This window comes from Myotis myotis, unplaced genomic scaffold (assembly GCF_014108235.1).
Source record: "Myotis myotis isolate mMyoMyo1 unplaced genomic scaffold, mMyoMyo1.p scaffold_m19_p_3, whole genome shotgun sequence".
NCBI lineage: Eukaryota > Metazoa > Chordata > Mammalia > Chiroptera > Vespertilionidae > Myotis > Myotis myotis.
In genome coordinates, this window is record NW_023416335.1 from 115,551,033 (window position 1) to 115,695,211 (window position 144,179).

Below are 144,179 nucleotides of genomic sequence, written 5' to 3' on the forward strand. Positions count from 1 at the left end.
GACCTCTAGAAAAAAATTTTGTATTGTCTTAAACCACTCTGTGTTAATTTGCTAGAGCATCCACAGGCCATGAATCACTGGGTCTCCCTCCACGAGTGGACAGTGACAGAGCCATGCGTGGCCCATCAGCATGCATGGAAGACACTCTCAGAGCTTGGCTTCCTTGCCTCTTACAGGCTGTGGGGTGGGATTTTTTGGCCTCCACAGCTGCAGTGTAGCAGTAACTGAGCTTGGGCACAGGAGGGACTCTGTTCTCTCAGTAGCAGTGAGGATTTGGACCCTGAGTCACTGGGTATTAGGGGTCATAAGTGAGTTAGTGCACTTTATTATCTCCAAGCAGAACCATACAGGGAAGAATCATACTGCAAACCACTGCTTCCCCTCTGTAAAAGGCAATATTTATGTCATTCTCACAAAATTTGTGAGAGTAAAATGAAATAACGTATATCAAATCCTTAGCACATAGCAAGCACATGTGAACATTCAGTAGGCAATAAGTCCTACCTCCATCTGTTGGAGAGCTTTCCTTGACTACCCTTGGGACAAGCCTCCATTGCTCCTGCCTGAGGCCCAGCCCAATGGCAATGGCCAGGGTTGTCTGTTGGATCTAGAATCACCTGCAGACCCCGCATGCAAACCACACCCGGCTGCCTTACTGCAAACATCAGTGTGTTCATTCAACATTCAACATGAGCCACTGAGATTGCAACCTAAGTAAAAACAAATGCTACTTCTAGACAAGGCCTTCAAGCCCTTTTCTGGATAGAAATTCTGCAACCACCCTTAGTGATGAGAAGTATAGGGCACCAAAGAAGCATTTTTCATGGTGACAATGTTATGTGTTATAATTAGGAGTAGGCCACCATCTTTGTAGCTGATCTGGAAACTTTACCACTCAGGAGAAATTCATCAAGAAATCCAAAAAAATTTTGTAATTTTGTATGGTGATGGATGGTAACTATACTTACTGTGATGATCATTTAGCAGTGTATATAAATATTGAATCATTGTTTTGTTTTTTATTTCTTTAATAAAGTTTTATTTTTCAAAATGTTCAGCTGGTAAGACCTGTTGTTCATGCATCTTCTCCAACAGCTGGGTCATCTCCACCTTTGGTGTTTTTGGTTAAATTACTTGAGCTCTGTGCTTTGAAACTGGTTTAGTAAGTCCTTTACTGAGGAGCTCCTGAAGGGATGCCCTGGCCAGGGAGCTGTGAATCTTCTGTCTCTCCGAGAGCACAGCTGGGGCTATAAGCTTGTAGCTGGGAACTTTCTTACAGAGCCTGTCATATGTTGCTTCGTCAAACAAGACCAGGTTATTGAGCTTGTCCTGAACGTTGCCTTTGGACCACTTCTTTTTGGCCATGACCCCTGACTTATTCACAGGGTCTTGCCTTTGTTGGCCAACTTTCCAGCATCTTTCTTCTTCTTGTCATCCTCAGAGGCACAGGGAAACTCGGAGAGCAGGGCTCCGCTGCTGCCTCACCAAGATGTCAGACTGAGAGGACTCGAGTCATTATTTTGTAAACCTGAATATAATGTTACATGTCGATTATATCCCAATAAGAAAAAAGAATTCCAGTTAATAACTAAATATCTGGAGTAGAATTCATTTATAAATTGGGGTCTGTCTATAATAGACTTATTTTTTGAAAAGTTTACAGCCTATTATGACAATTTGAAGAGTCAATTCTTCCGTTAATTTATTCATTCACAAACATTGGGTGAGCACCCACTCTCAACAGGGCTTTCTGTACTAGAGGCTACTAGGCACACAGGGAAGTGGCCATCTCTATTTCAAGGAGCTCAAAGATTACAAATTGCAAAGACAGGGTCCATGGTGTGATGGAGGCAGAGCCTGCACCTGGGCCTTAGCCCAACCGCCCTGACACTCACAGGGGCAGCAAAGGGAGCTGACCAGGCCCCTTTCTGGAGAAAAGTTTCCTAAAGAGGAGATACACACTAAAGATCAAGTTGGAATGAAGGAGATAGATGAAAATACTTATTTTATTTTATTTTATTTTAAAAACTCAGTGTGTAAAAGAAACAGAATAAAGATAATGAACCTCATAGTCCTGTCAACCAGCTCCAATAATTAGCAACATTCTGCCATTCTTGTGTCATCTCTCTCCCAACTCAGTTACTGAGGTCAAATGTACTGGAATGAATGCAGCTTCTAGGACACTTTTGACAAATGATTTGCTCTTCTAATCCATACTTTATCACAAAATAGGACGTTTCCCTTCTCCCAGAAAGCTTCTTTGTGTCCCCTCTCAGGTAATCCCCACACTCGTAGTGGTAACCACTGTTCTGACCTTTTCATCTTAAAATATCTTTATTTGCTCTGGATATTCCTATAAGTGGGATCACGCAAGATGTACTCAACGTAACATTATCGGTGGCATTCATTCATGTTGTTTGGTATATCTGTACTTTGTCTTTTTTATTTCTGAATAGTATTCCAAAAGAAACACATATTTTTTAAAACTTCTATTTAGCCTCCCTTGGGACAGGACTCCAAGAGGGGACAATAAGGACAGAGACAGCAGGACCTCTACTGACCTCAGGAAGCTCGGTCCACCTGTAAGGAAAAGGCATTAAGGAAGGTGACTCATAGCTCTGAAGGTGAGGTGATGGGACTGTTGGTTACCTAACCAGTAACCATCCCTCCTTTTCTTGCTCATGGAATCCCACTGTCTAGTCAATGGCGTGCTCAGTCATGGGGGTCGAATCATGATTGGTCTAAGAGCCATTTTTGCCAGTCTCTCTCCTTGCCATTGTTTAATCCAGTGGTTCTCAACCTGTGGGTCGCGACCCCTTTGGGGGCTGAACGACCCTTTCACAGGCGTCGCCTAAGACCATCGGAAAACACATATATAATTACATATTGTTTTTGTGATTGATCACTATGCTTTAATTATGTTCAATTTGTAACAATGAAAATACATCCTGCATATCAGATATTTACATTACCATTCATAACAATAGCAAAATTACAGTTATGAAGTAGCAACAAAAATAATTTTATGGTTGGGGGTCACCACAACATGAGGAACTGTACTAAAGGGTCGTGGCATTGGGAAAGTTGAGAACCACTGGTTTAATCCAAGGTTGTGCAAGTGTCCCATGCTGCCTGAGATGTATGGGCAAACACGGTGGGAGTTTCTCCTCTTATATTAAAGCGGTGGAGGAAGAGAAACCATTTAGCAAATAGCCCATCATCTGCAGCCACCGGCAAATTCCAGGCAGGCACACAGAAAAGTTCAAAGGCGTGTCAGGAAACATCTCTCTAGTTATGCCCAAGGCAGCTCTGGACACACCTTGTGTCTCAGTAACAGGGAGGAAACCCAAAGGACAAACAGAGCCAGGGATTGAGTACAAAAGGGAGGACAGGACCTAGAGGGATCAGAGAAAACAGGAGCTGTGCCTGGGCAGAGGGAAGGCTTTAGGGTTTGGAGTTATTTTTAAATATCCACACTGGTCCAAAAATATGGAGCTTTGTGGTTTTGGCCAGTGCTGGGGTGTCTTGTCACAGCCACTCCTGGATACAAAAAGAAAGTCTTATTTCTGATGAATAAACTACCATTTGAAGAGTCAACTCTACTTACCGGTAAGCACCAGAATAAGCATCACACCATGTTATGAAAACATTTTAAGATTGTCCTATTTGTGGAGATATTTGCAATCAAAATTTAGAATAGATATTTGATTAAAATCAGGTTTCCTATTCTGTCTGGGAGTTTGCATTTTGTAAATTATTGTAGATACAGCCCCCGAGGCTGTGCACACATTGGGGCATCTGCGGGGCCCTGCAGCCTTCCTTCTTGCACATGTTTCTCCAGAGCGGAGTGTATGGCCACAGAATACAAATGGGCTACAGGTGTGCCGGAGAGGTTGCTCCCGCCAGCCCTGCGGCAGCAGGTGGGTCTTGGGGTAGCCACTGCCCCTGGGCACATTGTTCTGCAGTAAGTAACATCAACCACTCACCCCTACATGCTGCACAATGTCATCTTCTCTGTGTGACAAGGCATGAAAACGTTTGGGAAGCGCTGCTCTGAAGGCCGTACATACTAAAAATGCTCCATCATCCACCTGCCTTTGCATGAGGGGCAGTCCATGACAGCTCTGGCCGATAAGCCATAAGCCCTCCTCCTTCCTGAAGTGTGGATGTAGAACAGGAGATAAGCAAACTTTGGCCCGAGGGCCGAATTCCAACTGCTGCCTGTTTTTGTGAATCACCTCTTATTGGAACACAGCTATGCCCATTTTACATAGTCTGTGTCTGCTTTTGTGCAAAGATGGCAGGGTGGAGTAACTATGACAAAGACCTTCGGGCTGCAGCCACTCTCTGCCTCCCCCCACCCCCTTTTTTAAAATATATTTTATTGATTTTTCACAGAGAGGAAGGGAGAGGGATAGAGAGTTAGAAACATCGATGAGAGAGAAGCATCGATTAGCCGCCTCCTGCACACCCCCTACTGGGGATGTGCCTGCAACCAAGGTTCATGCCCTTGACCGGAACCGAACCCGGGACCCTTGAGTCCGCAGGCCGATGCTCTATCCACTGAGCCAAACCAGTCAGGGCTCTCTGGCCCCTTTAGAAAGAGTTTTCTGACCCTGATGTAGAAGACATTGAGGACAAAGCCACATAGTAAGGACAACAGATCAGGGTGAATCATCCACCCTGGAATGCCCACCTCAAGACTACCTGGTACATGACAAGCATTGCTCATGCTTAAGTCACTATAATCAGGTTTCCTCCAACACTATCTTCTCCAGAAAAATCTCTTTATTGATTAGGGTTACTAGTTGCAAATGACATCTTTAAACAGAAAAATATATTTATTAAAAGACTAGAGACCCGGTGCATGAATTCATGCACTGGTAGGGTCCCTCAGCTTAAACTGCAGGGATCAGGCGGAAACTGGCTGTCCAATGCTGCCTACTGCTCCTGCCTGCCGCTCCGGCTCATCCCAGCTGGGCTGTGCCTGCTGCCATTGCTGCCTCTCCATAGGCTCGCTGCTGCTCCAGTGCGGTCTCTGGGCTGCAGTGGCCAGCTATGAGCCCTGCATCTGGCGCCTGTCATTCAGCTGAGTGACGTTCCTGCTGTGGGAGCACACTGACCACCAGGGGGCAGTTCCTCCTTTGAGTGTCTGCCCCTTGGTGGTCAGTGCGCATCATAGTGACCAGTAGACTGGTTGTTTGGTGGTTCGGTCACCTAGGCTTTTATATATATAGATGTGAGGTAACTAGAGGGTTTGGGCAGGGCTAGAACACTAAGCTCTGGCACTACACAACTAAGAGCAATGCCTGACGACATCGCAGGTGCTATGCTAACAGCAGTACCACCTTCACTTCTTCCTGATGGCCTTCAGAACTGGTACCAGCACCTCCCCTACTGCCAGCTCCTGAAGGGAGAGATGCCTCTGGCACACGTGGGATGCTGCGTCACCTTGGCTGCTAGTCAGCTCCACTGACATAGGACACAGACTGGGGCCTCAATCAACAGAAATGTATTTCTCACAGTTCGGGCCACCTAAGATCAAGGGGTCAGCGGGGCTAGTTTCCCCTAAGGCCTCTCCCCTTGGCTCGAGGATGGCCTCCTTCTCCCTGTGTCCTCACAGGCCTTTTCTCTGCTCAGACATCCCTGGTGTCTCTTCCTTTTCTTATAAGGACACCCGTCCAATTGGATTAAGATCCCACCTTATGACCTCCTTAATTGCCTCCTTTAAGCCCCTATTTCCAAACAAGTCACTGTGATGGTTAGGGTTTCAACCTATGAATTTTGTGGGACATGACACATTGCTCACTATCAAGTCCACACCCTCATGGAGACTCATCTGATTGGCATGGAAGAGGAGTGTGCCTGCAGCCTAGCTCCAGGGAATTCCAGGAATGCAGATTTTCTGACTTCCACTTTGGGAAAGTAAGATAATATAGAGAATTGTCACCATGTGAAGAAGGCGGTCAAAATATTAAGCAGCCACAAATGACAAATGTTTACTCTGGCAGACATGCCACTCAATGCCAAGCACAGTTCTGAGCAGTGTTCTAAATCTTTTCACAGCTCCTATTGGCTGTTTTATTAACAACCTGGTCCAGCTGCTGCCCTCTCTGGAGCACTTTTGGCCTCCTGGTCCCATGGGAGCTCTACCCCAGGGGAAGCCATTTACACAGACAACAATATGACTGCCCAGTACACCTGTGGCTTTATATGATAATATCTTTATGTTTGTATCTAGTTCTGGTTTGAAGACATGCTGATCTTGATGTTGAGATGGTTATGCATTTCAACTGTGTTTAAAAGATGTTTTGCCTATCATTGGTATGTGTTTGGAGAACAAAGGAAGTGGGGGGTGGCTTCCATGTGAAGCAGTTTTTTTACCTTGACAAATACTAAGACAACCATGCTATATACAACTTTATTCAAATTAGTCACTGTTCAGCATTTGTAACAAAGTCATAAAAATTGGCACTGCCCTAGCTGGTTTGGCTCAATGGATAGAGCACCGGCCTGTGGACTGAAGGGTCCCAGGTTCAATTCCGGCCAAGGACACATGCCTGGGTTGCAGGCTTGATCCCCAGTAGGGGATGTGCAGGAGGCAGCCAATCAATGATTCTCTCTCATCATTGATGTTTCTATCTCTCTCTCTTCCTTTCCCTTCCTCTCTAAAATCAATAAAATATATATATTTTTTTAAATTGACACTGAATTTTCTCATCTACATATAAAAAAATATATATATATAATATAAGATTCACTACATCAAAGTAGTATGATAAAAGAATAAAAGAGACCCGAGTACATAAATTAATTTAATAGATAATAACAACATGATTCTGATAACAACATGATTCTGTTTATTGAACACTTTCTATGTGCAGGGGTTCAAAGATAGGAGAGGCACTAACTGTTCTTTGTGCCAAACCATTCTAGGTGGAGGCAGGCATCTATTTTGATTGCTTAGGATGCTTTCCTTCCTTCAAGGTGCTAATTAATCCTCCACAAATATTCAGTAATTGTTTTTGTGAGTATGTCACACACAATGGACGCTCTCCCTCAACAACTGACATCCTGTATAGCTGCAGGCAGCAGAGGCCGTTCTTGCCCCAGGCTGCGTTGTTAATGTGCTTGAACAGTTCCTGTTTGTTAGCCTGAAATCCCTCCTCCCATCCTATCTAATAAAAGAGAAACATGGTAATTAGCATACGACCGCTACCCTTCCCATTGGCTAATCAGGGTGATATGCAAATTAACTGCCAGCCAAGATGGCGGCCGGCAGCCAGGCAGCTGGAAGTGAACATGAAGCTTGCTTGCTTCAGTGACGGAGGACTCCAATGTTCCCCGCCTGCTGCTACTGGCCTCTGAGCTGCAACTCTAAGCAACTATGTTACAAATACAGAAGCTAAACAAAACCCCAGACCTGCTTTAGTTGCCGGGCTTCAACCAGCAGGATCGCAACATTGTTTCAAATACAGAAGGTAAACAAAGGCCAGAAACCTGCTTTCAGCAGTGGAGGCCTAAGAGCTGGAGCCTCAGAGCTAAAGCTGGCCCAGAATAAAAAAGAAAAAAAAAGAAAAAAAGGAGTGGTTGGGAGCTTCCATCACCCGCCAGCCTGGAAACAGCCCTCAGCCCCTCACCCAGACTGGCCAGGCACCCCAGTGGGGACCCCCACCCTGAATGGTGTGTGACCAGCTGCAAACAGCCATCATCCCCTCAACCAGGCTGGTCAGGCACCCCAGTGGGGATCCTCACCCTGATCCAGGACACCCTTTAGGGCAAACCAGCCGGCCCCCACCCATGCACCAGGCCTCTATATAGTAAAAGGGTAATATGCCTCCCAGCACCGGGATCAGTGGAGCCGCGAGGCCTCCTGGCACCGGGATCAGCGTGACAGGGGGCAGCGACCAAACCCCCTGATCGCCCGGCGGCTCTGTGTGTGACAGGGGGTGGGGCCACAACCTCCCTACCGCCCTGCTCTGTTCGTGACAGGGGAAGGCGCCCCAACCCCCTGATCAGCCCTGCTCTGTGCCTGATAGGGGGGAGCTCCCCAACCCCCTGATTGCCCTGTGGCTCTGTGTGTGACAGGCTGCGGTGCCCCAACCCCCTGATCCACCCTGCTCTGTGTGTGACAGGGGGTGGTGCCCCAACTCCCCTATCGGCCCTACTCTGTGAGTGACAGGGGGGAGCTCCCCAATCCCCTGATGGGCCCTGCTCTGCGCATGACAGGGGGGAGCTCCCCAACCCCCTGATCGACCCTGCTCTGTGCGTGACAGGGGGTGGCGCCGCAACCTCCCCATCGACCCTGCCTTGAGTGTGACAGGGGGCGGTGCCCCAACCCCCCAATCAGCCCTACCCTGAGCGTGACTAAGGGTGGCATTGCAACCTCCTGATCCGCCCTGCTCTGTGCATGACAGGGGGCTGCGCCCCAACTCCCCAATCGGCCCTGCTCTGAGCCTGACGAGGGGCTGCACCTAGGGATTAGGCCTGCCCTCTGCCACCCAGGAGCAGGCCTAAGCCAGCAGGTCGTTATCTCCTGAGGGGTCCCAGACTGCGAGAGGGCACAGGCCGGGCTGAGGGACCCCTTCCTTCCCCACGAGTGCACAAATTTTTGTGCACCGGGCCTCTAGTCAACAAAATAAGAATTTTCCCTCAGTTTTGCAGTGGAGATAAGGCTAAGAAACAATAGCTAACAAATATATTAGGTCAAGGTTTATGTATGCCTTTTTCAAGCAGATAAATTGCACACGTGATGATTACAAAATTCTTGTTTGAAAGTGTCCCCAGCCAGCTGCATAATGTCTCTTCTAAACAGCAGGAAGGGATTTGTCCACCAGAGCTGCCCCAACTGGGCACTGGAGGAATGACCTGATCTCACCACTGCCAATCATTTGTGCCCTGGGATAGGTTATAAAAGGGGTAAAAACATCTCCCCACTTTGAGGCAATCATTTAGTTGCCAGCAACTCTTTTTATACAGCCCTATAGGCGGGCAAACAGGACCTTTGGGGTGAGGAAGCTCTCCCTCCAGCAGGTGGCTGAGCCAGTGTGGGGACAGCCAACTGTTGTTTAATATTGCTTTGGACTGAAAATAAGGAAGCAGTAAAAACAAACTCCTGAAAAGCTTGGACTGGTCTATGGAGTCCTGAGATTTTCATCCCATGGCTCATTGGGAGAAAAGAAAAGCCTAGTCCAAGAGGAGTTCTCCTGGTTTGGGCAAGGGAAACAGTGTGGCAGTAGGTCCCGGTGCCGCTGGCGGGTAGAGTGGGCTCTGGAAGTAACTCCAAGTGAGAACAGACAACACAGCAATGCTCTTCCCCACCAGCTCCCTTGTCCAGCCCCTGCCCTGCTGGAGTCTGGACTGGATGGGGCAGGGTCTGCATCCCCTTCTCCCCTCAGCCCCCCCAAAGGAGCTCAGGGGAGGCTGAAACCTTGGAGGTTTTAGGAGCTAAAGTCTGTTTTTGTGGGAGCATCCACAGCTCCCTGATATATTTGCCCTTCAATTCCTTATCTCCCCCTTACCACTGTCCCACGACCAGCTGAAGCTTGGGCTTGGTTGGGTAAATGCATCCAGTGATTTCTTAGCAGAGCCTCCTCTTCTTTCCCTGTGTGAAACAGAAGGCTGAGTAGGGCTGGCTTCTCATCGTCCGGTTCCCTCTACTCTATAGCTTCCACCTGTCCACCTCACAGGGTCGCTGTGCACATTAAATGACATGACACATGTAAAAGCATCGCACTGCACTGGGAACACAGTAAAGCCGCATAGCTATTGTTATCATCACATCAGAATGTCTCAACATTTCCTTTCTATCCATGGTATGTTTCCCCAGTATGTAGCTCTGCGATACATTTTCTTCTATTGTTTCCTCCCCGCCACCCCCCCCCCCCGCCCCAATAGCATATCTGGAGGGAGTGGGAATAAACACATGACAATTTGCCATGTTTTAACTCAAAGTTAACATTATTTATTATAATTTTTAAAATATGTCAACAACCTAAAGATTAGTAAAAGGGCAGCAATTAGGTCACAGGGCTGCTTGGAGGTGAGACTTTAGCTTATTAAGACACTAGAGGCCCAGTGCACAAAATTTGTGCACTGAGGAGGGTTCCCTTAGCCTGGCCTGCACCCTCTCGCAGTCTGGGACCCCTCACTCCTTACCGCCTGCTGACTTGTTGCTCCTTACTGCTCAGCTCGCTGCTCCTTAGCGCTGCAGCAGAGGCGGGAGAGGCTCCCACCACCACCACTGCACTCGCCATCCGTGAACCCAGCTTCTGGCTGAGCGGTGCTCCCCCTGTAAGAGAGCACTGACGACCAGGGGGCAGCTCCTGCATTGAGCATCTGGCCCCTGGTGGTCAGTACACATCATAGCGACTGGTCGTTCTTGGGTTTGGTCAATTTGCATATTAGGGTTTCAGGACAAGATAGGTATAGAAAATCACAGTGAAGCAGATCTTCAATCTGAAAAAAAAAAAGGTGTTATTAGTCTCCTATAAACATAGGGCAGGGAGGCATCCACTTTCAAAAAAAAGAACAAAGAAGACGACAACATGAAACATGTTGTTTTCCTGAATGGTCCTGCAAAAGCTAACATACCTCTTGGTTTGCAGGGCTGTCAACTGGGGAGGAAGTAGATTGGTTTGCCTAAGAAGCCCAGAGTCAACAGTCCAATGCTGCTTCCCAGATCTGAATTTAGAAAGATCTATCAGGTACAAAAGGGGAGCTAAAATCTAGTGGCAGGGAAATGAACAAGACCCTGAAATAAAGTTATTCTGGAGGAAGAGAGTCAAGGCTCATGTTGCAAGTTCATAGCAAAAGCCTAAGAACTGGTAGTGGAATTGACTTCAGAACAATATATGACTGATTTTGGAAGTGCCTCAAAACCCCACAAGTCTTTGCCAGTGGCTGTGTCTTAGAGAACAATGACTGGGGGAGAAAATGTAAACCACAAAGGGGCTGGACCAGCAAGGACCTCCTAGGATGGATGGCGGGTTACTGCCCAGCAGAGTGCACAGGACTACTCTTCAACTCTGTCACCCTTTGGCAGGCAGAGGAAACTGCATAGCTGGACAGCTGGGTCTCCAGTTTTGCTAGCTTGGTATCTGGAGTCCTCTTGGGAGAAGCAAGGTTCAAGTGTTCTTGGAGAACTTGGGTGAGGCTTGGGCAGGCAGGGGAATCTTGAGGGGATGAAATGGACTTTCTGCTCAAAGGGCCTATGGTGCTTCAGCAATTAATTTAACTTAAAAAGACAATAGAAGAGGTGCGACCATATTTATACAATGTAGAGAAAGCCTTACAATTACATCTACATTTTTTAACAATCATTAGATGGACTGCTATAAACCTACAATGTAGGATTTTAAAGGAGTACTTGAAGATTAAAATATATATGATATAGTGTTAATTTTAAAAAAGCATAATATAAAACTATACATATGCATGATCATTTTTATTATATTTATCAAAAATAGGATCATATAAGGAACTGGAAATAAATATAAACAAAAGATTAATTAGAGATTATATCTCATTGCAGAGGTCTGAGTGGTTTTATGTTCTCTCATTCAATATAGTCCAGTAGATACCTTGACTTTCCTTTCACACGTGACTTCACCTTCAATGCTGAGGCTGCATAGTTTGGAGTGAAGGGGGAGGAAGCATACCTCCTCTTTCTTTTCTTTAATTCCTGCCTTGGCTCATAAGATAAGCTCTTCTATGCATTACTCTTTTTTTCTCTCCATAAGGGAGAAGTAGTAATCTGATGGATGAGACCCTTTATCAACAGTAGGGGTAAGGCCCTGTGCCTCTGAATAAAACCAGGCTCCAGACTTCCTCTCTTGGACCTGCTTGCCTGGGGGGGGGGGGGGGTGTCCTTTCTGTCTTGGTTTCCTGTTCCCCCGCACCCCTTCCTGAGTTGGAGGTCTGGTCTGCCATTCCCCTGGTCCTCCATCTGCTGCTAAGTGGGGATGTTAGGTTTGGGATTTGGGGAAAGAGAGGAGAAAGCCCCCATTTTGTCCAGGCAAGGACCAATTTTCAAGTCAGCTCATGCCATAAAGCTCATCCTCTTATCCTTGGCTCCATGGCCATTCTCCATGGGGTGAACTTGGAAGCCAGGGCCATGAGTAACTAGTATCCTGAAACCACGGTGCCCTTCTGTGTAAACACATCAGGAGTTCCAATTAAGCTAAACGTTTCCATCTTTGCAATTTTGCAGGTTATGTAGACTAGAAAAAATATTACCTAGATGATTCAAATATGTCCTGCTAGCAGATGGTGAACTGGAAGGTATTGCGGTGGGTGGGCTGGCAACACATTTCCTTTGGCCCAAGGGTGGATAGTGTGCCAGCCTGTAGCCTGTGTGCCCTCATATAACCAGGGCACCTGGCTCGGCTGCTTCCAGCAAGGTTTAGCACAGGAGGTGCTGGTGGAAGACTAAAGGGGGGAAGGGAGAAGCCAGGGCTTCCCTCCCCTGTCCTCCAGGGTCCTCCATGGCTCTGGATCTACCAGGAAGGCCCAGCTCCCTCAGGGTCACCCTACGCCCACTCCTTTTTCCCCCCGTGCCTACAGGTGCCGGTGGCTTCCGGCTAGTGCTAATCTCTCTGTGGCTTCACAATCCCCTATTGGCCTCACACCAGGAAAATAGTTTCCTTTGTTTGTTTCTCTCAATAGTTGGAGATATTTCCATTTTCCTGGTTGAATCATTGACTGATAATACAGGCTTGAGTGTCACCTTAAAGCTTAGGAATGGAGGTTTTCCAGCTGCTGGGCTGCCCAGAGCTCTCAGTGTCAGACTGTGGAGGTGGCAGAAGGCTGTGCACGAGAGGCTCAGAAAACCATCAGTCAGAGAGCTATGGTGTTGGTGATACTGTCCTGAGGAACAGGCCCTTTCTTCTTCTCTGTCCCCATTGGGTCTCTCCCCCAGACTCAGATATTGATGCCATGTTCATTTCTTCAAGGCCTTGCTCTGAGCTGTCTGTTCATTAGTTCCTCTGAAAATATTGCCTGATGAATACTTATGAATTAACCAATTTCAAGGATACTTTTATAGAGGAAATACAAAGGGTTTTTTTTATTACTAAAGTAATATAGGCTCCTATAGACATTTTTGGAAAAAAACAGAAAAAACTAAAAACCAATTATAATTCCAACCACCCAGAGATAACCTTTTTACACTATGGTGATAGTGTGCAATCTTTTTATTTTTTTTCTTGCATGTGTGCACCAGTGTGTGTGTGTGTGTGTATGTGTGTGTGTGTGTGTGTGTGTCTGTGTGTGTGTATTCATAGCTGAGATTATATTTTACTAGAGGCCCAGTGCACTAAAATTCATGCACTGGGGGAGGGAGGGCTACCTCAGCCTGGGCTGCTCCCTCTCACAGTCTGGGAGCCCTTAGAGCAGTGGTTCTCAACCTTCCTAATGCCTCGACCCTTTAATACGGTTCTTCATGTTGTGGTGACCCCCAACCATAAAATTATTTTCGTTGCTACTTCATAACTGTAATTTTGCTACTGTTATGAATCATAATGTAAATATCTGATATGCAGGATGTATTTTCATAGTTATAAATTGAACATAAAGCATAGTGATTAATCACAAAAGCAATATGTAATTATATATGTGTTTTCCGATGGTCTTAGGCGACGCCTGTGAAAGGGTCATTTGACCCCCAAAGGGGTCGAGACCCACAGGTTGAGAACTGCCGCCTTAGGGATGTCCTACTGATGCTTTAGGACCTAAGCCACAGTCTGGCCTCCCTCTGCAGGAGGCGACTGGCTGATCAGAGGAAGGCACCACCTCCATCACCCCCTCGCTGCTGCTGCCTCGGCCTCCCTCTGTGGGAGGCGACCCAGTGATCAGGGGGAGGCGACACCCCACCATGCCTCTGCTGCTGCCACTGCCGGCTGCGAGACTGCCTGAACCTCAGCCCTTGCAGCCACTGAAGCTTGCCTCGGGCCGGCCCTGGGCAGCAGCAGCTGCCATCGGTGGCTTGCCTGAGCCTTGGGCTGGACCTGGGTAGCGGCAGCCACCATCTGCTCCCCCATGCACCTCCTGGTCAAGTCCCTGCCCACCAGTGTGTGCCAGCTGTGCACACAGCCTCCTGGTGATCGCCCATTGTGGCATGAGGGCATGACAACCACATAGGCTTTTATTAGTATAGATATGTGGTTCTATACCCTTGCTTTTACCACTTCAGAAACAGAGGTTCCTCAAAGTCAGAATTCCACAATATGACATAAATTCAACTCCCCAAGTGTGGGTTGAGTGCTCTCCTATGTCTCCCTACTGTCCACCAATGGTCTTTAGCACCAATTCAATGCCAACAGGAATTCCCAATTTTGGGTGCTATGGCTAAGGAAACTTTCTTCAGTGCAAAACAATTCAATTGTGATCCAGCACAGCTGTGAAAATAGCATGGCTGTGAGGCAGCCCTAGGGCCAGGCCCCTCTCTGCCTAGACCAGCTCTGCTCTATGCTGGTCTGCTTTACTACACTCTCCTCCGGCAAGGCATCTTCAGTATTTCAGTGTTTCAACTCAGCCAGGGAGACAGTCTTCAGTCTTCAATGGAAAGGGAAACTGTGGCTCCTGGAGCCAGAGAGGGGAGCTGGCGTATATGAACAAGAGTTCCCACTCCTAGCCACTGATTGGTTAGTCCCTCATGCAAATGAGAACTCCAAATCTTCACAGTTTGATTAGTCTCAAAGGCACTGTCTTGATTGGTCAGAATAGAGCCACTTTGATTGGTTGGATCTGCACACCTCTGATTGGATGGGGAAAGCCTCAGTTCTATTGGTTGAAGTAGGATTCCAGGACCTCCTTTCTAAGGGCTGGCTCGGCTGGCAGAAACACAGTGTAGGTAGGCAGTTCAGCACTGGCTTCTCTATGAAGTGCAGTTTGAGTGAGAAGGCCTGTGCATAAATGGCTGCTAGGTTCTGTGGTTTTGTTTTTTAATTTGAGCCCAGTCAGCCACCAGGGGCCATTCTTAGTAGGTGTCTTTTTTTTTCCTCCCTCAGGGTTCACACTACTAAGCGCTGGGATAGTGTTGGTATAAAGAAAGAGTGGATTTGGAGACAGGCTGATAGCACCCCACACAGAATTAAAGAGCCATCCATGTGTGTATGCAAATCAAGTGACAACCTAAAATGGTGACCTTTAGGGGCAATGGGCCATTTCCTAGATAATGAGCATAGTATTGTGAACAGGGTGCTAAAGGGGGAATTTAGATCTTTTTTTGAGATTCTGGGGCTTCTTAATCCAGGAGTAGTTAATCTTAACTTTAATTTTTTCTTAATTGAAAAAAAATAAACCTTCTGGAATGTGGATATTGCATACAATAATACAGCAGCCAGAGGAGATGAGAATAAAATTCTACCTCCTTCACCAAGAGGCAGGTATTTCCTCTCCCCGTTGAGCTTCTATCTCTTGCCTGTGAAATGTTTCAGAGGAGAGAGGCTAGGGTGAAGGCCCGGGAGATACTATGCTAATGAGAAGCAGAACAAATGCTGAAAATGATTTGCATAGACAGAACCTGACCCAGCAGATATTTGAAGAGGAAGTCCCTGTGGAGGTGTCCCACATAATGGAAGGGCCATTCTCAGCCCTGAATCTGAAAAGAAATGCCTGAATCTAAAAAAACAAGTTCATAGTTTCTCTCTCACCCAGTCAATGCTTGCAAGGCTCGGTCCCAGCATTTCAAATTGGGACAATCACTCTGCCAACAGCTGTGTGCCTGCACTGCTGTTTGCTCTAGCGATGCCCAGGAGCACCCAGGGGCCGGCTCTCCCTGAGCCCAGTGACCCTCGAAGAAGGAGTGTGCTGATGCAGTGGGCCCTCACTCACTCCCGAGAACAGTGCAGGGGACAAAAGAATAGAACATCCCAACCACTGGTTATTTTACACAGTCATGTTGAGCCGTCCTGTTGGCAGGAGAGTTCAGTGGAAGTTACTGAATTCTAGGAAGGATTTCCAGCTTCTCCCCCATCTCTTCACCTCCACCCCCACTGACATTAGTGTCTATGATTCAGAATAAGGTCAAGCAATGGAATTGCTGATGGAGACAAGGTAAGAGGTTCAGGACTTGAAAAGAGAGACTCTGGACCTCCTGAGGTGCCCAGAGCCTCAGAACCTTCCCATCATCCTTCTCTCCAATGGACATGCCACCTCATATGTGAGTGGTACAATTTGGGGCGCTTATGGGAGCAAACGCATTCTGACCCTTACCCCCGTCAGACTGGATTTGTGCTAAGAGAAAAGATCAGTGACATTGCTGAGCACCTACTGGTGTGCGGCACTGTGCTGGTGCTCTCGTCCCTTCCTTCTCCCAACAAACCTGCAAGATGGATACAATTGGCCCCGAAGCAGTGAGGAAACTAAAACCCAGAAAAACTAGGGGTCTCACTCAAGGTCATCAGAGCTAAGGTTCAAATCTGAGTCAGCTGCTTCTATCCCTGTGCTTCTTCTAGCACTCATTTTTTCATTACATGAATATTTGTTGAACATGCAATGTCTGCCCAGACACTTTGTTAAGTGCTAGAAATACAGAGTGAACAAAACCTTAGGCTTGAGTTCAGTGGCGGAAGCAGGTCTCACACACAGAACCAGATTTATAGTGACAGGTGTGAGTGTGCTAGGAGGAAACACGAGGGAGCCCAGAGAGAGGCCGACCTGCCCTCTTCATTCATTCGGATGGGACTCTGGAGGCAGTGACAAGGAGGAAGCAGAGACCTGCACAGTGAGTTGCCCAGCTAACGAGGTGGGAACAGCTTCCCAGGCCAACACCCAGTCGGCACCTGGAGGAATGAGGGTGAGGCCCCAGGATGGAGAGAGGTGAGAAAGCCTGGAAGAGTTGCACAACCTCACCAGCTTGTTAAAGATGTGGGGTGTATCTCACTGCAGGGATATAAGGGGATTAGTATTTTTAAAGAGAAGATTCCAAAACAACCTAAATGTGCACTGATGCATGAACAGGTAAATAAAATGTGGTCCATCCACACAATGGAGTGACATTCAGCCTTAAAAAGGAAGGAAATTCTGACACATGCTGCCCCATGGGTGAACTTTAAAGACATTATGTTACATGCAGTAAGCCATACACACACACAAAAGAAATAATTTAAGCGGGGCTATTTCCATCAAGGGGGATTAGTGAAGTAGCATCCTTCCACTTACATGAGGTACTCAGAACAGTACACCACGGAGACAGGAATTAGAATGGTGCATGCCAGGGGCAGGGTTGGGAGGGAATGGGAAGCTGTTGTTTAATGGAGACAGTTTTAGTTTGAGAAGATGAACAAGTTCTGGAGATGGATTGTGGTGATGGTTGCACAGCTGTGTGAATGTACTTAATGCCACTGGACTGTACACTTAAAGCGGTTAAATAATAAATTGCAGGTTATGCATATGTTACACACACACACACACACACACACACATACATTTCTTGATAACAGATGGAAAACAGATTAGAAGGATGGTAGACAGGGAGCAGTAGAACCAGGTAGGATGCTTTGCAGTAGTCCAGGTGAGAGATGCTACTTCATTAATCCCCCTTGATGGAAATAGCCCCACTTAAAATTGACCAAGGGAACATCCTTTGTTTTCCAGGCTGTCCAATTGGTGTTGGTCCCCTGAAGGCTGTGATGAGCTTCTGTGCAAATCCACCACAGGGCTGCCCAAGGTGTGAAGCCCCAGAGACAAATGGGACTTGAGCCTTCAGTCACTCAGCAGCTGCCTACTTGTCAGGTAGGCTAGGTCCGGGTCTGCCTGTGTCCATCACCGCAGACCCTTGAGGACAAACACTAATGTGGTGGCCACCATCCCCAGTGCATCACCTGAGGCAAGTCCCTTCTACAGTGTAAAGGCTTTGGTTGTTTAAATATAAAAGTGACTAGATCAGTGGTTCCCAATGTGGGCACATGCCCCACAGGAGGGCAATTTGATTTTTAAGAGGGCTATTCAAGAATGAGTTATTAACAATGAATTTTTTGCATTTCTTATGGTTCTAGTGGCCTCATATACAGTATATAAATATATATTGTGACATATTTATGCATTTCAGTTCTCTATTATATGTTTTGAAACTTCATTTGCTATTTTTTCATATCACTTCATATTATTATTATACTAGAGGCCTTGTGCATGAAATTCGTGCGCTGGAGGGGGGGCGTCCCTCAGCCTGACCTGTGCCCTCTCGCAGTCTGGGACCCCTTGCTCCTTACCGCACAGCTCGCTGTTCCTTAGCACTGCCGCAGAGTCAGAAGAGGCTCCCGACACACCGACACCACCACTGTGCTTGCCAGCCATGAGCCATGAGCCTGGCTTCTGGCTGAGCAGTGTTCCCCCTGTGGTGGTCAGTGCATGTCATAGCAACCAGTCGACCGGTTGTTAAGTTGCTTAGGCTTTTATATATATAGATTTTTAAACAATTTCTTAGTGATTTCTTCCTCAGTACTTCAAATATCCTTTTGTTCTTTTATTTTTATTTTTCATGGATGCCATGTTCTTTGGAAGCTTGTTTAGACCAAGTTAATGGCCTTTTAGGGTTCTTCCACATGAATAGGAGTTCACTCTTTGAATAATAAGAATGATATGTCACAGGGGAGGCATCAAGATTTAGAGATGCTTAGGTGGGGCATGGCCAAAAAAAGGTTGGGAACCACTGGAATAAATGATACTAGTTGTGGTCTGGTCCCCACACATGGTGGGTAGGTGGTAGACTTGGCTCCCCACGGGTCACCAGGCCTTCTCAGGTCTAATTCCAGGAGGAAGACACCTCCCCCCCCCCCCCCCCCCCCCCGCCCCTCGCCCCCGGAAACCTGACTTTTCCCTCCTCTGTGCTCTTTACCTCACCAGATCAGGTGTGGGGGCCCTGGCAGCTGTACTCTCCTTAGATGTCTTCCCTGGGGATCATCCCAGGGGCCTCCTGGCAGTGAGGCGTTACAGAATTAGGAGTAAATACATCCATTAGGCTTGTTTTCATAGAAGGAGAATGTTCTGACTCATGAACAGGCATTAGATCTTGGTCCCTTTTAGCCCTGCACCCCTCCTCATTCACACAAAACCATTCAGCTCTCTGTTTCCAGGATGGATGAACCAGAAGAAAAGCACAGACGTCAGGAGCCTGTACCTGCCTTTCCGTTCCCGAAGCCAGAGCATATGTATCAGACACCAAGGTTGTGAAGAGCGAAGGGCTTGGCACCAGGTTTGGAAGAAAAGTAAGCAGTCAGAGTTTCCAGGCTCTGAGGACAGAACAAATTATTGTGCTGAGAAGAGAGGAGTGTCTGAGGGCTTGAGTCCTTCACCACCTGGTTCTGTGACAATGGGCAGGTCAAGTCACCATCTTGGCCTCAGTTTCTTCATTTGTATACAAATCTACGGGGTCACACAGCACCCCCAAATCCACCCCAAGCCTCCTGGTTGTCTGTGGCCCCTGGCATTGGAAACCTGTGGTTGAATCATTTCACCCAGTTGTGACATCCTGAGTTTGTCTCCAAAATGACTTCACTTCTGACTCCTGTGGGGCGGGTGCCTGCCTCCACCTAGATGCTGACTTTGCCAGAAGGGCCACACCAGCGCAGTGGGAAAGAGCTGGCGTGGGAACCAGCGAATTCCGAGTCCATCGCTTTTAGCTTTGTGACATCAGGCTCTCTGAGCCCCAATTTCTCATCTGGAAAATGGGGACACGGAATATCTTTTCAGGCCATGGTAAGAATGAGAAATAGTATGGCAGGTGCTAACACAGTGCCAGGTACACATACCCAGTAGCATTGCAGGGTGATGGTTAAAAGCTCAGACAGACTTGGATTTCAATCTACTTCCATCACCTCCAGCTGCCCGCTCACTGGCAAGCATTACATAAGTTATTACAGTGGGGCCTTGACTTACCAGTTTAATTCCTAACGACCGAGTTTGTTAAGGAGCTCGTTAAGGAGCTCGTTAACTCAAATTACTCTGTCAACTCAATGCAAAAAATCAGCCGAGAGACAGCTGGTATCTCAAGAAACTCGTTAGTCGGGACACTCGTAAGTCAAGGCCCACTGTATTATTAGTAGTTATTGGAGGAAGGATTATAGCTGTGTACAGACTAAAAGGGGCTTCTTGTTTTTAAGTGGGTTTTGAGGACAATAGTCATAAACCACAATGCACAACAGAGCTCTGAGTGGCAAAAACAGGGCACAGGAACCTTAATCTGCAGGAGCAGCTACCTCTACTGGTGTCAGTTTTACACAGACAAGCCTCCCTCAGGTACGATCAGAAACTCCCTTCACCGATAACCTCCTGTCTTCTTTAGTGACAAGATTATTTCCCACGCCCCAAAGCCAGGCTCCAGGCTAAGCCTCACAGCGGCTCCTTCAGGAGTATATTGTTTCTAGTAAACAAGGTGCTGTTAAAATCTGGGGCCACAGGGGTGGGGCTGCTCCAGAGACGCCTGATGCCATCTGGGCATCGGCCCTACAGAGACAGGTGCCCAGGAAGGTGAGGTGAACACCGTGGAGCACGCTGTGCGGCCCGCTCCTGAGGTTGAGCGGTTGAGTTGCATGAGAGGAACTCAACTGTGTCATTTCAAAGAGCAGATTAATAGTCCCAAACGGGTGTATCATAATTTCATAAACCTGTCATGAATTTTTGCCACATTATATTATTTATAAGGTTTTTTAAAAAATAATGTTACAATTAACACTTTTCAGGCATACATACAGTTTTTTGCTTGTTGAATTTTTTTTATATAATATTAAAGGGGTAGGATTTCTGCTTCAAAGAATATGAATACCTTTCTAGATTTTGGTGTTACCTTTATAGTTTCCAAAAGAGTAATGTTTCCACTTCCTTCTTATTAATCTAATGGATTATGTTTTGGTTATCTATTACTACATAGCACACCATTCCATAACTTAGTGGCTTAAAATGCCCAGCATTTCATTCTTTTTCGTGGTTTTGAGGGTTGAGCAGGGCTCAGCTGGACAGTTCGTATGCTGGTCTCACTTTGGGGTTTCTCATTCAGCTACAGTTAGAGAGCAACTGGACATGACCTCAGAACTTAGTATTAAATCGCCAGGCTTCGGGCAAATTAACTGCTGAGCTAGACATGAGGAGGAAGGCAAAGAATTCAGAAGTGCTTATAAGATCCAATATTTCAGTTTACAACTTCTCCCTCACCTTCCCCACCCCAGTTACACATGAAGTTACATATGAGGGATAACAGAAGCATCGCAGGGCAAAGTCAGAATAGGAATCCAAATCCCAAGATATGGGTGGGCTTCAAGAGCATAAAAGTCTTTAATTTATTCCAAGAACCTTGCTTTAGCTAGAAATAAAGAGGGTCCCAGCCTACCCCTGGAGCAGCAGGAATAGAATGCTTATGTGAACTTTTGTTCTGCATTCTTTCTGCTCCCCACATCTGGGTGTACAGACAATAATTACTACTTTCTTTTTTAAACACTTCTGCAAAGCTGGAGTGTCACCAGCATAGGAGGCAACTCTTAAACGGAGACCAAAGTGTATAAATAGCCCCTCTGAAAGCACAACAGAGGGTGGCTGTGACCTCCATGGAGGAATCAGTATTTCAAACAGGCCTCAGTGCTTCGGAAAACATAGTCTATCTTATCACACTCACCCCCCCAGCCCTGTCTCCTCCACATTCCACGCCTTCTCTTCACCAGCTTTCTCCCACTTCCCACCTCCAAACAAAGGAGCAGTAGGAAAAGCTCAAATATAATTGCATACAGTCTCCAGCAGCAGCTGGGCTCTCCGCTGAGAACTTCTGGAATGAATGTGGGACTTAGCAGAGGGCTGTGGCATCAGCCCTATGTTTAGGAAGTTGACAATGGCTGAAGAATTAAATTGGAAGAGTTCCAAATGATCTGCCAATCAAAAACCATCTCCTCCCTGCAGACCGGAAATTCTCCAGGGGAGTTGACGGAGGAGAAGAAGGTGGAGACAAGTCACAGGTGAGAAGACCACACTAAGACAGGGAGAGGACTGATAGCCCTTGTGGTGAGGTGAGATCAGGGAGTGATGAGGTGACGCTGATGTCAGGGGGCATCCCTGCCTGGCCAGCTGAAGGCTTTCTTGTTGGGCAGACCCAATATTATTTGTTCTTTTGTAGTGGTTCCCACATCACCAGTTTATGGAAACCCGAACCTGCCAATCCTATAGCACTTCATGTAATATTTTATCCTAAAACAATAATGGCAAAAATATCGTCTTATCTAATTATTTTAACTTAACCACCTCAACAGCATGTGTTCTGATACCTTTGCTAAAGCTCTGCCACCAGCGGTTAAAGGTGCCCAGGCTGCCAGTTTCCATCCCTGGCTCTGCACTGGGCAAGGGAGCAACCTCTTTGCTATCCACGTGTGTGCTCAGGACCTCGTGCTTTGTAGTGGCACCCGTCCATCAACCCAGGCTGGCAGTGCCTCATCGCCAGGGTTGTCCTGAGGACCAAGTCCAGCCTCTAAGTGAAGAATGCGGAGCTGGGCTTTCCTCCCTGGAGCAGGGAACTCCACCCCCTCAGCCACAGCTCCTTAACCTGGATATAGGTCACAATCAACTTGGGTATCCTTTCTAAACCCTCACTTGAAATAGGACTTCTGGACCAAGGCCATTCAAATGATTAAGACGTAATAACAGAGGTCTCAGAAAATGGATATGCCCATTTGCACCAAAAGTATGTGTGAGTGTTCCCGCAAACACCCCTTCATTCCACCAACACCAGGCATTATCCGCTTATGTCTGTTTCCCCCTAGTGTGCCCAGAAGTCCAGAACCCCAGAGTGAAAGTAGAGGGGAAAGCCTGGGGGCATTACAGACTGATAGACACATGGCTCCTGCCAACCACCTTCCCCACAGGCCCCTCCTGTTCTGGGGAAGGTGCAGGTTGACTAAATGATGGACAATCTTTTAAAAAATATATTTATTGTTGAAAGTACTACATTTGTCCCTCTTCCCTCCCCCCCCCCCCATTGAGTCCTTCTGGCCCACCCCCACATGACTGGCAATCTTGAGTTTCTAGACCAGGGGTGGGCAAACTTTTTGACTCGAGGGCCACAATGGGTTCTTAAACTGGACCGGAGGGCCGGAACAAAAGCATGGATGGAGTGTTTGTGTGAACTAATATAAATTCAAAGTAAACATCATTACATAAAAGGGTACGGTCTTTTTTTTTTTTTTTTTTAGTTTTATCCATTTCAAACGGGCCGGATCCAGCCCGCGGGCCATAGTTTGCCCATGGCTGTTCTAGACTATTGCCAGAAAGGCTGCTTTGTTCTTCAGGCAGAGCCCCACCCCTATAACCCTGTCTTCCTCTGCACCTCCCTCCTACAAACTCAAATCCCAACGATTTGTGGGGTCTCAAGAACTGGGATTTTGTCAACATGGATAAACAGTGTTTATGTTGAGACTGCAAACCTGTGTTATCATGCTTTTCCCAAGCGTGGCTATTCTAGGGCCAGGTTTGCTTTCTATCCACGGTCCTTTTCCAAATGACCTTCTTCTGTACCAGCTTAGGTCTAACCCAGGTCATTCTGGGCCTTCCTGCACACAGACGAGGTCTCACCAGGAGCACAGTGTCGAGGACTGAACTTGTCTCAGACCTAGTCTTGGAAAGAAATATTTTATTCCCAGGTGCAAATGCAGAAAACAGGTAAATATAAGTTTCTGACTAAAGTAAAAAAGGTGTGCATGAACATCTCTTAATTATGGTATATTTTTCAATGTAAGCTTTCTTGTAAGGGTTTGGTTAAAGGAGAAAATAACTTGAACTGAAATTGATAATTTGGTAACTTCCATCCCACTTTTAGGTTTGTGCATAAAAAAATGTTTCTTTGTTGTTGTTCAGTACAATTCATTATTTATTTTTTCTTTTTACCTTTGACCCCCATCACCCATTTCTCGCACTCCCCACCTCTGGCAACCACAAATTTGTTCTCTGTATTTATGAGCTTGCTTTTGTTTTAAGTTTCCACATATCTAAAAAAAGGTCATATGGTATGTGTCTTTCTCTGACTTATTTTACTTAGCATGATGCCCTCAAGGTCCATCCATGTCACAAATGGCAGGATTTCATTTTTCAATTGTGGTATACATGTAAAAAGGAATATTATTCAGAATATTCCTTTTTACATGTATACCACAATTTCTTCATCCATCCATCCGTGGATGGACACTTCAGTTGTTCTCACACCTTGGCTATTGTAAATAATGCTGCAATGAACATGGGGATACATATGTCTTTGGAGTTAGTATTTTTGTTTTCTTCAGATAAATACCTAGAAGTGGAATTGACAGATCATATAATAGTTCTATTTTTAATTTTTTGAGGAACCTCTGTGGGGAAGCACAGGACTTGGTTGGAAAGTTTGTAAGGAGGAAACTCTGAAAGGACGGAACCTCCAGGGGGAGTTGGCCAAAAGTGACCACCCCTGCCTTGACTTTTCCAAATAAGTCTGAACCCCCAGGTGTTTACTGAAAGCTTTATGCTTAGTCTTTAGGTGTCTTTGCTTAAAGGACACTGCAGACGCATGTGTCTTCTCAAGGATGCTTACCTTACTGATAGTACCTAGTAGTTAATTTTAGTTCAAGCTATTGTTACAATAAAAGCCTGAGGAGGAAGGCAAGAGGGGCTCTTTGTTTCCTATAACCAAGCAGTCCCTTAGCCCTCTCTTTCACAGCAAGCGTGTGTCAGAGTAAGCATTCATCTGTCACTCATGGTCTGCTGGTCAGCCCTGGAAAACCTCTATCCTTTTTTTAATAGCAGGTACACCAATTTACACTCCCACCATCAGTGCACCAAGGGTTCCCTTTCTTCCACATCTTCTCCAATTTCTTGTTTTTTTTGTTTTTTTTTATAATAGTCATTCTAACAGGTGTGAGGTGGTATCTCATGGTGTTGATTTGCATTTACCTGATAATTAGTGATGTTGAGCATCTTTTCATGTACCTGTTGGTCATCTGTATGTATTTTTGGGAAAATGTTTATTCAGATCTTCTGCCCATTTTAAGTATTTTTTTTGTTTTTGCTATTGAATTGTATGAGTTTCTTATATATTTTGGATACTAGTTCCTTATCAGGTATATGATTTGTAAATATTTCTTCCATTTAGTAGGCTGTCTTTTCATTTTGGTGGTGGCTTCCTTTCCTATGAAGAGCTTTTTAATTTGATGTAGTCCCAACTACTTGTTTTTGTTTTTGTTGCTTTTGCTTTTGGTGTCAGATTAAAAAAATAATTGCCAAGACCTATGTCAAGGAGGTCATTGCCTGCATTTTCTTCTAGAATTTTATGATTTCAGGTCTTATGTTCAAGTCTTTAACCCACTTTGAGTTGATTTTTGTGTATGGTATAAGATAGTGGTCCAGTTGCATTCTTTTGCATGTGGCTGTGCAGTTTTCAAAAAACCATTTATTGAAGAGACTGTCCTTTCCCCACTGTATAGTCTTGGCTCCTTTACCATAAGTTAATTAACCATATATGTGTGGGTTTATTTCTGCACTCTCTATTCTATTCCATTGATCTGTTCATTCTTATGCCAACACCATACGATTTTTAATTACTATGGCTTTGTAATATAATTTGAAATCAGGGAACATGATGCCTCCAGTTTTGTTGTCCTGCCTTCTCAGGATTGCTTTTGCTATTGTGTGTGTGTGTGTGTGTGTGTGTGTGTGTGTGTGTGTGTGTGTATTACTTTGTTTTACTATTATTTTTAAATGCCACTGCAATTTTAATAGGGACTACATTGGATCTGTATAATCTTGTTGTCTAATATTTATGAGATATTCCAGCCACATATTAAAATCATTATCCTCATTTTTTAGAGGAGTAAGCAAAAACAGAGAAGTTTAAGTCTGTCACAGCTAACAAATGGCAAGGTCAGGGTTTAAGCCCATTTTCATTACCTAGCAAGACCTTTTTCACTTTGCCAGTGGCCTCTGTGTGGGAAACTTGCCAACGGAAAGCCAATCAAGGAGAACTTCTCAGTGCCCCCCTTCTAAGAATGCCATGACTGTTCCCTATCCATGTCCCCAGGGAACAGTAGCAGACAAGTTAGTAGACAGTGCAAGTAGGTGTCACACGGAGCCCATTGTCGAAGCTTAGCTCTCTTGAATATAATATTCCAAAAGGAGTGTTGCTTACCTTATTTTCCTGACGCTGTGCCCCAGATTCTGGACAGCCATCACCAGGGTCAGGACATCAATTTCAATTATCAACCATTACTGATACTCTCTCTGCAGAGGCCTTGGCCCTCACAGTTACTAGGTTAACAAAAGGACTGGTTGAGCATGACTGAATCTACACTATGGATGAGAAGTTTATACTCTTTATTGTACTGTCTGCTCCAATATAACTATACACAACAAACCACAGGGGAAGGAGCTTTGCTTTCCCTTTTATTCCTCTTCTCAGAAGAGCTGGGTGGAAATCCTTTGTGACGAGGAATAAAGAGGAACTGCCCTTCTCTGGGCCCTTTCCTTCACCACCAAGCTCTGCTACCCTATTCTGGGCCACTGCTCTCCCTGCCCTCACCCCTCTATTGCACAGTGTCTCCTGGAGTCTTGCCACTCTGGTAAAGCAGAGGTCACCATCACTTAGAGTAGCGAAGGGTTGGTGTCTTTCTCTCTGCTAGATTGGGAGTTGCCTGATGGTGGGGCAGTTTACTGCCTCTAACACATGTAGGAAGGTACAAACTAAATAGTTACTACAGATGATTTCAACAGTCATGCTTTGAAAAGTCCCTTCCACCCCAAAGACAAAATCATCCTGTTTGCACAACAGACGACTAGAGCTGATACCTTGCAAAGAAAAAAATGTCAAATGTTAGACCACTGCGACATTTTATGAGAATTTATTTACCTGCCCTCCTTCCCTCTCTTCCTCACTTTGTTCCTGTCTTCCATCAATGAATGTTCAGGAGCCCCTGCTGAATAGCAAGTGCTAAAGATATAGAAATAAAAAAATATATAGGCTTCTAGTTTAAGGGGGAAACCAGACATAAAACATTTTACCTCACAACCTGACAGGTGCATGGTAGATGTATGCAAGATGCCGAGGAAATCGATAAGTGACTTACCCTGGGGAGGGGGTGGGCAAAGGTGTCATCTGAGCGCTCTTGGAGGATGAATGGAAAAGGAGAAGAAAGACTCACAGGCAGAGAGCCCAGTGGATACAAAGGCATGAAGGCCAGAGAAAGCAGTTCAGGGGAATGGCCTATAGGTGGGAGGAAAGATTGGGAATGTAGCTGAAAATGTAAGTGGGCACCTGTGTGTCATAGGAGTTAGACTACATTCCATAGGCAGTGGGCTCCTCCAGGAAGCATTTCAACAGAATCTTGAAGAATGAAAAGGAGTTCATTAAGAAAGATATATTTTCAGAAGAACAAAGTTAAAGGGATCACAATACCAGAAATCAAGCTATACTACAAAGCCACTGTTCTCAAAGCTTCCTGGTACTGACACAAGAACAGACATGCAGACCAATGGAACAGATTAGAGAACCCAGAAATCAACCCAAGCCATTATACTCGATATTTGACATAGGAGGCAAAAGCATACAATGGAGTCAAGATAGTCTCTTCAATAAATGGTGTTGGGAAAATTGGACAGAAAAAAAAATGAAACTAGACCACCAACTTACACCATACACAAAAATAAACTTAAAATGGATAAAGGATTTAAACGTAAGATGGGAAAAATCTTAGAAGAATCCATAGGCAGCAAAATATCAGACATGTTGCAGCAATATCTTTACCGATATAGCTCCTAGGACAAGGAGAAAATGAACAAATGGGAGTACATAAAAAAAAAAAAAAGCTCTGCACAGCAAAAGAAACCATCAAAAAAACAACAAGAGAGCCCACTGCATGGGAGAACATATTTGCCAATGTTATATCCGATAAGAGTTTAACCTTCAAAATTTATAGGGAACTCATACAACTTAAGAAAAGGAAGATAAAGAATCCAATCAAAAAATGGGCAAAGGACCTACATAGACACTTTTCAAAAGAGGACAAACAGAAGGCCAAGAGACATATGAAAACATGCTCAAAGTCACTAATCATCCAAGAGATGCAAATCAAAAGGACAATGATTTTACACCTATCAGAATGGCTATCTTCAACAAATCAACAAATAACAAGTGCTGGCAAGGATGCGGAGAAAAAGGAACCCTCGTGCACTGCTGGTGGGAATGTAGACTGGTGCAGCCACTGTGGAAAATAGTATGGAGTTTCCTCAAAAAATTAAAAACGGATCTCCCGTTTGACCCAGTAACCTTACTTCTAGGAATATATCCCAAGATATCAGAAACACCAATCAAAAAGGGTGTTTATATGCACCCCTATGTTCATAGCAGCACAATTTACAATAGCTAAGATTTGGAAACAGCCTACATGCCCATCAGCAGATGAGTGGTCAGTGTGCATCATAGTGACCTGTCATTCTGCCGTTCAGTTGATTTGCATATTAGGCTTTTATTATATAGGACTAGAGGCCCGGTGCACAAAAATTTGTGCACTCGGGGGGGAGGGGGGTCCCTCAGCCCGGCCTGTGCCCTCTCGCAGTCTGGGACCCCTCAGGATATAACGACCTGCTGGCTTAGGCCTGCTCCCGGGTGGCAGAGGGCAGGCCCAATCCCTAGGTGCAGCCCCTGGTCGGGCTCAGAGCAGGGCCGATTGGGGAGTTGGGGCGCAGCCCCCTGTCATGCACAGAGCAGGGCGATCAGGAGGTTGCAATGCCACCCTCAGTCACTCTCAGGGTAGGGCCCATTGGGGGGTTGGGGCACCGCCCCCGACACACTAAAGGCAGGGTCGATGGGGAGGTTGCAGCGCCACCCCCTGTCATGCACAGAGCAGGGCCAATCAGGGGGTTGGGGCACTTCCCCCTGTCACTCAAAGAGCAGGGCCCATCAGGGGGATTGGGGCACTGCCCTCTATCACCCACAGAGCAGGGCTGATCAGGGGGTTGGGGCACCGCCCTCTATCACCCACAGAGCAGGGCTGATCAGGGGGTTGGGGTGCCGCCACTCTCACACTCAGGGCAGGGCCGATGGGGAGGTTATGGCTCTACCCCGTCACACACAGAGCAGGGTCCGTGGGCGGGGGGGGGGGGGGGGCGGTTTGGGGCGCCACACCCTGTCACACACAGAGCCGCAGGGCGATCAGGGGGTTGGGGAGCTCCCCCCATCAGGCACAGAGCAGGGCTGATCAGGGGGTTGGGGCGCCGCACCCTGTCACACACAGAGCCGCAGGGCGATCAGGGGGTTGGGGAGCTCCCCCCATCAGGCACAGAGCAGGGCTGATCAGGGGGGTGGGGCGCCTTCCCCTGTCACGAACAGAGCAGGGAAGATAGGGAGGTTGTGGCCCCGCCCCCGTCACACACAGAGCCACAGGGCGATTAGGGGGTTTGGGCGCTGCCCCCTGTCATGCTGATCCTGGTGCTGGGAGGCATATTACCCTTTTACTCTATAGGGTAGAGGCCTGGTGCATGGGTGGGTGCCGGCTGGTTTGCCCTGAAGGGTGTCCAGGATCAGGGTGGGGGTCCCCACTGGGGTGCCTGGCCAGCCTGGGTGAGGGGCTGAGGCTGTTTTCAGGCTGGGGGTGACTGAAGCTCCCAACCGCTCCTTTTTTTCTTTTTTTTTTTTCTTTTTTATTCTGGGCCAGCTTTAGCTTTGAGGCTTGGCTCCAGCTCTTAGGCCTCCACTGCTGAAAGTAGGTTTCTGGCCTTTGCTTACAATGTTGCGATCCTGCTGACTGAAGCCCGGCGGACTAAAGCAGGTTTCTGGGGTTTTGTTTAGCTTCTATATTTGTTACATAGTTGCTTAGAGTTGCAGCTCAGAGGCCTGCAGCGGCAGGCGGGGAACGTTGGGGTCCTCCGTCACTGAAGCAAGCAAGCCTCATGTTAGTTTCAAGCTGCCTGGCTGCCGGCCGCCATCTTGGCTGGCAGTTAATTTGCATATTGCCCTGATTAGCCAATGGGAAGGGTAGCGGTCGTACGCTAATTACCATGTTTCTGTTTTATTAGATAGGATGTGTGCCCTGGAGCCATGCTGCTGTCAGTGGGACCTGTAGGAGGTCTGAATTCAGACCAGGATTCCTGAGTGTAGAGACTCAGTTTTCTGACCCAGAATTCTCTTTCTCAAACACAAGATAAAATCCCTCCCTCAGCCCTAGCCAGTTTGGCTCAGTGGGCAGAGCATGGACTGAAGGGTCCCGGGTTCGATTCCAGTCAACGGCACATGTCCGGGTTGCAGACTTGATCCCCAGTAGGAGGTGTGCAGGAGGCAGCCAACCAGTAATTCTCACTCATCATTTATGTTTCTCTCCCTCTCCCTTCCTCTTTGAAATCAATAAAAAAATATATATTTTTAAATATCCCTCTATCAGAGAGACCAGAGCATAGGTATCCTTGAAAAGGAAGGTCAGGGTTGAATTCACAGAGCAACTTGGACACAGCACTTGTCTTGAGGGCAGACAAAACCTAAAGGCTGGTGAGGGGAGCAGCTCTGTGACAGCCAGAAAGAAGGAACAGCCAGGCTGTTCAGGCTGAACAGCAAGCAGTTCTTGCTGGCAGAGCATGATTTGCTGCCATTCATGCCCTTCCCTGATATGTACACATGGCTGGATCATTCAGGTTTGTGGCTAAAGAAAAGTATCATTTCCAAAAAGGTACTAAAGCTAAAAATTAGACAGCAGGTAAATGCAGCACAGTGCCCAACGCTGCCACCCAGGGCATCCCAGGTCTGAGTCAGGCTTGCAGCAACTCCAGGAGGCTGGGCTTTGGGAAGTTCCTTCCCAGGGTTGTGTGACTCCTGTGTGTCACTTGGTCCTGGGGTTGTTGTTGTTGTTGTTGTTGTTTTCTACCTGCTGGTGCTTGGCTCATAAATCCCTTCTATTGTCAATGCGTCTCCTGCACAGGGCTGTAGCTTTCCTAACGGCTGTGTGTGCTGCCCCCCTCAGGAAACTCGTGGGTCCTTTGTCATGGAATTAGGGACAAAAGTCATCAAACCACTGAGTTCCTTTCCTCCGAAGCCTGACTCCTGTTCAGTAAAGTATTTCCAGGGCATGTAAGAATGATTCAGTGGTAACATTGTCATGGCAGCCCTTAAACCGGGAGACAAGACTTTCTTCACTAAAGAGTCTAATGACAGAATCAATGTTCTCATGGAATCTGTAGGAATAATTTCTTGATCCAGCACAAGACACACAAACACTTTGAATATGAAGGGTCAGCTCTAATCCAGCCTCCTCTCGTGAAAATATTTTAGACAATTATTGAACAAAAGAAGAAATATGTACTCTTGTGGAATAATAAACTACTTTGTTTATCCTATCTAAAATAGACTTAGATTGAAATTGACCATACCTTCGCTACGCCTCCCATTGGCTAATCAGCAAGATATGCAAATTAGCCGCCAAGAAAGATGGCGGTTAATTTGCATACCTAGGCGCAAAGCAGCGGAGCAAAGACTGAAGGCTTGAAGGTGCCCCTGGCCACCAGAGCCGGGAGAGGCTTGGAGGCGCCTTCGGCCAGAGCAAAAGCCTGGGTCCCTGGTGCCGGGGGGAAAAACGGTGCCGGCAGCCAGGGGAAGGGAAGGCCTATTGCACGAATCTTTTTGTGCAACAGGCCTCTAGTTATTCCATACAACCTAATGCAAAATTTAGCTGTGTTTTAATTTTATATAATATCCTAACAATAGCAACCAAGTGATACTTTAAAATTATGACAATTTTCGCCCAGCTGGTGTGGCTCGGTGGTTGAGCATCAACCCATGAACCAGGAGGTCACAGTTTCATTCCTGGTCAGGGCACATGCCAGGGCAAGTGGTCAATGATTCTCTCTCAAGATGGAAGTTTCTATCTCTCTCTCCCTCTCCCTTCCTCTCTCTGATGTCAATAAAAACATATTTTAAAAATTATGAAAAGTTTCAAGCATAAACTCCATGAAAATTTTGCTATAGCTATATTTTTAAATTTCTAAGGCAAACATATAAGATCTAGGCACCTTCAATTCCACAAGATACTGACTCTCTGAGGAAATAAATATATTCTAATCTAATAGCTCACAAATTGAAATAAATACCAATTGCTTTTATGCATAATAATAATTTTAGGAAAATAAAAATGCTATTTATATTTAACATCCCAATGACCATTTTACAGGTCATTAAAATAAAAAAACAGACACAATGCTAAAAATAGAAATTTGGTAAAATGACGATCTTATTATACAATAAGATTTTCCCAGAAATGTTTTGCTTTCTTTTTAAAAAATATATTTTATTGATTTTTTACAGAAAGGAAGGGAGAGGGATAGAGAGTTAGAAACATCGATGAGCGAGAAACATCAATCAGCTGCCTCCTGCACGCCTCCCACTAGGGATGTGCCCGCAACCAAGGTACATGCCCTTGACCGGAATCGAACCTGGGACCCTTCAGTCCCTAGGCTGATGCTCTATCCACTGAGCCAAACTGGTTAGGTCAATGTTTTGCTTTCTTATTAAAATCATGTTTCCTTTGTTTTGTTTTTTAAAAGCCTATTGATATGTAATATCAATACATACTTTCAAAATTATATGCCATGAAATCAACTTATTTTAAGTGTACAATTTGATGCTTTTGTAAATTTATAGAGCTGTGCAGTCATCACTACAATCTAATTTTAGAACACTTGCATTACCCTGAAAAAAACTCTGCAATTTATAATCATTCCCCATTCCCACTCTCTGTTCTAGGCAAACATGAATCCACAGTTTTTCTCTATATATTTGCCACTTTTGAGTATTTCATATATAAATGGAAAAACAATAAATGTTCTTTTGTGACTGACTTCTTTCACGACCATGTTTCTGAGGTACATGTATATCAGTGCTTCATTCCTTTGAATGGCCCAACAGTGTTCCATTGTAGGGATAGGCCACATTATGTTTATCTGTTCATCAGTTCATGGATGTTTGGTTACTTGAATTTTTGGGCTATTACAAATTAAGCTACTATGAGTATCCATGTACAAGTTTTGTGTATATATGTGTTTTCATTTCTTTTGCTTAGATAGCTGAGAATGAAATTTCTGGGTCATATGGTAAGTGTATGTTTAATTCTAAAGAAACTGCCAAAGTGTTTTCCAAAATAATTGAGCCATTTTATATCCCATCAGCAATTTAGTTGGGAACCAATTTCTAAAAATCCTTGCTAACACTTGTTGTTTGTTGACTTATTGAGGATAGTCATTCTGACAGGTGTGCAGTGATATCTCATTGTGGGTTTAATTTGCATTTCTCTGATTAGTGACATTGAGCACCTTTTCTTATGTCTGTTGGCCATCTGTATGCCCTCTTTAGAGAAGTGTCTATTCAGGTCCTTTGCCTCTTTTTCAATTGGATTGTTTGGGGGTTTTGGTATTGACTTTCATAAGTTCTTTATAAATTTTGAACATTAACCCTTATCAGATGTATTATGGATGAACTAGAGGCCCGGTGCACGAATTCGTGCAGGGGTTGGGAGGGGCTGTGGGCAGTTGGCTGGCTGGTCCCGCCCCTGATTGGGGTGGGGGGGTCGATCATGGGTGGGACCAGCAGGGGGAAGGGGTTGCAGATGGTTGGCAGGCTGGCCCTGCCCCCAGTTGGGGTGGGAGGGGCTGATTGGGGGCATGGCCAGCCAGGGGGAAGGGCTGCAGGTGGTTGGCCGGCCAGCCCCACCCCCTGGTCAAACTGCCCGTTGAACTTCTGGTTGAGGGGACAATTTGCATATTAGGCTTTTATTATATAGGATATGTTCTCCCATTCAGTAGGCTGTCTTTTCATTTTGTTGATTCTTTCCTTTGCTGTGCAAAAACTTTTTTGTTTGATGTAGTTCCATGTGTTTATTTTTCTTTTGTTTCCCTTGCCTGAGGCGACATATATGAAAAATATTGCTGCAAGAATGACAGTGATTTTACTGCCTATGTTTTCTACTAGGAGTTTTATGGTCTCAAGTCTAATATTTAAGTCTTTAATCTATTTTGAGTTTATTCTTGTGTATGGTGTAAGAAGGTGATCTAGTTTCACTTTTTTGCAACTATCTATCCAATTTTCCCAGTACCATCTATTGAATAGATTATATATACCCAATTGTTTGTTTTTGCCTCCTTTGTCAAATATTAATTGATCATAATGGTGTAGGTTTATATCTGAACTCTCTTTTCTGTTCCATTGATCTATATGTCTGGCTTTATGCCAGTACCATGTTGTTTTGAATACTATTGCCTTGTAGTATTGTTTGATGTCAGGTAGCATGATATCAACTTTGTTCATCTTTCTCAAGATTGCTGTGGCTATTTGGGTCTATTGTGGTTCCATACACATTTTTGGAATATTTGTTCTAGTTCTGTGAAATACACCATTGGTATCTTGACAGGAATTGTTTTGAATTTATAGATTTTTTTTGGTAGTGTAGATATTTTAATTTTGTTAATTCCTCTATCTATGAACATGGTATATGCTTCCACTTATTTGTATTTTTTTCAATTTCTTTCTTCAGCGTCTTAGAATTTCCTAAGTACAAGTATTTTACATACTTGGTTAAATTTATTCCTAGGTATTTTATGGAATTATTTTCTTACTTTCCCTTTCTGATAGTTCATTATCTATATATATAAAGAGGTAATATTCTAGTTGGTCCTAACAGTGTCACAACCATTCAACAGGCTGTGCACACACAGGAGCTAGTGGGCGGGGGCAGGGACTTGTGCCACCAGGACATGAGGTTGCCGCCCGGGGCAGCACTCCCAGCAGAGGTGCATTGCAGGCCCACTGTGCTGCCTGGCCCAGAGGGAGGCATCAGAACATGAGCGGGTCCTCAACGGAGAGATCTCAGCACTCCTACACTGGGGTCTGAAGTCGCGGAGAGGAAGGGAGAGCAGATGGGAAGTTAGGGAGTTTAGGCCAGGAGGGGAGAGCAGATAGGCAGTTAGGGGGATCAGGCCAGGAGGGGAGAGCAGATAGGTGGTTAGGGGAGTCAGGCCAGAAGGGGAGTGTAGATAGGCAGTTAGGGGGATCAGGCCAGGAGAGGAGCAGTTAGGGGCATCAGGCAGGCAGGCAGGTGAGCGCTTAGGAGCCAGTGGTTCTGGATTGCGAGAGGGATCCCAGATTGAAGAGGGTACAGGCCAGGCTGAGGGACCCCCTTCCCCCCATCCCCCGTGCACGAATTTCATGCACCGGGCCTCTAGTTGATATATAAAAATGCAACTGATTTCTAGATATTTATTTTGTATTTTGCTACTTTACTGAATTCATTTATCAATTCTAGTAGATTTTTGGTGGAATCTTTAGGGTTCTCTATATACAGTATCATGTCATATGCAAATAATTATAGTATTACTCTTCCTTTCCAATTTGGATGCTTTTTATTTCTTCTTTTTGTCTGATTGCTATGGCTAGGACTTTCAGTACTATATTGACTAAGAGTGGTGAAAGCAGATATCCCTGTCCTGTTTCTTATCTTAAGGGAAATGCTTGTAGTTTTTGCTCATTGAGTATAATTTTGGTTATGGGTTTGTCATATATGACCTTTATTATGTTGAGATATGTTCCCTTTAGTCCCACTTTGCTGAGGGTTTTATCAAAAATGGATGCTGGATTTTAGAAAAAAAATTTTTTTTTGTATCTATTGATATGATCATGTGATTTTTATTCTTCATTTTGTTTATGTGGTGTATCATGTTCATGGATTTGCAGATATTGTACTAACTTTGCATTCCCGGAATAAATACCACTTGATCCTGGTGTATGATTTTTTAATGTATTATTTGGTTCAGTTTGCTAATGTTGGGGGGGGGGGGCGTTGAGGATTTTAGCATCTATGATCATCCAATTATATTGGCCTATAATTTTTATTCTTTGTACTGTCTTTATCTGGTTTTGGAATTAGGATAATGCTGGCCTCCTAAAATGAGCTTGGGAGTCTTTCCTCCTCTTGAATTTTTTGGAATAGTTTGAGAAGTATGGGTGTTTGTTCTCTTTGAATGTTTGGTAAAATTCATCTGTTTAGCCATCCAGTCCAGAGCTTTTGTTTGTTCAAAGTTTTTCTATTAATGCTTCATTTTTACTAGTTATAATCTCTCTATTCAGATTCTGTGATTCTTCCTGATTCAGCTTTGGATGACTGTATATTTCTAGGAATTTATCCATTTCGTCCAGATTGTTCAATTTTTTGGCATATAATTGTATGTAATATTTTCTTACAATCATTTGTATTTCTTTGGTGCTAGTTGTTACTTCACCTTTTTCATTTCTGATTTTATTTATTATGGTTCTCTCTTTTTTTCTTGATGAGACTGATTAAAGGCTTGTCAATCTTGTTTATCTTTTCAAGGAACCAGCTCTTGGCTTCATTGATCTTTTGTATTTTTTTTAGATTTTATTTCATTTATTTCTGCTCTGATCTTTATTATTTTCTTTCTTCTACTTCAGTGGTTCTCAACCTTCCTAATGCCGCAACCCTTTAATACAGTTCCTCATGTTGTGGTGACCCCCAACCATAAAATTATTTTCATTGCTACTTCATAACTGTAATTTTGCTACTGTTATGAATCGTAATGTAAATATCTGATATGCAGGATGTATTTTCATTGTTACAAATTGAATGTAATTAAAGCATAGTGATGAATCACAAAAACAATATGTAATTATATATGTGTTTTCTGATGGTCTTAGGCGACCCCTGTGAAAGGGTCGTTTGACCCCCAAAGGGGTCGCGACCCACAGGTTGAGAACCGCTGTTCTATTTGCTTTGGGCTTTGTTTGTTGTTCCTTTTCTAGTTCCTTTAAGTATAAAGTTAGATTGTTTATTCAAGACTTTTCTTGTTTCTTGAGGTAGGTGGGTAGTGCCATGAATTTCCCTCTTAGGACTGCTGCTGCTGTCTGCCATAGATTTTGGGTTGTTATGTTCTCGTTTTCATTTGTTTCAGTGTATTTTTTATTTCTTTCTTGATCTCATTGTTAACTGATTCATTGTTTTGTAACATGTTATTCAGCCTCCATGCTTTTGTGTATTTTTCAGTGATTTTTTTTTCTTGTGATTTATTTCCAGTTTCATACCATATGGTCAGAAAAGATGCTTGATATGATTTCATTCTTCTCAAATTTATTGGGACTTGTTTTGGGTCCTAACATGTGGTCTACCCTAGAAAATATTTCATGTGCACTTGAAAAGAATGTATATTCTGCTGCTTTGGGGTGAAATGCTCAGATGATATCAATTAAATCTATCTGTGTGTCTTTTAAAGCTGCTGATTTCTTATTGATTTTCTGTATGGAAGATCTAGCCATTGATGTCAGTGGGGTGTTAAAATCTCCTTTTATGGCTATATGACTGTTAATCTCTCCCTATATGTCCATCAAGACTTGCTTTACATATTTAGGTGCCCCTATATTGGTTGCATAAATGTTTACAAGGGTTATATCCTCTTGTTGGATTTGTTCCTTTATCATTATGTAGTATCATTCTTTATCTCTTACTATAGCCTTTGTTTTAAAGTTTATGTTGTCAGATATAAGTATTGCTACTCCAGCCTTTTTTCCTTTCTATTTGCATGGAATATCTTTTTCTATCCTTTCACTTTTACTTATAGTTTGTGTGTAACTTTCATTACAAGGTGGATCTCTTGTAGACAGCATAAATATGAGCCTTGTTTTCTGATCTATTCAGCTAGTCTATGCCTTTTGATTCCATTTAAAGTGATTTTTGATAGATATGTATTGATTGCCATTTTATTATTTTAACTGTGTTCCTCCTTCTCCTCCTCCTCCTCCTCCTCCTCCTCCTCCTCCTCCTCTTCCTCCTCCTCCTTCTTCTTCTTCCTTCTTGTGGTAGGCCCTTTAACATTTCTTTAGTCTTATTTGGTGGCAACAAACTCCTTTAGCTGCTTCTTGTCTTGAAAGCTCTTTATTTCTCCTTCAATTTTTGAATGATAGCATTGCTGGGTAAACTAGTCTTGGTTGTAGGCCCTTGCTTTTCATCACTTTGAATATTTCATGCCAATCCTTTCTGGCCTGAAATGCTTCTATTGAGAAATCAGCTAAAAGTTTTATGGGAGATTCCCTTATAGGTAACTAACCGTTTTTCTATTGAAGCTTTTATGATTTTTCTCTTTGTCTTTAGCCTTTGTCATTTTAATTATGATGTGTGTTGGTGTGGGCCTCTTTGGGTTCATCTTGTTTGGGACTCTCTGCACTTCCTGGACTTGTGTGCCTTTTTTCTTCTTCAACAGGTTAGGGGAGTTTTTGGTCATTCTTTCTTCAAATAAGTTCTCATTCCCTTGCTCTCTCTCTTCTTCTTCTGGTAACTCTCTGATGTAGATGTTTTACTTTCTATTGTCTCAAAGGTTTCTTAAACTATCCTCATTTTTTAAAAATTCTGTTTTTGTTGTTGTTTTGCTGCTCTGATTTGGTGTTATTTTCTACCTTGTCTTCCAAATCGCTGATTCCATTCTCTGTTTCATCCAGTCTATTGTGTATTTATTCCAGTGTATTCTTCATTTCAGATACTGTATTCATTTTTTATGGTTTTACGGTTTATGTTTTATGGTTTCTATGTTCTTTTTCATGCTGTTAAGCATCCTTATAACCATTACTTTGAACTCTATATCTGATAAATTGCTTGCCTCCATTTCACTTAGCTCTTTTCTGGAGATTTCTCCTATTCTTTCATTTGGGGTAGGTTGGTTTTTTTTGTCTTCTCATTTGGCTGCCTCTGTGTGTGTGTGTGTGTGTGTGTGTGTGTGTGTGTGTGTGTGTGTGTTTCTGTGTATTGGATATATTTGCTATGACTCCCAGTCCTTTTGGAGTGGTCTTATTACTAAGTATCCTGTGGGGTCCAGTGGTACAGTTTCCTTAATCACCTGAGCTAGGTGTTCTACGATTGTCCCTTGTATGAGTTATGTGGGCCTTCCTGTTGTAATGGAATCTTGATTTCTATTGGCCTATTCATGCATGAGATTGACTCTCAAGCTGGCTGACTGTGAGTCTCAACCCCGACAATGGACTGTGAGCTGTTGTACAAGTGTTGACCACATGAAGCAGAATTTGCCCCACAGGTTCTGGTGCCTGCTGAAATCTCCCTTTGGATATGACACTTTTGAAGCTTATTGGATCTTGCTCTGATGTCTGCAGCTGGTCACTGGGTGTGTTGGTTCTGGGCCTCTTGCAAGGGAATCTGGTTCTGGCCAATGTCTGATGATGCCTATGACTGGCCCTGGCCAACCTGTTTACAGCTATAAGTGATCCATAGTTTGTGGCTTCTGCTGGTTCTGGTGCACACAGTGAGGACCAAGTTGTGCACCAAGGCTGATTTTTATCAGCACTGGGCCTGCGGACAGGTTAGTTAAAGTCCCAATGCACCCTAAGATCTGCCTCTGCCTGCCAGCTACCTATAGCTCAGTTACTGAAAGAGCCTCTGACATTACTGGAGTTGCACAAGATAAGTTCTCATTGAGTCACCAAGTAGAATGTTGTTCACCAGATTGGTACAAATTCCAACTCAGGGCCAGTGCTTGGTCTGAAGCCACTCAGCAAAAGTCCCAGGGAATACCAAGTCCTCTGCCACCTGATGGGAGCTTACACAATTTTGTGTGGGATGGGATATCAGGGAGTTGTCAGGGTGAGACAGGTAGTGTTTATCAGGCCCAAACAGACCAAGGTTTGGCCATGTGAAGGAAGGACTCTGCTAGTTGGGTGTGGAAGGGAAAAATGGTCCCTTTCATAGAGGCACACAATTCAATCTGTTCCAGCTTCTGCTGCCCAGCAGCATGAATCCCCCAGGAGTTAGGAGGATGGGGCTATTGATTTCCTGTGAGAGGGAGGTGCTGGTCAGGCTTCAGGGAAGGTGAGGGGGGGAATGGCCCCTACCTCAAAGACACACAACTTAGTCACGGACAACCCCTGAGTCTTTCCAGACCTCTACACACTGTCCAAGCCAGCTGACTCCTCAGCAGGGCCTAAGCTCTGCAGGGTGGGGTGAGAAGGAATCCATAGGGTGGGACTATTGCTTTCCCCCAGGCTCATGCAACTTGGAGGGGATTGCCCCACCCAAGAAAGATGGCATCTGCAGTATGGCATGTACAGAGTGACTCAGTACAGGGATCTGGTGGCTGTCCTCTCCTCTCTCTCCCCAGAGCCACAATCCCCAGACTCTCCTCATGTGTCTCTAGTCTGCTCCGCTCTACCTATGCTGGAGCCCACATTGAGTGGCTGCAAACGACATTTTTTTTCCTTTTTTAAAAAAAATCTTTATTGTTGAGAGTATTACAGATGTCTCCCTATTGCCTCCCTTCACTGGTTCCTGCCCTGCCCAGACCTTTACCACCCTATTGTCTGTGTGCCTAGAAAATGCATATATACATATAAGATCTTTGATAAATCTCTCCCTGCCCCTTCCTCTCTCTCTTCCCTTTGAGATTCATCATTCTGTCCCATGTTTCCATGTCTCTGGTTCTATTTTATTCATCAGTTTATCTTGTTCATTAGATTCCTTGTTTGTTTATTTTGATTTTTAGATTCAATTGTTCCCTTGTAGGGGCTCCTTTGTAGGTAACTAACTACTTTCCTCTTGCTTAAGATTCTCTCTTTGTCTTTAATCAATGTCATTTTAATTATGATATGTTTTGGTGTGGGCCTCTTTGGGTTCCTCTTGCCTGGGACTCTCTGTGCTTTCTGGACCTGTAAGTCTATTTCTTTCACCAGGTAGGGAAAGTTTTTTGTTATTATTTCTTCAAATAGGTTTTTAATATCTTGCTCTCTCTCTCTTCTCCTCTGGCACCTCCATAATGGGAATGTTGGTATGCTTGAAGTTGTCCCAGACACTTCTTACACTATCTTCACATTTTTTATTCTTTTTTCTTTTTGCTCTTCTGGTTGGGTGTTTTTTGCTTCAACATATTTCAAATCATTGATTTGATTCTCAGAATCCTCTACTCTACTGCTGAACCCCTGTAAATTATTCTTTATTTCATTAGTGCATGCTTAATTTCTTTTTTTTTTTCTTTTCTTTTTTTTTTTTATTGCTTAAAGTATTACAAAGGGTATTACATATGTGTCCATTTTATCCCCCCGCCCCAGACAGTCCCCTAGCCTCCCCCACCCATGCTTAATTTCTAATTGGTCTTTTTCCATGTCTTTGAAATTCTCACTCAGATTCTTGAAAGTCTCACTAAGTCCCTTGAAGCTCTCATTAAGATCTTTGAGCAACCTTATAACCAGTGTTTTGAACTTTGTATTTAATAGTTTACTGGCTTCCATTTCTTTCATTTTTGACATGTTTCTTTGTCTGCACATTTTTGCTGTTTCTCCATGATTGTTTCTATGTATTAGGTAGAGATACTATGTCTCCTGGAATTGGTAGAGTAGCCTTGTGTAGTAGGTGTCATGGAGGGCCCTGTGGCTCAGCCTCCCCAGCCACCTAAGCTGGGCACTCTAGATGCACCCCTCTGTAGGCTGTGTGCATTGTTTTGTTGTAGTTGAGCCTTGATTGCTGTTGGCATCACTGGGAGGAACTGACCTGCAGGCCAATTGACTGTGAGGACCAGCTGTAACTGCAGTAGAAGAACTGCTATGCAGGGGACACCCCTATGAAGCAGGACTTGCTTCAGTGGAGCTTTGGTGCTCACTAAGTTTGCCCCTTGAGTGTGTTGCTTGTGGATGCGTAGAGTTGTAATCTGGTATAGTCTGAAGCTGTCCACTGGGTGCACTGACTCTAGGGCCTCTTGGGAGAAACAAAGTCAGCCACTTCCTGGGGCTACCCAGCAGTAGTTACAGAGAGATCTGCAGGTGGCTGCTACTTGTATTGGGCTTGGAAATGCCCAGGCAAGGCCCAACTGTGAAGCAAAGTAGGCTGGTGCTAGTGCCAGTTTGTGGGCCTTTTATTGATAGGTTTGGGGCACACTGACACCAGCTGCTGCTTGTTTGAGAGGGTTTATCTAAGTCTGAAGCCTGTGACAGGACAGGCCATTCATGTGGAAAAGCTGCTGCAAATGGCTTGGTTGGGCTGCAAATTGGATGAGACGGGTCTCAGGGAATCATCAGGGCGTCGTCAACAGTGTGGGCCATGCTAATGGAAACTCAGATATGGCTGCCAATCAGTTCTGTGATGAGGGAGGTTCCAGCACAGGAACAATGATCCCTGTGAGGACCCCTATCTTGCAGAAAGTAGCCCCTGAGTCTTGCCCTCATGCCAGACAATCCAGTTCCTCACTCAAAGCCACAGCCCAGTGCTGGAGCTTAGAGGAATGGAACTGTGTAAGTTCATGCTCAGGCCCTTTAAGAGGAGTTGCATGGGACTCCAACAGCCTCCGGTCACACTTGTGGTATCCAGGAAGCAGGCAATGGCCTGGCCTAACCAGATTTGGGGTAAAATGCAGCTCCTGTTATACTAGTTATAACTCAGCAGCTTGCCCCCCATTCAAGAAAGCCAGTGAGGTAGAGGCCAATTATATAAAAAATAATAATAATAACTTCAAATCCATTCTAATTTGTAACAAAAAAATTAAATAAGTAAAATCAGTGGCAACTTTTATGACTTAAACTATTAATATAAAAACTTATCCATATTAATGTATCATATGATGACTGAGTATGAAAGAGGGCACTATAAATTTCCAAAGACTACCAATTGTTGTCTATAAGTAATGCATCATAGCATAAGGCACACATACTTTTCCACCATTAGCCCACATTATTCTGTTACATGCTCTCATAGTAATAATTTAAAGTTGCAGTTATAATTGCAGATATAACTTCAACTATATGCAGATATCCAGTTTACATTTTATGATGACTGTTTTTTACAGTATTATTAGCAAAATAGTTGATCAGATCAGTAATAAAAACCCATCAATTATGTACAGAAAATGAAAGAAGTGGTTAGACTGGGCTTCTATTGTGTTGTGTGAGAGTTTTCTGTCTTAGAGGCAGGAAGGTCAACCCAATGTTACACATGTGCTCACTTACTAATCCTTTTGACAATGATGATGATTGCAGGGAATGCAGTTTGCAATTAGAGATTCCATATGTAGTAATTAATACAAGGAAATTCAAGACTTCATCATTACTCCTTTATGAAACACAGACCTTCCCTGTGATTTTTTTCATAAATCATTTAGACTTTCTGTGCTTCTAATTCAGTAATTATAAATTACTATAGTAGTAAACATGCTTCTTAGCATAAAAGTTTGTTTCAACAAAGGACGCCAATGTCAGCAGTGCTTCCCAGTGACTTGGAAAGGTTTCTCCCAAAACTGTAACAAAATACCTAGTGGTCTCTCAGCTCAAAGCTAGGAAAGGAAAGCCTCTAAAAGACATGAAGTCCTACACCAAAGCTCATACACTTTATTCAAAGAAAGGCTGCCTTCCCTTATTTCACTGACCATTTTTCAAAGGATTAGTTGTGCATTTTACAGCCCACAACTGTTCCAACAAATACTTAAAGCACACTAGAAATGCCGCTTTAGGTTGGCTGCTATAGCCAATGACACAGACACAAAAACAGCAAAGGTGCAGTCCTGCCTTTAAGGAGCTGACGGTGGAGACGGCAGGGTATGCCAAATATTTAAGTAACTTTATATTAGGAGACAGAGAAAAAGAAATGCCACAGAATAAGCATATGTAAGACGACAGGGGTCCAAAGAAGAGAAAAATTCATCCAGTTAGACCAGCGGTTCTCAACCTGTGGGTCGCGACCCCTTTGGGGATCGAATGACCCTTTCACAGGTGTCGCCTAAGACCATTGGAAAACACATATATAATTACATATTGTTTTTGTGATTAATCACTATGCTTTAATTATGTTCAATTTGTAACAGTGAAATTGGGGGTCACCACAACATGAGGAACTGTATTAAAGGGTCGTGGCATTAGGAAGGTTGAGAACCACTGAGTTAGACAAAGGGAAGGCTTCATGATAGAGGTGGTACTTGAGGTTGGGCTTGAAAGATGGGTCTGGATTCCAGGAAGAACTTAGGCACAAATAGGCAGAAAGGCAGAGAAGCACAAAATATGGTTAGGGATCAGCACGTAGTCATTTGTCTGCTTAGCAGTGGTGGGTGGAAAGAGGGTTGAAGCTGTAAAAATTGGTGGTTGCAATGACAGAAAGTAACCATAAGAAAAACTGCCCAAGAGTGATCTGAAGACAGGAAATGAAGACCAGTGGACCCCTGGGGACTAGAACAGAAAATCAGAAATGAAGGCTCCTATGCCATTTCTCACAGGGCCCCGCAGTCTCTTATCTTTCTGCATGGTTCTTTCTGCATATCCATTTCATTTTCCTCTCTGCAGACCAATTCACCTGCGTGAAGTAAACTCCAGCGTGCACATAGCATTGGTTTACATAGTAAAATAAACAACTTTATAAGGCTTTTTACTGTGTTGGTTAGGAGTAGGTTCAGCTGCAAAATAAAAACTTTTTTCTCTCACAGTCAAGAAATCCAGGCATGCTGGGCCATGGTGCCAGGCAGGACCCAGGCTCCTTCTATCTCATTGCTCTACATGCATGGTTTCCATTCCATGATCTCCTCATGCTCCAGGTCGCCACCCCAGCTCCAGCTATCATGTCTACCTTTTAGCCAGATGAGTAGAGGAAGGGGAGAAGAGCACACTCTCCTTCTAAGAGAACTGTTTGCAAGTTGCATATATCTGCTTATTTAGGGTGATTGTAATATGCCACCTAAACTGTAACCCCTGTGAAAGTGAAAGAGGATGCTATTGATAATTATACCAGAATAATAGGTATGAACTAGGATTTTCCCAGACTTACCTGGAATAAGTTATATATGTCTATAGAGTATAGACATATATTCCATTGGCCAGAACTTGGTCATATGGCCACACTTATCTGTAAGGGAGGCTGCACATACTATCTGTATTCTGGGCAGCTATGTGCCCAGCTAAAACTTGGCAAAGAGAAGAATGGATAGCCAATTAGTATCTCTGCCACAGTATCCTTTGACACCCAGCCAATCTCCTAGTTTGAATTTGCAACTTGTTACAGCCTGTGGACTGGTTTCCTGTGGTTCAGGCTTCTACCCCGTTCCAATCAGCTGTGAACAGGAGGAGTGTATGGGGGCAGGACTTTGGGATTGTAGAGCTCCCCTTTCAGGACCCACGGACAGGAGCAGAGACTGAGAAAGGGGCCTGGGTAGAGCAGGCAAATGGACTGACTTGTCAAATACAATATGCTATAGACAGCTACAGAGGGCGATAATCACTAGAGTGGAAAATTACAACCAATGCAGCGGGCAGGCCATGGAAGTCACCATAAGTTTTTTAGCAAGGAAATGGTGTGAATGGACATCCAGTTAAACAAGGTTATCTTGCCTGTGCATGTAGGCTGATTTGGAATAAGGTGAGATGAAAAGCTAAAAGTCCCCTTCAAGGCCTGTATTAGGCCAGGTGAGATCGAACTAGATGTTGAGCAGAACTTTCGAAGTGGGAAAATTTCTTAAGCTAGGTAGGCATTTATAGCAGCAAGAAGAGGTAGCTGATAGTATAATAGCAAGAGAAGAGTAAGAAAACCTGTAAATAATAGAATTACAAATACAAAAACCACAGCAGTTTGGACCACGCAGTATAGTGGCAGTTATTACAGATACAACTGTACTATATACCACTATATTATAATGTGTACTCATAATGATACTCCCTTCCTTTTAAAAAATATTCATTATACTATATTTCAGAAAGCAATAAAGTTTTTCACACACTATAAAAATGCTTTTATTAAAAATGATAAGACATTTTGTGTTCATTTGAAAGATAAGCTTAGGTATCTGGAAGAGTCTCTTATACAAAAAACATCTTGTTTTCTAAATAATGATGAGTCCTCACTGCCCCTGAAGCAAACCTGTTGTTAAAGGCACATTATAGTACAGCACTGAAATGTATAGATTACATTCATCTCGCTGACCATCAGATAAAAACACAGCTCTGGAAACCCAAGTTCAGCATCCTAATACCTCAGCTAAAAGAATGTATAAAACTCATTCACAAAAAAAAAGTCAAGCCTCTTATTTATCATAGATGCAACTAAATAATACTGAGGCCTTCATATGATGCACAACACTTGACATCAGTCCCAGGTAATCATACCTAATGAAAGGTGTGTGTTTCCAACTGAAAGGCTAGAGTTTACATGATTCTTGAAAGAACAAATTCTGTAGTAGGTTAGTCCTTGAACACCATGATAAGAGCATGAAAGACATATAGAAACCGGTGGCCATTTCTTTTGCTTATATAGAAATGTAATAAACAACTGGTTCTGACCAGTATTATACTCTAAATGTAAAGAAATGCATGCAGGGAAACTAAGAGGCCTCTTTCGTAATTTTGAATAATGAATGAGAAAACTTTGCTAGAATGGTTGAAAGTGAACTACACAAAGAAGCTTCTAGAAATTTGAGCCTCAGCATGGGGATTTTTTTTCGACATCCCTCACAGATTATTTTTGACTTAGCCAAGCATGGAGTCTCTTTTAAAGCTCCCAATTTAAAAATCTTGGAAGCTTTATAAAGTCCTCCACCTGCACGTCTTTTTAGGAGCACGATCTTTTATTCTCTAAAGGATGAAAACCGCTAGCATATAAAAACTTTGTTAAGCTGTCACTATCAATAGGGTAAAAAAATAATAATGGCTGACAAAGAAGAAACAAATTGAAGTTTTCGTGAAGCTCTTGTTAAAAGCTATAACCTCTGATGTTAACTAAATTTAACCCATTCTGACCCTCATCGTGGCCCTTAACCTTTTCTTTCTTCTGTTTCCTGTGGCTGCTGGAGACAACCCGCCCCGTCCTTGGAAAAGCCTTCTCTGTGGCACACAAAGGCCCAGCCTTCCTTCTACCCCGTCAGGAGGCCCGGAATCGACCGGGGGTCAGCACCTGTGCAGAGGAGCAGGTGACAGTGCGCTGCCGGCCTCCTTCCAGAGCAACTTGTAAGTGTCTACCCTTCAGCCATCACACTGCCGGTCAGGCATTCAAGCCACTGAAGTTCAGGTTTTCTTTGTGAATGCAGACTTTAAACAAATTGATCCATTGCTGTTCAACTGACTGTAAAATTAGTAGGTTTACTGTTGCAAAAAAAAAGAAAGAAGGAAAACTGAGAGCTTTCACTTCCACTTTGGTAAGGTCACGGATGCATCCTAGGCTGCCAACAAAACAGCCTTTAAAATCTTTGCAGCAACTTTGGCAGTGGGGGTGGGGGAGAAGCAGTCAAACAATGACTGAAACGTACAGTGGAAAGTCTTCCCTATACAGTAAGCATGTAACACTCCACATTTGATGAACTTTTCAAATTGGAATAATTTGCCTTTAATTCCATTTCCCTCCCTCAAAGGTGAAAAACAGTGAAAGCACAAATTTGCTTTACCACTAACATTAAATTTGCTGTCCGTCTGCCTTCCTTAAATATCCTTGTGACTAAAATATCTCATATGGGTGTTTAAAACTCTCTAGTTATATTTTAAATGTAAAATGCTGACTAGTAACTTGGTTTTGCTTTGATTTATACAGTAGTAAACCTTGTACATTTTGTAAGGTTTCCTATAGTAGCTCTTTGTTTCTGCATGAGATCCTATGATGGTAAAGGAAATTATTTGCATTAAGAGTTTAAAAATGACCAAAGTTACCTGAATCCCCCCAAAACTCAAAAAAGTATGTCATTCATTTTGGACAAATTTATTTTGCTCATTCACAGCCAGCATCATGCTTTATTTATTTTTTATCTATTTATTTATCTATCTATTTATTTATTTATCTATTGTTTTTCCAAAGGAGACTTTTGAACCTATTTTTTTCTTCATTCAGTTGCACAAAATACTCTTCACATAAGATAAATGGGTCTTCCATATATAAATATTCTTTTATTCAGCAGACATGAAAGCTTTTTTAAAAAGTCCTGGCTGGTGCAGCTCAGTTGGTTGGGTGTTGTCCCGTGTGTGCACCAGAGGGTCACTGGTTCGATTCCCGGCCAGGGCACATGCTTGAAGTTTGGGCTCTATCCCCAGTAATGGGCATGCGGGAGGTAGCATATCAAGGTCTTTCTCGCTCTCTCTCTCTCTCTCTCTCTCTCTCTCCTCTCCCCACCCCTCCCTTCCTTCCTCTCTCTAAAAAAAAAAAAGAACAAAAAAAAAAAGTATGTCATTCATTTTGGACAAATTTATTTTGCTCATTCACAGCCAGCATCATGCTTTATTTATCTATTTATTTTTTTTATTAATCCTCACCCGAGGATATTTTTTTTTCCTATTGAATTTTAGAGAGAGTAGAAGGTTGGGGCGGGGAGGAGACACACAGAGAGAAACATTGACAGGAGAGAGGCACACTGATTGGTTTCCTCAAGCATGTGTCCTGACCAGGGCCGGGGATGAAGCCTGCAACCAAGGTATATGCCCTTGATCAGAATCGAACCCGAGACCTTTCAGTCCAAGAGCCAATGCTCTAACCACTGAGCCCAAACAGCTAGGACCACTATCATACTTTAATGATTGGTGCCATCAGTGTGTCAAGAGCCTAATCAGGAGTCTAATGTTATGGGAAATCTTACACATGATGAAGAAATTTATTCTGAATCTAAGGATAGTTTAAGAGTGCATGAGGGGTTTTAACACAGATGTGGTCACCACACGTTCTCAGCTCTTCTGGGGAAGCAGCATAAATAGCCGAAGGATGAATCTAGGTTACTTAAAGGAAAAGATCCCCTAAGTCCTTCCAAATAGTGAATGAGTTACTGATGGAAGTCAAATCACCTTGATGGAGTTTTCGGTTTTTCTTTTTAAGTGTAGGGATGTTTACATGTTTAGAGCGGATTCATCACAATTCCGCCGGAGGGTAAATAGTGGAGAGTCCGTAAGAAGGCTTCCAGGTTTCAGATATTATGAGGACAGACAGTATCTTCAGGAAGTCTGATGAGTTATCCCACACCTTGCTTTCTATGTCCCTTTGACACATTTGTAAGCATATGCTCAGGAGAGCATGGGTCCTCTCAGTTATTAAACTGGCGCTTATAAAATGAGAAAGTTGCCCTAGCGGGTTTTGCTCAGTGGATAGAGTGTTGGCCTGCAGACTGAAGGGTCCCAAGTTCGATTCCAGTCAAGGGCACATGCCTGGGTTTCGAACTTGATCCCCAGTGTGGGGTGTGCAGAAGGCAGCCCATCAATGATTCTCTCATCATTGATGTTTCTATCTCTCTCGCCCTCTCCCTTTCTCCCTGAAATCAATTATATATATATATATATATATATATATATATATATATATATATATATATATTTTTTTTTTTTTAAAAATAAAATGAGAAAGTTACTGCCATTTAAGACAAATGCCCTCAGTTAGATCTGGTTGGCACTACAGATAAAGAAACTAGTTCAGCCTTAAATAGCTCCATGAGAGCAAGGACCAAGTCTAAGTGTCCTCGTCAAGTCCACTCTGTCTCCTCAGCAAGTCCCAAGGCATGAATATCTGTTGAAATAGTGAAGTGGGAAGCCCAGAAACAACTCATGTGTCTGTGACCCAGAGTCCAAGGTTAATATTTGCATGTTGGCCATTTCCAAGTTAAACAAGAATTAGACATTCATTTTATTCTACCAAAATTATTCCCTAGTACCAAAATAGAAGTTTGTTTAGTGGTGATTAGATTTCACACAATAGACTTCAATTCCCCTGTTTTAACAAAACTGCCCTGATAAGAGCTTACAATCTAATGGAGGAGGTGCATACAAACTAACTATACTTCATTAATAACTGTCTAGGAATATACTGAATATTTGAACCTACACACACTTTGTCACATCTATTTAACTTCAAAATAAACACAGGATTTACTAGTGTAAGCTTAGCTCCTTCAAGTAATTGTTGGTTATTGAGGCATCAGGCTAACCAGCCTGGTGTTTTAGTAACTTTTATGGGTAGAAACAATAACATTTGGGGAAGCTCTATACCCTTCTGAGAATCCCCTTCTGTGCACATATGGAATCAGAGTTTACAGAAGATTGTGACATAGTAATCTTACTTCCCCAAACCCAGAAATGTGCCTTAGCAAGTCCTGGAATAGCCAGTTGCCTGCTTTATTATCTTTATTCATGGGACTGCAAAGTGAGACTCTCAATGACTCTATAAAAGCTGTCAGGTCTTATTTCAGTTGGAGGTCAAAGCAGAGTTCAAGAGATTAAAAAAAGAAAAACAGCTTCTGAGGACACGTCTGCAAAACCCCTCTCCCCCTTTTCTGCTCACCTCCTTCTTGCGACATCGGACAATGGCAGTCTAGAAAACGTCCCATTTTATCTACTGTAGACAATATCCCTTCAAAGAGGGGCCACCAAAGGGATGCTGGCAGGTAGCTCAGGTACCAAGGATCATTCAAATGATAATCCTATCAAATGTCAAGTCCTTGCTTTGGGTACTAAACTCTTCTATCGATGTTATACTTTCCACTTACTATCTTCACAGATTTGTAAGCCCAACTGCTTCACTCACCAGCACAAGGAACAGTCAGCATCAGGAGCGCCAACTCTCGCACCAGGCTGCCTGCATTTTTTATTGTCGGTTCCATTCGCTGTGTGACCTTGGGCAAATTACTTATTTCCAGTTCCCTCCTCTGTGCAAGGGGTGATGAGGTTGTCCCGAGGACGAAATGACTTGATAGAAATAAAGCACCCAGGGCAGTGGCTGGCATACACACAGGTAAATGCCAAGTGTGGGCACATATTGCTGAGCACCCACCATTTCTCAAGGTATGTGCTAGTCACTCTGTCTCCGTATCGCCACTAACCAAACTTCTATCTTGGTATTAATTTGTAGAATAAAATGAACCTCTACTTCTCTTGTTTAACTTGGAAATGGCCAACATGAAAATATTAACCTTGAACTTTGTGTCACTAACATGAGTTTCTGGGTTTCCCACTTTACTATTTCAACAAATATCAGTGCTTACAGTGCCAGACTTGGGACTTGAGGAGGACCCTGACACGTGGTCTCTGTGCTCAGTTATGTAAGGTCCAACTAGTTTCTTCATCTGTAATAAGAGGTAATACCCGAATCAAGCAATTATTTAATGAGAATACAGCAATGTGTTCCGCTGGACTACAAGTATTCATTAAATGTAATGTCCTCTCATATGCTAAATGGAAGTATTCTCTACCTGTGTGGCTCCACTAAATCACAACTGTATTCTCCTTCTGCCATCGGGGAACTTCCTACTGAAGAGATGGGAGGGGCGGGGTGGGCCCAGGGCCCAGGGCCAGGGGTGGGTCCCGAGACAGGGAGGTGAGAAACCAGAGGCCGAGAGCCCCTCTGCCGAGTTCTCCCCTTCGTGGGCTGGTTGGCAGCCCTCCCGGTTACACTTCCCGGAATCACACGCGTCCCAGCCCGTCTCCAGCGACCACCCGCTCGGATCCGGCTGGCCTACTGTGTGTCACCAGCGAGCTCGGGGAAGCCTTTCACTTCCCAGCCTGTTGGCTCACCTGCCAGATGGCAGCAGTGCTCCCTGACTCAAAATAATTAGAAAGAGGCTTATGAAATACTTCATTAAATACAAAATGTTAGGGTCGCGGAAGGAGGAACGCACGGGGCCAAGAGGGGTAAAGAACTATGAATTTATTAGGCCATCTGGAAACCCAAACGGGCTGAGCCCCCGAATGGCGCCAGCACCCAAGGACAGAGAGTGAGATTTTAAAGGACTCTGGGCGGCCTTTTCCAGATGCAGAATTCTCGGGGCGGGTCCTGAGGGGGAAGATGGGCTGAGCCCCCAAACGGCGCCAGCACCCAAAGATGGGGAGTCAGAGGTTTTAAAGGGCTTTTTCTGGGCGGAGAATTCTCTGTGCAGGTCTGGATTCCAGGAAACTCCGGAGGGGAGAGACTCTTAGCAAGTGGAGTGTCCATGGTGAAGTGGCCTAAAGGTCAGTTCCCAGGGGAGGGGAATCGGTTCTTTGATCAGACCTAACACAAAAGACGTTTATGAAAGTTCTCCGAGGCCGGCGCAACGTGATGCAACCAGAGGAGGACAGCTCTGATCGCCACAAACTCGGCACACGAGTTTCCTCCCAAGCTCTGGAGACACAGGGCAGGTGGGTAGCAATTGCCCGCAGAGACCTCGCCCTCTGCATTATTTTTGTCGGAGGGATCCATCAGGGGAGCCAGAAAAGCGCTCCTCCCCCGGTCACCTTTCCTTTAAAAGCCCCGCCCCGAAGCCCCGCCCACTACGGAAGGCGACGGTGCCTCCCCACGGGGCCCGCGTGCTTTGGCCGGACCTTGGTCCGCCGGCAGGGAAAGCCAGGGGCGTAGGCGCTGCGAGGCCCAGAGAACCTGAGGCGGAAGGACGGTCTCAGGGCCACCCCTGCGGCGGCGGCACTGCGCTCGGCGTGTCCCCGGAAGGTCAGTGCACCCAGGCTGCCGGCGGAGCGCGGAGAGGCCTCGCAGGCTCCGCCGCGAGGGCGGGGTTGGGTAACGCCGTCTTGGGCCCCTGGCTGCTGCCCGTGCATCCCAGCGCCGGGCCTGCAGTCCCTCAGACATTCAGCCCCGCCATCTCGGCGCACGTACGTGCACGTCTGCGTGCGTCCCTACGCCCCTCCGGGGTGGGCGTGGTCGTCTCTGACGCCCGTGACCCAGTGCGCGCCCCTGGGAAGCGCTACTCCCGCGTTCGTACCTGCGCTCTGCGTCTGGCCGGAAGGGCTGGCCAAGCAGAAGCTGCTGGGGCGGGCCGAAGTGATAGTGGAATTTCCTTTTCCTCCCACTTATCGTTTAGCAGGCGTCATGGCATGACTGGTGAAAGAAGTAAATAAATTTTCTTGCAGAAAAGCCGCGGTTCCCAGTGCATGTTAGGAAAGGCCTCGGCCTAAGAAAGGACTAAGAGTGGCGGGAAATCAACTACTACTTATTGTGCCAGCGCAATACAGCGAAGGATAAATCAGATTCTTTCCCCGCTTCATGGAACTCACCTTCTAGTGAAGGAAACAGTAATACGATAATAACAAAATTATAATTGTGATAGATGCTGTTTGGGAAAGATAAACTATACTGGAAGCATTTCATGTTCGGCTTTCATGTTGAGCTCAACAAACGAATGAGGGTGGGGGGAGGCGGAGTAGGGGAGGTTTGGGTAAGCCTGGGGGGCAAGCAGAAGAATGCTCAGAAAGATGGCACTAAGCAGCGATCTGAGGTTTCCTGAGCCAGGGAATGGGAAGGACATTTAAAGCAAGCATGTCAAACTCGCCGCCCGCAATGAGTATTTTTGGGGCCCAGCCAATATAACGGTATGTAAGAAATGTTTTAATAAAAATTTCATAACTTAATTTTTACAATATCCTGTTATAAATAATATTGTTAGTAACGAACTACAACGTTCGCTAATGACATTAGTATAATCTGGTTGCATTCATTTCCCTTACGTGCCTTACGCACAGGCGCACCATTTCTCTCCACTAATACTAGCAGCGAATATTTTAGCAGCAATTGCCACGTCATTAGTGTTGGACTGACTTGTTTGGTGTGCGCAGCAGGAAATATTTCACTTTCGGAGAACAAGAAGAATAGGTTTATTTGCGTTATGCTTATTTGTGCAGTCATTCAGTGTCTGGTAAGTTACTGTTCAAGAAAAAGTATTAATTTTTATTACAGTGTTCTATTATTTTATGTTAACGATTACTCATTTATTTCAGCCCTTTGTATTCAGCATGTCTCTATCAAAATAAACCTACGTTTCTATGAAAATTGAAGCTTTTGTTTTTTGGGGGCCCACCTAAACTTAAACCTTATTTATTTGGCCTGTGTTAGCCTTTGAGTTTGACATGCTTGATTTAAAGAATCTGAAAGGCCTAGTGTGGCTTAGACAAAAAGGATGTTTGGTATGAAATGAGATTGAAGAGGTGGGAAGGGCCTTTTGGCCTCACGAGGGGCAGTTTTAAGGTGGGGAGGGCACTGGGTGTGGTGACAGCAATGCAGAGGGGAGCACTAATTGCAGAATTCAAATGTGGTGTAAGAGTCTAGAAGACTGATGGGAATCCAAACAAGAGATGGATGGTATCTTAAACTACGGCGGTAGCCCTGGATATGGAGAGAAGTGGGTGGATTTGAGTGGTATTAGGATGTAAAACCGATGAGACTTTGTGTTGGGTTAGCTATGAAAGTGGGAGAGCAGAGTGGAAAAGATGACATGTGGCCCTGGATGGACCAGGATGCTTGTTTCTGGATATGGAGTCCTGGAAGATGAGATGATTATTTAGAAGATTTATGGGAGTAAATCCAATTGGTAAAATTGAGTCTTTAGTTCTGGATTTAAAAGCTTTTTAGAAAACATTTCTTGGTTGGTCATTAGATTATTTCAATAAAATAACTAATGAAGTATTTTTTATAGCTAAAAAGTTAAGAAATTGATTCTGGCCTGTGTGGCAAAGTGGTTGGAATATTGGCCAGTGGACCTAAGGGTCTCTGGTTCGATTCCTGGACAAGAGCAGGTACCTGGGTTGCTGGTTCATTCCCTGCCCCCTCACCCCCTCCCCTGTAGGGTACGCACAGAGCGTGTGCAGAAGGCAACCAGTCAGTCAGTGTCTCTCTCTCACACAGGTATTCTCACACCGATATCTCTCTCTCTCCTCTTCCTCCTCCCTCCCTACCTTCTACTCTCTCTGGAAAGCAGTGGAGAAAATATTTTCAGGAGAGGATTAACAAAACAAAGAGTTGAGAAATTGGCCAAAGATATACGATGGCTTTTTGCCACTGTTGTAAATCATCGTTTTAGCTCTTAAACAGTCAACCTAAATATGAAGAGTACTTTGTGCTCCTCATGGAAGAGCAAAACCAGAGCCAAGGGACAAATGACCTGAAGGATTGGTGACCATGGTGCAGTCCTCTGGGATGGAGGCTGCACAACCCAGGCTGGAACAGGGCAGATGGGACAGTTTGCAGGTCTTCAGGCAGGAATAAGAACTTTGTGAAACTCCTTTGGAAGGTATGAGAAATAATTTTAAAGTCATAGAAATTGCAAAGTTAATTTCACAAATATTTAAACCACTAGAGTCTATGTCCCTTTGATCCAGTCATCCTCCCTGGAAAGAACAGATGTTAATATGAGCTTGTGAATTTCAGCTATATAAGAAAGAAAAGCAGTGAGTGAACAAATAAAAGAAGTTATTTTCACTCCTTAGTCTACTTGCTTTCAAAATACACATAAGCAATTTAATTTCTTACAGGACAGGACTCCCTACAACCCCTCATGATTATATTTACTACACCATGTATTTAAATTGCATTCCAGGAAGTTTCCTTAAAAATACATTATCAGTACCTCCCAAAGAGGTACTGCAAACGGTAATGCAAAATAACAGATCACAAAGGGTACCTGCAAAGAAAAGAGGTAATGCAGAATCTTCTTATATAATAAAGAGGTAATATGCAAGTTAGCTCTCACACCCTCACAAGATGGCTGCCTATGACCAGGCAGGCAGGGTGATTAGTGAGGGAGGACCAAACGACTGAACAAGCAGGCTGCGTGAGGTGACCAGGCCGGCAGAGGGGTTAGTGAGGGATGACCAATGACTGAACAGGCAGGCTGCGTGGGGCGACCAGGTCGGCGGGGGGGCAGTTGGGGTGACCAGGCTGGCGAGGTTGGGGGGCAGTTAGGGGTGATCAGGCTGGCATGCAGAGGCAGTGAGGGGCAATCAGGCTGGCAGGGGGAGGCAGTTAGGGGCAACCAGGCAGGCAGGCAGGTGAGCAATTAGGAGCCAGTGGTCCAGGATTGTGAGAGGGATTTTTAAACCGGCAGTCGGACATCCCCCGAGGGGTCCTGGGTTGGAGAGGGTGCAGGCTGGGCTGAGGGGACCCCCCCCCTCCCATGCATGAATTTCGTGCACCGGGCCTCTAGTAATGTATAAGGGAATGCAGCTGTCCTTTGGAGCAGTAATCATTTGGTCACTTTTTTGTTGGGGGTGGGGATACAAGAACGTTCATAGCAGCTTTATTTATAATAGCCAAAAACTGAGAGCAGCCTAAGTGTTCATCATCTGGAAACTGGACTTAAAAATTACGTTATATACATATACTGGGACACTTGTCAGAAATAAAAAGGAGCAAACTAATGATACATGCAGCAACATGGATGAATCTTAAAAATATTATCCTGAGATGCCGCCCAACAAAGATTACATATTGTTTGATTCCATTTTTATGAAATCGTAGAAGAAACTATGATGGGGGGAAAATCAGAATAATCGTAGCATCTGGATAGGGATGGAGATTGACTTGGAAGAAACATAAAGGAAGTTTCTGGGGTGATGTTAATAGTCTATATGTTGATAGAAGTTTTGGTTCCAAAGTGTTTGTACTTGTCGAAACTATTCAATCAAATGAAATGTTTAAGATTTGTACATTTCATTTTATGTAAATTTTGCCTCTGGGAAAACAAAGAGAATCATAAATACTGAACTCTAGTTAGTGATATGCATGCTGAAGTCTTTGAGGGTAGGTGTACCAATGTCTGCAGCTTACTTTTAAAATGTATCAAAACAAATAAAATGGAGCCCTAGCCGGTTTGGTTCAGTGGATAGCGGGTCAGCCTGTGGATTCGATTCATTCAAGGGCACATGCCCAGGTTGCAGGCTCGATCCCCAGTAGGGGGCGTGCAGGAGGCAGCTGATCATTAATTCTCTGTCATTGATGTTTCTACCTCTCCCCCTCTCCCTGTCTCTCTGAAATCAGTACAAATATATTTTAAAAAATAAAATGGAAAAAGGAATAAATAGGTAGATAGATAAAGCAAGGAAAGCAACATGTAGAATCTAGATGAACAGGTATTGGCATGCTCACTGTATAGTCTTTCAACTTTTCTGTATGTTTAAATATTTTTACAATAAAAGTTGGGGAAAATAGGCCTCTAAAGAATATTGTTCATTTTAAACAACTGAAAACTAATGTGAAAATATAAAGAACACAGCCCTAAGCTCACTTGAAATACATAGTGTGTGGAAGTAGCCACACATTTATTTCAAAAAATTTTTCCACTTTATGCCTTAATATTGAAATCATTTCAATTACTTATAGAGTATGTGGATCACACATTAAAATTACTCTGTGTACTGTGCATTTTGGTGTATGGGATGATGCTCCAACCAACTGAGCCACCCGGCCAGGACTTACTGTGCATTTTGAATAATGCAATTGACCTTTCCTTTTTTTTTTTTTTTTTTAACCTCATCCTAGGAAAGTTAGTGATGATGCCAAAGAGACTAATAAGAGGTATGGGGACTGAAAGGAGCAGGAATTGCTGAGAGGGAGTACAGCACAGAGTAATAAAGGGGCTTTGGGGCCATTTGTCATCTTATCCTCCAATGGTTGGAGGATGTGGAATTTTTCATTGATCTGATCTCAAGTAAAAAATCAATAAAAGGAAACTTCATGTGTCTTTTTAGAATGTGGAGTCAGCTACTGAATTTAAAACTACTAGGAGATGCAAAATTATGTAGCACAGTGTGATTTCGTTAAGGTCTGAATAATCATAAAATCATAGATATCTCATACTATAAAAAGTATGCACTTTAAGTAACTGATTTTAAGATAATTAGCTTTTGGGGAGAATGAAGATGGTGGGATAGGTAAATGCCAGTACTCACCGCCTCCCACAACCACATCAAAATTACAACCAAAATACAGAACCATCATTCAGAACTGGCCGAAAACTGGCTGAATGGAAGTCCTACAACTAGAGAAGTAAAGAAGAAAGTACACTTGAGACTCATAGGAAGGGCAGAGGCATGGAACAGGCTAGTCCAACACCAATGCATGGCGTTTTTGTTTTGTTTTTTTTTAATTGAGAGGGATATCTTGCCGAGGTTCTTGTCCCAGCCTCAAGAAGGGTTCAGGAATCTGGAAAAAGCTGTGCGTAGATGACATAGGAATCCAGAGACTGATAAAGAGTCTGGAGATGAGATATAATTTTGAAAGGCATTGAGGGTCAGAGGACCTTCAGCTGAAGGAACTGAAGACTCCCTCCTCGTCTAGGACCCTTGCTTTAATTAACACAATTTGTCCTAAGGTGATAATACACTTCAAAGGGTAAAGTTTCAAAGGATACAGAGGCATTGTCAGTTTGGGGAATAGCCTACGGCTGTTCAGGTGTTTGGCCAGTAGGAGGCAATAACATGTAGATTAAGATGCCCTTTAACTGTCTGGCAGCCACAGTCAGTTTCCTATTCAGGCTTGGGAAAATGCCTTTAGCCATTCCCAACAGGTGACTACATGTGTGACTCAACCCTGTTGAGTCCCCAGGTTTCATCAACCTTTTGATGAAACTCTTGAAATTGTGACATGCTGGAATTGGTTCCCGGCAATATCTCTGCTTCAGAGGCCTTCCATGAGAAGCAAGGGGTCCCAGCCCCACACCAGACTCCCAGTCCAGGGTTCCTGAGCTGGGAAAAGAAATCCCCATAACTTTAGGCTGTAAAAACCAACGGGGATTGTGGTTGAGTGACATGAAGCCTATTGGAGTCCCATGCAGTCCCTCTTAAAGGGCCAGCACATGAATTTACACAGTTGCACTTCCTCTGAGCTCCAGTGCCAGGCGTCAGCTTTGAGGGATCCAGGGACATAAGAGGAGGAGCTGGATTGGCTGGCTTCAGGGCTAGAACTAGGGAGGCTTTCTCCAAGACAGGGGTGCTTAAAGGGGTCATTGTTCCTATGCTAGGACCTCCCACAGTGCAGAGCAGACCAGCAGCCATATCTGAGTTTCCATCAGCATGGACCACACTGTTCACTCTGTCCTGATGATTCCCTGAGACCCCATCCCATCCAATTTGCAGCCCCAACCAAGCTGTTCGAGGCAGCTTTTCCATATGAATGGCCTGTCCTGTCACAGGCTTCAGACTTTGCTAAAATAACCCAAACAAGCAGAAGCTGGCATCAGTGTTTCTCAGGCCTATCAATAAAAGGCCCAGCACCAGCACCAGCCTACCTTGCTTCACAGCTGGGCCTTGCCTGGGCACTGCCAAGGCCAATATAAGTAGCAGACATCTGCAGATCTCTCTGTAACTCCTGCTGGGTAGCCCCAGGAAGTGGCTGACTTTGTTTCTCCCAGGAGGCCCTAGAGCAGCCGTGGGCAAACTACGGCCCGCAGGCCAGATCCGGCCCGTTTGAAATGAATAAAACTATTGAAAAAAAAGACCGGACCCTTTTATGTAATGATGTTTACTTTGAATTTATATTAGTTCACAGAAACACTCCATCCATGCTTTTGTTCCAGCCCTCCGGTCCAGTTTAAGAACCCATTGTGGCCCTCGAGTCAAAAAGTTTGCCCACCCCTGGGCTAGACTGTCTGGCATCTGTCGGACCTCGTGGACGGCTTTCTCTCAGAGGTGCTTGCAGCGATTACTGGGACAATGAGAAGCGGGGCCTCTTAGGGCAGGACTGAGGAGCAGCCATAGCTGCTTGCTCCGCCCTGTTGATCCCCCTGGGACCCAGCCCCGCCCAAACTGTGCGCCAGCTTTTGCATATGAAAGGCCTGGCCCTTTGCAATCTGAAAATTACCTAACCAACTGCAGCTGGCCCAAGGCCCCACAGCAGCTTGCATTCCTTCACAGCTGAGCTCCTGCTGGGTAACCTCAGGCAGAGGCTAAATTAGCACCTCCTTAGCGATCCAAGAGCCAGTGTACCCAGTGGTCAGAGTGGGATCGTCCAGATTACAACTCCTCAGATCTATAAAGGACACACTCAGGGGGCAGACTCAGTGAGCACCAAAGCCCCACTGAAGCAAGTCTTGCCCCAGAAGGGTGTCTCCAGCACAGAAGTTCTCCCACTGCAGACACAGCTGATTCTCACAGACAATTGGCCTGGAGGTCAATTACTCCCAGTGATACCTAAAACAATCAAGGCTTAACTACAACAAGACTGTGCACAAAGCCCACAAGGGGGTGCACCAAGAGTGTCCACCTCAGGTAACTGGGGAGGCTGAGCCACTAGGCCCTATAGGACACCTAGCACACAAAGCCACCCTATCAACACAGCGAAGCACAAAAAATGCGGAGACAAAGAAATAGGACACAAATGGCAGAAACGGAAGAAAGCAAACGACTGGATATAGAGTTCAAAACCACACTTTTAAGGTTTTTCAAGAACTTTCTAGAAACCGCCGATAAACTTAGTGAGACACTCAAGAAATCTAGTGAGACCGCCGATAAATTTAATGAGATCCTCAATAAGTCTAGTGAGACCCTCGAGGTTGTGAAAAAGGACCAACTAGAAATTAAGCATACACTGACTGAAATAAAGAATATTATACAGACTTCTAACAGCAGACTAGAGGATCACAAGAATCAAGTCAAAGATCTGAAATACGAAAAAGCAAAAAACACCCAACCGGAAAAGCACAAAGAAAAGAGAATCCAAAAATATGAAGATAGTGTAAAGAGCCTCTGGGACAACCTCAGGCGTACCAACATCAGAATTATAGGGGTGCCAGAAGAAGAGAGAGAGCAAGATATTGAAGAAATAATGACAGAAAACTTCCCCTGCCTGGTGAAAGAAATAGACTTACAAGTCCAGGAAGCACAGAGAACCCCAAACAAAAGGAACCCAAAGAGGACCACACCAAGACACATCATCATTAAAATGCCAAGAGCAAAAGACAAAGAGAGAATCTTAAGAGCAGCAAGAGAAAGACAGTCAGTTACCTACAAGGGAATACCCATACGACTGTCAGCTGATTTCTCAACAGAAACTTTGCAGACCAGAAGGGAGTGGCAAGAAATATTCAAAGTGATGAATACCAAGAACCTACAACCAAGATTACTTTATCCAGCAAAGCTATCATTCAGAATTGAAGGTCAGATAAAGAGCTTCACAGATAAGGAAAAGCTAAAGGAGTTCATCACCACCAAACTAGTATTAAATGAAATGCTGAAAGGTATCCTTTATGAAGAGGAAGAAGAAGAAAAAGGTACAGATACAAATTATGAACAACAAATACACATCAACAAGTGAATCTAAAAATCAAGTGAATAAATAATCTGATGAACAGAATAAACTGGGGATTATAATAGAATCAGGGGCATAGAAAGGGAATGGACTGACTATTCTTGGGGGGGGGGATGCAGGGGGGGATGCAGGAAGAGACTGGACAAAAATCGTGCACCTATGGATGAGGACAGTGGGGGGGCGGTAAGGGCAGAGGGTGGGGTGGGAACTGGGTGGAGGGGAGCTATGGGGTGAAAAAAGAGGAACAACTGTAATCTGAACAATAAAGATTTAATTTTTAAAAAAAAAGTTAAGGGTAATCCCAGACATTCTAGCTTAAAGTACTTGAACTCACTTGCATTACAATATTTATTACTTACTTTTTTTTTCTTTTGTCATCTTTTTTTAGAGGGCAGCCTAACCCAGTAGTTCTTAACAGTAGAGGAGGGAGGAAACACCTTGTGTTGTGAAAAAGCATCCCCAGACGATGCTGGTAGACTTCCTGTTTCTGCTCTAAAATAGACATGTTAACTTTTAACTGTTGGCACGACTAGTGAATTTTTTCCACTCCATAGGCTGTTGATTCTTTTTTTTTAAGAAACTTTTTAATTATGAAAAACATACATAAAGTGAAAAAACTAATAACTAAACACCCATAAACTAGATTTAGCAACTGTTGCCATAATTGCTATATTTCCTGCTGAACCATTTCAAAGTAAATGGCAGAAGTCATGAGACTCTACCCTAAATACTCCAGCATTCATTTCCTAAGAATGATATTTTCACACCTAAGTATTAACAGTACTTTCCTGAGAGTATAATCCATCATGAATCTAGGCTATATTCGGATTTTCCCTTTATTCCAATGTCTTTTTATTCTTTTTTATTTTTTTAATTATTCAAACAGTTTTTATTATTCCATTGTCTTTTTAGTTGCTTTTGTTCAAACACACTGCATTTTACAATTATGTCTCCTTAGTCCTTTCATTCAATAGCCTCCCCCAACCCTTTCTTTCCCAAAGACACTAACTTTTTTTAAGACATCATGCCAGCTGTCTTGTCTCACACTCTAGATTTGTCTGATTGCTTTCTGTGGTTTAATTTGTTCTGCTCTGAGTCTGGCCCTGGTATTACTTGGAAACGGAAAACTAAGTCTGGAGGTTGGGCTGGGTTCAGGTTAACCTTTGGCAGGACTGCTTCACAGACGGTGCCTACAGGAGCCAAGTCATACCTGGAGCTGTGTGCTAGGATATCACGTCGTCCCACTGTCAGGATGTTGAATTTGACCTTTGGTTATCAGGTGACAACCAGAGTATGTTTTTCCCATTTCAATTTAGAAGTCATCTTAGGGTCACCCTTTGGCACCACTTGTATACCTTATTTCCTCACCAGCCTTTTACCTGATAATTTTTGTATCCATCCTTCTCTGAATCAGAGATTTGATTGGCAGTGGCAAAATGGTGGTTTTCAAATTATTTTTACTTCTCCATTTATTAGACAGCATTCTCTTCTGAAGAAGAGCTTTTCTTCATCAGCTAGAGATATTTCTAGTTTTTCCTAAAAAGATAGGATACATGCTTAGTTCTTTACCATTTTCAAAGTAAGAAGTCAGGGTAATAGTCACATATAGTTATGGCAAATTATCTTTTTTTTAAAAGTAGATTTTTGCATATTTAATTTGTTGAAATGAATTTTAGTCATTGTTTAAATTATAACACCTGTGGCCAGGCTCTCATGTTACCAAACTGTAAATGAAATGTATACAAGCAGAATTATAATACTATTAGGGAAATCTGAAAACTGGATGTCTAATTATATAAAGGGATGTTTATTAGTTGGGATAATGTTATTGTGGTTATTTTAAAAAGTACAAAAGACCTTACTTCTTAGAGATGACAAACTGAAGTATGTACTGATGAGATAAGATTTACTTTGAAATAGTTCATGGATGGGTGGGGACAGGAATAGTTGAGGGTAGAGATGAAACAAGCTTGGCCACATAGTGGTAATGATGGGTGATTAGGTCTTATTATACTATTCTTTCTGTGAATGTTTCAAAAATGTCCCAATAAAAGCTTTTGTAATTATTTGAGTTTCTGTGGATATTTGCAGTTCAAATTTAATAACACATTTTTCTTTACTTTGTATTTATAATTTTATTTACTAAAAGCTTATTTTGAAGGAGTGTGTACATCTTCAACTTTGCTGATCTAAAGCCAAAAATTAACTAGTATTGAAACTTATACAGCAATTTATTAAATGGAAATAAATATTTGTTATGGGGTGGGGCCACAACATTAGTAACAAAGAAACAGAATTTCCGGAGAATGAGGCCCAGAAATCAGGATTTTAAAAAGATTCCCAGGTGATTCTAATGTGCAGCCAAGGTTGAGAACCACTGTTCTAGTGGGTCAGCTTTCCTCATGAAGAGCCCACTTTCCCATAATAGTGCTGTTATATTTTATGTACCATCAAATATATTGCCAAATTGTTAAATGTATTAAACGTTTATGAATTGGCCTGGCTGTTGTGACTCAGTGGTTGAGCATCGACCTATGAACCAGGAGGTCACGGTTCAATTCCTGGTCAGGGCACATGCCCAGGTTATAGGCTCCATCTCCAGTACTGCGCATGTGATTCCAGCTAATGATTGTCTCTCATCATTGATGTTTCTATCTCTCTCCCTCTCTGAAATCAATAAAAATATATTTTAAAAAAAGACATGCCAAAACCGGTTTGGCTCAGTGGATAGAGCGTCGGCCTGCGGACTGAAGGGTCCCAGGTTCGATTCCGGTTAAGGGCATGTACCTGGGTTGCGGGCACATCCCCAGTGGGAGATGTGCAGGAGGCAGCTGATCGATGTTTCTCTCTCATCGATGTTTCTAACTCTCTATCTCTCTCCCTTCCTCTCTGTAAAAAATCAATAAAATATATTTTTTAAAAAAAAATTAAAAAAAAAAAAAAGACAAAAATGTTTATGACTTGGTGTTTATGAATCACCAAATATTTTATATACTGCTTCCTCCCAAATAAATCCTTCAGATTTTGCTTTTGAAGTTGGCACTACAAGATCCATGGGAAATAGAATCAACTGAAATACTATTTAGTGAAGAAAAGTGCACTGTGCAAATATGATTTATTCTAACAATAACATATTGGGGACAGTACTACCATGAGTGTGAACATGGTCACCTGATGGTCCATATTATTTGTGTAAATTTTCTATACACAGATCCAAAACATTCACAGATGACATAGTTTCCACAGCCTCACACACACACCCTCCTTGTACCACAATATCAAACCACAAGAACAAATGATTTAATTTTAATCAACTGTTCTCCCTACTTTTTAGGATGGCTGCTGTGTTTCTAAAGTCAATAATATTACAAACCATAAGGACTGAAAATAACTGTCTTAGAAGATGTTTGGGTAAATACATCGTGCAAAAGATGGCACTAGCACAATTGCCCCTTCCTGCTTCTGTCCCAAGACTGTCCTATCTAATTCATGCAAAAGCTTTTAGTACTGTTGAAGACTCCCAGCATGAAAGAAAAAAGAGAAAAAATAATGAAACTGATTTTAGTAACATTGGAAGAAAAATCAGTGAGCGAATCATTCATGTATTTGATGAGAAGGGCAATGATTTGGGGAACATGCACCGAGCAGACGTGATTCGACTTATGGACGAGCGAGATCTGCGACTTGTGAAAAGGAAGCCCAGCACAGACCCTCCCGAGTACCAGCTCATGACAGGCACACAGATTCACCAAGAGCGGCTGAGACTGAGAGAGAGGGAAAAGGCCAGACCTAAGACTGGTAGGTAGTTTGCTCTTTGCCCCTGAACTCCTTAAGACTATAATCAGCAGTTTCAATTGGGCGTTTGCTACAATGCCTGTGACTGTGGGTTGAAAAACGAAAATTCAGTTTCACCACTGTTTCCAATGCCTTTTTCATCCCTCATTTCTGTTCCTTTTTAAATTTCCCTTGTATCCTGTGTCGATCACCTTTTTATAACCTATGTAAAATGAGGAAAAACAAGGTAAACACCACCAAAATAATAGGAAATCTTTTCCCTTTGCTCTTAGCTTTGTCTCCTAATGCCCAGGCAGGCAGAGTAACTGATGGGTGTAATGTAATGAGACTCAGAAGAGATGGATTTCAAGTTCCTATTCCTCTCCTGAGCCACTCATTTACCCTCCTTTAAAAAAAAAAAAAAAAAATCTCATCTCAACGTGGAGGTGTTTGGCTAATTCCCCAGAGGCACTTTTTAAACTCAGAAGTGATTCACAGAGCATCTATGCCTGAGTATTTTGTTACAATACTGGTAGTAACACTCGTTTACATATTTTGCCAATCACCTTACAAGGCATTAATGTGGGTTTTTCATGACTTTTAATTATTACTGATCAGTATGAAAGGTTGTTCAATGGAAAAGGCACTGGAGTAGGGGTCAGAAGACTAAGTCCCAGTGAGGTTGTGTGTCTTAAAGTCACACGTAGTCTGTGGCTCAGTTTGTAACACCATACTTAACATGTTGCGGACCCGTAGTTTTATTGCTAGCTATACCCAGAGGCCAGATAAGTTTCTATTGAACGAGTACAAAAAATGTTTTACATAAATGTTAAAGGCACGCTTTAAAATTAAATACCCATTGCATTTTGAAGTTATTACATGTTCTTACAAGCTAATATCTTTTTAAAGAATTCTCGTGGTTGGCCATAAGCCTTAGAACAGAAAACACGAGAATTCTCGTGATCTGTCCGCAATGTTTAACAAGGATGCTGACTGGAAAACAAATTTTCAAAAGAGGCCAACGAGGAGCATAAGGTCATCAAACTATGTCTATGAAAAAAAATTGACAAGCTGGAGAAGACACCTCTCTGTGTTCAGAGATTGTCAAAGCCATGACTTTGTCCTGATAGGAAACTAGGACCAACTGATTATAGCTTTAAGGAAGCAAGAAGGTGTTAATAAAAGAACTCTTTTTTAGAATTACCTTTATTTTGGAAATTAGAAGCAGAAAAATAAACAACTCTTATCATACAAAATAAGCATTAACATTGTCATACTTCAGATTTCTTAAACAAAACATTACAGAAAAGTTGAAGTCCTGTGCTCCCTTCTCCTGTTCCATCCTTCTTCTCCAAAGGCCCCCACTCACTCTCATGGACTCGGGGTGTAGATCCAGTCCATGTTGTTAAACTCATTACAGATACAGTCACAAACAGTATATAGAATAATTTTGTATGCATAAAATTATAAAGGGCACACTATTGTTTTCAAGATGTTTATATAATAGCTATAGCTAAATATAGTTACCAAGTGACATTTCATCATAAGCATGTACTATAGCTTTGTTAGTCCACTTCCCTGGCCATTGGGCTTGCTTCTAGTTTTCATTATTACAAACAATGATTCTAGGCATGTATCAGTATCTCCTTGTGCATGCTCAATTCCTATGGGGCAAATCAGCATGCAGTATGTGAACATTTCTGTCCATTCTCACCCACACTCGGTACTGTCAGACTCTAATTTTTGTCATGCTTATGGGTGAGAAGCCATATCCTGTTTTAATTTGTAGTTCCTTTCACCATTTGAGTTTCCTCTTCTACAAATTGCCTATTCATATTCCTTTTTTCTGTCTTTGATGGTTTTTCTTCCTGATTTATAGGAACCTCTGTTCTGTATGAAGCAAAAACCTTATCCTAGTTAGATTTTTCACCCCCTGTCGAGGTCATAAACATATCCATTCTTTTCTCCTATTTGTATTAAAGTGTTTTTTTCCTACATTAAGATAGTACATATGGGGAGATTTTTGTATGGGTTAAAACCTAACTTTTCCTCCCATATGAAAACTCTCAATTGTCCGAATGCCTTTAATGAGTAGGCTGTTCCTTCCCTGTAAAATTATATGCCTTATATGCAAATTGGTCCCCTTGGGAGTTCGACTGGGAGACCGGGAATTTGATCGCTCGCTATGACGGGTGCTGACCACCACAGGGCGGCGCAGAATGAAGGAAGGCCCCAACTGGCAGCCAGAAGGCCCCAATCAGCCCTAATTGCCAGCCAGGCCTAGGGACCCTACCCATGCATGAATTTCATGCACTGGGCCTCTAGTTTTCTAATAATTGCGATTTCCAAAGTAGATTGAATGAATGAATGCAGGATACAGTCTGGATGATTCCACTGTAGCTAGGAGGGTATCACAGAAGAATAAGATGAGAATAGTATTTCCCAGATGGATCCACACCCAAAAGAAAAACAATAATTAAGTTTACTATAAAGTTAAGCTTGTTCCCTTTAAAGGACCATTCTTTTCATGTTCTTTCATCAAATGATGACAATAAATGGAGACATTTTATATTTAAATGCCCTTGACAGACAAAAAAAATGGTACCTGTATGTCAGACTCCTATTTTTAAAAAGTGTTTAATGGTCTGTGAAACTAGTCAGGTGAGAGGACTGTTAGGGCTGCTGTGGCAACCTAAGATTTTCTGAAGTATATGTGGTGAGGTTAGTCTAATAACAGGGTAATAAATGGTCCTAGCACCAAGTCTCACTGTTTCAAACTAGGACCTACTCTGACAAAGGAACTAATTTTTTCTTCAAATATCGGACAACATGATTTGGACACAAAGAGTAAACAGATTCAACAGTGGATTGAGAAAAAGTATAAAGTTCAAGTTACTATAAAGAAAGCAAAGAATGCAGAAGAGCCAGAAAATAAAATGGTAAGTAAAAACAGTAGTAACTGTTTTTTGTTTGCTGATCTAAATGTAAAAACAAAGTAACAGTAATTCTATTAGTGATAATAGCTTTCCAGTTTGTTTTTCAAAATGCAAGCATACTGTATATACATTACATTTTCCATTGTAGCATATTTTGCCATGTGAAAACATTCTACATCATAATTTAAAGGCTATATTACCCTATTTTATGAATTGTAGAATATCTAACATTTAAATAGGAAAACTAGAAACTTTATATTCATTTTTTAAAGTTTGTTTCCTCTTTATAAATGCCTATAAGAAGCATCATATTTAAAGGCAAATTGTCTTCAAGAAAGTGTGTATCTGTTTACAATCCAGGATAAGTTTATGGCATATCTATTTTGCTTTCTTTTTTAGTTAATCCTCACCCAAGGATATTTTTCCATTGATTTTTAGGGAGAGTGGGAGAGAAACATCGACGTGAGAGAAACACATTGATTGGTTGCCTCCTGCACGAACCTGGAATCAAACCCGGGACCCTTTGGTCCGCAGGCTGATGCTCTAGCCACTGAGCAAAATCGGCTCGGGCTCTATTTCGCTGTTAGAGTTAGTTATCAGCTAAAAGGCAGCATCAGCCCAGTGGTGGTCAGCCCTAGTTCCACGTTAGAATCACTTAAGCTAGGTCCCCAACCAACTGACCCAGAATCTCTAGAACCAGTGTATTTTTCTAATGCCCCAAGTGACTGTGAGTGAGTGTTGGAAACTGCACTGGGCTAACAATCTGGGGGATAGGTTGATACTCTGCCAATACCCAAACCCACTGCTTTATACTTGGTTTTGCAAGAAGACATAGCTTGGGGCCAAACATAGCCCCTCAGAGCATTGACAGAGTAGAGATTTCTTTAGTGCCTTAGTTTAGTTACATGGAGTTTGTATAACTTCCTGGTTACTGTACAGGTTTCAATCAGCTTAACTGGACATGATTTAGCTAATCACTTGAATAGCAATTCAAGAATTGGGTATTAGAAAATCAAAACACTGGTTTTAAGTTAAACTTTGGCTGTTTTCCCTTCTTAGGAGGAGCTATTTAATCAAATCCTCCAGACTATGCCTGGAATAGCAACCTTCTCATCCAGGCCACAACCTGTTAAAGGAGGAAAAGCTGTAATATGTGTTCTTCGTCATTTGAGCGAAAAGGAAGAAATTGCATATAGACAAAGTCAAGAGACCCAGGAAGGAAACCCTTTAAACAAAGAAAATGGAAACGACAAAAAATCAGATATTCTGCATCAGTGATTAAAGAAAAATGTGCTTCTGAGAGAAAATACAGGAATACCTCGTTTTATTGTGCTTCACTTTACAGTGTTTTACAGATGTTGCATTTTCCCCCAAAAATCAAAGGCAAGACCCTCCTCCACAAGCAAAGGCATTTCAACTTGCTTTATTGCACTACATGTTTTATTGCAGTGGTCTGGAACCACCAGTAAGGTCTGCCTGTAACTGAGCTGGCTGGTCTGTGGAGAACAATTGGATGTTTAGCTGAGGGTAAGTACCGCAACTGTTGAGAGCACTTTGTCCTCAGTGCAATTCAGCAACTCTCCAGTTTTAGGCAAAGATAAGCTGTGTTCTTGTTTCCCTTTAGGAGGAATGTATCCACTGAGACGGGAGGACAAACTCCGTTTTCCACGAGCCTGTTTTACCTTTGGAAACAAGGAAAACAATTAGAATTCAAAATAAAAATTACCTGAATTTTACAATAGTTGTACACCCTGATAGGTACACAACACTCCTTTATAAGAAAATAAATCCATCCAATTGCTTTCAATAGTGGTGCAGACTCACATAGTAATGAGAGTCAAAAATATTCTAAGTAGATTGCATCTGGCTTCAATCAGCAGTTCATGTTTTAAAAAGAGCTTGCCTAAGTCGTCTCAACTTACTTTGAGCTTCATTTTCTTTTTGTCAGGGTCATGCACAACAGCATGCCTAGTGAGACTCTGCTGCAATGAAAGAAAGAAAATGTTCTATTTTTAAAACATTGCCATTTGGTACCTATTAACATAAAAACTCCTGAATTATTTAAATGAATAGTCAGCTTCTTTCTGTTATGTTCTGTTGAGGGGTGTGGCCTCTACCTACAAGGAGGCCACGAGGATTCTTCCTCAAGTCCTAGACTGAGATCACCGCCTCTTCTAATAACCCAGGTTAGGAATTTATAATCTCGATCTCCTGTGGCTTCTTAGCTCTTCATAAGTAAGAGGTTGGGGAAAACCAGTTCCAAACTAAAGGAAGTTGGTTTAACTGAAGCTATGTCCACAGCATCCCCAAACCAATGGAGTATCTGGCCAAAGTCTTGCTGTTCTTGATGATAATGCCAACCACCAGCAGCTCCGAGTTGTGTTGTAATGGTTCAGACTTATGCTGAACCAGCCTCATTTCTCACTTCAGTCTTCATTGTAATTCATGGTTTAAGTGCTTGTAAGTGCACCAACCAGAGTGAGAGTCTGCAAAACCGCACAGGCCCCTCCATTTAGTGTCATGTTCCCAACCTCCTAGAATCATACCAAGATATACACTAGATAGATTCCCAAGTTCTATAGTCCCTCACTTCCCTTCTCAATCCCTGCATGATTGTGGTCTAAAAGGGTGTCTCCTAAGTGTTAGCAGCCTAAAAGGATACCTAAAATATCAGCATACTCTTATGAATAAGCATTTGGTACCATCAGCCACTGGTTCACAAATATAGCCCACATGAGAATCACCTAGATCAGCGGTCGCCAACCTTTCAGACCTCACAGACCACCAGTGGTCCGCAGACCACCGGATGGCAACCACTGCTCCAAAGGTTTCCTTAAACCAGCAGTCGCCAACCTTTCGGACCTCACAGACCACCAGTGGTTTGTGGACCATTGGTTGGCGACTGCTGACCTAGAGGGTTTGTGAAAAAGCATTCCTGGGCCCCTGACCCCCAAGTTTCTGATTCAGCAGGTCTAGAGTAGGGCATGTGGATAGGCATTTTTTGCAAGTTTTCAGGTGATGTTAGTACTCCCAGGCCAGGGCCACACTATGAGAACCACGTGGCATAGGGAGATCTGGCTGTACAGCAGACTTAGCTCAGAGCCACTCCGGTTAAGCAAGAATGGAAGGTCTTGGAGGCCTCTTCACCCGCCTTCCCACTGCAGGCCCTGGGGCACCATCCTGGAACCCAGGGCTCCTAGGAACCTGGCGGGAAGCCTTACCCTGGAAGGACTGCACCTGTGAGAGTGAGTACTTACTTTCATGGCAAAAGTTTTGCCGCAGCCAGCATGTTCACACACAAACGGACGCCTTTCCTCATGAAAGGAGAGAATATGGCTCTGGAGATTGAACACAGTTGTATAGGTTCTACCACAGCCTTCTCTTGGACATCGACACACATCCCTTTCTGGGTTATGTGTTTTCATATGTTGCTTCAGATAATCTTTGCGTTTAAATGTTTTCTGGCATACTTCACATATTATTTTCTCTGACAAAGTAGACAAAAAATTTTAATCAATTTTCCCAGATATTATCACATAGAAAACATTAATATCCAATTATATAGCATATTCAATACCTAAAACCTTATGATTTTACATAGGTCAGAAATTTCAGAGGAAACTAACTCCAGTTTTTATTGCTTAAATATTTTTCTCAAGTCTCCCAAGTTCTTATATTACATAAAGTCACTCTTGCCAAGGAGCAGGGGTCTCAGCAAGGTAGCTGTGGGCAAAGGGAGAAAATAAAATAGACCAGTTTCCTTCCTTGTTCTCAGTACACCTGGCATTCTTTCCCAAACTGTCCCACAGAACACCAGTACGTCCCCAGATTCTTTACTTGCGATAGCCTTTAAAGTGCTACATATGCAGAGTAGCTCAGAGAGACCCAGAATAGCTCTTCCTAAACCTGGGACCATAGGTCTCTATTCTCATTTGCCAAACAGCTGAAGTGCATAGCTCCTCACAAAACATCTATTATTTTTAAGTGCATATTTAATATTTCTCTCTTTAAAAGCACTAAATCAGTTCTAAAGGGGTAAATGGTTATACCAAGCCATTCATGTGTACCTTACCCCCCCCCCTTTTTTTTCCTTTTTAGAGAGAGAGGAAGGAAGAGAGATAAAGAGATAGAAACATCAGTAAGAGAGAAACATCATCAGTAGGCTGCCTCCTGCATGCCCCCTACTGGGGATTGAGCTTGCTTCGAAACCGGGCATGTGCCCTGACCCGGAATGGAACCGGTGACCTCCTGGTGCATAGGCTGATGCTCAACTGCTGAGCCACACCAGACAGGCTGCCTTACCTTTATGGGTTTCTCTCACATGTTTCAGGAGCTCTGTCCATGTTTTTGCCACAAAGGAACATTCTTTTTGACATTTATAGCCTATTAAAAAAAGATAGGTGTGTTGCCTTTTATGAATATTCAGTGTAAACATCAATCAAAATTAAAAAGGAAACCTACATGCATATGTAATGTTTCTTCTACCTTCCAATAGTATTCTATTCTGTTAGTCTCACGAGGTGACAGTAAAAACTGAGGTTGTATTTTACAGTGAAACCAAACAGTTACATATCAGGGTACTTCATGTAGGATACGAGCTTAGCAGACTTCATCAGGGTACTTCATGTAGGATATGAGCTCAGCAGACTATCATAAGGAAGAATGGACATATGAGCTTAGCAGACTTCATCAAGGTACTGCATGTAGGATACGAGCTTAGCCGACTTCTTTCCCTTTCCTGATGTTCTCAGTACGCGGACTCTACTGCACGTGGACGCCCAGCTGCTTTAGTTTCCCCCACCTCCATGGCTCATGGCCCCTCCACCCTCCCTGCCTTATGCTAGCCTCTCTTTTTCCTCAGCAAAAAAGGTGGTCCTTTGTCCTTGGCAAAACACCAACACTAAATCTCAGCAGTTATATGCCCACCCCGGCTTCCTCTAGTCTTACCATCTTGTAAGTTTCATATGGCAAAAAAAGAAGCAGGGTACAGCTAAGGAAGAAAAACCAGAATAACCAGAGAAAAAGACTATGAACAAAAACTGACATTTCGTAAAGCACCAGAATTGGATTAATCAGTCAATGTAACAGCTCCCCTGAGTTTTACCCAACTAAATAACAGATAGAAACAAAAGAATGAGGCTGCCTATCACTCTCTTGTTTAAAAAAAAAAAAATCCCATAAAGTCTAGGGCTTGGGAAGTTGGAATATAGATATCAAAAATCCTATATGGAAACATAACAGAGTCAAGTAGTCAGTTTAATCAAGTCTTTTAAAAAAAAAAGTTCCAATCTGATTGCTCCGAAAACTCCAAACTATTTTCTAAACCCTTTGAGCGCTCCTAGGAGAAGAGTGACACAGGAAATAAGTAGATGGGGTTAAAAACTACTATGAAGAAGCAACATCTTGGCTGGAGCACCTGCCTATCACAAGACAGCACAACCAGGCCCTTGTTCTGAACAATACAATATGGACTTAGAACAGTGACAGCGGAGGGGAAGAATGGACACAGCACACAGCACCTCTCTGGTCAAGAGTATAAAACCTGAACAAGCAGAATGGTGCCCTGCCTAGTTCTAAGTTGCTCAGTAGGATCATGGAATAGAGTAGAAAGCAGCAAGTACTCAAAGACTTATACACATTCATCCTATGTGTTGGTGTGTTAGTAAAGTGAATACTACAAAGAACCACGTACGCACCCTCATGGACCTTCCCGTGTCTCTTCAGCCTGCTGGGTGAAGCAAAGTGTTTCCCGCAGCCTTCATGAGTGCACCTGGGTTAACAAGACAGCAAGTATCAGCCAGTCTGTTTTCATAGAGAACTCCACTTAGGGTAAATAGTATTTTGTCCTATTTCTCCAACCAAAGTCTCCTCTTCCCACAACCAAACCAGTCATATAAATGAGACCCTCTCATAGTTAAAATTCAAATTACCTGACCAAACTTGGAGCAAAACAAACAGAAAAATGTCACATTACATTTTTTAGCTTCCGTGATCAAATTAAACACTTTTAAAAAAATATGTTTTTTTATTTCAGTGAGGAAGGGAAAGGGGGAGAGAGCTAGAAACATCAATGATGAGAATCATTGATTGGCTGCCTCCTGCACGCCCCTTACTGGTGATCGAGCCTGCAACCCGGGCATGTGCCCTTGAGCGGAATCAAACCCAGGACCCTTCAGTCTGCAGGCCGATGCTTTATCCACTAAGCCAAATCAGCTAGGGCTCAAATTAAACACTTCTATCTTTATACTTCTGAAAATATACTCCGTGTTTTCATGGTTACAAAAAAGATGGCTTAGGTCAACATTTAAACCATTCCAAATCATTTCTATCTAGTTTTTCCAACAGTGCTGCATGGGAATGGTGTAAAAACACAGCCATAGCTTCACAGCCGCTGGTGAGCAATGAAAAGGACATGCCATTTCGGCGTCACTGCCACCAGCAGCACCAGAAGCAGCAGACCTGAAGCACTGTGCCGGCAGCAGCGCCCAGGCAAAGGGCAGCCCTGTGTGAGCGGAGGAAGGCTGCGCCAGCACAGCAGTGCCCAGAGTCCATGCTCTTCAAGAGTGACCATCTGTGCAGGCAGGCGGATTCCTCAATGCCCTTGGCACATCTATTCTACTGTTTCCTGTCACTCTTTCTTCTTCCCCACGAAACCCTCTTTAATGCAGGCTAAGCCACACTGCTTTTGTTTTTTAGGAAAAGAATAGCTAGGGTCTTCATAATGACATGTCATATTATTGAACAGGCTCTATTTGAATAGATAAGTCATTTATTAATCTTCTCTTCAAGCTTAACCACAATTGTACTAATCTCACAAAGTATTCTGAAGTATATTAAATATTTCTTTTAGAGAAAAAAGCAAAATTGAACTTCTGGCATAGCCCAAAATATAAAGGGGCGTACAATCTACATGGTAACAGAAAAATATTAACAAATAAACTGTTTCAGAACATTTGTACCCAACCTTTACATTTCAGCTTATTCCCACCTGAAATGTGCAATGTGGATTTCCCCGGTAGAGTACCTACTTGAACAGTGGCTCATTGGTGTGCTGGCACTGATGGGTTTTCAGCTGCTGATGTTTCCTAAAGGTCTTCTTACAACCTTCAAAAGTGCACTGTTCAGTAAAGGTTTGTTAGTCTTGAAAAAAATCAAAGAACAGTTCATAACAATACTCAAATAAAAATATTGTGGAGATTATAAACTTGCTACTTTCACCCATTTAGTTACGGTAAAATTCTTTGTCAAGAAACTTTAAAGACAGACATTCTTTCATTTGGGGTAATCTACCAATAATATACTTTAATTAGCAAAATAATATTTGCTTTCAAAATAAAGCAGTTATTATGATAGCATGTGCGGGCTAAATCCAGATATTTGACAGACAAAATTTGGTTGATGGAATTTTTAGAAACAGACAATAAACATAAAAATATTCAGAGAATTTAAGCATAGAATATCATTCTTACTTACCACATATTGTTTTTGTTGATTTTCGTGTTTGTGTTCAAAATGTTTCTTCAAGTTTGATTTTGTGTTGAATTTTTGATCACAGCCACTAGCTGAACAACTAAGAAATTGCAAACCCAAATATTAACAAACTATGGGAAGAAAATTTTAAGATTTCATAAAAACTAATTATTCCAAAGTATCATATAAAATAGTCTTTAACAAATTCCAAAGTGTAGCCGGAACCGGTTTGGCTCAGTGGATAGAGCGTCGGCTTGCGGACTGAAAGGTCCCAGGTTCGATTCCGGTCAAGGGCATGTACCTGGGTTGCGGACACATCCCCAGTGGGAGGTGTGCAGGAGGCAGCTGATCGATGTTTCTCTCTCATCGATGTTTCTAACTCTCTATCTCTCTCCCTTCCTCTCTGTAAAAAATCAATAAAATATATTTAAAAAAAAAAAAAAAAAAATTCCAAAGTGTAAACCACACCATGTAGACCTCTCTGTTTTGATGTGATTATCATGTAACAAGATGTACTTCATGCGAGGCTTCTGAAATTAAGCACATGGCATCAGACTCCTGTGTAGACTGGGCAGAGGGAGGTGAAAAACATTAATTCCAAAGGCCTAGACCCTGTTTAGGCTTAAATGATGTTTAAGTCAAATTGTTCTCAGTCTAGAATGTGATAACCTAAATTTTGCTTGAAATGTCACTGTAAACTGCCTTTCCAAAAAGACCGCCCCCCCAAAAAAACTGATTTCAGCTTGTAGTTCAGAGATAACACAGAACTATACACCGTTATGCCCTGTGGCATAGCACCAGGCTGCTCAAGTTCTCTTAATGAGCATTTCTGTATCTTCGCCTTGAATTACTTAAATTCTTTGTGAAGTCTATTTTTAAAATATGTGATCTGTTTGTGATGAGTTTTCATCAGCCTGATGGATGAGGCAGGACTCCCTTTATAAGCCCTAATCATAGCTATCATTCACTGATAAACAATGAATAACACTCATCTGAAGCACTGTGCTATCCACAGGGCCAGGTGGAGAAGGACAGAGAATAACTGTGCAGTGACCACGAGAGATCCGCCCAGAAGCCCACCGGAAACACACAGAGGGGGCATTGTGGCAGAAACCACTCGAAGTTCCAACAAGTGTTCTTGACCTCAGGAACAGAATGCTGAGTAAATGACCAACATAAAGAGAGCATTTTCCAGCATCCCTTGCAATTAGGGGTGGCACCAGGCTAAGTTCTGGTCCATGTTGTTTAAATCCCACAAAGTGTCTAAAAAGGGGGCACACCTCTTCTGCACCTCCCTCCATCCTGGTGGCTGCAATGCTTATGTGACAGCTGGAGCTCCAACAGGTATGTTGGACCATGATGCTGAAGCCACAAGATGAGGATGGCGGAGAGTTAGAAGGGGCTCAGATCCTAATGATTACAGATCATCCAGGGACTGTTTGTGCGTTTCAGTTATGCAAGAGAAAAAGAGACTATTTTGTTTAAGCCTCTATAGTGCTGGGTTTTCTGTCATTCCTGACTTTAAGCCTGGCCCAGGCATCTAACCTAACACAGGTGTGGGGCAGGATAGGGCCAGGAAAAGTTCTGACCAGAGCCAAACAGCAGGCACAGGGCCACTGAAGGCACTGACAACATTAGCAGGGTAAACAGGAGGAGGCTGCTGGTCAGTGAAGCATAGCTGGATCATAATTTCATGTCTGAAACTCAAGCAAATGAGTCAAGATAAGCCCAAAATGGCCAAATCACAAAGGCCATTTATATGACATGCTAAGAACCTGGACTTCATTATGTAGGCAGTGCTTAAAAACCACTGCACTATTTTAAGAAGGAAAGCAACCTGGAGGCTGATGTGGGAGAGGGCCAGTGATGCCAGTGAGGAGCAGGGCCTGAAATAAGATAGTGGCAGCTGGAGCAGGAGAGAGGGACGTGAGGGATCGGGAACAGGCCTGATGACCTATATGCTGGAGAGGAGAGCAGAACGAGGCGTCCAGAGGAGTTGCCTCCTCTTTGCTGTGAATCACTGGATAGACAGTGATGCCACCCACCTATCAAGAACAAGGGAGGAGAAGGCCAAGGAGAAAGCCAAGCTCAGAATGGACTTAGTGAATTTAGAAACCACAAAGACAGCTAAATAACACTGTCCAGCCAGCAGCTGGCTATGGGGACCTGGAGCTAACGAGAGAGTGGTCTGGGCTAGAGGGAAAGCTGGGAGACAGCACATTGTTCCAGCAGGAGTAATCCTCACTTTTCTCATTCTTCCTGTGCATCTGTACCCAGACCCACTTTTTCCTTTCATTGTATGTAACAGTGGGACCCGGATACATAATGTTTCCTTCCACCCCTGCCCCTACTCACCCAGTATTCTCCACGGACTCCCAAGGCGAGTGACATGTTTAGTTTTATGTAACTTTCAGCGTTTCTTATACATATACATGCAAATATAACTATAGGTTCTTCCTGTCTACTCCCCTCCCTTTTTATACACAAAAAGGTAACCCTTTATTTGCTTGGCTTTTCACTTAATATGCCTTAGAGATTTCCCTAGTTTCATAGGGAACATCTGCATTAATTTTTCTAGCTGTATAGTATTCCACTATGGTGACACACTTTAACCCTCCTAATGGGCACATGGGTTGATGCCAATGCTTTACTACTACTAATAATGCTGCACATGACCGTGTACATGCCTTCAACATAGGAACAAGTGTATTTGTAGAATAAATTCCCCAAAGTGAAACTTCTAGGACAGAGACTATATTCCAGCCCTATTTTCCAAATCACCTTAGTTACTCTTTGCTGGTGTAGTTGAACTATATTTTGAAATAATAAGCTTCACTTAGTGTCATTGATTTTGAGGACACTGTGTGCTTGAACAGGGACTGAAACAGACATCTGCTGTCCTCAGCACTTTGCCTCTTTCCCTCTGGCTGGTGCGCCGTCAGAGGGAGAGGAGATGGCCTTCCATAAGGAACACAACAGTGAAGGCTGTCCTGTGTCACAGCTCACTTTCTTCAGACTGTGTGGACCTCAGTGACATGGGACCCTTCGCATTCATCAGCTTAGAACTAATAGAAATCAACTCAGGTCATTAGAAAACTCTACTGCTCCAGGAACTGTCTCATAGAACAAAATTATGATCTTAAATCCTAACATCTAAAAAACCTGCCATATAGCTATTTCCTGATATAGTCTCCAACACATAGTTCTGAACAGCTATTAGATTTATTTTTTTATTTTGTTTCCAAGAAAAATTTAATGTTTTCCTGGAACATGTGTAATGGTTCTAAGTGTGGTTGCCTGACCAGCAGCAGCAATACCACCCAGGAACTTGCAAGAAATGCAAATTCTCAGGCCCCACCCTAGACCTACTGAATGAGATGCTCTGGGGTGGGGTTTAGCAAGCTGTTTTAAGAGCCTCCAAGTGATTCTGATGCACCCTAAATTTGAGGTCCACTGCTTAAAGAAATATAGATTTAAAAGAAAAACTGTATCTTTACCCTTTCAGATAAATAAACAGCAACTCCAAGAAGAATAAAATTTAAAACTGGTATGATAGAGGTGCAGAGGCTTAACCCAAAGAAATACAAGATGAACTCTTAAAAGCTCGACTTCTTCATGCTTTTACCTCTTATCCCAGCAGCGTATCAATTCAGAAAGACCCTGACAATGGAGAGTCAGTAACCTGCCAAGCAATCAGTTTCCATCTGGTCTAAACTGGGTGTGTTTCATGTTTGATTTCCCATTTAGTAGACACTTTAAAGGAGATGAGAGGATGCAGATGCAAGAGAACTTCAGATTAACTTGTTCCTGAAGTTATTAACACAAATTACCCACAAAACCCCTACTCCATTCCACACATTTGGTCTCCCCTCTTATGTCAGGAGATGCAAATGAAGCTTCACATTCTCTTGATCCTGAGGTAACAATCAGTTTTCTTACCAGGTCAATGTACCATACAACCATTTCAGAGCTTCAACCCAGTTCTCTACTTACACAAAAGGCTTTTCTCCAGTGTGAAGCAGGGCATGGCGGCTCAGGTGGTAGTCCCTGATGAAGGCTTTGCCACACCCTTCATAGTCACAAACAAATGGTCTCTAGCAGGGAGGAAAGGAAAAAAAAAGTGTCAATTCTGCCCACATTAGTAACTCCAGTATTATTTAAAGGCCTCAAATGTCTAGTAGGCAAGGCCATGGGCTCTGTCTCTACAGATGGTTTTCACTAGGTATTGAGCAGCTGCTACACCAAGTCAGACAAGGTTGTCCTGCATGAAGTTACCCATCAATGTCACCACTTCTCAACAAAGTCACTGCAGCAGACCTTGCTCTATGAATAGCATATGCAATAAGCGGGCAGCCCTCACAGTTGGTTAATCTGCTCCTAACCTGACACCTGGCTTTAAGTGCAACCCCCTCTTAAGATTACTTGCCTATTAGCATGGCCTATGTACACAGATCTCCACCACAGCATGTGTATACCCATCCAAAGGCTAGGGAAGAAGAATGTGCAGGTTCTGGCTAATTCTGGACAAGCCCAGTGTCTGTGCTACGGAACAGATCCACAGAACTTTGCAAAACTGTCATGGATTAGGCTCAATCAATATTTTTCAAATTAACGTGTGAGATTTGGGACAACAAAGATGACTTCAAGTTTTCCTGTATGAAGGAAGCTGGTGGTCCCAATAGCCAAAATAAGACACAAGTCTTAAATTAAAGGTAAAGTCTAATTTAGATTAGACTTTAGGAGGGATAGGATGGGTAAGAGGAAGATCAGGAGGCAAAGGATCAAGAATGTTACAAGTGAACCCAGTCACTGGGTAGGCCTGCCAAGAGAAGAGTAGAGGCAGAAGATAAGCCAGTGAAAAGGGTCCGAGGAAGAGGACTGGAGGAGAAGGTCCCAAGAAGGAAATGGTCAGCCTCTAAATGCTGGAGATGGTAAGGAGAATGGGTGTCATTAGAGGAGTGGCCCCTAAGTTCGGTAGGTGCTAGAAGCAAAGGCAGCGACTGCAGGCCTCTAACTTAAGAAATTAAGGACCTTTAGCTGAGGCATTGCGAAGCCAGGCTCTGCCAAAAACTGGGAAATGGGCCGATTCCTTGGCCTCCGTGAGCTCCACTTCCTTCAGCTGTCTTCCTCCAAAATAGTCCCATTGCCCTCCAAGTAAAACCCACACTCCAAACCCATCTGTAGCCTGGCCTACAAATGATCCTGGTTCTCGGGGCTTCTCTTGTAGGGTCCCACCCAATAACACTGGCCTGCCTTCCCCACCCCCACCCCCAGCACCACAGGCTCTCCCTGCAGTTTTCTTGGCCCAGACGGTTTTCCCCTGAACTGGCTGCATGGCTGGATCCTTTCCTTCCCAGTCAGGACAAGAGGCCCTTCCTAAGCACCCTCCAGCAGCCCTCGACTTACTGCGTCTCACACCTACCTACTCCTTTATCTGTCTGTCCTGCTTAAAGCATAAGGCCGGTGACCACGGAAGCCTTGCCTGTTTTGTTCACTGCTCTCTCTCTCCAAGGCTAGGCTGGTACTGTGTTTTGAAAGAATGACTGCACGCTGCTTGCTAAACCTCCAGTACTTGCAGATTATCGTCCTCACAAGTTCTGGGAGAGAAGTGCTTAACGCAGGTGCCTGTGGAATGAGTCGTGCAGTCTTTACAGATGGCCGGGAGGTGGTGATTGGCCAAGACTCAGGGTGACAGAAGGGGAAAGTTTGCTCTGCAAACCCCGGAGCCCACGGCAAGGATACCTGGGTGCTGGAACGTCTTGTCTACCTCCTCAGCTCCTTCCCTCACCTAAGGCAGGTTGACTAGCTTCTGCGGCCCACGTGCCAGCGCTGAACACGTCTGGCAAAGCCAGGCCAGCGCCCACGCGCGCGGGCCCACCGGCGGGCCATGTCACCAGTCCCCGGGCCTGACGCCCGGTCCCTCGGGCCCCGCCTTCGGACCCTTTACCTCCCCCGTGTGCTTGCACAGGTGCGCGTCTAACTTCCAGGCCTTGTTGTAACCGGCGCTGCAATCCGGGAAGGAGCAGATGAACCTCCTAGGGAGCGCGGGGAGCGGCGGGGCGGGGCTCTCGCCGGCCCTGACGAACGCGTCGGCGATGGTCAGGGATGAAACCGCCGCGGCGACCGACGCCGGCGGCTCCAGGGCGCCCAGGGCCGGGCGCTCAGCCACGTGCCGAGCCACGTGCGGGAACGGAGGGCGCGGCGCCCGCCCGGCCAAGCGCCTGCGGCCGCCGCAGAACCTCCGCCGGCCTCGGCGCACTTCCGGGAGGGCGGCACCTTCCCAGCCCCGAGGGGCGGGACTGGGGCGCAGGCGCGTGCAGCAGGCTCCGCCCCCGCGGGCGCCGGGTTCGCGCCCGGAAAGCCCGGCTGCGGCCCTCCTGTTCTAGGCTTCCTCCTCCATCTGTTCTCAGCAGACTGTGCGGCACGGATCAAATGCGACGTGTTTCCCATCCGCCACCACCCTATTCAAAGCACTAACCTTGCAAAATGTAAAGTAGCCTGTCCTTACCACGTGACCAGTTTGTCCTCTTTATGGATTCATTGCCTTGCCTGCCATCACCATGCTGCCTCGGTAAACCCCAGCACAGTGCTTCCTAAACTCGGCTGCAGGCTAGAAGCACATGGAGATCTTTTAAAACTCCTAACCCCGGACCAATTAAATTACAATTTCTGGTGGTGGGAGACCAGCACCAGCACTTCAGAAACTCCCTGGGTGACTCCACTCCCCTTCCTTAGGGCCTTGCTGCTCAGTTGGGATCTGTGGACCCTCAGCATCATTAGAAACACCTCCCGTCTACTTGAATCAGAGAGATCGCCGGTGGTTTGACGACATTAACATTGAAAAGCACTAGACTGCAGTGGTTCTCAACCTTCCTAATGCCACGACCCTTTAATACAGTTCCTCATGTGGTGGTGACCCCCAATTTCATTGTACAAATTGAACATAATTAAAGCATAGTGATTAGTCACAAAAACAATATGTAATAATATGTGTTTTCCGATGGTCTTAGGCGATCCCTGTGAAAGGGTCGTTCCACCCCCAAAGGGTCGCGACCTACAGGTTGAGAACCGCTGCACTAGAGGCTTAAATGATGTTGTATATCTTGATTTATGGAGACCACGTGTTTATTGTCCTTGAGTGAGAATAACATGATGGATGGCCTGATGTTCCGCCAGGTCTGTATTTTTCACCACCTGCATCATTCCAAATCATTATGCAAGCCCTTGTCTGAGTCCGATGAACAGGTTCCAACAGAGACCAAGTCAGTGTCCAGCAGTCAGCCCTGACCGGGACTCTTACATCATGCTCAGTCCTGAGCCTCAGTCTTCACATCTTTAAAGTGGAGATGATGCTAATAACACCTGTCACACGAGGACTGAGAGGGTGTCTGGGACATGGTCCACTTGTTGCTCTCCTCACGGGCCCCTCCAGCCCTCTCCAGGGCACAAGTCCACACGCATTCCTCCTACAGCTCTGGAAGTCTTACATAGTTTCCCTTGTGTTGAATATTTTCTCACCTTTATACTGGACTGTTAATACCCACCTGTTACAGTCATTTTTTGAATGAATGAGATTATATTTAATCTCTGCCCCCTGGGCTGGCACGTTTAACACTAACTTTTAGTTTTCCCAACAACTCTGCTTATAAAGCTGCTTATAGGATCCAGGCCAGGCCTTTTTTCCTTTTTCTTTCCTGTGAACTGATCCATTGCTCTACCTCTTTCCTCTTTTACTCCTCAATGTGTTTTCCCAGTGTCCCACATTTCTAAATGATGAGTAGATTTTTATTGTTATTTGAACATCATGCAGTGACCTCAAACACCACATAATTTGTAAGTCAAACAATCTCACCATCTCCATCTGGCTACACCTTCTCTCTCTCTGTCTCTCTCTCTCTTGCCCACCCTTCCCCTCTCCCTTCAGGCTTTATTTAGGCCCTCACAGTCTGATCATCCCTGCCTTTCTCTCCAGATCAGCTTCTTCTATAAGACACAGAGTTTCTGCCCTTGTGACTGTGATTTGCCAAGGGTTTGGGTCAACCCAAGCAGCCTGGACCTTCCATAATCTGGCTCCTTCACTCGCCCTGGCTAATGACTCCTGAAAGAGTCTTTGGCCCACCTGGGGCTCAGGCTCTTCCCCAAACAACCCAAACAGCTTCAGCCTAGAAGTGATAAGACTGTGGGTTTTGCCGAAACCGGTTTGGCTCAGTGGATAGAGCGTCGGCCTGCGGACTGAAGGGTCCCGGGTTCGATTCCGGTCAAGGGCATGTACCTTGGTTGCGGGCATATCCCCAATGGGAGATGTGCAAGAGGCAGCTGATCGATGTTTCTCTCTCATCGATGTTTCTAACTCTCTATCTCTCTCCCTTCCTCTCTGTAAAAAATCAATAAAATATATTTAAAAAAAAAAAAGACTGTGGTTTTTGTGGGTTAACCGTAACTCTGGTATGCCTGTTCCAGCTAGAAGATTGTGTCCACTTGCCTCAGCTTTGCACCTGCCCTTTTCCATGTAACTTTGTTCCTCCCATAAAGGAGACTGGAGATATTTTCTCTCTCCTTAACTCTAAGTTCAACTGTGTGACTTACTTTGGCCAGGCAAACAGTTTATTCTTGTATTATTTGTCATTGTATTATTTTCCATATGAACAACTGTAAACCTACTTTTGCCCCACCCTATATATATATTATGTATTATAGTATCTTCATTTTCTTTTTTAAAAATATATTTTATTGATTTTTCACAGAGAGGAAGGGAGAGGGATAGAGAGTTAGAAACATCGATGAGAGAGAAACATCGATTAGCTGCCTCCTGCACACTCCCTACTGGGTATGTGCCCTCAACCAAGGTACACGCCCTTGACTGGAATCGAACCTGGGACCCTTGAGTCCACAGGCCAACGCTCTATCCACTGAGCCAAACCGGTCAGGGCAGTATCTTCATTTTCTATTCTCACACCCAGTAAAATAAACAGTCGTTCCTTAAAACCATCTAATACCTAGAGACCCTCAAACTCAGCATATTTGAAACTGCTCTCCTCCTCCCCTCCTCCTCCACCAAGGTCTTCTTTTTCCAATGAGTGTGTTCACTGTCCACCCAGCTGACTGACCCCATGGCTTTTTTCTTCTCTCACCCGCTGCATTAATAAAATGTCCCATCACTGTTGGTTTTATCTCCCCATCTTCAGTTACACCCAACCAAGGCCCTGAACCTTCAAGTTTCCATGTTGTCTGTGATCCCTTCAGAAAAGGGGTGTCTGGGGATCAAATCAGTCTACTCCCCAACCATGTAGAGAATTCTGCTCAGAGGCCACGCTTCCCCAAACTGTCCCAGAGATCCCCAGTTCTCCCCCAGACCGTCTAACAATAACCAATATAGTATTAAAGAAAAAAAGTGTATATAGTAGCACGAGAAGGGAGAGCCCTGGGGTCAGGAAGGCACACTAAGAGACCATTATTGCCAGTAGAGTGGGAGGTCTGGGTTCGAGAGGATGACCATGAGACCAGAAGAGAGGAGGCAGGTAGGAGACATTCACCTGCACAGGTAAAAAGGTAATTCAGTGATGGAATAGTTAGAAGCATGGGCTCTATAGTTTGGCAGATCTACTTTGAATCCTGGCTCTACCATTTCCTTTTGACAAGGAAATAATATTTAGTCCCTCTAAACTTAGTGTTCTCTGTGTAATGGGGATGATACCTATGCCACAGGGTTGTTGTGAGAATTATATGAGACAATTAATTCATGTGAGATGCATAGCACATAATAAATAATTAAAAATGGTGGCCTTTATCCCCACTCCCCTCCCACTTGCTTCTGGCTTTCATTCCTAAACTAGAGTTGTGACTGACAGACTTCAAGGACGGCCCCCAGTAATCACTGTTTCCTGCTATTCATGTCCTTGTGTGATCACCCCTTTCCTTGGGTATGGACTGGGCCTTGTGAACTGCTTCTAACTAACAGAATGTGGCAAGGTGAGGGGATGTGCTGGAATGTGGAGTATTGGGACTTCCATCTTCCTAGTAGACTCTCCTCTGTTATCTTCTTGGCTTGTATACTTTGATGAAATGAGCTACCAGGTTGGCGAAGCCCGCCAGACAAAGAATTGAGGGTGGCCTCAGTCCAACAGCCACCTAGGACCTGAGGTCCTCCGTCCAGCAGGACTGAATAGGGACTGAATCCTGCCACAACCATGTGGCTTAGAAGCAGATTTTTCTTCAGTGGAGCCTTCAGATCAGATCCCAGCCCTGGCCGGCCTTCTCCTTCATTACAGCCTGGGAGAGACCCTGAAGCAGGGAACCCAGTTAAGCTATGCCCATATCCCTGACCCAAAAATTTGTGCACTGGTGGGGGAGGGGAGGTGGAGGGTGTCCCTCAGCCCCACTTGTGCCCTCTCACAGTCTGGGACCCCTCGGGAGATAACCACCTGCTGGCTTAGGCCTGCTCCCCGGGTAGCAGATGGCAGGCCTGATCCCTCGGTGCCTGCCCCACCTCCCCGGGTTGCGCACATGGCAGGGCCGAATTGGGGTTTGGGGCACTGCCCTGGGTCGGGTCGCACACAGGACGCCGCAGGCGGGCCGGCTTATCGCTGCTGCCCCGCCCAGCCACCCCAGGTCGGGTTGCACACGGGACGCTTGGGTGGGCCAGCCGATTGCTGCTGCTCCACCTGGCCGCTCCGGGTCTGGTCGCACACGGGACGCCGGGTGGGCTGGCTGATTGCTACTGCCCCGCCTGGCAGCCCCGGTCGGGTTGCACACGGGATGCCTGGATGGAGGCCGGTGGGCTGGCCGATCACTGCTGCACCACCCGGCCACCCCAGGTCGGGTCGCACATGAACGCCCGCCGCCCCAGGTCGCAAATAGCAGGCCCGGATGGTGGCAGGGCAGGCGGGATGGCACTGTCCCGCCCTGCCTGCAGTATGCAAATTAGCCGCCATCTTTGTTGGCGGTTAATTTGCATATTGTGCCGATTAGCCAATGGGAGGAGTAGCGAAGGTATGGTCAATTACCATGTTTATCTATTATTAGATAGGATATTAAATACATGTTGGTTTAAGCCACTAAGTTTGGTAATTTGTTATGTAGTATAACCAATACATAAAGTCAGTCTTTTATTACATAAAATAACGCCTGACCTGGTGGTCTAAACTCACACTAAAGAGAGAACATCTGAACAAAGAGGGTTCTGACAGGAGTGGGCCTCTGACTCAGCATCCAGCCATTATACAAGCTTCTTTCTAATAAAAAACCAGATTCATGGTGAGACCAGAATGAGCGTAGTTATGGTGATAATGGGACACATACTAGCAAACAGCTCGAATGTGGACTGCCCTGGCAGATCTCAATATATAGTTCCTTTAATTCCAATTTTACTCTAATCTTCTAATGTTTACTTCTCCCAGATAGGTCCAGCACAGCCAAGGTGGTTATATAAGACCATTGTCCTTGTGCTTGGCAAGGACCTGGGCATCATCCATGAAACACACCCATAACTTAAGCAGAACAACATGCTCTTCTTTTAGAGGTGTGCAGTAGGAAGACCTTTTGATTGGGTCCCAATTGCCACTAACTCCCTGAGTATGACTTTGGGCAACTCTTCCCAACCTGCTTTGCCTCGTCTGTAAAACAGAGGAGACCCTTCCTACCTCCCTCACAGAGTGGCTACATAAGAACTCAGCAGTTAACTTCTCTGTGCCTCAGTTTCTTCATCAGTCAACTGAAGACAACAGTACCTACCTCACAGGTTGTGAGGATTAAACAAGAAAATACATGTAGCCCTGCCTGGTGTGGCTCAGTTGGTTGGGCCTCATCCCCATGCACTGAAAGGTTGCAGGTTCGATTCCCATCTAATCAAGGTACATGCCTGCACTGTGGGCTCGATCCCCAGTAGGAGGTGTGCAGGAGGCAGCCAATTGATGTTTGGTTCTCACATCAATGTTTCTCATTCTACTTTTCCCTTTCTCTCTGTCTAAAAATCAATAAAAAAAAAAATCTTAAAAAAAAGAAAACATGTAAAGCACGTAGCAAAATGGGTGACTCAGAGGAATTGCTCAGTGGATGCCAGCTCTTGTCACCATTGTTACTATGATCTGTGCAGACACCTTTGTCAGTCATGAAGTGCTGTACATCTATTTGTAAATTATTACTGACACTAAGTTCTCAAATACTGGCTCAAACAAAGAGTGACTGAATGAGCTCTATTACATTGGTCAAGGTCAGCCCCAAATGAGCTAGAAGACCACAGTTAAGAAAAGTTCCCTCCACTTTGCCTCAGGATTGAGCAAGAGATTCCACCCCTCTGGCCACATCTATCCTATCTAATAATAGACAAATAGGGTGCTGAGGCTGGTTTGGCTCAGTGGATAGAGCGTCGGCCTGCGGACTGAGGGGTCCCAGGTTCGATTCCGGTCAAGGGCATGTACCTGGGTTGCTGGCATATCCCCAGTGGGAGATGTGCAGGAGGCAGCTGATCGATGTTTCTCTCTCATCGATGTTTCTGGCTCTCTATCTCTCTCCCTTCCTCTCTGTAAAAAATCAATAAAATATATTTTTTTAAAAAAATAGACAAATAGGGTAATTAACCGTACCTCCGACACGCTTTCCATTGGCTAATCAGGGCAATATGCAAATTAACTGCCAACCAAGATGGCGGTTAACCGTCAACAAAGATGGCGGTTAATTTGCATACATAGGCACCAAGCAATGGAGCGAAGCTGGCTGGCCCGGGACAGGAGCAGCGAGTGAAGGCAGGCGAGGTAAGCAAAGAGCAAAGAGGGGGACCCACACGCCACGGGCCGGGGGGCTTCTTAGCTAAGTGCCCTGGCCTGCAAGGCCCGCCCCCAGAAGCCTCAGCAGCCAGTCTTGCCTTGCAGTCCAGGAACTGCCCATCAGCAGTCCAGGCTCCAAGGCAAGGCCTGCCCCCAGAAGCCCCAGCAGCGGGTCTTGCCTTGAGGCCCGGGAACCACCCATCAGTGGGTCCGGGCTGCAAGGAAAGGTCCTCCCCGAGAAGCCCCAGCAGTGGGTCTTGCCTTGGGGCCCGGAATCCGAACATCAGTCAGCCAGACCAGGATGCAAGGCAAGGCCCGCCCCCAGCAGCGTGTCTTGCCTTGCACCTTGGAACCGCCCATCAGTGGGTCCGGGCTGCAAGGAAAGGTCCTCCCCCAGAAGCCCCAGCAGCGGATCTTGCCTTGGGGCCTGGGATCCGCCCATCAGCTGGTCAGGGCTGCAAGGCAAGGCCCTCCCCAGAAGCCCCAGCTACTTTAAAAATAGAAGGATCTCCTTTTGAACCAATCTGTTTAGATTCATGATTAGTAAAACAGTATGGAACTAATGAAATACAGTGATAGGAATTAGGAAGTGCGACACTGATGGTTCTGGGCATGTGAAGGGTGAGGGACAGAAGGGTACACACGGTCTTCCCTTCAGTTCTGCTGGAGAGATGAACTCTGAGGGCCGGAGCTGCTCCATGCCCAGAGGAGGTGGGTGTGGTCAGTGGCTCTGTTACAGAACTTCTTGCCAAGCAGAGACCTTACCTGACCCACAGGAACCTTTTTACTCCAGAAATCAGAAACAGCCAGTTCCCAATGTGCATGGGAAAACCAGTGTACCCTCCTGTGCACAGTGTCCTGATGGAGTGACGGGGGAGGTGGGCGAGGGGAGCAGTGCAGAGTTGTGAGGCAGCTGGAGTGGGAGTGGAAAGGCCATGAAATGTCCACAGTCCTGGCTGTGCCCACGGCCTGGGATGCTCCTCCAGGCACTGACTGAGGGATTAGGGCTGATTCTCTCGGGGAGGGAATATTCCATGGGTGAAAGATTACAGGCTCAGGGTGGGCCGTGTGTTAGTTTGGGGCAAATCCCTCAGCATTCCTCTGCCAAGCCCTCAAAGGAATGAGGCAGAGGCACCCCTCACCCCCAACACCCCTTCGTGGACATTTTAGCATCTACGTGATTTTTAATCCCTTCAGAAAGACTTTCTAACCTGCAGTCCCATCCCACCCCACTGTTGCTGTTTGTCTGCCAGCTGGGTCGAGCATCAAGGGGAAAGGGGGTTAATACTCACTGAAAGACTACTGATCCTACCGGGAAACCAACCTATTTACTGTACTGTTGTAAATATCATACCCTTTATATCCTGTATATTGGCTTCTTTTAAATAAATTGAAATGTCTTAGAAAAAAAGAAGAAGAAAAAAGGCAAGGCAGGGCGGGACCCAGAAGACCCAGAAGCCGCCTGATATGGCCGTAACTCTATCAGTAAGCACTCTGAAAGTCAGTGGCATAAATGCACCAATTAAAGGACAGATTATGAGGGTGAATCTGCCAGGGTCCAACCCCAGCAGGTCCAGGGGTCCCCAAAGGTGTGGACGGAGTTGGCGAAGAAGGAAGGACACGGAGACAGTGTTCAGTTGATCAGCAGCCTAGCCAGGATCTCCAGCCAGGATCTCCAGCCAAGTTCTGGTCTGGATCTCCAGAGAGGTTCTGCTTTGGATCTCCAGCCAGGTTCTGTGTCCATGTTCTCTTGCTAGGTTCTCCAGGTTCTCCAGCCAGGTTCTGTAGCCATGTTCCCTTGCTAGGTTCTTCAGCCAGGTTCTGTCCAGGTTCTCCAGCCAGGTTCAGTCACCAGGTTCTAGTCAGGTTCTCTTGCCAATTTCTGTAGTCAGGTTCAGTCCAGGATCTTTTGCCATGTTCTCTCCAGCGAAGTTCTTCTGTCTGTGTAGGTTCTGTCTTCTGAGTTCTGTGTTCTAAGTTCTGTGTGTAGGTTCTGTCTTCTCGGTTCTGTCTTCTAAGTTCTGTGTAGGTTCTGTGTCTAGGTTCTGAGTGTAGGTTCTGTCTCTCTTGGTTCTGTCTTCTAAGTTCTGTCTTCTAAGTTCTGGGTCTTGCTGTCTTGTTGCATCTGTATTTATACCAGTTGATTCAATCCTATCAATCTCTATTACAAAGGTTAGGGCATTTCTTATCTTCATTCCAGGGAGTAAAGATTATGTAGCTTAAGCACGATTGTTCGTATTAAAGTGATTAATTACCCGCCTGGCACTTAGTTAAGAGGTTTTATTCCCTCCCTAACTTCAGGGGAAAATCCCTACCTGGGGAAACAACCTTTCTCAGAGAGGAGACCTTGGTTAAAACACATAGTACCAAGAAGGTGAGCAAACATATTAAGAACAGTATGCCATATATGCCAGGTCCCTTGAAACAGCAAGGATGGACCGGCTCCCGGCATGAATCAAAAACAAAACCCACTTTAAATATAAAGACACATATAGATTAAAAGTAAATGAATTAAGCTGCAGCCTGTTTTGCTCAGTGGATAGAGCATTAGCCCGTGGACTGAAGGGTCCCAGGTTCGATTCCAGTCAAGGGCATGTACCTCAGTTGCTGGCTTGATCCCTAGTCCCTATCAAAGCATGTGCAGGAGGCAACCAATCAATGTGTCTCTCCCTTTCCCTTCACTCTCTCTAAAATTCAATGGAAAAATATCCTTGGGTGAAGATTAACAAAAACAAAGTAAATGGATTAAGTAACATTAAAGAGATTATAAGAAAAATATATTCCAAATTCTGTTAGTTGTATTATGGTTATGTTTAAATTATTAACACCTAATAAATTGGGTGAAGGGTGCATATAATATGCTGTAGTATCTTATAGTTTTTTAGATGTATGAGATTATTTCAAATTAAAATATTAAAAATTAAAAATTAATAAAATATTAATTGAAATGTACCTGCATTACATGAAAAATCTCCTAATTGCTTCTAGCATAATTTATTAAATTGTGCTAAAATTTACCCGGGTTCAATTTAAAAAATCTTAATTCTAAATGGTATAATAGAAAATATATAATAGTGCAGTTATAAGCACTTATCTGAAAATACAAATTTAAAGAAGTGAATTTAAAGAAGGGATTAGCCAAAGAAAATATATGCACAACCCATGGACACAGACAACAGTATGGTGATGGCCAGAGAGAAGTGGGGGGCAAGAGCTGGGTAGAGGGGGCAAAAGGGGGGAAATAGGGGCATCCTATATAATAATAACAAAAGGCTAATATGCACATTGACTGAACGGCAGAATGACTGGTTGCTATGATGCGCACTGGCCACCAGGGGGCAGATGCTCAATGCAGGAGCTGCCCCCTGGTGGTCAGTGCACTTCCATATGGGGAGTGCCACTCAGCCAGAAGCTGGCTCATGGCTGGCCAGCGCAGTGGTGGTGGCAGGAGCCTCTCCCACCTCCGTGGCAGCACTAAGAATGTCCAAGTAACGGTTTAGACCCGATCCCTTGGTGGCCTAAGCCTTTAGTCAGACATCCCCTGAGGACTCCCTGGCTGCCAGAAGGGTGTCTGACTGCAAGCTTAGGCCTGATCCCTTGGGGAATGGGCCTAAGTCGACAGGTGGGCATCCCCCAAGGGGTCCTGGACTGTGAATGGGCGCAGGCTGGGCTGAGGGACCCCCCCCTCCCGAAAGCACAAATTTTTGTGCACAAGGCCTCTAGTATATATATATAAAAGCCTAAGCGACCTGCTGACCAGCCAACCGGCCGGTAGCTACAACATGCACTGACCACCAGGGGGCAGACGCTCAACACAGGAGCTGTAGAGCTGCGGTGACTTGGCAGCTGCGTTCTCTGGTGATGTGCACCCAGAACCAGAGAGGAGGGAGCCCGATTCCGATGTGTGTCACCTGAGAACTGCCCTCTTGCAATCTGGGACTCTTTGGGGATGTCAGAGACCCCTCAGGGCATGTCGGAGAGACAGTTTCAGCCTAATCCCTGCAGGTCAGGCCGAGGGACCCCACCTGCTGGAGGAACCCCGCTCACTCCACAGACGACCTTTGAGCCACAGCACCACCCCAGGTGCGGCCAGCTGGGGAGGGACTGTGGAAGGTTGGTTCCAGGGTGTGTCCAGCCCATCTCGCCCAGTCCCACCCCACCAGCCACCTTCTAATTAATTTCCTTTCAATGTGCATGAATCTGTGCACCGGGACAGTAGTTCTCAATAAAATCCCCACCAACATCCCTCCAAGAGCCCCCAGGAGTTACTGATTGTCTAATTGCCCAATTAGGAGAGGTCCCTCAGGCTGTCACCTGTATCTCTGTCTTTGCTTCCAGGTGTATTGTCAGCAGATTTCTCACCTTCTCAGCATCTGTTCTTTGAATGTCCCCACATGGGCCTTTGGAATCATCCAGTGCTTAGACCCACAACCAATTTTGTTCATGGTTGTCCACTCATCATGGCTTCTTGGTTTTCTTTAGGGGTAGAATCCATCCATGCCTCTTCAGATCCACTGCCACCATCTCAGTCCAGGGTGCCATCATCTCACCTGATCTCCAGGTGCATCCCACAGCCAGACTCACCTTCCCAAATATTTTCTCTGCCCTATGGTTTAAGGGATCCTTCCCAAAATAAGGGATTTCAGGGGTGCCCCATAGCCTTTGGGATAAAGCTCCACCTACAGGTGCCTCGAAAGGCCTCAGAGAAGCCAGTGTTACCTCCCAGCCTCCTTTCTCACTTCCATCCGTCCAAGCCCTCTGAGCTTCCTTCACTGCTCTCACCTGCCATCTCTCACTTCCCTCAGACTTCCCACATTCTCCTCACCTAGTTTGTATCACTCTATCCTTCTTGCTCCCTGCTGTCCCTCACAAGCAGCAAATGTCAAGTATCAGGTGGCAGCGTCGGGCTCAGTTCCTCCAAAGAGCTTGACATTGACAGACATGCTCCAGCTGGCCGAGTGGCCTACTCCATACCCCACCGGACTCTGCACCTCCCTCCTCACAGCACTCTGCACTTTACCACAGTGTCAAACACCTTCCCCAGCAGCTCTCTGCAAGCTCTGGAGGGTAGGCTCCACGTCTCCTAGTCACCACTGGCTCCCCAGCACCTAGGACAGAGCCGGGCACATGGCAGGTGCCAATAAATATTTCTTGACTGAATCAATACCTTTCCTACCACTGCTATGAAGCAGCAGAAATAGCAGTGGAAGTTTGTAAGGAATTTCCCTTAGTCCAGGGGTGGGCAAACTTTTTGACTCGAGGGCCACAATGGGTTCTTAAACTGGACCGGGGGGGGGGGGGGGCGGAACAAAAGCATGGATGGATGGAGTGTTTGTGTGAACTAATATAAATTCAAAGTACACATCATTACATAAAAGGGTACGGTCTTTTTTTTTTTTAGTTTTATTCATTTCAAACGGGCCGGATCTGGCCCGCGGGCCGTAGTTTGCCCACGGCTGCCTTAGTCAAACATTTGCTGGTCCACATGAAACATTAATTTTTGGCTTAAACAAAAGACTTAATTATCGCTTTCTGGCATTCCAACGATGTTTTAAATTTTCTCTCATGCTTCACAAGTTTCCTGTATTCTGTAAATTGACTTTGAAAACCCCCCTCTCACAATCCCCTCCCACCCCCCGCACACACACATCCTTTTCTTCTCAATTATTTTAGGTTAATTTTTGGCCAATTTCTATACAAAGTACTTGTTTAATCCTCCTGCTAAATTTGTAAGGAAGACATTATCATTCCTACACACAAGTAAGGAAGCCTCGTGTCCTTGACATGCTCTGTGTCAGCTAAATCATATATTAGAAATTATATAAAGATTTGCCACCATTGCATGTGGGGGAGAATTTAAGGCAGGGCAGGCACCCTCATTTGGAGGCTGACACAGCATGCACCCGACACTGATTCGGCCTGTGGTTTTCCACGACACCCTCAGTGAATGGAGCGCACCCAGAATTTTCCAAGGTGGTGCAGGCACTGGCCTCAGCACTGGGAAGCCGGCCGATGAACAAAACAGTCCCAGGCCCTGCCAGGGTGCAGGCACCAGATGCTGCTGTTACCTGGCATGGAGGGCAGCCAAGGGCACTGGGTGCCTGTGAGGCACAGAGGAGAGGATTTCACTCCCCAGAAAGGGAGGCTGAAGTCACAGCTCCGCCGCCTGCTCAGGGCTCTGGTCCTTCACAAACGGGCGTTTACCCGGAGCCCATGTTGCTTCTGAGAAGAAACCATGCAGAGCCATCTTGTGGTGGGAAAAAGGCACTGGTTTCAGCCTGAAAACTCTACGGGCTTTTATAGGACACCGCAGGTGTACCTACCTCTGCATACTCCTGCACCCTGATTCCTCCCGTACCCCAGGCAGCACTTAAAAGTGGTCAGCAAATGTTGACAGCCATCTCCACTTGTCCCACGAACACATTTACCACAGGTAATTAACTTAACTGCCTGATAAAAATGTAATTGGCGTGTTGTAATGCCAGCCATTGTCTGAAAAGAGTTTGACAGACGTGAGTTATGTTGCCTCCTTGGTTATCTTTATAGGCACATAATCAAATCCAAATTTGGTTATTCATTTGTGATTTGATTAAAGTAAACAGCTAAATTGGGGAATCATGATCTTGAAAGATTTAGTATTTGCCTCAATTATGTGGTTTGGATTTTTGTTTGTTAGAAAACAAGAGATTGGTCAGATGGCTCTTCGTTGCTGCCAGATGCTGTGCAGCTGCATTCTCCCTGAGGCACAGACCCCATTCGTCAGAGAGGACACAGGCCTGGAGTACACATTTGGATGCTTGAAGGATACCTGTGCCTCATGGAAGCTTCAGTCATGTGAGCCTTTTTTTGTGCTGCAAACAGCAGCCACACACACTGCAGCCTATGGGAGCACATTGGACAGGCCCCTACCCCCACCTGGGGCACAGGCAACAGACCTAACAGGGTACTGCCAAGCAGCCTCTGCCCAAACACCTGCTAATCCAAGCACCGTCGTCACCTGGTCTGCAGGACAGTGAAGCAGCCTGGACAGCAGCCATGTAATACCCACCCACATCTCCCCAGGTGATGCACCTGTGCATTTCTGCCTACTAACTTCAGCTCTCAAGTAAGCGAGTCACCTCTCACCTGAGCCACCATTGCATGTGGGGGAGAATTTAAGGCAGGGCAGGCACCCTCATTTGGAGGCTGATACAGCATGCACCCGACACTGATTCGGCCTATGGTTTTCAGGGGCCACTCCTGTCCTGGACACCTATCACAAGGGACTTAATGTGATGACTGGTGAGGGCTTTTCTCGCTACCCGAGAGTGGTCACGAGGGTCCAGAGGCTCCCTCTGATTCGGGCCACTTCTAAGTCACCTGCCCCACGCTGGGAGGAGGAGGCCTCTGGGCTGTGTTTAGACCATGAACAATGAGACCTGGTTCAACATTTCCAGACACCGAGGAACGCCTCTAAGCCAGACCTGGGGAGAATCTGCTACAAGTGGCTTTGGTCATGCTTTTGATGTCAGCTAAGACAGAATTCAGTTAGATTTTTGAAACAAGTCATTTTCCCCATGTCCTTAGGACAACCCAGAATGTTTCCTGCTCCTCCACACCGGTCCAGCCCTCACCCCGTGCCAACCTGACCTTTGCCCAGCAGACGCAGAGGCGCCTGCCCAACCTCAGCCCTTGGCCCATGGTTCAGCTCCTGGCTCTGCCGGTGTTACCCTGTCATCTCATTGTTCCACCTGTGCCATGTAACACCCACCCACATCTCCCCAGGGAGATAGTAAGTGCCACGAAGGCAATGGGCAACAAGTGAAAACAGGATTCATTTGTTTGTTTAACAAATACTGAGGTCCTGCTCTGGGCCAGTCACTGCTCTAAGCCCTGGGAAGACAGCAATAACCAAACCGGCCAAGACCCTGTTCTCGTGGAGTTTCTATTCCAATGGAAGGCAGACAATGAACAAAGAACTACACCACATTCTAGATGTAGAGTCTGAAGCATGATCCAAGCTCACCCAGGAGTCTGGGGGCCAAAGATGGGAGTAAAATCAGAGTCTTCAGTGATGAGCCTCAGCCAGACTTCCCAGTGCGCACCAGGGCACACTGATGTACCTGCATTAGGTAGCATGTGTGCAGACGAGGTTCAGGCTCAGAATCTGTGCGGCTCCCAACATCTTAGGTCCTCCAGGCTCCAATCCAGTGATTCTCACAAAATGTGCAGCATTTGTCCCACCAAGGGACCTGCTGAAAAATGGGTCTTGGTCATGACAAGGCTATTTCCGGCTGCCTGTTTACCCCTTGTAATGCTCACCTCCACACGGCGGCCCACAGGCAGGAGGTTGTCTACACCGCTGAGTTCAGATTACCCTCAGCAAACACAGTTCACTCCGGAGAGCAAACAGGATCACCCAGTTACCTTACGGGTGAGAGGGAAGGAACTTTACCCATCATTAATGTTTTACTGCCTTTCAAAAAGTATAACCTTTAACCCCCAAGTCAGCTCTAAACTGAAGCTGAGGAGGTCTGGCTGCCGGGGCCATTCCAGGTGCCAGTCTGTCACCGGGCCAATGCTGTTTCGATCAGGAGACACAAATAAACAGAAAGATAAGCTTTTTAAAAAGCACACGAAGCAGATCGAGAACCTCCCAAGCAGAGATAACTGGTTGCTAGGCCCCTGTAGAGACCAACATAAAGGAAACTCTTCCAAGGCCTGGAGAAAGCGTGGCCGAGTGCTAACTGCAGAAATTCTGTGGCTGTCTTGGCCCTGGCACCAACGGACTGGTGGACGACCTGAAGAATCTGTGCCTCCACAAAGATGCCATATCTGTCCTACCTACCAGAGAGGGCTTTATTTAGCACAATGACCCTAAAGTCTGAGCCAAGCTGGGTGGAAAGAGCATTTACATGTGAGATGTTAGGGAGGCCACAGAATTCCCTGGAATCAGATGGCGCCTGGGCTTACCTGGATGCACAGGCTACTTGTGCTGAGCCCTTCCTTCCTTTTGGCATGGAAAAATGACAGGTGTTCCAGACACTTTTGTTTTTATAGATGACTAATGCCTAATTATTTGTGACTAAGAAGTGAGTCCTTAGGAGTTGGTACAATTTATTATTTATGAACTAAAATTAGCATTGGACTAAAATATACTGAGGATTCCACTTCAGTTCCCAGAAGTCTGGCTGCGGAGCAAGGCTTGGCTCTGCGGCACAGCCAGCATAGCTGGGGTTCCTGCAGCTGGGGGGAACACTGTGTTTTTAGTGTGTCTTGAGTTGGCCATGCCTTTTACAATTGCTGCATTTCTTGCTTTTAAATGATAACTTACTGTTGGTTTAGCTCCTTTACTGTCAATTTAGTTTGTTGTGTGCAGCATCTGTCTGCACTTTCCCAGTAACTACACGTTAACACATAAATGCATTGAGGTTCAAAGTTGAACCACCACACCCCTATAGCTAAATTAGAAATGTGCATAATCCTGCTGAATGTATTTGAGGAGCTCTTTTTCTATGCCATATGAAAACTGATTGAGGTAGGTAGGCCAGGAGGTTTTTAGCTTGTCAAAGTGGGTTGCTCTCAAAAAAGCTTTGCAGGCCACTGTCCTAGAAGTCTGGAATTACACTGCACCAGTGTGTGCAGAAGTAAGCTAGTAGATATTAGCAACCAGCTCCCGGGGGTAAAAGTGTGTGTGTGTGTGTGTGTGTGTGTGTGTGTGTGTGTGTAATGTGTTTAATATATAAGTTTATTATAAATTTTCCTGATGTGTGACACATAGTTTATAAATAAAAAAATTCAATAGTCATGATTATAAATTCCATATAGCCAATTGATTCTCACAGAATGCTTCTAGTCAATTTTTGTTGAATTAGTGTACTATAGTTGCAACTGATAAACAAGGGTAGTTCCTACATAAATGTTAGTTGATATCTTTGTTTAAGAGCAAGACAAAAGTAAAACAACAAAGACTATGTCTAAACATCAGTTATTTATTAATGATATATGTGAATTCTTTGCTAAATCAAATAACATTTTTAGTTTCTTGGCTATTCACAATTTAATAGCTATCCACATACACTTAAGTTTAATATGGATTATTAACATTTTCCTCACCACTTTTGTAGGTCTAGACCAGAGGTCCTCAAACTACGGCCCACGGGCCACATGTAAATACAAATATTGTATTTGTTCCCGTTTTGTTTTTTACTTCAAAATAAGATATGTGCAGTGTGCATAGGAATTTGTTCATAGTTTTTTTAAAAAACTATAGTCCGGCCCTCCAGCGGTCTGAGGGACAGTGAACTGGCCCCCTGTTTAAAAAGTTTGAGGACCCCTGGTCTAGACAATCAGAGAACAATAAACCAAGTCCTCATTTGTAGCATTTTGTCAATTTCTATGCTGCAAAAAACACTTGCACTGCACCGGGGTCAATTTCAATCTACTGACATGACGTCACTGAGTGTGGGGCTGAGAAGAGATGCCCAGTGATGACCCTTACGTAATTATTCCCACCGCACTGCTGCCAGACCCAGTAACCTCAAGAACATAGATAATAGTAAAACGCAGCAAGAAACAAATAGGAAGTGATCAGCGTTGAGTATTACCGGCTTTGTTTCTTACATAATTTCATTACTAATAATGGCTATGTTTAATAACTGACTTGAAACATTCCTGAAGATCCCTGTGAGACTGCACCAGCCCACCGGGCACACCATTGAGTGTATGACAGTGAAGGTAGATGTAATTTAACAAAAACCAATTATGCTTTCAGACACAGTGGTTGTGTTTCCCATTCCAACTTCCCTCAGTTTATAATTTGGCCAACATCTTATCCTGGCCTCATCCCTGTCGGTGTAGGCCCAGTCCTTTGCCACAGTCGTGGGCCCTGTGTCCACCCCCTAGGACTGAGCAGTGGCCTCACAGCCTGTCTGCAGGGAGGTGGGCCGGGCAGGTCGCGGCTTGTGGCCCTGCAGGAAGCACAGCCCCCGCCATAAAGAGGAAGTGCTAGGAGCAGTTTGAGAATTAGGAAGAGAGTGCCAGCCGGTGACTAAAGGCCTAGTGCGTCATAAAAATCTGCCCGGGGTTACATCTTGAGAAACAAGGTGTTGGCTTTTAAAGTGCTCAATTTTCTCTCCTTTAAAAACTAAACCCAAAACTTTAATTACAGGCAGATCATAAAACTCAAATTCCAGTATCAAATGGCATGTCCACGGAGAGGTGTGTATGATTTAAACATCTTGTAATGCTTTATTAAATCGCTAAAAATGGTATTTTTTACTCTGCATGTCTGTGTTAGTCCTTTGATTGGTCGTTGGAATTTTTAAGTTTTCTTTTTCATAGTATCTAACTCTTAATGACAACAGATCTTAATGTCTTTCTAAAAGGGTCTATTTATTTAAAAATATATCAAGACAGAGCCCTAGCCGGTTTTGCCCAGTGGATACTGCGTCGGCCTGCGGAAGTCAAGAGCACATACCTAGGTTGCAGGCTCCTCCCTGGCCTAGGCCCTAGTCAGGACACGTGCAGGAAGCAACCAATTGATGTGTTTCTCTCACATCGATGTTTCTCTGTCTTTCTCTCTCTCTAAAAATCAATGGAAATATATCCTTGAGAGAGGACTAAAAAAATAAAATAAGTAATGAGACAGAAACATTTTCTCCATCCCCCACTCCCATGTGTGGGAATGACTGGGACCCTGCAGGTGAGAGACTGCTGTCTCCCTGCTCTCCATCCGGACTGTGCTGGCCTGCCCGCTCCCGCCCTGCCACATGCCATTCCAGTAAGGAAGCAACCCCCAGTTTGCAACTCTTCTCAGAAGAACCTTCACCTGTGATCTTCTTGAGATAAACAGTTTTTAAAACAAGCAAACAAATTACAATTTGCAAGCCATTCTGGAGTTTTAAACACTAACTCTTTGAAAGGTACTACGGAAAAATGTATTTAAATCAACACCTTCTATTCATGGTAGATATGTAGCAATAGTTTGAACAAGAGAAAAAAAATCAATTCTTCTTGATCTAAACAGCTTGGGAAAAGTAGGCAGTCTCATCACTTCCTTTCTTTAGTCGGGGAGATGGCAATCTTGAGCTACACCGATCCCATCTGGTTCCCAAGAAGGCTCTGGAGAAAACCCAACGCAGGTGCCACGGGCTGAATCAGAACTCTCACCTCCAGCTTGAACAGCTTCAATGCTAACAGCACTTATGTGCATTCACATTGACTCTTTTCCTTGTGCCAGATGGTGTGTTGACATAACTGCTTTCATGAAAAGGTCTTTTGATCACAAACGTGTTTCAGGTTTTGAAGGAGGAAACACTTCTTGTGTTTAACTGATGAGGTTTAAATGTCCCTTTTTTCTAGTAAATCTAGCTCTCACCCATCTCATAGTGTCAATGCCCAGGACACTGGGAGCGGTGGGCTGAGGGTGCCTGGGGTAGAAGTTTGCCCACATCTCCTAGGGGCTCACTGAGTCACCCTGTATGTCCAGGGTCTGCTCCCTCTGTGCCTCCGTCCACGCCTGTTGTATTGGTACCCTAACAAGCAGCCACTTCTCTCCTGTTCCGGAGGAGGTTGTGAGGGCAGAAGACAAGGTAATGACCCTGCTTTATCTTGAACATGTTACAGCTTCAGTCCTGCCTCTGATTTTCCCAGCCCAGCCCCAGCTCAGGTGGAGGTGAGGTTCTCCAATTGGCCAAGAATATAAAACTGGGTATTTGGCCTGCCTGGTGTGTCTCTGTGGTTGAGCATTGACCTATGAACCAGAAAGTCATGGTTTGATTCCCAGCCAGGGCTCATGCCTGCGTTGGAGGCTCGATTCCCAGTAGGGGGAGTGCAGGAGGCAGGCGATCAATGATTTTCTCTCATCATTGATGTTTCTATCTCTATTTCCTTCTCCCTTCCTCTCTCTGAAATGAATAAAAATATATTTAAAAGTTTTTTTAAAGAAATGCTCTGTAAAGCAGGGAAGAGCAAGAGGAGACCAGATTAAAAAATAAACATTGTTTATTGGTCTCCAGACATTTAATGAGTATCAATCTGATAATAACTTTTCAACAAATATATTTATCCTCTCTCATACGTTATTTAATATTTTATTTTTTTAAATTGTGGTAAAATACAAATATTATAAAATGTATCATCCTAATCATTTTTAGGTGTATAATTCGGTGGCAATAAGTAAATTCACATTGTGTGCAACCATCATCACCATCCATCTCCAGAACTCTTTTCATCTTGCAAAAGTGAAACTGTACCCATTAAACAACAACTCCTCATTCCCACCTCCCACCAGCCCTGGAAACCACCATTTTACTATTTGTCTTTATGGATTTGACCACTGTAGGTACTTTAAGTCAGTGGAAACATATAATATTTGCTCTCATTTGGCTGGCTTATTTTACTTAGCATAATGTCCTCAATTTTCATCCATGTTGTACCACTTGCCAAAATTCTTTTAAGGCTGAATAATAAAAATATTGTTGTATATATACCACATTTTGCTTATCCATTCATCTGTCAATGGGCATGGGTTGCTTCCACCTTTTGGCTCTTATGAATAATGCTGCTATGAACAAGGGTGCATAAATATGCATACAAGTCCTTGTTTTCAATTCTTGTGGGTATACTAGTATACACCCAAATGTAGAATTTCTGGACCATATAGCTGTTCTATTTTTTTTTAACTTGTGGTTTAAAACAACCTCATATAACATAAAATTGATCACCTTAATTTCTAAGTGTACAGGTCACTAGTGTTCATTACTCTTAATTCTTTGAGGAACCACCATACCATTTTCAATATCTGTAATACATTCTTATATTCATCAGCAAATGGGATAATATAAGTGAAGGTCTTATAAGAGTACATTTAAATTCAATAAATATTAACTAAATAACAACAGCAACGATAAAAATGCAATTCGGTGACAATTCATGGGGGACTTTTTATGTGGGACACTGTGCCAGGCACTATAGATGGCATAAACCTATAGAACACTCTCTTTGCCTTCACCCCCCTATAGTCTCCCTGGTGGGTCTCCCGCTGATTTAAGCAGGAAGGAGTGGGAGTGCATGCTGGCGCTAGGACACGGTGGTGGGCAGGCGCCCGGCAGGGGCACGTCTTCCCCACTCTGGGTCAGTGACATCACTGGTGGCATGAAGTCAGCCAGGGAGGAGCGTAAACCACCGAAATCACAAACATGACAAATCAAGGCTCACTTCTCGCCCAAGAGCTGGTTGTTACGCATTTACCAGCACAGCACTGAGCACGGCCCACTGTGGTGAGAACCCAGAAAAGAGTGGGTTCGGATGGGACGGGGCAGGGCATCAAGGACCTTCACAGACAGGAGATAATTGACCTGGAAGGAAAGTTAAGTGGAAGAGTATCTGTGTTTAGGAAGCATCTGCTCATGGACCCTGCTTTCTCTTGCCACTTTTCTATCCATGGCGGATTTACGCCAGGCCCTGAAGGGGAAATGAGAGTGGGGGCAGGTCTGGGAGCACCCAGGACTCTTCTACACATTCCTCTGACACCAAGTCAGAAGTCCCTGTGTGCTGGGGTCAAATCAAGTGGGGAAAATTCACAGACTGCCTTTAAAGTGAGAGTTGCAAAATGCTGCTAAAAATGCTTCAGACAGGAAATCTCCCCATCCTGACATGTTCCTGTTTAGCTTAACCTAAATCATCAAGATCACTAAAATCAAACTTGTCCTTCAAAAATGACCAGATTTATTGATTTGCATTAAAATAAAAGAAGCAGGGAGCCACATTCTCCATGAATTTTAATTTCTCCTTGCTGTAATTACATAAATTGCCTTTAAAACAATTATTGAACCATTAAATGTTTATGAAAGACATTTGTTGTTCAAATAAGACATTCATGCTTGTCGTCTGCACTTGCAGTCTTAAATATAAACACAAAGAAATCAGTTATATTCATAAAATGGGAAGGGGATGAGGCTTATCATTCATCCTCTGGTAGAGGATTTCTAGCCAGCTGGAGTGTCCTGTGAGATTACTAAAGTGTTTTCAGTAACTACCTATATTTGACTTTGGCACCTTTTTAAAAGTCAAAAGAGACATTTGCAAGGAGCCATAAAAAGTCATTACATATGCAGAACAACTGAGGCCCCTCGGCATCTGGGGAAGGAAACACATCTGTCTTGTCTATTTCTTCCCTAAGTGTCTCCCTGAATCAACTTTTATGGGGGTGGGGGAGGTAGGAGAGTGTCATAAATATCCCATTCTATTGGGATCCAAGAGTTAACAATACCCTTGTGACTATAAACACATTCAGGAAAGAGGTGCACTCAAGTAAGCAGAGATCTTTGTGACAGTGGCCTCGGTGTGGGCCACAGGCCAGCTAATCACATTACCATGAGAGCCAAGAGGTGGCCTGCAGACAGTGAAAGAAAGAGAAGGGGGAAAGCAAGACTAATCTCATTAAAAGGAAAGCTAAGATAGACGCTGCTTTTACTTAGCTGCTTAAAACGCCCAGCTTTCCCAGGACTGGGTCACCTGTGCATCCTTAGGGCTCAGGCTGGTTCAGGAGTATTGTTTTATCCTGCCAAATGCAGGGGCCTGGTGAGCTGCGCAGACCTTGTCTTCAGAGTATTCTTTTAAAGAAAAAACAGACATCACCTCCCCACCCCCCAAAAAAGCTTTCTGGAGATAGTGTTCCTCATTATCTTATTTTCTGTTTATGATTCCCTAAATTGTCTAACAGCACTAAGTCCTTCGAAGTCTTAAACAAAAAGTCAAGCTTTGCATGACCGCTGTAACTTTGAGGAAAGAAGAACTTAAATGAGATCTTAGGAAACACACTAGTGTTTCTAAGTGTGTCAGTGGTTCTCAAAGTGTGGTCCATGGATCCCTGGGGGACCTGAGATACTTTCAGGGGCTCCTCCAGGTTCTCCCTTTTCCAACTGCCTATCTGTGTGAGGTGAGCTTTCTTATAAGCTTCAATTCAACCAACAGATCACAACAGACTGAAGCAGACATAAGAATTCAGCTGTTAAAGAGATTTGCAAACTACAAAGCAAGACATTAAAGAGATTTACATATATGCATTCAATGCAGGAGCATCCAAATATATAAAAAACTTCTGGAGGATTTTAAGGAAGAGATGGACAGCAATACAATTATAGTAGAGGACTTGACACACCACTGATATCACTGGATTGATCTAGACAAAAAAATCGACAAGGAAACAGTGATCTTAAATGGCACGCTAGATCAGATGGAATTAATTGGTATTTATAGAACATTTCACCCCAAAGCTGCAAAATATACATTTTCCTCAAGTACGTGTGGGACATTTTCAAAGATAGACCACATGTTAGAACACAAACTAAGTCTCTACAAGTTCAAGAAGATTGAAATCATATCAGGCATCTTCTCAGATAACAATGGCATAAAATTAGAAATCAACTACAATAAGAACAATCAGAAACATTCAAACACATGGAGGCTAAATAGCATGTTATTAAACAATGAATGGATTACCAAAGAGATCAAGAAAGAAATAAAAAACTTCCTGGAAACAAATGAAAATGAAGACACAAAAACCTAAAATCTATGAGACATAGTGAAAGCCATCCTAAGTTCATAGCACTTCAGGCCTACCTCAAAAAACAAGAAAAACTTCTAAACTATCTAACCCTACAACTTAAAGAATTAGAAAGAAAACAACAATAAAGCCCAGAGTAAGTAGAAGGAATAATAAAGATCAGAGTGAAATAAATGCCATAGAGACTAAAAAAGAAAAAAAAAATACAAAAGTTCAATAAAACCAAGAGCTGGTTCTTTGAAAAGATAAACAAGATTGATGAACCTTTAGCCAGACTCATCAAGAAACAAAGAGAGAGGACCTAAATAAATAAAATCACAAATGAAAGAGGCAAAGTTACAACTGCCCCCACTGAAATACAGAGGTTCATAAAAATATACTATGAACAACTATATTCCAACAAGCTAGACAACCTGAAATGAACAAAATGGACATATTCCTAAAAAAAATATAATCTTCTAAAATTCAATCAGGAAGAATCAGAAAACCTGAATAGACTGATAACTTCTGATAAAATTGAAGCAGTAATAAAAAAAACTCCCAGCAAACAAAAGCCCTGGTCTGGATGGCTTCACAGGGGAGTTTTACCAAGCATTCAAACAAGAACTAACACCTATCCTCCTTAAACTATTCAAAAAAGTCCAAGAGGAAGGGGTGCTTCCAAGCTCTTTTTATGAGGCCAGCATTAGCCTAATTCCAAAACCAGATAAAGAAACTACAAAGAAAGAGAATCACAGGCCAATATCCCTGATGAACATGGATGCTAAAATCCTCAACAAAAATATTAGCAAATCAAATCCAGCAATATATTAAAAAGATCATACAACTGGATCAAGTGGGATTTATTCCAGGGATGCAAGGCTAATACAATATTTGCAAATCAATAAGTGTGATACATTACATAAACAAATTGGAAGACAAAAATCACATGCTCATATCAATTGATGTAGAAAAAGCATTCGACAAAATCCAATGCCTCTTTTTTTTTTTTTTAATAAAAACTCACAGCAAAGTGGGAATAGAGGGACCATACCTCAACATAATAAAGGCCATATATGACAAACCTAGAGCCAACATCATACTCAATGGGCAAAAGCTAAAACCATTTCCCCTAAGAACAGGAATAAAACAGGAATGTCTGCTTTATTCAATATAGTACTGGAAGTCCTAGCCACAGCAATAAGACAAGAAGAAAGCATAAAAGGCATCCAAATTGGAAAAGAAGAAGTAAAACTCTCATTATTTGCAGATGACATGATATTGTATGAAGAAAACTTTAAAGACTCCACCAAAAAACTACTAGATTTAATAAATGAATTTGGCAATGTAGCAGGATACAAAATCAACACCCAGAAATCTATGGCATTTTTATACACCAATAATGAACTCTTAGAAAGAGAAAGTGAAAAAACAATCCCATTTACCATTGCAACAAAAAATTAAATACTTAGGAATAAACTTAACCAAGGAGGTAAAAGATTTGTATTCAGAAAACTACAAGATGTTGAAAAAAAAGATAGAGGAAGATATAAACAAGTGGAAGAATATACCATGTTCATGGATTGGTAGAATCAACATCATTAAAATGTCCATAATTACCCAAAGCAATCTATATATTCAATGCAATCCCCATTAAAATACCGAGGCATATTTCATAGGTCTAAAACAAACACTCCAAAAATTTATATGAAACCACAAAAGATCCCAAATAGCTGCAGCAATCTCAAGAAAGAACAAAGTTGTAGAGACCACAATACCAGATATCCAGTTATACGATGAAGCCATGTAATCAAAACAGCCTTGGACTAGCACAAAAACAGGTACATAGATCAATGGAACAAAACAGTGACCCCAGAAATAGACCTAAGCACTATGCTCAATTAATATTTGACAAAGGAGGCAAGAGCATACAATGGAGTCAAGAGAGTCCCTTCAATAAGTGGTGTTGGGAAAATTGGACAGGTACATGCAAAAAAGTGAAAATAGACCACCAACTTAGGTAAGAATAAACTCAAAATGGATAAAAGACCTAATGATGTAAGTTGTGAAACCATAAAAAGCTTAGAAGAAACCATAGGCAACAAAATCTCAGGCATCTCTCATAGCAATATGTTTATCAATATGTTTATCACCTAGGGCAAAGGAAACTAATGAGAAAATAAACAGCCCTGGCCAGTTTGGCTCAGTGGATAGAGCGTCGGCCTGGGGACTGAAAGGTCCAGTTTCGATTCCCGTCAAGGGCATGTACCTTAGTTGCAGGCACATACCCAGTGGCGAGTGTACAGGAGGCAGCTGATCGATGTTTCTAACTCTCTATCCCTCTCCCTCTCTGTAAAAAAATCAATAAAATATATTTTAAAAAAAAGAAAGAAAAGAAAAGAAACAAATGCAACTACATCAAAATAAAAAGCTTCCGTACAGCAAAAGAAACCATCAACAAAGTGAAAAGAGAGCCCACTGCATGGGAGAACATATTTGGCAATGATACATCTGATAAGGGGTTAATTTCCAAGATATTTAGGGAACTCATACAACTTAACAAAAGGAAGACAAACAATCTAATTTAAAAAATGAGCTAAGGACCTAAACAGATACTTCTCCAAAGTGGACATACAGAAGGCCAAGAGACATATGAAAAAATGCTCAAAGTCACTGATCATCAGAGAGATGCAAATTAAAATAATAATAAGCTATCACCTCACACTTGTCAAAATGGTTACCATCAGCAAATCAACAAACTATAATTGTTGGCGAGGATTTGGAGAAAAGGGAACCCTAGTACACTGCTGGTAGGAATACAGACTGGTGTAGCCACTGTGGAAAACAGTATTGAGTTCATCAAAAAATTAAAAATAGAACTCCCATTTGACCCAGTGATCCCACGTATAGTAATATATTCTAAGAAACCCAAAACACTAATCATAAAGAATATATGCACTCTTATGTTCATAGCAATGGCACAATTTACAATATCTAAGATTTGGAAACAGCCCAATGTCCATCAGCAGATGAATGCATAAAAAAGCTATACTACATTTACAAAATGAAATACTATGTGACAGTAAATAAAAAAAAAACAAAAAAAACCAAAGGAACTCTTACCATTTGCAACCGCATGGATGGACCTGGAGAATATTATGCTAAGCAAATTAAGCCAGTCAGAGAAAGATAAGTATCACATAATCTCACTCATATGTGGAATTTAATGAACAAAATAAACTGATGAAAAAATAGATCCAGAAAACTAGAAGCATGAAACAGACTGAGGAATTTTAGAGGGAAGGCGGGGGTGGGGAAGTGGGTCAGAAGAGATTAACCGGGCAACTTATGTGCATATATGGATAGCCCATGGACACAGACAATAGTGTAGTAAAGGCCTGGGAGGGGTGGGTGCTGGATGGATTGGATTAATGGGGGGAAAAAAAAACAAAGGGACATCTGTAATACTATCAGCAATAAAGATAAAATTTAAAAAATAAATAAGAGATTTGCAAAGATGGGAAGCAATGCTACTCTTTTCACTAAATGTTTTGCTGTTTCTAAATATTTTTTAATCAAAAAATGCTATTTATGTTAATATATAAAGGATTCATTAGTTATTTTTAATTGAATTAACATTTTTAAAAAATTTCTCTATTTTTGTTTCTAATATGGCAGATATGTGTAGATATAACCCACACATAAAAGCTCTTTGGGGTCCTCAGTAACTTTTAGGAATGTAAAGAGATCCTGAAATCAAAAAGTTTCAGAACTGCTGCACTAAAAAGACATAAAGACATTCAGTTGTAACACTCTCATTGCTCTAAACCTTAATTTTGAAGACTGTGGACTGACAAACCTTTGGACCACAATTGGGATTTTCTTCAAACTGTTCACTAGGTTTTCTAAGGCCAAAGAATTACATTAGTCTTTGAGCAAAGACATGTGATATACAAAGAACGAAGAACTTTATAAATTTAGCAAAATCAGGAAAAGGACAAAGGAGTTGTAGAAGTCATTTACCCAAAATGATGACTCTCTGGAAAGCCATCCAAGTTGTGCATGTCAGCAGTTGGTTCCTTTTTATTGCTGAGTAGTATTCCATGGCCTGAATGTACCACAGTTAAACTATTCACTTACTGAAGGGCATGTGAGTTGGTTGCAATTTTGGCTATTACAAATAAACACCTGTGTACAGGTTTTTTCATCAATGTAAGTCTTCATTGCAATTGGATAAATGTCCAGGAGTGCAATTCCTGGGTCATATGATAGTTTCATGTTTAATTTTATGAAACTTCCAAACTTTTTCCAGGTGGTGGTACCATTTTACATTTCCACTAACAAGGCCTGAGTGATTGTTTCTCTGCAACCTCAGCAGCATTTGGTGGCGTCACTGTTTGCTTGTTTTTTAATTTTATTTTAGCTGTTCTAATAAGTGTGTACTAGGATCTCATCGAATTTGATGTTGAACATCTCGTGTACTTATTTTCCACCTATATATCTACTTCGAGGAAACGTCCTTTGCCCATATTTTAATTAGATTGTTTGCTTTTTTAACCATTGAGTTTTAGGGTTATTTTTAAAATGTATTCTAGAGCCCTAGCCGGTTTGGCTCAGTGGATAGAGCAGTTGGCCACGGACTGAAGAGTTCCAGGTTCAAGGGCATGTACCTCAGTTGCAGGCTCCATCACTGTGTGGGAGGCAACCAATCAATGTGTCTCTCTCACATTGCTGCTTCTCTCTCTCTCTGTCTCTCCCCTCCACTCTCTCTAAAAATCAATGGAAAATATCCTCAGGTGAAGGTTAACCGAAATAAATAAATAAATAAATAAATAAATAAATAAATAAATAAATAAATAAATAAATAAATAATAAATAAAATGTATTCTAAATAGTAGTCTTTTGTTGGATATGTGGTTTGTAAATATTTTCTCCTGGTCTGTAGCTTGTCTTTTTATCGTTCTTAACAGGGCCTTACACTGAGCAATGGTTTTAAATTTTCAAGTGAAATTTATCAATTTTCCCTTTTATGGCTCATGGTCTTGGTGTCAAGTCTAAGAACTTTTTGCCTAGTCCTAGGTCTTAAAGATTTTCTCCCATGTTTTCTCTTAAAGTTTTATGGTTTTACATTTTGCATTTAAGTCCATTATCCATTTGAAATTAATATTTGTATAAAGTATGAGGATCAGGTCAAGAGTTTTTGTTTGTTTGTTTGTTTTGTTTTGTCCTATGGATGTCTAGATGTTCTAGCACCATTGTTGAAAGGCTATTCTCCCTCTACTGAATTATTTTAACACGTTTATAAAAAATTAGTTTTGTATATTTGTATAGTCTATTTCTGGGTTCTCTATGATCTAGCTGTCTACCCCTCCACCAATAACACACACTCTTAATTACTGTAGTTATATATAAGTCTTGAAAGCAGAAAGACTGCAATATATATATATATATATATATATATATATATATGGCTAATATGCAAAGTGTCCCCTCAGGAGTTCGACCGGGAGACCAGGAGACCAGGAGTTCGATCACTCAGTATGATGTGCACTAACCACCAGGGGTTGGCACAGAATGAAGGAAGGCCCTGGCCAGCAGCCAGAAGGCCCTGATCAGCCCTGATCACTGGCCAGGCCTAGGGACCCTACCCGTGCGCAAATTTCGTGCACCAGGCCTCTAGTATTTTGAATATTTATTTGAACTAAGTGCTTAGTCTTCATTTATAATAAATATATTAGTCAAAGCATCTACATTTTCTTGACATCTTGTCTATTATCACAATTTATGCTTTCTATTGAGAGCCACACTTTTCTCCAGGTTCTGCCATTTACTTTGTGTGGGTTAGCTTGCTGTGCTGAATCTCAGTTTCCTCGCCTGGGAAATGCGGGAGAGCAATCCATCCTTTGGAGTTGGCACATACTTTACAGGAGGCACTGCCAGTGAGATTGTACGAGATCACATCTAAAAGCGACTAGCACAGTACCAGGCCTGCAATAGGTTTCAACTCCCCCATCCCGGCTTCTCTTTGCTCAGAGTGGTTCTGTTACTCATGCTGATAATATGTGGACTGTCCACTGTATTTCTGTAACTTGTTCTCAGACCATGTGAAGTAATACATAGCTCTTTGGTAACAATCCATAATGCAGCGACGATGGAGGTACTATATTAATCAAAGTTAAAATCTAAAAAATGCATCCTACACTGAGTTTCTGACTGGCTGATAGTTGTGATTATCTGATTCTTGAAAGGGCTCCACTGGCTGCCTATAGCACGACAAATCTATGAGAGCCTCCTAAGGCTGCACTTGAAATAACAGTGAAGTCATTTCCCATTTACTCAAAAAGGTCCACTCTTCCTTGTCTACATACATACACTGAAGTGTAAAAGAGGAGTTTTATTCTAAGTGCAAAATAAAAGCAATATATTTCAATATATTTGATTTTTAGAGAGAGGAAGAGAAAGGGAGAGAAAGATAGAAACATCAATGATGAGAGAGAATCATTGATCAGCTGCTTCCTGAACGCTCCCTACAAGCAACCCGGGCATGTGCCCTGACTGGGATCAAACCGTTACCTCCTGGTCCATGGGTCAATGCTCAACCACTGAGCCATACCAGCCAAGCAAGTGTGTTTCATTTTAAACCACCTCAGTTGCCCCCTGTGTGCTACCCTGTCTCCATCTTATGTTTTCCCTTTACTACTCATTATTTAACCTGGACTCACTGTTATTTCCAAACTGTTAATTCAGAAGAAAGCCTGCTCTTGACACATTTGGATGTTTTATTTCATTATATCGCTCTAGTTTCTCCAATGTCCTTTAAATGAGTTACATGATTCAGCAATTTAATGACTTTACAGACAATTATGTCCACAATGACTGTTTTACAAGTCATATAGTTTTATTTATAGACAATACAAAGGAAATTAGGTTTCCCACAAAATTTTTAAAGTCCTTTAATTAACTTTTTATTTTATTTTAACCTTTTTAATCAAGAAATGTAAATCATATCCAGGAAAGTGCATATAAATAAATGTTCAGTTTAATAAATAATTTTACACAGTTTACCTGTGTACTCACCAACCAGTCTGATAAATGGGACATTTCCAGAACCCCAGATGTTTCTATGTGACCCTTCCTTCCTCATTTATTTCCCACTCCCGCCAAGGTAGCCACTGTCTTGCCTTCTATGATGATCCAACTCTTTATAGCTAATTGTAGAGTTTAACACATTGATAGTTTTTACTATTTCTATTATTGGAATGTTTTAGTTTAACATTTATGTATGCATCCTTTAGCAAAATATTTGATAAGTAATATGTATATATTCTTATTTGTCTTGCTTTCTTCACCATTAGGTGTGATGGATATAGTACTTTTGCAATATTCAACCATGTTACTTAATGTAGACATGGTTCATTCATCCTCATTGTGGTATGATTATTCCATCCATATTTATCCTTTGAGCTGCTGGTGAACAGTTGTTTTGCTTCCAGTAGCATTTGGCTATTGTAAACAATCTTCTTAACAAGTTGACATGCGCATGCATTTCTCTGACGGATATTTTAGGAGCTGGGTTTCCGGGTTCTAGCATTTATATATCTTCAGTCATGCAGAGCTGGCTTTCAAAGCAGTTATATCTATTAATGTTTAACAGATAATATACATAGCCAGTGTTGCATTTTAAAGGAACCAAGGATATATATTTGTTTCCCTTCTTCCTCACCCCAATCCCTTGCATTTTGGAATACTACTTCCTGGTGATCAAAGAACTCAGTCTCCCACTCTTTAGACTAAGCAGGTGACAGAGGGTATCAAATTGCAGGATTGAGTGCTGGTCTTAAACATGTACAAAATTCACCTTACTAAGTACTAAAGTGTGGGAAGGGCATATTAGGGGGCCTATGGCCTGCAATCTATAATGGTTCTTTTTTTATTTCCAGTCTATTTTATTTAGTTTTTTCTAGGCTATTTTATTTATTTTTGAATTGCAGTTGACATCCCATATTATTTTATATTTGTTTCAGGTGTTATAATGGTTATTTGTTTCAAAAAACCCCACATTGCTTAAAAATAAAAAGATTGCCAAAAAAGTGACATTTATGCCATCTTACTTATTTTGTCCTTTTGAAACATTTAAGAATTTCAAGGATCTCCTAAAACAAACTCTTAGCAGCATGCTAGGCTAACAGTTACAAAATATAAAATTTAAACCCAACTTTTGGGGAACTTCTCTGGTGTGTGAATTAGGCACACCTCTATTGGATCTTTAAGTCCCAGAAAAGAATATACTTCAGTGACAGGTAAAAGTTTAATGGAGAAAATGCTTAGCAAATGCACCTGGCCCTGAACCAAGTCAGTACTCTGTAACCACTGCTTTCCCCTTTCTGATTCCCGCAATACTCACTTCTGACTGCAAATTTCCTTGTGCAAAGCTCCCAGTTTTTGCTAAATCTGATTTTTTAAAGTCCTGTATTGCTCCATATTTCAAAAACCTTTGGAACTTGAAACCCCTTTCTTTTTATAAAACCTCTTAATATGAGAATTTTAAACATATAAAACAGTATATAGACCAGTAAACTGAGTCCCAAGGACCCATCATCCAGCTTCAATAATTACCAATTTATGGCCATTTTGTTTCATCTATATTTTCACCTACCACCAGGGTTATTCAGAAGCAAATATAAATTATGATTTAATCTGCGATCACTTCTCTATATATCTCTAAAGGATGAGGGCTCAAAAAAGAACCCTGAATACCATTAACAAACACACACAAATTGACAATAATTCCTTAATTTCATCAAAGACATCTTATAGAAATTTTATTGGTTTTGATACAAATATTTTAATTGAATTTATTGGAGTGAATTGGTTAATAAAATTATATAGGTTTCAGGTGTACAATTCTATAATACATCATGTGTATATTATATCGTATGCTCACCACCCCCAAACAACCATCTATACTAATAATAGGGTAATATGCAAATTGGTTGGAACACCATCACAATAACGACTGATTAGCAGGCTGCATGTGCAGCAGGCACGGGTGGGTGGGGACTTGCAGCATCAGGGACAGGGGCGGGGCCACGGCAGAGAAGCCTCTCTGCCCAGGAGTCTGCAGGCACGTGGAGAGGCCTCCACTATGGGCCTGGCCTGGGGTGGGGCCGCAGGAGTGTGGAGAGGCCCCTCCACTGCGGCCCAGCCTAGGGGTCTGCAGGCCTCCCCCGGCTCTGGCCTTCCTCTTTGGGGCAATCCATCGAGGAGCCCTGGATGGGTGGGTGGGGCCTACCTCTTTTGGGTGATGGATCGCAGGGTTCCCGCACTATACAGGGCACAGGCCAGGCTCAGGGACCACCCTTCCTCCTCCACCCTGAGTGCACGAATTTCGTGCACCAGGCCACTAGTGCGTGTGTGTGTGTGTGTGTGTGTGTGTGTATTGTTTGAATGAGGAGCTAAACAAATAATTATGCATGGAATTCTGTAAATCCACCTTAAAATTTTAAAAATATGGTTTGTACACAGTCGAGAGCAACTAGGAAAATCCTGGGAATGAGCAACAATGGGGAGAAGAAAGGTTGATCTCACCACAAATTAGAGTGCATTATAAAGCCTCTGTAATGAAAACAGTGAAACTTTGGCCCAAGAGTAGACAGGCAGAATAGAAAATCCAGAAATTGATCCCATTGTACAGGAGAAGTCAGTCTATTGCAAAGGAGACAGCTCAAATCCATAAACCAGAAACAAGGAAAGTTCTCCATGTCTCAAGACCAGAAGTAAGAAGGGATTGATAAATGTGCTTATATGAAACAACACCACCATAATACGCTCACACGGCATAGACTCTATTACAAAGACAAAAGACCAATTACGAAAAACATTTGACCTCATATGACAGAGGATTTCAAAGGCCAACAAACCTCTGGGGGAAAATGGATGAGAAATTAGAACACGGTTCATAAGAACAGAATTGCAGGTGGCTCTCAATCATGTGAAAAGACCCCCAACCTCACTCATGCGGAGAGAAACCCAAAGTAAAAGGATGCTGAGACAGTTTCTCTGCCGGCCGGTTAACAGGCATGCAGTGGTTTGACCATATACAATGTTAGCAAAGCTGTGAGGGAACAAGCCTTAAGCATATTTCTGGTGGTCGGGCAATTGGGCAATGTCTAGAAAAATTATATGTGCTTTACCCTTTGACCCAGCAATTTCCTTGCTACACAGGGATAGCCCAAAAAAGTATACTGGCCAAAATATGGAAAAATATATGCACTATTTTTAATAGCAAAAATCTGAAAATGACCAAATATCCACAATAAGAAACTGGTTGAATAAATTATGGTACTTCAAGCAAGTGAATGAGGGTGATCTCTGTATACTGCCATGGAAGGATCTGTAGGGAATGCTGTTAATGCAGAAAGCAAGGTAGAGAAAAGTGTTTATTATATGCCGCTATTTATCTAAGAAAAGAGGACATTCATTTATAAAGGATGAATTTCAGGATATTTAAATTATATCTCAATACAGCTGTTATAAACTTATATAAGCATTTAAAAATGAATGACCGAGCCATCATTTTTTAAATGTTCACTAACAGAGGGAGGGAATGGGGAGGCTATAGAACTTACTTTGGAGTCAGTAAATATTTTATATAATTTGAAAGGGCAAAATTAAATTAAAAAGCAATTCCTAAAAAACAGAAATGAAAAGGAAACAAATGTACCAAAGTGTGTACCAGCACAAACAGGAGCCATGCAAATGACTTTAAAGCCCTTTGTACATTCGCAGTGGGATATACCTGAAGGACAAAACAAGTGGAAACAGCGCCCGAAGTGGCTTTCTGCAATCATGCTGTTGATGAGCATGTTACTATTGATATTCTGAGACTGCTGTCTGTGTATCGTGGGACAAATCAAAGGAGTATATGCTGGTGTCTTTGAGAACTTTTCACTGTGGTTGAAAGGAGATATGATGTAAGATTTATGAAGTTAAGAAAAATTCCTGTAGTCCTGAGTTTAAATTGAAGGATCAGGGTATCACCTTATAATTAATTTAATATTCAATAAAGGGTACATATTTTCTAGCTCTGTTCCTGGAAAAGGCCTGGAAACCATGGCCCACGTGGTGCTAATTATACTCCCAAAGCTCAGATTGTGATCACTATATGGCATTTTCCACTGAAAGCAATCGGAAACCCTTGGAGAAATGGTCCATTGCAGGTTTGGATCAGAAGATGTGCCATATTCCCTTATACCAGGAAGTCTGGTTGGCTGGCATTCTGAGACTCGGAACCAAGGCTGAAAAGGCTCTCATTGGCCAAGATAGGACAATGTGAACATTTTTAATAAGAATGAAAAGTGCAGTGGGCCGAATAGGTCAAATATGTTTCCATCTGAGAGGTCACAGTGATACAAAACCCACCCAAACAATAACAGCTCACTTGTTTACCTTTGGATGATGTGAAGAACCAACTCTTTCATTCACTCTGGAACTCGTAAATCAAGGTGAAAACAACAAGCATCTGTCCTCGTGATCTGGACCTCAGGGTAACTTTATGGTATTCCAGCTAATACATGAAGAGGATGATAGAATTAGCATATCACCATGCTGCAACTCTGAATAAACTAATTAATCTAGACAATGATCATCAATGCTTGGTAAAAGAGAAAACAGACACTGTATACTTGCTAATGGAAATACACACCACCTATAAAGCAGTCTCACACGAGTGCACATACACCCGTAACCAAGCCTCTAGATCTGAAAATACAAGGAACAGAAGAACAGGTTAAAGGACGCCGTAAAACTTTCATCAGCAAAACTCAGCTTGTAGCCGGAACCGGTTTGGCTCAGTGGATAGAGCGTCAGCCTGCGGACTGAAAGGTCCCAGGTTCGATTCCGGTCAAGGGCATGTACCTGGGTTGCGGGCACATCCCCAGTAGGAGATGTGCAGAAGGCAGCTGATCAATGTTTCTCTCTCATCAATGTTTCTAACTCTCTATCGCTCTCCCTTCCTCTCTGTAAAAAAATCAATAAAATATATACTTAAAAAAAAAACAAAAAACAAAAAACTCAGCTTGTAAAAAACTCTAAAGGAGAAGCAACCGGTTTCTGATGGGTTGGGGAGGGAGGGAAACCTATAGATTAAAAAATACCCAAGAGACATATCCCAATGCAAGGACCTTATATGGAACCCAAAACAAACAAGCAAAATGTAAAAAAAAAACAAAAAAACTGTATGCAACCAGAGAAATGGGAACATTGACTGGATATTTGAATGATACTGAGGATACAATTGCTTATTTTTTAGGTGCAGTTTATTGTGATTATATGTTTTAAGTTTTTATCATTTAGAAATATTTATTTTAATATTTACAAATAATAGCTACCTGGGATTTGTTTCAAAATAACCTGGATGGTGTGGGCAGGGGTGTCAGAGAAGATCAACTAAGCTTAGCATTGTGGAAGTTGGGGGAGGGAGGGATGGAGGGACGGGAATCCTTTTACTATTCTCTCTGTTTAAGAATATTCTAAAGGCCCTGGAGATTATTATGCTAAGCAAAATAAGGCAGACAGAGAAAGACAAATACCACATGATCTCACTTACATGTGGAATCTAATGAATTAAAAACATGACTAACAAAATAGGTCCAGAGGCATGGATGCATGGGACAGACTGACAGACCTCAGAGGAGAGGGGGTGGGGGTGGGAAGAAATTAACCAAAGAACATGTATGCACATATGCATAGCCCTTGGGCACTGACATTAGTGTGGTGAAGGCTTGGGGTGGGGTAGGGGCTGGGTGGAAGTGGCAAAGGAGGGGGGGATTGGGGGACATCTGTGATATTGTCAACAATAAATAAACAGAAGAAAAAGAGCTATTTTAAAAGAAAAGAATATTCTAGTTTGCTCAGTGAAGACTCAGTCTGCCCTCCTACTCAATACTCTCAATAACCTAAGCAAGGCAGACAGTAGCACTAGCTCCCTGAAGGAGTCTAGTCAGAGCAACAGGATGGTCTGTGTACTTCCCTTTGGGGAGGAAAAGGGAGCCTCTAGGCTACTGAGTATGGTATCGGGGGCCTAACACAGAGCCTGACCCATATATATACCATAAATACATATTGAATGAAGGAATGCTCACGTACTGTTAGGTGCAGAAGGGACCCATTTAGCATCTTCTGGTCAGAAGGTAACAGATCCTAAATGCCTGCATAACAATCCTAGCTCCGTGCTGAGGTGCATCATTGAGGTACCTGAACAGACTACAGATGAAGGCAAAGTAGGCCAAAATTGCTTTCAGAGAGGCCACCCTGGCCGGTGGCTCAGTTGATTGGAGCATCATCTCATTCACCAAAAGGTTGCATGCAGTGCGGGTTGTGTCAGGGAAGAGGGGGCGGCGCTTAAGGAAGGCAACCCATAAGCCAAATAATGTTTCTTTCTCACATCAGTCTTTCTCATTCCCTTCCTCTCTCTCCAAAAATCAATTTTTAAACATATCCTCAGGTGAGGATTAAAAAAGAAAAAGAATAAAGAGATGACAAAAACTTGGTTTCCTTTTTTATCCGCCCTTTCTCTCTCTCTCTGCTGGGCCTCTCACCCCCTTCTCCCCACCTCCATCCTCTCTCCCTTTCCCCCTCCCACTCTCTATCCCCACTTTCGCTGTCAGAGGTTGGGGCCTTCCTGTGGCCCTGCCTCCTTTTCTTCATCCGGGCCCTGCAACAGTGGGGGGCGGGGGGGGGGCACATCCCATGCTCCTTCCCCTCCTGGACCTGTGCAGGGAGGGGCTGGGCAAAGTGTTGCTCTCTTTCACAAACCTGGGGTCTGTATGGTTTCTGCTTTGTTCCTCTGCCTTTGCCTCACTGTGGCTCTGTTTCTCCTTAGAGCATTTCACTGAGAGCCAAAAATGAAAAGAAAGGACCTTTCCCCTGTTCAGGTGTGGCCTGATGAAGTCCGCCGCGCTCGGCCACACAGTGGCTCCAGCGTCTCAGTAAATTCATTTTAGATGTAAAACGCTGGAGCTCTATCTCCAAGGACCCCAAAGCACACATCTCCTTTTCTTTTTCCTTTTCTCCCCTTTCTTTCTAAAAAGCTGCTGGTGTTCTGCAGCTTGGACATGCACGGTACAAATTTTCAGAAAAGCAGATTCGGAAAAGTCTCTTGACGTTCTTCAAGACTCAGCTGGAGCTGCACAGGCTCAGAGGGCGTGTGGCCTGAGGATGTGCCACTGCGGCCTCCCGCTCACCGCTGCCCACAAAAGGGGAGGGCGACCACGCCAGGCAGAGGGGACAGGAGCTGGGAAATAACCCCAGTGCACTTCTCTCTGCCCTCCCTCCTCCCCGAGGCTGTCAGATCTTCACACACAGGTGGGTGTAACCAGCAGAACTACAGTTACAACCCCCCAATCCCCAATCCCCAATCCGGCCACTCACATTAAAGTCCTAACCCCCATACCTTCCCACCACCTCCCTCATCACATCCAGGCTCCATGCCCAGCTTTCCAACCTTACCATTAGCTGTTCATCTCTCCCCAGTCCCAACAGTCCTTCCCCAGTCCAGCCTGCGTCTTTACTGTCCCTCCTACACCTGCACACGGGGCTGCACCTCCAGCCCAGAATGTCCACCCTCCTCTCTGCCCATTCAACCCCCTCCTCCTAGAGATGCCTGGTGGTTTGCTGACCTTCCACATCTCCCGCTCTCTGCATTTCTAATGCTGAGCGCGTCATTCGGCACTTGATTCAGTCACGTTCCCTGTTTGATCCTGGATGGCGTGTGTCCTGTGATGTTAGGCGGATGGGCCCCAGAAAAGCAACCAGACGGTGTCTTGGGTGCAGGAAAGGGCAAACTTAATATGTCTTTGAAGATCATGTTTTATTTTTAATACCCAGGTACATGTTTCATTCTAATCCATAACATATTCGTGTTTGGTATAGTGTGTGTCAGAATAAAAAGGGAATCGAAACCTGATTTGAAAAGTCTTCGGCTGAAATTTATGCATCATCTGTCAGCTGGTTTCTGGGTCCCGGCACAGCAGCCACCAAGCACATGCCCTGAGGAGCAGAAAGGACCAGCTTAGGAGACACAGGCCTATGAAGAGTGCAGAGTGTGCAGCGGGATCGGGCTTGCCTCCTGGGCTGCCCCTCACTCACCGGGTCCTGGGGAGCACTTTCTCGAAGCCCCATCTTCCCCAGTGGCAAGAGAGACCACACCCATCGCAATCATCACAACCCAGGTCCCTGTGAGTGTATATGGAATGGTGCCTGCCTCCCAGGGGATGCTCTCTAAAGACCGAATCCCGCCCTAGCTGGTTTGGCTCAGTGGATAGAGCGTCGGCTGCGGACTGAAGGGCCCCAGCTTCAGTTCCAGTCAAGAGCACATGCCTGATTTGCGGGCTCAATCCCCAGTGTGGGGTGTGCAGGAGCAGCCCACCGATCGATGACTCTCATCACTGATGTTTCTATCTCTCCCTCTCCCTGTCCCTCTGAAATCAATAAAAATGTATTTAAAAAAAAATACTGAATCTCTTCATTTCCCTCTTCCCCGCTGGAGCTCATCTCTCAGGCACCCTCAGAGGAGGCTCAAGAAAGGAGATCACCATGCAACACGTGGGAGAGAGTTGGACAACCTGGGGAGACTCCTGTGGGCCTTGGGTCTCCCTCAGGCTATTCAACGTTCTCTCCCAGCTGCGCACCAGGCCCCGCTGCCGCGGTGACTGCTCTGACAGCACCTCGGTCCTCTGAGAAGCACCAGTAAAAATCCTTCCAAGGAGAATGCCATGGCTGCCTCCTGAACAACACGCCTGCGTCCTGAGTGCCTCCGGGAGGGTCAGGACAGGACGCTGACCTGCAAGGAAGGGTGGGCCCTGCGGTCGGTGTCGGTGCCCAGAAGCCAGGAGCGTTTGCATGAAAAGCTGCACGTTCTCGTCATCCGTCATCCGCTTCGTGAACTGCTGGCCAGCTCCTTTGATTATTGTCAGTGTGTTGCTTGTTTATTAGAAGTCACTGAGAAAGGAGTCATTCTTACTCATTTTTATGCTTCTCCACATCTGTGCTCTTTCGCAAGTATACGCTCCCTAAATGCTTATCAAGAGACCTTAGTGTTGAAATAATTCCTATTGAATCAACCACTATGGTTTCTAAATTACTTTGGTTAATGTTCAATTGAAATTTGAAAGGTTTGTTTTCTGTAGACTTTCTCCAGAAGCTTTACCTAAAAGGAGTCCCATCCACTCCACCCCCGCGTGAGCAAGGCCAAGCGGCCCTCTGCGCTGTTCCCCCCAGTCCTTCGATGTCACCTGCTCTGTGTTCATCTGTCCATGGCCAGGGACCACGTCATCCACGTGTGTATGTCCACTGTCTAGCCTGGGCTTCGCGCCCGGCAGGCACCATATGAATAAGGGGAAGTCCTACACCAATTCCATCAGGGAATGTGCGACAGGGAACTTGCCCATCATGGATGAAGGAATTGGAAATGTTTCATAAACAAACAAGATGAGCTCATCTATTGTGTTTGGTATTTCAGCTACCAAAATTTTTTATTTTTCAGAATCTGTGGAGAGTGATAATCAACCTTGCGTTACTGAAAGGAAAGAGGGAGGGACGGAGGGAGGGAGGGAGGAAGGGAGGGAGGGGGGGAGGGGAGAAGGGGGAAGGCCCCATAGCAGGAGTTTTCCCTACATCATCAGCTCATGTACAAGATCACTGTCCTCATTTTACAGATGAGAAATCGGGGGCTGGGATGTTAAGTGACTTGTCCAATTGCTGGGTTGGGGAGATCAAATGGGACCCAAAATGGCTGGTTTCAAAGCCCAAGCCCTCCCCCTGTACCATGTTTTCTCCTCTCACAAAGCCCCGGGATTTCAGGCCTGAGGGGACTGATCCCCATGGGCTCTCTCTCTGAAGTTCTCCTGAGCCGGTGAGCTGACCTCCGCCCGGTTGTCTCCATGGTGGTGTCCTCCCCGGCAGGTCACTGGCTATCTGAGAGCCACCTGGTGCTGCTGGCCCCTGTGCACCTTCCACCAGAAACACCAGTGGCTCAGCCTCATGCATGAGGGACAAGAGCTCCCGCCTCATGATAGCAATGGGGTGGCGGTTGCTCTCAGCGCAATCTTCAAGGTAAGAAGCTGCCACCACCCTGTGGACCTCACAGCTCGGGCCTGTCCCCCAGGTAGCGGAGCTTTGGAAACAGAGCAGTTTGCATCAAGGGCTGAGAAAGACTTGCAGACCAACGTCTCTCACATCAGGCCCCCGAATGCAGACAAAGGCTGCAGGGTGTGAAGTGCTTCCTAAAAGCGGACATGAGGAGATGCCTCCCAGTCCAACAAACAGGCCGTCTGTTTCTTTGAATCTTACTTATTCTGTGTGTTGTTGGCTAGAAGGGAATTTAGATCATCCATTAGCCCATTTTCCGAACGAGGACACAGTCCTGAGGATGACCAGGTTATGGGGAATAAAGGCATTTGAAAGGCAGAACCAGCTTCATTGCTGATTCCTGACCTGCTCCCCTGAGGAAGAAAGCATGTGGGGTGTTACACAGCAAAGGTCGTGCTGCACCTGGCTGGGCTGGTCCAAGAATCCAGGGAAAGTGGTGAATGTCCAGAGACACGTGAGGCTGGGCCTTCGCATTCGGGAGGGAGGACCCAGCTTCCCCGTGGCACTTCAGCAAGTGCTGCGGGCAGAAGAGCCTCACCCTGTGTTATGAAGGGAATGCGGACCTGAGGCGCCTCCACGCCCTCCCGTGACCCATTCTCCTTAGGAGGATGAATGTGACCTCAGTGTGACTTTTTGCCAAAAAGGCCCGCAGCCTTTCCCTCTGAGCACAGACAACAGACCACACCACATGACATCAGGCTCTGCCGTCTCTGAGAGCGGCCCTTTCCCTGGATCCATGTGTTCTTGGGGAGAAGGACTCTTCCTAAAACAGGGGCATGTATGCGTCTGCAGTTATCACATTGGGGCAGGGGCTGTGTCCTACACCCGCACAGCCTCTGCCCTGGTGGCCGGGCCTTCAGTGCGTTATGTTGGCTGAGGGGTTGAATGACTGACCGACTGTGGGATGTTTGTGCTCCACCCTACACGGCAGAGGACAGACGTGGCAGGAGGAATGCACGGCCTGCGCGGGCCAAGGTCTTTGGACATTTTAAGCATAAAAACCTCTGCCTCACCAACTCAAACATCTGCTTCCTCCTCACTGCCTTCACGCAGCCTGTGTGATGCTTCCCTGAGGAATGTTCTTCCCTCGGGGGAAACTTGCCTTCCTACACCTTCCCAGGCTGGTAAGTTGGGCCTAAGAGGCATTTCTTTGAGAAAGGACTGTCCTCAAACCTTCTTATTAGTGTAACCCCGCAAGCCCATTATAAAGGAATTTGCAGAGGGTGGGAAAGCTGACTCTAAGGTCCGCCTGCCTCCGGAGATGAATCTCTAGATGTCACAAGATCTGGCACCCTTCTTCCCTCTCTCTTCCCGGGGATGGAATGTGGGATTGTCCCTGGGCCCCCCCCCAGGGGAGGGGGGCACCCCTCCCCCACGCCAGCTCCTTCCCCTTCATCTGTGGTGAGTCTGTGATGTTTGGAAGAGCCCAGCACCAAGAGGGAGCCCCTTTGAGCACAGGCCAGGCCCCCCCAACCACGACTCCCCCACTGTCCCGGCCAAAGGAATCCCTTGTTGTAAACACTTTTATTTTTGCTTCAGTTTATGACCTCTCCTTCCAAAGGACCACAGCTTGTTTAAACCCGCTCTAAACAAAGGGCCCCTGTGATTACAGGCCTGCTGCTGGCTTTATGGTGGTCTTCCTTTGTCCAATTTCCTCCCACTGTCCTCCTTTCTCCCGCCCCACACGGTACCCAGTCCTCCACAGGAGGCCTCCGGCCAGCTGCTGGGCAGGAGGGCGCAGGCGCCACCACTCCCGTCTGCTTTTCCTCAGCAGCAGGCTGGCTACTCTGACAGGAGGCGGGAATGACAGGACCAGGCATCCGAATGCTGCCAGGTCCGCTGTGGCACGCCCTGCACCCCCACGTCCTTCCCTCCGGGGATGTCCTCGGGGGTTCACCTGGCCCGCATCTCTGCACCCTCAGAGGAATTATAAAGACACCCAGCCCCACCGGGGACAGTGGAAGAGACAGGGCTCCTCAAAGCCACTCAGGCCCTGCTCATTGTGGGGACACCCCCAGCAGGTCATGTGCCCAGGCAGGGTCCCCTGAGTGAGCTGAAAACTGGTTGCAGTGCCCATTCCCTCTCCTGGGGCTCCTCTCCCAGAGTTGGAAAGAACAGAAGCTCTGAGGGTCCTGAGAACATGAAAATTCCCCAGGTTCACACAGGCTTTGGGAGTGTGAGCTGTGGCTGCGCCGGGCAACATGAGCGGCTCTGCTGGACACTGCCCACTCCGTGGAGGTGGCCACCCTCTGGGGGGCGGGGGGGGGGGCGGTCTCCTGAAGACACAGCAGAAGGTGAGAGATGACCCACGAGAGGGGAATGTGGGAGGGTCCCACTGACTCCCTTTGTTTCAGCCTGGGGCTTCCTCCTTGACAAAGGTATTTGCTCAAGAGATTCCAAAGAAAGCCTTTGGAAGAAGGGCCTAGGGCTCAGGGTGGGAGCATCTGGGGAGGAGGTGTCAGACCCTGGTATTTTCCAAAGAGGCAGCTCTGAAGTGAAAGTAGATTGCCTCCAATTCATGCCCTGGTCTCTCTCTCTCTCTCTCTCTCTCTCTCTCTCTCTCTCTCTCTCTCTCTCTCTCACACACACACACACACACACACACACACACACACACACGGCCTTAGCTAACTCAGAACATGCTCTAGGGCAGTGGTCGGCAAACTCATTAATCAACAGAGCCAAATATCAACAGTACAAAGATTGAAATTTCTTTTGAGAGCCAAATTTTTTAAACTTAAACTATATAGGTAGGTACATTGTTATTAACTTAATTAGGGTGCTCCTAAGGCTTAGGAAGAGACCAAAGAGCCGCACGTGGCTTGCGAGCTGCAGTTTGCCGACCACTGCTCTAGGGAAACAGGAGATGGCCGGTCCTGTGGGAAAAGTCCTTCCCCCCTCGCGGTGCCTGTATCGCCTCTCCCCATGTGACGTCTACACTGAACACAGGGAAGGGCAGCTCTACCCCAGCTGGACCTGACGCACAGCGGGCATGTTAAGGAAATAGATCATAGTGGTTCTCTCTGCAGTTTCCAGACAGCGAAGTACAAGGTGTGAGAAGACAAACACATACACAATGGTCATAGGCTGTGGTGACCGCTGGGGGTAGGGTGGGGGCGCGGGTGCAGGAAAACCTCAGCGGCCCCTTGGGCCCTTCTCCCCAAACTCCAGCCTCTGAGTCAGGAGCCAGGATGAAGGGGGGAGAGTGACAGCAGCCACTTCCAGAGCTGCTCCCAACCTTTCAAAACCCTGTGTAGGCAGATCTTGCCTCAGTTCTTGCTCATGCTCCTTCTCATTTATAATAGAAATTCAGCATTTCTTTTTTTTTTTCCAATTAAATCTTTATTGTTCAGATTATTACATTTGTTCCTCTTTTTTCCCCCCCATAACTCCCCTCCTCCCAGTTCCCGCCCCACCCTCCGCCCTCACTCCCCACCCACTGTCCTCATCCATAGGTGCACGATTTTTGTCCAGTCTCTTCCCGCATCTCCCACACCCCTTTCCCCCCCAAGAATAGTCAGTCCATTCCCTTTCTATGTCCCTGATTCTATTATGATCACCAGTAATCTGTTCATCAGATTATTATTCACTTGATTCTTAGATTCACTTGTTGATAGATGCATATTTGTTGTTCATAATTTGTATCTTTACCTTTTTTCTTCTTCTTCCTCTTCTCAAAGGATACCTTTCAGCATTTCATATAATCCTGGTTTGGTGGTGATGAACTCCTTTAGCTTTTCCTTATCTGTGAAGCTCTTTATCTGACCTTCAATTCTGAATGATAGCTTTGCTGGATAAAGTAATCTTGGTTGTAGGTTCTTGGTATTCATCACTTTGAATATTTCTTGCCACTCCCTTCTGGCCTGCAAAGTTTCTGTTGAGAAATCAGCTGACAGTCGTATGGGTATTCCCTTGTAGGTAACTGAGTTTCTTTCTCTTGCTGTTTTTAAGATTCTCTCTTTATCTTTTGCTCTTGGCATTTTAATTATGATGTGTCTTGGTGTGGTCCTCTTTGGATTCCTTTTGTTTGGGGTTCTCCTGTGCTTCTTGGACCTGTAAGTCCATTTCTTTCACCAGGTGGGGGAAGTTTTCTGTCATTATTTCTTCAAATAGGTTTTCAATATCTTGCTCTCTCTCATCTTCTGGCACCCCTATAATTCTGATGTTGGTACGCTTGAAGCTGTCCCAGAGGCTCCTTACACTATCCTCGCATTTTTGGATTCTTTTTTCATTTTGCTTTTCCGGTTGGGTGTTTTTTGCTTCCTCGCATTTCAAATCATTGACTTGATTCTTGCGCTCCTCTGGTCTGCTGTCAGGAGTCTGTATAATATTCATTATTTCAGTCCGTGTATGCTTAATTTCTAGTTGGTTCCCCAACATAACATCGAGGGTCTCATTAGTTTTCTTGTAGATCTCATTAAGTTTATCGGCGGCTTCTATACAGTTCTTGAGAGACCTTAAAAGTGTGGTTCTGGCCGAGACCGGTTTGGCTCAGTGGATAGAGCGTGGGCCTGCGGACTGAAAGGTCCTGGGTTCGATTCCGGTCGGGGGCATGAACCTGGGTTGCGGGCATATCCCCAGTGGGGGATGTGCAGGAGGCAGCTGGTTGATGTTTCTCTCTCATCGATGTTTCTGACTCTCTATCTCTCTCCCTTCCTCTCTGTAAAAAATCAATAAAATATATTAAAAAAAAAAAGTGTGGTTCTGAACTCTATATCTTCCATTGACAATTTTGTCCTGTTTCTTTGTCTCCGCATTATGTTATGCTGCCTTGGTGCATCACCTAGGTGTCTTTGTGCGCAGTCTTATAGTTAAACCTTGATTGTTGTAGCTAATACCAAGGGAGGGTTTGACCTCCAGGCCAAGTGGCTATGAGAATCAGCTGTGTCTGCAGTGAGAGAACTTCTGTCCTCTAGGGAGGCGCTAATCTGGCGTTTGCCTGAGGCTATCCGGCAAATGCCTGTGTGCAGGGCTTGGGCGGGGCGGGTCGCACAGGATCAACAGGGTGGGCTGGAGAGAGCAGTTATGGCGGCTCTCAGTCCTGTCCCCAGGGGCTCTGCCTCTCTGAGTCCCAGCACCCGCTGCAAACCTCGGAGAGAAAGCTGCACTCGCTCTGACCGAAGCCAGACAGTCCCGCTTCTCCCGTTTGAGTCTGGGTCCCTAAAGACTCGCCCGTATCTGGAGCTCAGAGTCTGCGACTCCCTCCCGATTGAAAACGCCAACCGCGCCCTCCACCACCAGCCCGCTCTGCGCACTCCGCACCTCAGAATTTGACTTCAGCACTGGGCCTCCTCTGAGTGTCCGTATGCATTTCTCTTTCCTCCTAGTTGTAGGACTTCCACTCAGCCAGCGTTCCTGTGGTTCTGGGTGATGTCCGTTCCGTTTTTTAGTTTCACTTTTGAAGTAGTTGTTCAAGGCAGCAAACTCCGGCGTTAACCTACGCCGCCATCTTGGTTTTCCTCAGAAATTCAGCATTTCTTAGTGAGTTTTTTTCAGTTTGCAAATATGTTGTCTCGTGCAATGTTCATGATTGCTCAGTAAGTCTTTTTGTTTTATTTTGTTTTTAGAAAGTGACAATCTGCTTCCAAAATTTATGTGAAAATATAGTCTCCAAAGTAGCTGAGACACTTATAGAGAACAAAATTGGAGTTTCTACACTACCAAATATTAACACATTATAAAATACAGCAATTAATACAATATGACATTGATGTAAATATAGAAAAATATCCAATGGAACAGAATAAAGAATCCAGAAATAAATCCACACACACTCAGACACAGAGGAGTGGAGAGAATGGTACTCTCAATAATCATTGTTAGGGCAATTGGATACCATATATTTTTGTTGTTATTAATCTTCAACCGAGGATATTTTTCCATTGATTTTTTTTTAGGGAGAGTGGAAAGGAGGGGAGAGAGAAAGATTGATGTGACAGAGACATAGCAATAGGTTGCTTCCCACATGCACCCTGACCGGGACCAGGGATCAAGCCTGCAACCGTGGTACGTGCCCTTGACCAGAATTGAATCTGATTCCTTAAGTCCAAGAGTTGATGCTCTAACCACTGAGAAAAACAGGCTATGGCTGGATATCCATATTTTTAAAAACCACAAAAACAAACCTTGGTCCCCATTTCATACCATACACAAAAATATCAGTTCCAGTTTGATTGATGATCTAAATGTGAGAGATAAAACAATGTTTCTAGAAGAAAACAGAAAAATATCTTCCTGTCCATGCACTAGGGAAAACTTTGCTTAAACTGGACACCAAAATCATCCTATATAATAAAAGCCTAATATACTAAGTGTCTGGTCGTCCAGTTGGCCGTTCAACCAATCAAAGCATAATATGCTAATGATATGCTAAAGTCGCTCAACTGCTCACTATGACATGCACTGACCACCAAGGGGCAGTCAACTGGTTGACCAGTTGCTATGACGTGCACTGACCTCCAGGGGGCAGACGCCCCAACTGGTAGGTTAGCTTGCTGCTGAGGTCTGGCCAATTGGGACTGAGTGACACAGGCCAGACACACCCTGGAGCCCTCCCACAGTCCCTCCCCAGCCCTGATCATGCACCGGTGGGGCCCCTTGGCCTGGCCTGTGCCCTCTCACAATCCGGGACCCTTTGGGGGATATCAGAGAGCCAGTTTTTGTACAATCCCACAGGCCAGGCCAAGGGAACCCACTGGTGCATGAATTTGTGCACTGGGCCTCTAGTCCTATATAATAAAAGCCCAGCAACCGAATGACAGAATGACCAGAACAACCAGTTGACCAGTCGCTATAACGTGCACTGACTACCAGGGGGCAGACGTTCCATGCAGGAGCTTCCCCCTGGTAGTCAGTGTGCTCCCACAGGGGGAGCACTGCTCAGCTGACTGGGATGAGCGGCACTCCCACAGCAGGCCGATCCCTGCCAGTGCACGAATCCATGCACCGGGCCTCTAGTCAATCATAAAGGAAACAAATAATTTGAACTACATCAACATCAAGAACTTCTGTTCATCAAAAATATAATTCTGAGAGTGAAAAGGCAAGCAAGTTAAGAGAACATGACAATATTTGTAAGCATTAACAGATGAATGACTTGTATCTGTGATATATAAAGAACACCCACAGATCAATAAGAAAATGACAGATCACTCTTGTTGCCCCTAGAGTTGGGTGCCATTGGGATAGAAAAGATGTTTAGGGGATCCTGCTAAGGAGAAGTTGAGCAGGGACACTTTTAATTTGGGTTGACCAGATGCATCCATGTGGTTCACAGCCCTATCTTTGCACAGGTAAGTTATTGCTAGCTGTTTTGGTGTAAGTATGGCTCCTAGGAATGTGCTCACTTCCCACTGCACAGATGTGCCAACATCAGGACACAAAGGTGAAACATCCTTCTAGGTATGTGCAATTTTTAATGGCAAAGGTGGTTTGAAATAATGACACTGAGTTCACACAAGTTCTCTACTCTCCGGAATATATTCAATACAGACTATAAATTAAATGCATCAAATGTAGGTGTGGGTTGTTGTTGTTTTTTTTTCCATGAAAATCAAGTGTTTGTCAGGACTGATTGCTGTGTTTGTAGGGCACACGTCTGTAGCAGCATTTGCACAGTGGCTGTGTCTGTGTGAAGTCACATATTTTATGAATCCCACCCACCATGCTAGAGAAAAGACTGAGTTACCTTTTTAAGAAAGTAACAATACAAAATCATTGACATATGAAAAGGAGAACAAGAACTATAAAGTCAAAAAATGTAGGAATCACTGCACATCCATTAGGATGACTATTATAAAAAAACAAAAACAAAATAACAAGTATTGGTGAGGATGTGGAAAAACTGGGAACCTTGTGCATTATTGGTGGGAATGTAAAATGGTGCAGCCACTATGGAAAGTGTTTTGGCAATTCTTCCAAAAATTAACCATAGACTTATCATATGATCCAACAATCACACCTTGGGTGGGTACCTAAAAGAAGCAACAGCAGGGCTAGAACAGATATTTGTTCACCCAAGTTCACACAACATGATTCCCAATAGTCAAAGGTAGAATCAACCTAAGTGTCCATCAATGGATGACTGGATAAACATCACACAGTGGAATCATATTCAACCTTAAAAAGAAAGGAAATTCTGCACATGCTACAATATGGATGAACCTTATGCTTATGCTAAGCAAAATAAGTCACAAAAGGACAAATATTGTATGTTTCGCTTACATAAGGTGCCTAGAGTGGTCAAATTCAAAGACACACAAAGTAGAATGATGAGTGCCAGAGAGTGGGGAAAGGAAATGGGGAGTTTCTAATAGGGAAAGAGTTTCAGTTTGGAAAAATGAAAAGGTTCTTGCTCGGCCAGAATGGCTCAGTGGTTGAGCACCAACCTATGAATCAAGAGGTAATGGCTCAATTCCTGGTTAAGGGCGCACTCCTCAGGTTGCAGGCTCAACCCCCAGTCGGGGGTGTGCAGGAGGCAGCTGATCAATGATTCTTTCCCATCATTGATATTTCTATCTCTCTCTCCCTTTCCCTTCCCTTCCTCTCTGAAATCAATAAAAATATATTTAATTTTAAAAAAGTGAAAAAGTTCTTGGAATGGATGGTGGTTTTGTTTGCATACAATGTGGAAGTACTTAATGCCACAGAACTACACTTAAAATAGTTAAAAAGATAAATTATGTCTTATGTATATCTTATTACAATTATTTTCTTTTTATTTTTTTAATCCTCACTCAAGGATATGTTTTACAGATTTTAGAGAAAGAAAGAGGAGGAGGAGGAGAGAGAAGTCAAGTGAGAAACATCTATGGTTTGCCTCCTATACGTGCCCCAACCTGGGTGCACGAGACAACATCTTAACCAACCAAACCACAAGGGCCAGGGCTCTTATTAAAAAAAATTTTAATGAAGAAAAGAGTCTTATAAAGGTGTATCAGGTAGTTAATTAATTTAAATATTATGTCATTTTCCTAGATTTCGAGGTGTTTATGGTATTTGTCACATTTTAAAATTTTGTGATCTATTTTCTTATTCAAGATAAATATTCACTTCCATACCTCATGGTTTCCAATGTCATTTATTATTTATGTAAAATTTAGCTTCCTTTTTTGAAAATGGTACCAATAACATATCTTATAGAGTTAATAAGATGTGTTAATATATAAATAAATATAATATATAACATACATATGTGAAATACATAAAAATAAATTTAAATATTTTGAGAGGCATGACTTATTGCCAGGCACTCTTCTATATCATGATAAAGGGAAATGAGACTATAAAAGTAAAAGAAAAAAACTGCTGTCAAAACTGATGTCTGACAGAGAAAAACAAATACCATATGATTTCACTTATATGTAGACTCTAAAAAACAAAATAAACAAAATAGCAACAGACTCATAGACACAGAGTTCAGATTGCCAGATGGGAGGAGGGTTGGGGGGCTGAACGGAAAAGGTGAAGGGATTAAGAAGTATAAATTGGAAGTTACAAAATAGTCATGGGGATGTAAAGTACAGAATGTAGTCAATAATATTGTAATGACTGTGTATGGTGCCAGGTAGACACTAGAACTATTGGGGCGATCACTTCATAAGTTATGTGAATGTCTAATCACTATGTTGTACACATGAAACTAATCTAATATTGTACGCCAACTGTAATTGAAAAATAAAAATTATTTTTAAAAAACAAAACAAAACACTGATGTCTAAGCCCCATCTTGTGTGATTTTTAAAAATTATCCAAATCCATCGGCAGTGGATTCTCTGTATTGCATCCATGCAACCTCGATCACATTTCTTGAGAGGTCCCAGTTTAGTTAAGATTCACAATATTTGTTGAATGCCTCCAAGTAACCACATTGTGCTAGACATTTGGAATAAACAAATAAGTCACAGACTTTCTCCTTAATGGGGCAACAGACACAGAAATCGTGTTAATAAAGTGGGGTCAGTGAGCTGTGCTTTATTTCACCTTTTTGCTTCCCAAACCCCAAAGCCTTAATGGCTAGATCATAGACTGGGAACAAGGATAGGAAACCCTTTTGTGAGAGGATAATTGGGGGTGTGGTGGGAACCTACAGGTGAAAGGAAGGAAGGGGGTTCTGGGAAAAAGAATAGAAGCAGAAAAGAGGAGTAGAGCCCCCTGGTGGGGAGAAGTGGGAGGGGCTGTCAGGTGGACAAGGCCCATTGGCCCACACCTGGAAAATCAGAGAGGTGATTCAGGGCTATCCTCTATCTCCCCTCTCCTGCTCTACCATGGCAGTCTGAAGTGTGCAAGCCCTTTCCCACGTACCCAATTTTATTTCATTCCTGCTAGCATTTGCTTTGTACATCACTGGGTGTGTGTTTTGTTGTTGGTACCAACTTCTTATTGTTATACCAAAATTCTCCTAGTCCAGGTTAAGCTGATGTAAAAACTGGACACAAAATTCCTAATTGTTTTCCTCCAGTAACTCTTGGATTTTAAAAATACTCATGAGATATTTTGTTTTTACACAAAGCTTTCCTTTTTATTCTTAACAGTGTCTAAAAATACACATGCAATTAAAGCTTTATGTTCTAAACTTGTTATTTGGGGAAAGCAGACCAATTTTCAAATTAATGGAGGAAATGCAGGAGTATAAAGAGTTGGTGTTAATATAATGTAGTGATTCAGCCCAAATAAATAAATTCACTGTCACTGCACCACAAAATTAGCCATCTGTCATTTCAGTCAGAAAAGATCCTGCTAAACACACCGCCCTGGCCTGGTTACACAGCAGTTCCACTCAGGTGTTCTGCTCTAGGGAAGAGGCAGATTAGATTTCCAGAGTCTATACAGCCTGGCACCCTCCGCAGGTAGAAATGGCCAGGTCACAGAGGACCTGGGAAACCAGTACGGGGGAAGCCCTCAGGAGACGTTGGCGATGTTTTGTGGCCACACAGTGCCCCCACCTGGTCATTAGAGAAATACAGAAAGCCCAGAGCCAAGTAAGCCAAGAACATGCTGATGCCTGAGCCTAAGAGAAAGAGGAACCTGGGTGGGGCTGTACTATTTTTTTCTGCACCTTATGAGCATAATCATACCTCCAGGGATTGGCTGTGTCTATAAATACCTACCAAATTGAAACCATCAAATAAAATGGGAGGCGCATGGCAGATACTTACTCCACCAGAGCAGGTCTGGGCTAGGGAGAGTCAGGGAGAACACTCTAATTGTTGTGTGGGAGGTTGGCCTATGTTTGCTCACTGGGCCAAAAGCTGATTGAATCAGGAACAGCAGGTAGAAACAAACCCTCTCTTCACCTTTGCCAGGAAATGACACTTCTAGGCACCAGACTGTCTAGGGCTCGGCTTAGAAACTGGGGTGTGACAACTCTATGTGCACTGACAGATCCCTTGCCTCCACTCCTTTCCAAAGAAAATCACATGGGATTTTCTGAAGTCCCCTCCCTTGCTTGGCCCAGGTTGCTAATTCAGGACTGTGCAGGGTACTCCTCACCATAGGTGCAGCAGCTCATAGAAGACCTGCATGGCCAAGGGAAAGTGGGTGGCTTGCTCTGAGGAGGAGTCTACTGGAGCAGCTCATTGGCACTGCCGGCAACGCAAGCCTAGGGGCTCATCCTTCCTGTGGCCTTATTTTATGAACTAGAGGCCTGGTGCACAGGATCTGTGCACTGGTGGGGGGCGTGGCCTGCGGGGATTGGCCCACTGTGGGAGTGCTGCTCATCCCCGTCTGCCAAGCTGTGGACCCACTCACCTTCTGAGCAGCTGCTCCCTGTTCCAGCATCTTCCATGGAGCTGGAGCACTTGCCTCTCCAGGGGACCCGGTTGGGGCTGGGCCCAAGGACAATAGCACTGAGAGGCGGCAAAGTAGGCCTCAGTCCCGCGGCAGCCACAAACCCACCTCCCAGCCTCCGGATCAGCTCTGTGAGCCAGGAAGCGGTGCTGCGCAGCCTGAGGGCATCCAAAGGAAGTGGCAGGGAGCGAGGAGGAGGAACCTGGGATGAGGAGGCGATGATTGCAGCCCGGGTTCCTGCCCTTCGGCCTGGGGTTCACAGCGGGAGCAGCCACTCATCCCAGTCAGCTGAGCAGCGCTCCTATCGTGGTAGCGCACTGACCACCAGAGAGCAGCTCCTGTGTTGAGCGTCTGCCCTCTGGTGGTCAGTGCGCACCATAATGACTGGTTGGTCCGCCATTCAGTCACTGGGCTTTTATTATATAGGATTCTATTTTATTCTGCTGCTGATTAAAGAAATGTAACTATAAAAGACATTGCCTTCTATAAATACACTAGAGGCCCAGTGCACAAAATTCGTGCACTGGTGGGGTCCCTAGCAGCTGCTGACTGCTGGCTGCCCGCCGGGGACTCCCTCCCTTCCCCCAGTCAGCTCTGCCCCCTGGTCGAACTCCCAGACAACTCCCATTGAGGGGACAATTTGCATACTATGCTTTTATTATATAGGATTGCCTGCTGTTTAGATGCAAGACTACATGGAGGCCCCAAGGAGACTCAAGTTAGTATGAAATATCTGCCTGGTACTTCCAAGAGGGAAAACACAATGTCTGAAGGAACCCTTTGTGAACCCCAAAGAGCTACATGAATGCAAGAATAGTGGGATATGCAGACAAACATTATCCTTACTGGGCCAGAAAATATTATATTTCCACAATGATTCTATTCAGAAGAGAACCCAGAAGGGTCCTGAGGTGTAGCATGGATGGAGGTGGGTGATGTTGGATACTCATCATCAACAGAAATGAGACCTGAACCAGATATCTGGACACCCAGTCGTCATTATTAGGAAGCCCCTTTGTGTCAAGACCTGTTCCAATAAAGTCTACTCTGCTAAGTAGAGGCACCAACAGGCATTTCACGCTGCCAACTCCTGTCTGAACGGATCCTCAGTGCTGGAGATAACACAACACCAGCACCGAGACTTCCTCATACAGTGCCCTTTAGCTAGCAGAAAGGCAAGGATTTGCTAATATTTAGTAAGAATTTTATTGTATACTAAACCCTGTTCTGAGTATCTTATCAGCTTATTTAATCCTCCCAACAGGATTCTGAGCCCCATTTACAGATGAGAACACAGAGCTGTGGAAAGGTTATGTCACCTTCAGGGGGGACCAGGGTATACATCCAGGCACTGCTGCTGTGGAGGCTGCTTTACTAACCACTGGGCTAACCTCCGTACCAAGAAAGAGGAGCAAAGGCCAAATGGCCTCTGTGTGGTGGGTATATTATTGCTACTTACACCAGTCCACAGAGACATCTTTGGACACTTTTGCATAAATGCTGTATTTCTTTTGAAATAATGAACCTTGAGGGAGCCGTCTGTCAAGGAAAAGCCAGGAGAGGCTTCCACGTGCCTGCTGCTCCGTCCCGCCAGGAAGCGCCCTCCGTGGCTTGTCCAGGGCGGTCTGTTTGCTGACAACCTGCCGTGCAAACAGGGCTCTGGTGGGGACACAGGCAGCAGCTGCTCAGTGTCTAGGAAAGCTCGAGTGTGGTTTGCAAAGCAAACAGACTCTAATTTGGACAAATACTGCAGTGGCCTGGGACCTGTGAGAGATAAAGCAGCGAGGGAGTGCTGACATGGATGCTTCCGTGGCTGGAGTCAGGAAACAGAGGAGTGGCCCAGGAATGTGAGGGGTCTTCCCTCCGCACCCCGAGTTCACCAGGCGGGTCAAGGACTCCACTGCTGGGACTGAAGGGGACTCGGCCTGAAGCCATCTGACACCGGTGCCCATGGAGACAGTGCTGCGGAGGGGAGGTGAAGGCCCGGGCAGAGGCAGCATTCAATCACGGGGTTTAAATGTCGTTACCAGTCAGCAACCCTGCAGGTTCGCACAGGCCCAAATCTCACAGAAGTAAGCTGCTGTAGGGAAACAACACAAGTAACAATTTAAAGGTAGAGGGAGAGAGTGAGCAGCAGACTTTACTGTGCATGCACAGCACCTGGAATACAGGCAAATAAATCGAGGTTTGCATCTCAAATTGCCAAATCCTAGCTGCGCATCTCAGGCAAGGCACCCAGCTTTGCTGGACACCTGTCTTGTCATCTGTACAGTGGGCACAGCTTCACGAGGTGCTGTAGAGGCCGACGGAAGCTGTGCACGTGAACGCAGTTTCACTAAATGGCAGCTGTTGTGCTTCCCTCTTCGTTAGCTGTGGCGAAGCGTGTGCTGCGTGAACAGAAAACCACCGTCGAGGCTCAGAAAGGGCATGGTGGGTTTGAGGACTTGAAGGGGCCCCCTCAAAAGGCCAGTGGCCAAAGAGCAGGTTTTCCAGCTCCAAAGTTACCCATAATCCTTCCCTTCCATGGATGGCAGAGGAGACCCTGGGCAGAATCACCGTGACGACACAGCCTCACTCCCCGGGGCTGTCCTTAGGGATTATTCTGCCAGGATAATGTAGGTGTGGTGACCTCCACGCCGTTACTCCTTCGCCATGAATGGGTTTGTCGGGGGTGACCCTGTGCTCTCCTTCCCACCCGCAGCAGAAAGAATAAGGCTGTTGTCACAGAAATACCGTGTGGTGCCACCTACAGGCGGTACCTATAGCCGTCAAATCCATGGGGACAGAGAGCAGAAAGGTGGGTGCCAGGAGCTGAGGCAGAGGGGCGGGGAGTTACTGCTTAATGGAGACAGCTTGGCTTTGGGAGGATGAGAAGCTCTGGCAGGGGGGGTGGTGATGGCCACACAGCAGTGTGCGTGTGTTTAATGCCCCTGAGCTGTACACTTAAAATGGTAAATTGCAGGTGATGTATATTTTACCACAAAAAAAAAAAAAAAAAAAAAGGAATAAGGATATTGTCTAAACTCAGGGCATTGCGTGATGTTGTGCCCTACTGTGAAAGACTGAGACGTTATCTGAGACATTTTTTAACACATCATTTAGTACCAGAAAGCGGGTGAGAAGCTCACCCAGTAACCAGGGCAGGTGGGGGCAGGTGGGTGCAGGAGGCGCCCCCTCCCTCGGCTGCAGCGGCCTTGGAGTTCTGGGAGCCCCCCTGCGTCTGCGACTCACCTTCCCCGGAAGCCTCTGTGAGCAGCTGACCTCTCCCCTTCTGTCCCCTTTCCGCACCAGCACTGAGCACAAACAGGCAGTCACCAACAAAAGAAAACACTAGCAACGGTTCTCAGAATTCACAGAACATCCATGGCACTTGGGGAGCCTCCTTTGCTACCGCCAGGTGGAAAGGACACCCAGGACACGGTGTTCCTTCCTGACCCAGCTCCCCTGCCACCAGCAGGGCCTGACACGGGGTGGGGGTGGGGGTGGGGGGGCTCTGGAAGGAGGGCGCCGCTCCGCCATCCAGCGCCTATCTCCGCGCTCTGATAAAGGGATATTTGGCCCAAGACCGAGAGGTTAAGTCCAAAGTCACACGCTTTGGTTAGATAAACAGCGATCCCGGCTGGGGCCAGAACTGGGCCTCTGGCTCCTAAGCCAAGATCACTCCTCCGCGTTATCCTGTAACCCGACAGCCCAGACGCCATTTGATGACTGGTTAAGTCTAATTAACTCCCACCTGGAATAACTGAACTTTTGTGTTTCTCTTATTTGTTTCTTTGATACCTAGTGTTTGTACAGGTAAAGTAAACTTTTTAAAGATAGGGAGTGGGGTCAGAGGCCCTACTTTTTACACAGTGATAAGTACAGGAGAGTGGCCGTGTCTCCGCCAGGTTCATTTGACTAACAAAGTGAGGTTTCATGGATCATGCTTTACTCCAAAACTGACTCCCCTGGGTTTGATCCAAAGGAAAAAAGAAAAGAAAAATTATTGAGCACTGCCAAACGCCAGCCGTTTGACATCATCCCTCCCACCCCCAGCGAGACCCAGAGGCGCCATTACCTGCGTGGTTGCAGTTGTTGCAGGGGAGGCAGCCGTGGCTCAGGGGCCTGAGGAAACTGCTGCAAACTCTGCCGTGGCTGAGCCTGGCTGCGCGGCACCGCTGATCCTTCGGCAGCACAACGCCTGACATTTAGCAGGCCCTCGATGAACAGCTGTTGAATGAACAAAGGAATTTATATCCATCTACTAGTATCTACAACATCTATACTCTAGCTTCTCTGATGAATCTTTTGTCATTTTTTGGAAGGTGTCACACAGACCTTATCCTCAGTCCCAGGCACTGGGGTGACAGTGTGGCCAGGTAGGAGATAAAACACCCAAAAGAGGAAAAGAATAAGCAAAACAGATTTTATTCACCATTGAAGCAGATGGAAGTGAGGGGGAGGGGAGGATGTTGTGCAATTAGCCAGGTAATTTCTGTTAACAAGTGAAATTTGGAATAGTTAAGAGAGAGGAGGAAATTCATGTCTGTATGTCACCAAGCCGTCCGTGCTTCTGTCACAGTGGCTAAGGACAAGCCAGCAGAGCACCACCCCAGGGTGCAGGCTGATGAGACAAGGTCCTCTGAATTGCTCCCGTGGGCCTCCTGGCCGTGTCCCACTGACAGGGCAGAATCAACAAGAGAGGGAAGCCTTGCCACCTGAAGAGGCCCTCCGGCTGCTCGGCACCCTCCTATGCAGGAATGCCTTTTGTTCCCAGGCTCTGAGGGGACCAGCAGCTCCTACTGAGGTTTATGGCAGCCCCTTCCCAAGGAGCCCACCGCCTGGAGCACCTGGGCCCAAGCAGATGTCCCTTTCCTTTCTGCCTGTCCCCAGGATTCAGCTATTTATATCCCTGGCCTCAGGAAACCTCAGCAGTTATTGTAGCTAAAGGAGACCATGCACCAGTCCAGCAAAACCTAGCCAGGGCCTGGTGACATGGGAGTTTGACAATGATCAACTTCCCTGGTGTAATACGCTAAGTGTGTTTCAAAAGTGGGGGATGGGGAAGGAGGATGTGAAATCAATACTTCAAGTTGGTCCTGATTGGATGTGGTGTGTCCTTTCTTTTCCACCTGACTTGTTGTGGAAGCTGTTTATTGAAAGGTTGTGCAAATATAATGAGTCATTCCTAGGGCCATTAATAATCCCCTGGATAGAGCCGGCTCCATTAAAATTGATTTCTGAAGTTCTGAAAAGGTTAAATTTCTCGAAGCAGAGATGAATGGCCCAGAGGGTTGGCACCAAAGCGTGAGATCTTTGTCTCCACTGGGACGGAGCGCCTGGGTCCAGGAGTCGAGTATCGTATCACCATCATTTGCTTGCCAACCTGAGTGAGTCAGGAGACCTGCAGCAACTCTGAGGACAGGGGGAGGTGGCACAGGTGCTCATGTGACAGGACTGGTGCAGCATGTCTTGTGCAATGGTGACATCTGCTGGCAGCTGCTGTTCATAAAAGCCAGTTCTCAGAAATTGAATGACCTTCCTCCTCATTTAAAAGTTCTGTATGAGGACGGCATAAACACCGCAGGGAAGCTTTACCCGCACTTCCCACCCTCCTTTGGGCACTTTCATTCTCCTAAGCAGCAAACATTTTCCTAGAAGCGTCCATATCAAAGTACAGTGGTGGCTGGCACACTCGGAAAGGGCTGTTGACAAATAAATGCTCTTCCCAGCAGAGCCGAGACCTCCCCTCGCCGGTGCAGGGCGATCTGCTCAGGGAGTTCACAATAAAGACTGATCTTTCCGGAGACATGCCACCCACATGTGCAATGGCCTCATACTTCCTGCAAAGTCACTGTTGAAAGAAGAGCACACGCATCCTTGTCTCTCCTCTCATTCCCTGGGTCCAGCACAGGGCAGGTGGGCTGCTGAGCTGGCAGGGGAGCCCCTTTTAGAAGCTAAGACTGACTGATTCATTCAACAAACGGCCATGAGCGCCTCCACGGCTCAGGCAGCCTGTGCCGCCCATAGTGGATTGTAACTGATGCTCACATTGTGGTTGGGAAAGAGACCGACAATAAACGAGTAGAGTCTACTCAGTAGACAAAGATACTTCCTGACGAGTCTCTCTGTCATAAAGAGGATGAAACGTGTGTCGTGGCGATTTCATCACAGAGGGGACTCTGTGGGGAGGGCGCCCTTAGCTTGGTGGCATTTAGGTGCAGCCTGCAGGGACTATGGGGCCAGCCAGGAAGGGGGAGACTATTCTGGGAAGGGACTGGCGAGTGGCAGGCCAAAGGCAGGGCGTGGAGGGAGGGCAGGCCCTGGCTCAGGAACAGCAGGAGGCAGGGGCGAGTTGGGAGCAGCCGGCTGCTCGTGCAGGTGTCAGCCTGGAGGACGACTTTTTTCGATTGAGAAATAGGCACCTCCCTACCAGACAGGAGAGTGCGTGTCTCAAATGTATTTTGTTGAAACGGAACTTCCCCCTCAGAAAAGAATGCTTTATTCAAGATGAAAGTTTTATTAGGACAGAAATGAGCATAATTTTTCCGGGGGGAGGGGTTACTATGGAGGGAGTACATTAGATACTGTGTTTAGTTTAGAAATTACGGTCAGATTCCGGTTAACGAGAGCGCGGTGGTCATCTGGGCTGTGGCAAAATGAATGACCGGGTGTGAGTGGTGCCACCAGGTGGCGCTGTAGACTCAAAAAGTGGGGCTGGGTCCCAAAGGGGCAGGAATGGAGTCTGGAACCCTTCAGGCCTTTTCCTGGAGGGAAAGGAAGCTTTTGCCTTTTCTTTTCAAAAAACATGAAACTTTTATTTCCTTTGCACACTGTCTTGTGTCCTGTGGTGCCCCTCCTCCCGCCACAGCCCCAGCGCCCGGTCACTTAGCCAGTTTCCCCCCAGGACAAGAGGGAGGAGGATGGGGAGCCTGAGGAAGTCAGCCCTCCCAGCTCCTAGCGGGAGGCTTGCAGGAGGCGAGGGGGAAAGAGGTGCGATGTTTGGCCTTAGCACGGCCGCCTGTGAGACTGAGGCATGGGACGCTCACAGAGACCGTGTGCGGACAGCACTCCCCGCGGCGCCCTCCCTGGGAGCCAGCTTTCCGGCCCCTGCCTCGGGGCACAGCTGTTTCGGAGCCTGCAGACCGATGAGAGAAGAGAACTGCGCATCACAAACCCCCCTCGGACCCAGAACACGCCCTCGGACCTGGAACACCGAGGGGTTTTAGGCGGATCTGCACTGTGGTCTCTGGGATCCCTGTCGCACAAATCCCGTGTTTGGGAAGCTCTCGCGGTGTTGGCGCTTCCCTCGGTTCACCCCAGGGTCCCCGGGGCCACGGGAGACCTTTGTGACACTGTCCCTAACCGGCTGGGGCCCTGCCTCCCACGCCCACATCTTCCTGTGAGAGATGTCTCGCCCGCGCCGCCTTCTAAACCCCACTGGAGACGAGGCTGGATGTCCAAGGCACACACCGCAGGCCCCGCCCAGGAGCACCGGAGCACGCAACATGCCAGGGCTCTCCGTAAATATTTATTGAATGCGTGACACTGACGTCACAGCCCCCGCCTGGAGACGCTCTGGGAAAACAATCCTATCTCCCCAGTGGTGATCAGCCTGTGTTTATTTTCCTTATATTTTTTAATCAAGGAAAGTTACGGTTTTCCCTTTATGATGGCTTGTACTCAGCCACCCAATTACTTCAAATTTACTCCGTTTGGCGTAATCTCCTAAATTGGGCTTCTGCCTCTTTGTCCCTTGATAACTCATTTGAGTGTCTATTTTACTGCTCTGTGTGTAATAATGGAAGTCATGTGCTTATTACTCCAGTCATTGCTTCGCTCCGCTTCCATGCAGGGGAGGGGCGGGCACACACGCCCTTGGCCTGTGAGATGGACGCCTCCCCTGCCTTCCTGGCTGCACGATTCTCTCCTCTGACCAAGACTTCACCCAAAGCCAGGCCACCAGCGTGTCTGCTTTGTCAGAACTCATCCCACCCCCCGGGAGGCTAGTGCTCCTTCTCCTGGGCCGCTTTTCCTCTCCCCACCTCTCCCTCACACCAAGTCTTCTTTTGGGGCCACAAGGTCAAGTGGGACCCAGACAGGGGCACCAGCGTCACTGAGAGAGGCAGCCGGCGGGGGAACAGCATGGGCTCTGAGTCAGGCACAGCCTGGTGACCGAGAGCAAGCCACCCAGCCTCTCCGCCTCCCTTTCCTCATCAGCCAAGCGAGGATGGTAAAGAGAATCTACCTCGAAGGGTGGTTGGATTTTAGATGAGTCAGAGCTGGTTATGTTAGACCTGGGTGTGTTCAGGCCATGCCAATGAGGCCTTATTCAATCTAAGCCCTTCAGAACAGTAACCCTGGGCATTTCCAAGGCACGGTCTAGGTGCCTCTCCCTCCACCAAATTCTTTTCTCGTTGGCTCTGGTCACACTCTGCCTGGGACCCCATGTCCTCATGACCAACTATGGTGTGGTGTTGGCCGTTCCCTCCCCTCTGACTTGGGGATGAGGAAATGAGGCCATTGACGCTTTCCCCAAAGCCTTGAAGACACTCAAAAGTGAAGCCATGGAAGAAACCCAAAGACTCAACGCTGTCGAGGACACAAGTGCCATCCCTAAGGGGTCTCCCATTGCTGACTCCCATGGGGTCTGTTGGAGCCGTCTTCCAGGTTGTAGGGCAGCACCTCTTCATTTCCACCTGCTATTTTATTATGCCTGCCTCCACTGAGGTGACGTTCAGGGTGAGCAGAAAGATGACAGGTGACAGGCCTCAGCACTTCTTAAAGTGCTCTCCTTCTCTCCCAGCCCTAGCCATTAATTCACGTATCTAACCAGTGTGTCTTCAGCACCTGTTGTCGTGCTCTGCACTGGGGGTGCAGTGGTGAACAAAGTAAGGGCAGTCCTTGGCTTCACGGAGCTCTCAGGTTAGTGAGGTCAAAGCTTTGATAGGGAGTCAAGGCTGTTATGTCTTAGGGTACCAGGCACCCCCTAAGTCAGGGAAGTCTTCCCAGCTGCTCACTGCCATGGCACCAAACTTGAGCAGCAGCCTGCTTCCTCTAAGGATGGCTTTCCCCAGGGGCCCTCCAGATAGACCCCTTTCAAGGTGCTCCTCGGTCCTGTAGGCAAGCCCGCAGCCCTCCATCCTGGAGGCTGGAGCCAGGATGCCAGACTCACATGTGCAAAGCACCCAGCACAGTGCCTGACCCAGATCATGTCAGTAAAAGGGGAAAATGAACTTTTTTACCTATGAGCTTTTAGTCAAAGATAAGAGACTTGTACAATTGGACTGCAGTTTTGCTAAACAGTCTTACAATCGGGAGAGGTGGGGGACAAAGGTAGAGCAAGAGAAGCCACAGGGACACACTTCCTTTGTGGCCACGAGGTTCCCATCGTGGATTATGAACCCTTATTCTTCTGTGGTAATTTCTTCCTGTTTTACTTTTCTGAAAGAATTGCAGTAACTTGCCTTTTCTATAGAAAGGGGGAGGGTGGGAATGGGGTGGGTGGCTGAAAAGCCTTATATGACAAACCTACGGCCAACATCATACTCAATAGGCAAAAACTAAAACCATTTCCCCTAAGAACAGGAAAAAGACAGGGATGCCCACTTGCAACACTCCTGTTTGACATTGTACTGGAAGTGCTAGCCATAGCAATTAGATAAGAAGAAATAAAAGGCATCCAAATTGGAAAAGAAGAAGTAAAACTGTCATTATTCGCAGATGACATGGTATGACATAGAAAACCCTAAAAACTCCATCAAAAAACTACTGGAACTAATAAATGAATTTGGCAATGTAGCAGGATACAAAGTTAACACCCACAAATCTATGGCTTTTTTATGCACCAATAATAAACTCACAGAAAGAGAAACTAAATGAACAATCTCATTTACCATTTCAACAAAAAAAATTAAGACACCTAGGAATAAATTTAATCAAGGAGGTAAAGGACCTGTCCTCAGAAAATTACTGAAAAAGGAGATAGAGGAAGACATAAACAAATGGAAGAATATACCTTGTTCATGGATGGTAGAATCAACATCATTAAAATGTCCATACTACCCAAAGCAATCTATAGATTCAATGCAATCCCCATTAAAATACCAATGGCATACTTCAAAGACCTAGAACAAAATCTCCAAAAAATTCATCTGGATTTAAAAAAAGACCCCAAATAGCTTCAGCAATCTCAAGAAAGAAGAACAAAGTTGGAGAGACCACAATACCAGATATCAAGCTATACTACAAAGCCACTGTTCTCAAAACTGCCTGGTACTGGCACAAGAATAGACATATAGACCAGTGGAACAGAACAGAGAACCCAGGATTCAACCCAAGCCATTAGGCTCAATTAATATTTGACAAAGGAGGCAAGAGCATACAATGGAGTCAAGCCATTCTCTTACATGAATAGTGTTGGGAAAATTGGACAGATACATACAAAACAATGAAACTAGACCACCAACTTACACTATACACAAAAATAAACTCAAAATGGGTAAAGGACTTAAACATAAGATGGGAAACCATAAAAATTCTAGAAGAAGCCATAGGCAGCAAAATAGCAGACATTTGTCGTAGAAATATCTTTCCTGATACAGCTCCTAGGGCAATAAAAACTAAGGAGAAAATAAAAAAATGGGACTACATCAAAATAAAAAGCTCTGCACAGCAAAAAAAAAAAACCATCAACAAAACAACAAGAAAGCCCACTGCATGGGAGAACATATTTGCCAATGTTATCACCGATAAGGGTTTAATCTAAAAAATATATAGGGAACTAATACAACTTAACAAAAGGAAGATAAACACTCCAATCAAAAATGGGTAAAGGATCTAAATAGAC

The 144,179-nt window shown here is 44.5% G+C and overlaps 2 protein-coding genes and 1 pseudogene across 4 annotated transcripts; 1 reads left to right on the forward strand and 2 right to left on the reverse strand.

Moving 5' to 3' along the window:
* Positions 1 to 1,075: 1,075 nt before the first annotated feature.
* LOC118650563 lies at positions 1,076 to 52,471 on the reverse strand (annotated as a pseudogene).
* Positions 52,179 to 69,723, forward strand: MTIF3 (mitochondrial translational initiation factor 3). 3 transcript variants are annotated; one of them, XR_004965916.1, is made up of 5 exons: positions 52,179 to 52,364; positions 64,282 to 64,745; positions 67,503 to 67,660; positions 68,717 to 69,184; positions 69,282 to 69,723. XR_004965916.1 is itself a non-coding variant. In XM_036298452.1 (4 exons), exons 2-4 carry the CDS (start codon positions 64,283 to 64,285, stop codon positions 68,933 to 68,935), a joined length of 840 nt encoding a protein of 279 aa, XP_036154345.1. In that variant the 5' UTR covers positions 52,179 to 52,364; position 64,282; the 3' UTR covers positions 68,936 to 69,723. The 3 variants fall into 3 exon arrangements, 2 of the variants coding, with proteins under 2 accessions (XP_036154345.1, XP_036154346.1); XM_036298452.1 differs by having other exon boundaries at positions 68,717 to 69,723; XM_036298453.1 differs by lacking the exon at positions 52,179 to 52,364 and adding an exon at positions 53,092 to 53,242 and having other exon boundaries at positions 68,717 to 69,723.
* Positions 68,965 to 82,988, reverse strand: GTF3A (general transcription factor IIIA). The gene is made up of 10 exons (XM_036298955.1): positions 82,980 to 82,988; positions 81,075 to 81,509; positions 79,121 to 79,221; positions 75,131 to 75,227; positions 74,686 to 74,774; positions 73,354 to 73,427; positions 71,960 to 72,040; positions 70,915 to 71,144; positions 69,580 to 69,639; positions 68,965 to 69,339 (listed from the first exon to the last, which is right to left on the reverse strand). The coding sequence occupies exons 1-10, from the start codon at positions 82,986 to 82,988 to the stop codon at positions 69,175 to 69,177; spliced, it is 1,341 nt and encodes a 446-aa protein (XP_036154848.1). The 3' UTR covers positions 68,965 to 69,174.
* Positions 82,989 to 144,179: the final 61,191 nt, after the last annotated feature.

What these genes read in the sequence shown, in the direction of transcription:
- MTIF3 (XM_036298452.1), top strand. Translation starts at nt 64,283, where the DNA reads ATGGCTGCTGTGTTTCTAAAGTCAATAATATTACAAACCATAAGGACT. An exon ending in AAAGGCCAGACCTAAGACTG is followed by an intron (nt 64,746 to 67,502) that starts GTAGGTAGTTTG and finishes GTTTCAAACTAG; the next exon opens with GACCTACTCTGACAAAGGAA. An exon ending in AAGAGCCAGAAAATAAAATG is followed by an intron (nt 67,661 to 68,716) that starts GTAAGTAAAAAC and finishes TTCCCTTCTTAG; the next exon opens with GAGGAGCTATTTAATCAAAT.
- GTF3A (XM_036298955.1), bottom strand. An exon ending in TGTGAGAGAAACCCATAAAG is followed by an intron (nt 71,145 to 71,959) that starts GTAAGGCAGCCT and finishes CTACTTTGTCAG; the next exon opens with AGAAAATAATATGTGAAGTA. An exon ending in AAAAGAAAATGAAGCTCAAA is followed by an intron (nt 69,340 to 69,579) that starts GTAAGTTGAGAC and finishes TTGTTTCCAAAG; the next exon opens with GTAAAACAGGCTCGTGGAAA.